The following is a 117,569-nucleotide window of genomic DNA, read 5'->3' as shown; positions in this document are numbered from 1 at the left end:
CAATAATATGCTGGTAGACTGCATACCGTGCCAATGTTTGCATAACGCTTAACAGCCTATCATATTTCATAATCAACGTAATACTATGGCTGATTTGGCACCATGTTACCAGCGTATCATTTATCCATCCCATCCTATTTTCCTGCCACAATCCACTCTCCCCTACCGCATCACTCGTCTCCTGCAGAGCCGCCCTCCCAACGGCCAGACCGTGTCCCCTCCTCACCCACCTCCCTTCTCCTGTCTCCCAGGGGCCCCACTCTGTCGACTCTGTGACGCCATCTAAAGAGGTCTACCAGGTTAAAGTTCACAGTCAGGGAGGAGGGGGGTCACGGTAATTTTGTGATTATTATGATAGGTGCGGGAATGCAGAGTATGTTATAATGGCTTCTATGCTGATCGTCGGTAAATGTTAATGGTTCGTGATGTTTGTTAAGTCACACTTGCGAAACCTGTTCCACGTAAATAAATTACGAATATGTATGGTGTGAAATTATTTTATTACTATATTCACAAAACGTTGTTATTTTCAGTATATTGTCAGGCGGGACACTATATAGCATCAATAACTGCACACTGCGGCATTGATCACAGCGTTCGGTTCGTCCGACCGAACGAAACCTGGTGAAGTTCCGTGTCAGTGTTACCAGATGCGGAGAGCATTACACAACCTCCCTGGTAGACTACCCACCACATTCGTTGTAAACAGCCTTACACCCCTAAGGTAAAGACTATCTATGGAGTCATTTAGTCTTTGAGTCTTAAGCCCAGAGATATCAGAATCTTGCTCTATAACTGTGATGAAAATATTTGTTTTGGCCCCAGATCACTGAGTCCATCGTGGTCAGTGGCGTACTCGATGTTTCATAAATTATACGAGAGGATAAGAAAACAACTCAGTATGATATACTAAGCAGGCCTGCTCTATAAGGACACCTTTCGAGTGATGACTAATCAAGAGCTCGTTATCTTCAAGTCAGAGATTACCAATTTCGTAACGATCTGTTTTCAACATGTTCTGTGAACACTTCCGTTATCATTGCCACCACACAAGAGTAATTATGTAACGACGTAAGCTGATGGTTTACATTCCTTCAAGGCCTTATAATTAATACTGCACACACACACACACACACACACACACACACACACACACACACACACACACACACACACACACACAGATGGAAAAGGAGACATGATTATGCTATAGACAAATCTCAGGGAAAGAGAAAATAGACAGAAATGAATATATAACCTACTGTATGGGGAAGCATCAGGATGAGGACACTACAAAAAAACTACATAAAGAGAGGTGATAAAGACGTAAAGAAATTGTTTCCCAAATAGGGCAATTGATCAGTGGAATGCACTACCGAATGAATGTGTGCCAAAACTATTCATAAATTTAAGATTATATACGGTATGATAAAAATGATTTAATACACAGGACAGTACGAACTTGACTCTTTCCTGTAAAGATACAATTACGTAAGAACACAGTTACAACTGCACAAAAGACAACTAATGAAGTTTTACAAATGGCCCATTAATTTCACAAACTGGTATCCTCGTGTCGGAATATTTTGGTTTAGCTCAGGAATGACTCACAGCTAGTTGGTTTCAATTACCTTCATTAAGTCCTTTACTAATGAGACACTATCGTCTAAACACGGGCTACTGTGACTAACGGTTCAGTTACACAAGGCTCAGGTGGAATGGTTCGGATGTACATTGCTACATTACATCAAGCTAGAACAATAATTACTTTGACTGAGGTCACACGTAGATCAAAGGTCAAACATTACCACCAAGCCACCGCAACTACCAACAAACTACCTACAAAGTCCACATCAGCACATGCTTTCAGTTACCTACTTACCTATATATTTTTTACCAACTACCTAACTACATCGTCAAATCATTTTTCCCTCAATATTTCTTAACTAATGACTTACCTAACGAACATTATAAAATCTCAAAAATTCCAATCAAGCTACCTAGAACATTACAAAAAACCACGGCCAAACGGCGTCCTCTGGCTGTGCTGTAAATATTTTGCTAATCTCGTGTAATTCTACTGTCGGTTGGCCATGCTATGAAGGCGCTATAATCTAGTGTAACGCTTTCTTTACTTACCTTCTATATAGCACCTCCTCGCCACCCCGGCCCCTTCGTATCACACTCACATCCACTCCACACAGCTCTTCGTTTTACTCCCAATATTCCTATTCTCTTCACACTCGCAAAAGCACAGAAAAACTACGGACACCCATCAGCGTCAAACAGACAAGACAAAGAGAGTGAGAGGAGGATTGAGCCTAGCCGGTGTAGCAAATGTACCTTGATGAGTTGCCATTAATTATTTGAACATGATTAAACAAACATTAACGAGTAATCGTACCGTCACCTTTCCTATCACTCGCTCCTCACACAATTTCATTCTCATTACTGTCTATTTTAACATTTTCTAGAGAATCGGAGTAGTCAATAAAAACCGTCTGACATCATTTAACGGTATCTGAGTACACATTTCACAGCTTCTACCACAAGCCCCTAACACGGCTTAGTTGCCAGATCTCATACTTAACCTTAACTAATTACGGTCTTCAAACAGCACCTCCACCAATAATAAGTTGCTATATATAAATACAGAAATTATACAAAAGACAGGCCAGTTGCGAGTAAGAGTTACAATAGATCATCTAATCCTACGAGCATCCAAATATAACTCATCTCCCCCACCTGCCAACCAGACACAACCCTCACTCCCCCTCCCTCTGACCATTCTCTGCCTTCTTTACTTCCCAACTCCGCCCTCAATTACTGCTGAGCAGCAACCCCTCTTATGAACCTGGGAATATGAATGCTAAGTGACTGTGGTTAAAATGATCAAGTAGTCCAATGTGTTTATTTTCTACTATTAAAATCAGATAAGTCTTCGTCTACTTATTTTCATTGCTATACCTCACCATCTTCCGACTGCCTCTCCCTCTCCTCTCTTCTCCATCCTCCACCTCTCCTCTCTCTTTCCACTTAAACATGCAGAATGCTCTCTCTCTCTATGTACACATCACACCTCACGGAGCCACACGACACACTACACCACTCTCCCACATTACACACTGACACCACACGCCACACCTCACATAGCTGCACCACAACCACTCACTTCTACATCCTGCCACCCCACCCCACACTACCATACCACAATGTCACACCTCTCCTCTGGCCATTGAAATCGAATTTCCCCCTACTCTATCCAAAGGGGCAAGGTTCCTATACAGCCATCAACTGAAATGAATTCAGAAAACACGGAGAGGATTCAGCACACATACCCTATGAGGAACTAACACCGCAAAGCAATATGATTTTCCACTAATAAATCTTAAGAGAGGGAAGCATTAGGGAACTGAGAGGCGAATGATGCTTCTGTATTTGTGGCCAAGTGTGATGGATTGCCTCACCTTAATGTGGACAGCCGTTTCGCTCTTCAGTGGAATATTTAATGTCATTACACGAAATCTCTTCGGAACTTCTAATGAATCTCCATGTAGAGGTATTCATGAATCAAGTACATTCGAAAAATTTCGGTGAGATGATAACGTATCAGAGATGACTAAGGTTGGATATAATCATAGGAGAGTAATGAAATCACTGATCCTCCGTCAACTCGTCTCAATCTTTCGTTTATTTACTTTTTCCTCAGGGAACAGAAAAATTGCCTGGTGGTAAAGGGATAAAAATAAAGCTGCACAAGGGAGCATGAATAAGCGAAAATTAATGCTCGAATCAACTTCTGCTGCATTTTTTTTTTTTTTTCATCGCAAACTTCAAATGTCTCCTTTGTTATTATACTGAACCCGTCCGCATCGATATCAGTGGAAAGCCTCCCTTGCCAAGCAGTGGTCTCCCGGACTCAGCATTTTTACTTTCATTTATCGTTCCCTCGCATCATGTGTCGTGTAAATATATGTATAGCCAGACAATTTATATTTAAGATAAATGTTTCAAATACATCAAGTTTCAGCGCTTGTACGCTATAAGCATCTTGAGTGTCTGATTCTAGCTATGACAATTTCGGTGCTTCAGTGAACAAGTCATGGCCTGGCCCTGATAATGTATGACATATAAATTTCCATCCTCAGAGCTTCAACTACTTCATATCGCACATGCAGTACACCTCTAATACTCATGCCTCACCCGTCTCGCACCTCACGACACCTGCCTCACCTCATCCACCTCACACGTCTCACACCAGCTGTCTCATACCTCACCTGCTTTAATCTCACCTGCCTCACTGCTTCCCGCCAGCACTGCACTGTCTCTGCCCCATACGTATTACGTGGCCGTCCGCGCTACCTTCACAGCCCCAGTCACCTCCCACTCAAGTACTGTGCCGTACTGTGAGTGTCGAGATAAGATTTTCATTAATAAATACTTCTCTGAGCATGATTCAGTGTTTTAACCCTTCAATCAGAGGGCATTTGTGTGTGTGTGTGTGTGTGTGTGTGTGTGTAAAATTCTAGATACATTCAAATTATTTCATTCAACTTCGGCTAGCCAATAACAAACTGCTTATCTTGATAATATTTTCATTAGTAAATACTTCCCTACACCTGAATGGTTGTTTCAAACCCCTCCACACAGTCTGTCTATCTATCTATCTATCTATTGCCAGACGCCTGAATCCCATTTGGGGTGGTCACAAACAAACCGCCCCCATATCGCCTTGTCCCCCGCCATTTCATTGCCCTGCTCCCAGCTCACATCCCCCTCCCTCATACACCTCTCCACTCCATCCCTCCATCTCATCCTTGGCCTTCCCCTCCCTCTCCCCCTCCACCTCACTCACATACACTCTCCTCGTCAGTTTCTCACTCTCCATCCTATCCGCATGGCCGAACCACCTCAATGTGCTTCTCCTAACGCTTCCTATCACATCCACATCCACACCACAACTTTCCTTCACTTCCTCATTTGTCAGTCTGTCTCTCCATGTGACTCCACATGCTCCTCTCATATAACTCGTTTCCACTGCTGTCACTCTTGTGTCCCTTCAACAAGGTCCAAGCTTCACTTCCATACGTTAAAGTTGATATCACAATACTGTCATGTAATAACTTTTTCACTTCTATGCTCACTTCCCTGTTTATCACTCCTTTCAAGGAACCAGCAGCCTTTCTTCCTTGTTGTACCCTTTCAAGCATTTCACCCTCTAAACTTCCATCCTTACTCATCACACTACCCAAGTACTTGAATGAACTCACATTTTCCATTTTCTCCTCATCCAACCTCACTGTACATTCAGTGATTTCACTTCTCTCGACGACCATAGCACTACTCTTCCCTGCATTCACCTTTCGATTTCTTTTCTTACACACTCTCCCAAACTAATTCACCAAGCCTTGCAGCTCCCCTTTGTCTGAACAACACAGTATCATCTGCAAACAACAGTACAGGGAGTTTCCAAACACCGCCCTCTCTCACTAGGGCCACTCCAACACTCATTGCCCTACCTTGTATCTCTTTTATAACCCCATCCATGTACAGATTGAACAACTGTGGAGACATTGACACATCCCCGTTTCAATCCAATCTTCAAACAGAAAAGTTCACTCAGTTCGCTATCCACACACACTGCAGCCTTAGCACTCTCATACATACTCTTCACAGCATTCAACAACTTCCCATCTACTCCATATATTCTTAATACTTTCCACAATCCTTGTCTATTCACCCTGTCATATGCTTTCTCCAAATCCATGAAGGCCGATAAAATTTCTTTCCCTTCTCTAGAAACTTTTCCACTAAAGATCTAAGAGTGAATATCTGATCTACACAACCTCTTCCTTTCCAAAAACCTCCCTGTTCTTCTCCAACTAATTCCCCTGTTATTTCCCTAACTCTGTCAATAAGTATCCTACCATACACTTTTCCTATTACACTAAGAAGACAAATGCCCCTATGATTACCACACACTTCTTTTTCCCCTTTTCCTTTGTACTAGGGAATAATTATACCTGACTTCCAATCCTCCAGGACTCTACCTTCCTCCAAGGCCAATCTACACATCTTCCTCATCCATTCTACTATTTATCTCTCCCCTGTGCTTCAGCATTTCACCACACACTCCATCAACTCCTGGGGGTTTCCCCATTTTGACTTTCATCATTGCTTCCACAACTTCCATCCTACTGATTTCTTCCTCTCTTCTCACATTGCTCCTTCTCCCAGCCATTCCCCAGCCACTTATACTTGCATTACTTTATTTCTCTAAATTCAACAATTCCATCTCTCCATCTCCTCATTTTTTCTCCCTTCTCCACTAGCAAATCTACCATTTTTATCTTTCACTCCCCGACTACCCTCATTGCCACCCTGTCTAACTCTCTTTACCTCTTTCCAGAACATTTTCGTACAGTCCCTCCACTTTATACTCAATTTCCTTCCAAATGCCTCATCCACTCTCTTCTTACTCTTACTAATGTTTTCACCTCTCTCCTCCTCTCTACTGTACATATAACTTTCTATTCCGTCTCTCAACTTCTTCCACACCCCTATTTCTCATCCACCCGTTATATGCTTTCTTCTTTTTTGCCACAGCCTGTCTCACCTCTTCATTCCACCATGCTGTCCCTTGCACCCCCTTTCGTCTTCTCTTCACCCCACACACCATCTCACATGTTGCACATATTTCTTCTGTGAATATCTTGCACACACCTTCCACTTCCCTCATCTGCTCTGATCCATTTTTACCCAATCGTTCCTCCACTTCTCTCTTATATTCTGCCTTTTTCTCATCCTCTCGTAACCTTTCTACTCTCCTTGCATATACTCCTTCCTCCCATCCTTCCCTTCTTTTTCTCCATTTTACTTGGACCTTGATTCTCACCACCACCAAGTGGTGGTCAGAAAGTCCACTCCTCCAACCTCTATATGCTCTTGCATCCATTACACACCTTCGCATCCTTTCATCCACACACACATAATCAATCATTGCCTTCCTTTCATTCAACCACCTACCCTTCTCATCACTCGGAAGGTTTTTTATTCTCACAGCAGTACCTCCAGATGCTTTCATTAATATGCATACAAAAATTTTGCTACTGAATTAATGTATTACCTCCCTCCATATATCACTTTTCTTTTCTTCACATACTTCTCTTGCTTCTCCCATTCTTCACATCCACATTTTTTTCTTAACTTTCTATTCATCTATCACCAAGTCCTACAATGCCCCATAATTAGGAGCATAGGGGCTCAGGGCGAGGCTACTCAGTCCAGACATACTGGGCAAAGATGATCAATCGCTAACCTATACGTGGCATTATGTATGCAATAAACCCCAACCACCCTCAGACATTTACCTGTAATTGCCAAATCTTATTCAGTGCCTAACTCACTAGACCACCAGGCATCCATTTGCTGGTTACATCTTCCCTACTTCAGCACTATTAAAAAAAAAAAAAAAGTATAGCCAGATGTCTTAATCCCAAAAAGGGTGGCCACAAACAAATTCACCTCCATGTTACCCTCTCCTCTACCATCAGGCTGCTATCTCTCCAGCTCACACCCCTTTCACTCATATACTTCACCTCATCCATCTCATCCTTAATTTCCCCTCCTCCCCTTCACTCATATACACTCTCCTAATCAATCCCACATTCTCACTATTGCCAGACACCATACTCCCATAAGGGGTGGCCATTCGTCTTTGAATTAGTTGTTTTACAGGGAGGTGCACTAACCCTCCACCAACTCACCTGCTGATGCACAGGGGACACACATGGGTTGATTATATGGTTACCACCCAGCATTGTAAATGGTTTCCCTGCTCAGGGGAAACCATTAGGCTTGTCACTCAATGTAAAGCCACATGAGAGAGAGAGAAGAGTAATGAAAAGTGACAGGAAAGCTGGGAGAAGTAGGAAGAGAGGAGGGTAGACACAGAAGAAGAATGAAAAAGGTGAAGGAAGAAGTAGGCAGCACTACATCAAGTGAATGGATGATGGTCCCCACCACCTACCACCAAACAAAATATGGTACACAAAATACAGCTCATACACAATCCACTATGCCCACACCGTAATGCAGCCCCCATGCTATGACATGAGACTTACCTCATACACCTTCACTCTCACAATACAAGCTAACCTTCACCATAAACAAAAGACCTCTGATACATACAGTTTCAAGCAGATTCAATGGTTTCACATCCAAATTATTGAACAACATGGTTACCATTCAATACAGTACAGTAAATTTATAAATTTCCAGGGGTTACAGGAAACCATATGGCTTATCACATGGTGTAGTCACCTCAAAACCTGACCTATTCCATGCAGATTAAATCCATCCATTGTCCAATCCAATTTCGGCAGAGGCATTGAGTTAGGCTACTCAGTCCAGACACTTAAAGTGTGAGTGACTAATTGCTTTTGCTTCAGTGGCATTATTGAACAAGAAACTCAAACCACCTCTGAATGGCCAAATCTGGATGGTGTGCTTTAATGCACTATATCACAAGGCACCTAAAAATTGTATGAGGGCGATGGGGCTAATGCACAATATTAGCGCACAGCACGAAACCCCATTCTTGATCTTCCTGCATACATCTGAGAACTGTCCCATAAAAGGGGAAAGCACTAAAGTGCAACAGGTGAACATATTAAATCAGTACCAGTATGTTGTTCAGCACATATACTCTCTTCTTATTGTCATCATCCTTTTCCTATGTGCAGTTGGTTTCAAAGGTAGGAAGTACTAAAGCACAACTCTTCATTCTCTTCTGGGATAAGAAGAAAAAGGGTAGTGTCAGTCACAAGTGGCGACCATCATCCACCCATTTTTGTGCTACCTACTTCTTCCTTCACCTTTATCATCCATTTTGTGTCTGCTCTCCCCTCTTCCTATTTCTCACATACTTCCTGTCACCTTTTATTACTCTTCTTTCCACTCCTGGTGGCTGTACAGAGTGCCAAACCTAACAGTTCCCTGTAACCCAGGAAACTATTTACAAAGCTGGCTGGTAACCATACAGCCAAACAGGAGGGTGATGTGGAGCCTACTATGGTGTCCTTGCTAAGTAGGTGGAGAGATATAAATGTGGCATCCACCCAGGAACCAAACCTCTGCATTCTTTTCCCATCTATCACTGTGCCAAGGCACTGTCTACTGCAAGGAAACATCAGTTAACTGCACAGGACAGTCCTGTTGAGGTAGTTGCTTGCCTTTAGTTGATGGGTCTGCTTGTCTGAGACCAGGGTTACTTAACAACAACTACAACCTCTCTTGTATGTTATGAAGTGGCAGGCTTTAGGGTTTACACATTCCTAGACAAATACAAGCCCCTCTGGTTGTCTTATATGACAGGCATGGACTATACCAGCATGTTAGCACAATGTATGTAATGAAGCCCTTTTAACTTCATTGCATATTTCATGCTAACAGGAGAACTGAAAGAACAGTAAGTAACACTATATATTTTAGATTACAATATCTCAGAAAAAAAAAAAAAAAGTTTCTCAGTGCATGGTATTCAACCATATTCAATAAGAACCAACTATTTAATATACAATAGGAAATGTAATTCTGGAAAATATATATATATGTATTTATATATATATATGTACATTAAAGTCTACATACAGTACGGCATACAGGCAAGCCTTGTGTTGGCTTTGTAAGACACTTTGGCATGGCATCCAACTGGTGACAGAGTGAGGGTTATAGCAGGAAGAGATGAAGCTTAGAAATGGATTTGGCACATCAGCACCAGCTCAATACAGTACAACAATGTACTACTCACAATATGGTCACAAAACAATACCAAACAAGGGCTGCAGCTGATCATTAACACTTTATGTCAGCCACCACAGGATGTTCAAGTATAGAATATAATTAAATAAGACAGAGTTGCACTTAAAATGAATAACCTCATGTAGTCATACATAAAACCCTGACACACAGCTCTCATCTTGACTCTTCACACAAAGCACGACATACAGTACAAAGACCATGATGCTCCTTACCAGTTCTCACTCTGCACACCAGCCACCACCACACTATACTAATAGGAATATCAAATGCTAATATATTTGGCTTAGTTTGACTTGACTCATGTGGAAAATCAGCCATCTCTCCCCTTAGACAAAAGTTGCAAAACTGGGTTATTATTATTACTGAACATGCAAATTTGCAGATTTGTAATTACTTTACTTTCAGGCAATAATGTACGATAATTATGACCTATTCATCTGAAACATAAGCATGTGATTTTATTAGCATAAAACAACTTGGCACTTCATCTCAGCATTGTCCTGGAGTTGCCGAATCCAATATAACCAACAAAGCATGACAATACAGTAGCTATTAACTATGAACAATTAATGGTGAAATGGAAAATTTTCAACATATTGTATAAAACTATTGTACAGTTTATACAAAAAAGTATAATGCCAATATAAATCAATAAACTCCTCTTACTCTTATCATGATAACTGATTATCATAAACCTGAAGGGGAATTAGGAACCTTGAACACTCTGCATTATCTAGTCTCTCCCTGCTCATGATGATGACCAAGGCAAACTAAATACAGTATGTATGGTTCCCTTCCATGACTGACTGCCACAAAGAGGACAAAAGAAGCTAGTGACTCCCACATGAGATACACACTCTTCTCTTCTGTTGAAAACATTACACTACTCTCCAATAAAGCTAACTTCTCACACTATTGATCATAATGTTAGCAAGAGCTCTTCGCCTCCTCTTCCACATGCCCACTGAAAGTGCATGGAACTGGATGTAGCGGAACCACGCTTCTGTGCTAATGCTATCTGTTCCCTGCAAATGAAAGCAAAATACACCTGTACATTACATCATGAGTGCGGCAATTACAGTTCATCATCATTATCATCCCCACCCTTATCATAATAAAAAATTAAGTTGGTCAAATTCACAAACACAAAAGACAAGCAAAAAGGTAAAATAAATAAATATATAAATAAATAACAACAGAGTGCCCAGTGAAATGGGCTACATAGTAATTTGATAATCCATAAAGCCTTCATAATTCTGAATCCTACTTACAAGCAAATACCATAAATTTCTTCTTCTTTTAGATGTTCCACCACTAATGCCAGTGGGATATACAGTAGTCATTCCATCAACTACAAAATTTTAAAAGGGGTGCAAAATATTTAATGTGCTTCTCCATACATGCTTTATCCACCCATTTTTAACCTTTATCAGTGCTTTATCAACATTCCTTGCTCTCTCTCACATTTACTGTATCTATCCATCCTAATACTGACCTTCCATGCCTCCTCCCACATTAAAATCCACATAGTCATATCTCACACTAACAATGATATTCATTCAACCACTCACACATCTACATACCTTTACACAAACTTCAATATCATCATAATACTCATAAGCACTACCACCATACATGAATAAAATCTTTCAGAAACGCTCCCTGTTCATCTTGTCACATGCTTTTTCCAGATCCATAAATGCAATATGGATCTTACATTGCTTCTCACATAGTACAAATGTAATTACACCACAATAAGGAAAGTTACCTAGATGCAATATTTTTCATACCTGATATGTATAGTTGTGACACCTGGGGAGTAAAGGAAGAGGATATTCGTTGGCTCAGACACACAGAAATGACAATGATTAGGTGAATGTGAGGCCTGGGGGTGCTAGGTTTATGATGGAAGAGTTAAAAGGAAATATGGGACTGGAGTGTATTGGTGTTGTGAGAACGAGAGGTAGACTGAGATGGTTTGGGCATGTGGAATGGATGGGGGATGATACTTGGGTGCGAAAGTAAAAAGTGTTAATGCTGGGGATAGGGTTGTGAGAAGCAAACCAAAGACCTGGGATGAGGCCACAGAGCACGACCTCAGAGATAAGAGACTGAGTAGGAAGGCTGCCAGAGATCAAACAGCATGGACAACTGCCATTAGGTGACCAATGCTGATGGATGCATGTTGAAGTCTTTATAAACGATATGAAACAAAATGAAATGATATTAAGAAACTAATTGATACATAACATTACAGGGGAGCATGACTAACCTTGAATATGTACGTATCTCTGGAGTTCAGATCTGTAATCTCAAAGCACTCCGTCTCACCTTCGCTTTCCCAAGCCACCACACAGCGACTCAGAAACCATGGTTCACTCTGTAAGGAAGCATAATATACTTCACTGTAACTGAAAGTAATAAATGAAAGGATAATTATGCACATTTTCCATGCTAATATGAGAAGCCGCACAAAGGAAGGAGTACACAGACCACCAGCTGGAAAATGTGATTTTGTTGGATAACACTATTTTCAGCCACCTATCATGTGGTCCTGGATGAGAACATCCACCACTGGAAGTATGACTGAAAGTCCTTCAAAAAAAGTATTGTACGTCATCCTTAGGTTAGCTACTTGCCATATGAACCCATTTTCTGGCGTTTTATGATTTGGCTTGAGAACACCTTACATCACGCGAACCCTCATATATCTAATGTGAATCAAAAGCCATTCACTTTTGTAACGCCTTGCCTTAAAAGATGATATTGTAATACAGTATCACATACCTCAAACTTACAAGGATCATATTATATGCCTCTGAGTAACATTTACTAAAGGTTTCATTAACCTGCATATAAGCATTAGTGCATGAAAGCAAAGGAGCTCCCATTTTACAGCAGAGACGCATTCTTGAGGTTTGCATGAACAAATTCGGGAAAATGTAAAAAATTACACATACTGTAGTTATAATCAGTAATAATAAACAACAACCTGAATTAAATTCTTCAAGTGCTATGAAGGTTGAGTGTTTCTGTGCATTATTAATTCTCCTATTCAGAAATATGGTAGCCTACGCTACAAAGCAGAATATCTAACATCCCTAACAGAATTCAAATTAAAGAATAACCTCTAAGAAGTGGCATTTATATCATGCAAATGATGCCAGGGAGGATAGGTGGTCTCCAACAGATTACATGACAAGGAGTATCTTGGCCTCATGCCACACAATTCCCTGGGCCCAGACCCAGGTCCTCCTGGGCACAAAAGGGTTAATATAGGACTGGTTAAATATTTTTATGATAACTGAACCCAAACCTCCAAATATATACCAGTACTAAAGGTAGAGCAGAATAAATGTTTCACCATTATTTTCCTAAACTAATTTCTAATTAGATTGTTTCAAATATCTAGGGTCACATGTTGCTGTGGATGGAAGAATAGATGCAGAAGTGAAGTTTAGAATAAATGAAGTAGGAAAGGTGCTGGGAGGAATGAAAAAAGTGTTTAAATGTCGTTTGCTTAGAATGGATATAAAAAGAAGGCTGTATGAGGGTGTTGTGGTACCGACTGCGTTATATGGGGCTGAAACATGGAATATGGGTGTAGCAGAGAGGAAAAGTTTGAATGTAATGGAGATGAGGTGTCTGAGGAGTATGTGTGGAGTGACGCGTATGGATCAGGTGCGAAATGATGAAGTGCGAAGGAGAACTGGAGTTGTTCGGGAGATGGCTGGTAGGGTTGAGCAGAGGGTGTTGCGATGGTTTGGGCATATGGAGAGAATGGATAATGAGCGATTGGTGAAAAAGATTACTAGATCTGATGTGAGAGGTGTAAGGCTGAGAGGAAGACCATGAATAGGATGGATGGACAGTGTGAATAGAGCGCTGGATGAGAGAGGGATGTCTGTTGAGCAAGGAAGAGTGGCTGTGCGTGACAGAAATAAATGGAGAGAAATTGTGAATGAATAAGTGATGACGCAGCCCTGAGGGGATATTCTCCCGCATTTGGTCTGATCAGCTAGTCTCTTCAGGTGCGGGTAAGGGGATGGGTCTGTTATGATGTGGCAGGGGTAAACCAGTTCTACTGTCGGGCCCTGCTGCGGATGTCACTGATTGCATTGCGCAGTTGATCCTTGTGCGGTGTGGTGTGGTGAGGATCTGTCCGTTCTCCCCTTTGGGGCTAAGATGTGAATGAGTGTGTTTGAATGGATGAGTAAATGGGGAGTGTGTCGTCCTGTCTCGGCTACCTCCCTTTCCTTGGGAGAAGCAGCCTAGGTATATAGATAGATAGATAGAATTTCTAATGTCCACATTGGGTGGTGAGGTCTAGACTAAGATTTTTTTTTTTTTATCTAACTGGGGGCTTACAATGGAGATGAATGAAAGCTCCAGGTACAATCTTCATAAAAGTGTACTTACTACATAATTTTTAAGCCTTTCATGTGACACTTTTCTCTACTACTCCCTTTCTTTCTCCTCTCATCCTACTTCTCGTTATTTCCAACCTACCTGGCTGTACTGTACAAGTTTCCTCTGTAAGTCATTGCACTTCCTGCCATCAACTCACCCTGATAAGCGCTGCCTTGGAGACCTTGTGATCCTTAAAGGCAAGAATGGCTGCATCCTTGATGCCCAGATTGCGAGGTGTGACCAACCCATCCTCTGGCACCTCATCCTCTAATGAGGCTTGTGGCTGCCATAAAAAAGAAAAGGTGAAAATATTAAGTGACATAAAAAACACATTTCCGCATATTGTACAATGCTCAGTTTTAGTGGAAAAAAATGAATGCTATGAAAAGCAGATGGAAATTTATGTGAAGCATAACAATTTATCATTCTGGATCAATAACCTGGTACTGAGAGAGAGAGAGAGAGTGCATGATGTGTGTGTGTGTGTGTGTGTGTGTGTGTGTGTGTGTGTGTATTTACCTATTTGTAGTATACAGGAAATGAGCAGTGCTCGTGTTGTCCTGTCTCCATATCCACATTTATCTAGTCCACTTGTACACACATGAATGTTTTTCTCCTGCACCACCTTTTTGTCTATGTCGTTCCAAATATTTGTGTATTTACCTAGTACGTTGTACCTAATTGTGATATACACGATATGTGCTATGCTCGTGGGTTCCTGTCGCTGTTTCTCAGTAAGTCAAATTTAACTTTAAACTCGTTTGAGTTTTTAGACTAGACGATCTCTTTGTCCAGGCTATTCCATAAGTCTATACTTCTGTAAGGAAAGCTATATATCTTGATATCCTTCAAGCTGCTTGACTTTTTCAATTTCATTCCGTGTCCTCTTGTTGCTCTCTTTTCCCATAAAAACAAATCTTCTTTATCAATTTTATCTACTCCCACCATAGTCCTGAACACTGCAATCATGTCGCCCCTCTTTCTCCTTTCCTCTAAGGAAGGCAAATCCAGCTTTTCCAGCCTCTCTCTGTATGACAGATCTGCCAGACTGGGGGCCATCTTGGTTGCTGTTCTTCGTATTCTCTCAATCTTGTTTATATCTTTCTTATTGTGTGGGGACCACACTAACGCTGCATATTCTAACCTGGGGTGGATCATGGCCACTATCAATTTTTTCATCATCTCCTGATCCATATAATGAAATGCTACTCTTATGTTAGTCAGGAGTTTATACGTCTCTCTTACTATCTTGTTAATGTGTTTTTCAGGTGACAAACTATCTTGGACCAGCACTCCCAAATCTTTCTCTTCTCTCATTTTTGTGATTAATTCATTACCCAACAAATAATTCAGTGAAGGCCTCCTGGTACTTTTACCCATTTCCAATATTTTACATTTCTTTACATTAAATTTCATTTCCCACGTCCGGCTCCAATCATGTATCCTATCCAGATCCTCCTGCAGTATTTTACAATCCTCCTCAACCTCTACCTTCCTCAAGATCTTTACATCATCACCAAACAGACTTGCATAACTGTTCACTCCATCTACCATATCATTTAAGTAAATCAGGAACATTACTGGCACCAACACTGAGCCTTGAGGGACTCCACTTGTTACTTCCCTCCATCCAGACATCCATCCATCCATCCATTGCCAGACGCCATGTATCCCAAACGGGGTGGTCAAGGGCTTAGAGTTAATTGTTTTACAGGGAGGGGCACTAATCCTCCACCAACCCCACTTGACACGTAGGGATGCCAACAGCATCTGGTGTTCCCAGGCGGTCACCCATCCAAGTACTAACCAGACCCAACGTTGCTTAACTTCGCTTATCGGACGGGAAGCGGTGTACTCAACGTGGCATCCTATCCTTTATTACTGTCCTCATTTGTCTGTCTCTCAAAAAGTCTCTCATTCATTCCAGGAGTTTCCCCTTCAGTCCTCCTATATATTCTAGTTTCCACATTAGTCTCTTATGAGGTACCTTGTCAAAGGCCTTCTCTAAGTCTAAGTACACACAATCCACCCAACCATCTCTCTCCTGTACCATGTCAATCGCTCTTGAGTAAAAGCTCAACAAGTTGGAAACACATGACCTTCCACTTTTGAATCCAAACTGACAATCAGCCAAAATATTCATCTCTTCCAGATATTTTATCCATCTGTCTTTCAGGATTCTCTCACACAATTTTGCAACCATGCTGGTTAGAGACACTGGTCTGTAATTCAGGATTCTTCCCTGTTTCCTCCCTTATAAATTGGTACCACATTTGCCCTCTTCCATTCTTGTGGCACTTTCCCCTCTTCCAGAGAACACACAATTAAACTGTGAATTTTATCCACCAGTTGTTCTCTGCATTCCTTCAGTACCCAAATAGAAATTCCATCAGGTCCTGGGGCTTTCCTTACATCTTGAGTTTCCAGTTATTTATACACTTCCTGTACCTCCACTTCTATATCTTTTATCACCGGTACATTTCTAATCACTCTCTCCCTTTCCAAAAACTCTTTTTCATTAGTGAAAACTGATTGAAAACATTTGTTCATTATTTCAACTTGCATTGCTGCATCTTTATAGACCTCTCCTTTTACTTTCAGTTTGGTGATTCCATCCTTTTTTTCAGGTTGCCATTAACAAATCTATAAAACAGTTTCGGTTCATCCTTACATTTGTCTATTATACCTTTTTCAAAATTCCTTTCTTCTTCTCTAAGTATTCTTGTGTATTCATTTCTAGTTCTTTTATATTCTTCCTTTGTTCTGTTGTTACCTCTCTTTCTCCAGTTGTTCCACGCCTTGTCTCTCTCTTTTTTTGCTATATACACCTTCTATTAAACCACTCTTTTTTCCTGTTTTCTTTCCCTCTTACTCTTGGTGCAAATTTTTCCACTCCCAAATTATAGAGGTCTAGAAAGATATTCCACTTCCTCTGTATTTCTCGTTTCTATGAACTTTCTCCAATCCGCATTTTCAAAAATTTTTCTCAAGCCTGCAAAATTTGCTTTCCCAAAGTTGTATCTTCCCAGTCTATGAAACTCGTCTCTTGGCTCGACGTTCCCTATTATCATCTGGAACTCAATGACCACATGATCACTTTTTCCTATAAGACAGAAATATTTCAATGATTTTTTACATCGGGTTCTTTGGTAAACAGTAAATCTAACCTTGCTGGTGTGTCCTCACCTCGGAACCATGTCTCTTCTTTAACCCATTGTGTCATCACATTATTCATTATTATATTTAATAATATAGTGCCCCACGAATCCTCGCCGCCTCCTAAGTCCCATTCCTCCCAGTTCACCTCTTTACAGTTAAAATCACCCACCAAAATTATATTGTTGCTTTTCTCAATTATTTTTTGTAAATAACTTAGCCATATCTGACAACATCTCCTGGTGTTCGTCATCATTCCATGCTCTCGTCTTAGGGGGAACATACACTACCACCGTGTCTCTCTTGCCATTCTCTCCAGTTTCTAATTTCAAATATATCACTTCAGCCCTGCCTTCTCCCATTTCCACAGCATCTACATTCATGTTGTTCTTCACTGCTATCATCACTCCTCCTTCTGTTTTTTCTTTTCTGTCTCTTCTCCATAGTTTGTATTTACCATCTCCCAAATGAACATCAATATCTTCTCTTAATTTAGTCTCTACAAAGCACACGACATCAGGTTCTTTTTCTCTCAAGAAATCGTTAATTTCAAGCCTTGCCGATATTAAACCATCAGTATTAGTATATACCACATTCGAATTATTTTTGATGTTTTTTATACCCTCTTCTCTCCTTCCCTCTGTCGGTACCACTTCCTCAATTTCTGATCTTTCATAGCCTTCCCCCTTAGTTTCCTTCACTTCTATTTCCTTACATACCACTTCCTTACTTTCATATCCATCACTCTCCAAAAAAAGGTATTACATTTTTCCTCTGTCCTCTTATCATTTTTTTCCTGTACTTGTTCCTTCAATGATTTTAAAACTTCTTTTTCTTCATTCAAGTCTTTTCTTATTATAATATTTTCCATCCCTGCCTCTTTGCTTAGTTTCCAGGTCACTTTAAGTATATCATTCACTACACTTTCTGATGACAACTTGACTCTCACTGGTCTTGTTTCCCCCTTCTTATAAGGCCCTATCCTCCTTACTTCCTCAATTTCTTTTACCCACTTGTCACCTTCGGGATCAATCTTACCTAATACTCCTCTCACCAGATTCGTGTCTCTCTCGAGTCTCACAGATCTAACCTTTTCTTCCTCCTCTCTGTTTCCAAATATGACCACACATCTGTTCCTTTCTACAGTTTCTCTCACTATTTTCTCTTTTTTCTTCAGTATTTTCACTACATTTTCTTCCATTTTTTTCTTGTTCATTTCCCTTTCTTCCTGGATGATTTCTCTTAAGCTGACCACTTCTTTCTGTTCTTCTTCTACGTGTGCCCACCTTGCTTTATGCTCTTCTAATACACTACTCACCTTCTCCGTTTTATTAGTACTCTCTTCTAGTTTTCTCCTCAATTCGATATTTTCACGCTTCAAATTTCTTATCTCCTCATTTGCCGTCTCATTGGACTGGATCAGACTCTGTATAGTAATCTCCGTGTGTGTGTGTGTGTGTGTGTGTGTGTGTGTGTGTGTTCTTACCTAATTGTATCTTTACAGGAATGAGTCAAGCTCGTACTGTCCCGTGTCTTAAACCATATTTATCGTACATATCCTTAAATTTGTGAATTGTTTTGGCACACACTATTTCATTCGGTAGTGCATTCCATTGATCAATTGCTCTGTTTGGGAAGCTGAATTTCCTTACGTCTTTATCACCTCTCTTCTTATGCAGTTTTTTGCAGTGTCCTCTTGCTGATGCTTCTCCATATGTTAAGTAATCATTTATGTCTATTTTCTCCTTTCCTGATATGCACTTATCTAGCATTATCATGTCACCTCTTTTCCTTCGCTCCTGTAGTGTTGGTAGATTCAGTTTATTTAGTCTTTCTTCGTAGCTTCGTGTGTGTGTGTGTGTGTGTGTGTGGTTTTCAAGCCTTCACTCTTGCTGTTTCATCATCTCTTCCAATACTCAAGGAACAAGTAAGTAGTATTACAGGTATCTTCAAACTATGCAGGGATAAGAATGAATATTTAAAACAGGCTTTTCACCACCTAGTAAAAATAAGAACATCTCTCAACACCTCTAACACAAAGAAGTGATAATTCATCCATCGATCCATCATCCAATCATATGTTGCCCCATGAGGAATGTAGGAGCCCCTGGCTAGGCAAGCTGGTCCTGACATTATAGATGAGAGTGACCAGCCTCACTCATCCCTGAGTGGCATTACATAAGCTATGAACCCCAACCATCCCTTGGATATAAACCTACACAGGCTCAATCCAACTGGAGCATCTTAACTACACACTAAACCACCAGGTGCCATAATTTGGTTATATGATTACCACCCAGCGTAGTAAATGGTTTCCTGGTGTACAGGAAACCATTTGGCTTGTCACGCAGTGTAGAGTCACCCATAGGCAAAAGGGAAAGGAAAGAATGAAGGAAAAAAAGACAGTAGTGGGAGTGTGAAGACACCCGTAGGCTGACGGAAGAGGAAAGAATTAAGGACAGAAGTCATTATTAAATAATGAATTTACAACAAACACCCACTCTGGCATAATACCGTGCAAAGGAGGTCAATAAACAGTATCGTGAAATTATGGACAGATTGCTTATTCATCTGAGTAAGCATTCATACAGGATCTTTCACCTTTTTTTGTAATTAACACGTGTCCACAGCACTACTATCATCAGGAATAAGTTTGTTTTGTTGCATTTTCCACAATAAAACCCATTCTAGTTAGGTGTAACGTATTTGGTAGATGTATAAGTGAAAAGATAGAGTATCAACAAGGAATATTATATACAAATTAACCTCAAGATTATATACAAATTAACCAAGATTACTGACCGTGCCATGTGTAATAAGTAGGACCTGGACCGGGACCATCTTGATAGAACGACCACGGCGGGTCCAGTTGTTGGAATCTGGAGCCAAGCACAGTAGCCGACCCTCTCTTACAATACTTGTTGCCTCACTTCCTCCCCAGCCAACTACTTCTAAGGCAAGCTGCAATAGACAGCAGGGAAATTTAGAAGGATAAAAATATTCAGTAATCTGTTACGTACGAAAATGAAGAAACTAAATAAAATGCTTAAGCTTATGCTGTGAGATGACACTGATAATTTATAAATGACTTATGGTATATAGAACTGGTCAAAGAAAATGTTAATCATTATATGGATTGTACTGTACATGGATGATAATTATTTCCTGAAAGAGTAAGAACTTTCCTTGGCTAAAATAGTAATTAAGCTTCTGGTCAAAGTGTCACTGTGAAAACATTCTGATTTCTCTGTTCCACCATTGCTGTCTATGCACACCTACAATGGTACCTACAGGCATACAGTATGTTTCACTGACACTGGTGATAAATGTAATTTTAATTTAGCCTTAAAATCATGAAACTGAATGTATGTACCTGGTAGTCCAGATGTCAATTGGCACCAATCATAGCAATTACCATCTGCTACGTGAGGGTTCAAATCCCTATGAGGCAACTGAAGGTTGTTTCATCATATAATACCACCATAGGAATAAGATAGTCACTTACCATTAAATGTTTATGATTCTAGTAATCTGGCCCACTAAACTTTGAAGGGAATAATACGGGGCGGGCAGTTATTATTTTAGCATATGTGAGAGGTGTGAACTTCGAAGGCAGAGTTGTGAGAGACAGACCAAAGAAGACCTGGGATAAGATTATGTAGTGTGACCTCAGGGATAAGGGACTGACTAGAGAGACTGTCAGAGATCAAGGAGGGCCGCCATTAGACGACCAAGGCTAACACAAACAAGCACATTGGAGAGCAGCATGGAAAGCCACCATCAGATGACCAAGAATGAAGCATGCAAGAATGCTGGAGCCTTTATAAACAAACAATCATTAAATATAGGGCAGTATGACTGACATCTATGAACCTACCTTCCTCAACCTGAGATTGGTGGTGAAGTGGTGGGGGTAAGGTGAGCGCTTCAAAGGTGTGCCACTTCCCACACTCAAAGAGATGCGACGCCACAACTTGGTGGGACTCACATCCTTTGTTTCCTGCCACAGTAAATACAACAGAAGCAAATTAAAATGAAAACTGAAGCATAATTACTTCATCTATTGTAATAATAATAATCCATCCATCCATCATCCAATCTTACGTTGCCCCATCAGGAGCATAGGAGTCCGGGGCTAGGCAAGTTGGTCCTGACATTTAAGATGAAAATTAATAATAATACTGTAATAATAATAATAATAATAATTATAATAATAATAATCCATCCATCCATCATCCAATCCTACATTGCCCTATGAGGAGCGTAGGAGCCCGGGGCTAGGCAGTTGGTCCCGACATTTAAGATGAGAGTGGCCAGCCTCACTCATCCCTGAGTGGCATTACATGAGCAATCAACCCCAACCACCCCTTGGATATAAACCTGCATCGGCTCAATCCAACTGGAGCACAATAATTACCCACTAAACCACCAGGTGCCAAAATTTGGCTATATGGTTACCACCCAGCATAGTAAATGGTTTCCTGGTATACAGGAAACCATTTGGCTTGTCACTCAGTGTAGAGTCACCCACAGGCAGAAGGAAAAGGAAAGAATGAAGGAAAGAAAGACAGAAGAGGGAGTGTAAAGTCACCCGTAGGCAGAAGGACAAGGAAAGAATGAAGGAAAGAAAGACAGAAGAAGATAGAAGGAAAGAAGGATGGAAGAGAGGAAAGGGCAGACACCCGAGAGCAGCACTACATCCAGTGAATAATAATACTAATAACAATAATAATAATAATAATAATAATCTATCTATCTGTTGCCAGACGCCTCAATCCCATTTGTGGTGGCCACAAACAAATCGCCTCCACATCACCTTGTCCCCCGCCATTTCACTGCCCTGCTCCCAACTCAAACCCCCCTCTCTCATATACCTCTCCACCCCAACCCTCTATCTCATCCTCGGCCTCCCCCTCCCTCTTCCCCCCTCCACCTCACTCACATACACTCTCTTCGTCAGTCTCTCACCCTCCATCCTCTCCACATGGCCAAATAATAATAGTAATAATAATAATAATCCATCCATCCATCATCCAATCCTAAAATGCGCCATGAGGAGCGCAGGAGCCTGGGGCTAGGCAGTTGGTCCCAACATTTAAGATGAGAGTGACCAGCCTCACTCATCTCTGAGTGGCATTACATGAGCAATAAACCCCATCCACCCCTTGGATATAAACCTCCACCAGCTCAATCCGACTGGAGCGCAATAATTATTCACTAAACCACCAGGCGCCAAAATCTGGTTATATGGTTACCACCCAGCGTAGTAAATGGTCTCTTGGTGTACAGGAAAACATTTGGTTTGTCACTCAGTGTAGAGTCACCCACAGGCAGAAGGAAGAGGAAAGAATGAAGGAAAGAAAGACAGAAGAGGGAGTGTAAAGTCACCTGTAGGCAGAAGGACAAGGAAAGAATGAAGGAAAGACAGAAGATAATAATAATAATAATAATAATAATAAAAATAATAATAAAAAAATAATAATAATAACCATCCACTTGCTTGATGTAGTGCTGCTTGGGTGTCTGTCCATTCCTCTCTTCCATTCTTCCCATTCTGTCTTTCCTTCCTTCACTCTTTCCTCTTTCTTCTGCCTACGCATGACTTTACACTCCCTCTTCTGTCTTTCCTTCATTCTTTCCTCTTCCTTCTGCCTATGGGTAACTCTACACTGAGTGACAAGCCAAATGTTTTCCTGTACACCAGGAAACCATTTACTATGCTGGGTGGCAACCATATAACCAAATAATGGCACCTGGTTGTTAATGGGTAATTAAGGTGCTCCAATTGGACTGAGCCTGTGTAGGTTTATACCGAAGGGATGGTTGGGGTTTACCGCTCACATAATGCCACTCAGGGATGAGTAAGGCTGGTCACACTTATCTTAAATGTTAGGACCAACTTACCAAGCCCTAGGTTCCTACGCTCCTCATGAGGTGACATAGGATTGGATGATGGATGGATGGATGTATAATAATAATAATATATATATTTTTTTTCATTCATTCATCATCTAATCCAATGTTGCACCATGAGGAATGTAGAAGCCCAGGGTTAGGCAAGTTAATAATGGTTTATCTTTTTTCTTACAAGCACCTGATCATCTTAAGAGCTCACTAGTGGTCAACACCTTACAATAACAAAACAGTAAACACAAGGAGTACTGCATCAGAACAGTGACACCTATTAACCCCTGTAATGCTCCAATTCTGTTCCATCAAAACATCATAATTTTTTTGGAAAAAAAATGTCAGTAAACATACGTTTTATCTTAAGCAGTAATTGCACCTTCCCAATTCAGTTCTTCTTCTTCTTGATAGTCTGTTATACTGTATTTTGCTGATTATTTCTGGGGTGATTAATAAACATTTCTTATTATGTTTCTCCATTGTTTTTAGCTGTTCCACTGTGACAACTCATCTGGTTCGTTGGCATAATAACAGAAGGGACTTTCCTACCCTTAGTGTTTAACTAAACCTAACCTAACCTAACATAATTGTACCAAATAATTTAACGTGACCTAACCTAAACTCCAATTGGGAAACTGGGAAATGAAATCCACCTCTGAGTACACTGAATAAGTTTCTTCCATTATGCCAGAAATAAACAACTGTAGGTACTGCTTAAGGAATGTGATGATAACAACATGGGAAAATTTCAGAAGGAAAAGGTAATTTATCACCCTGAATATAATAAGAAAAATACAGAAAACAAATTGAAGGAATACAAACTGAATTGGTAAGGTCTTTCTGCTGCTTAATGCATACATTTACCAAAATTTCTTCAGTTGTTCATTGAATAACTCCACAGAGATATCTTTACTGATATAGGTAACTTATTAAATAATCTGTGTGTTGTATAAAAGGAACATTAAACAAATGAACAATCTCCTACTGTTCTAGGCTCATCAAGATGTAGGGGGTCAACACTACTGTGAAGCAGCATTGTATATCACAAATGAAAACAATATGTGGAGGATAAAGACCACTTACATACTAGGAAATGGGTAAAATAGTATGGCAAATATTGGACATCCATAAGGTACAATGTGCTAGATATGAATGACTGAGCAATACAAGTTACACAAGAACATCGTAACACATACATTTTGACGTGGTACATGATTGATCAACCCTTGGAAGTACTACCATAAACATTAGGAGTAGCTACAAGCTTGGTAACTAGCCACACAATCATCACTCACTCTTCTGCAAGTACCGTAAATGTCAAACTAAGACCTTATTATATGTCTTGGTATTCTTTTTTCCCCAACAGATTTTAGCACATGTTAAGACTGGCTGGTTAGGCACTTGGTACTGTTTTCTGTCACAGAAAACATCATTTGTACTCTTACGAGAAAGCACGGTGTCACTTGATTTTATCTGATTCTGATTTTTCTCCTGTTTCTGACCTTCAAAAACAATTATGGCAAAAAATGCAGTACAGGTATCATCAATTCAGTACTTTCATGATCCTACACATGAGTAATGTCATAATAACTAATTAAACAAACAAACTGCTGAATACAACAGAGACTCCTCTTGTGCATATCATAGGAACAGTTGATATCCTAATGGTTACCTCTTACCCTCCCTGAAACACATGTAATTAAAAATATATATATATATCACAATGGGCAGCTTCAAACCCTTATTTCCAGTGCATAATTCAATACTTCATTTTTTTCTACTGCTGTAAATCATGAACCATGAGTTTCAGGCTGAATTTTTGTTCCCAAAACTAAGGAATGGCTTACACAAGAGGGTTAACTCTGATAGACTCTGTACCAAAATCAGGATGGCACAAATCTGAAAACTAACCTGGCTAGCTGTATCAGCCAGTGCTTGCACTAGGTTTTGGCTCTCATTTCAAGTCACCAAGGCTGTAGTGGTTGTCTCACCAGTGACTATCATCAGTTACTGCTACAATGTTTTAGCTTCAATACAGATATATGAATATGCTTACACCAATCTGCCATCAAGAAGACATCATATCTAAATAATGAATAAATTATATGCATCAAAACACAGATTTTCCATGTCTCAAAGCTGTGAGAGGAGGTTCCAGTGTCTTACTGCTACACTGTTCATGCACTGACAGGGTAACTTGTTGACAAAGGAACAAATATATAGGAAAAGTGATATGGATAAATATGCACCATTTACCAGTACTAAAGATACAGCGTAGTGGCTTTGTCACTGGAACGCACAACTGAATGAATATTAGAAAAAAAAAGTAAAACCAGGACGCATAACAAGCTGGAAGCTACTGGGTTGGAATTAAAGACTACAACTGTGTCACAGTTGTGATCATCATTATACAAACTTTGTTTTTCTGACTGTGAGGAGAGTAGAATCCACCTATAGGAAGGAAATAATGATATAGAACTATCAGTAATGATGGGGTCAGACACTAAGAGGTACTTTGCTGCTTGCTTCTCTCAGTTCATTTGCCCTTTGAGCCTGTGGTGGATTATTCATACACTCTCCTGGCCACAATACGATCTAGGCTGCAACAGTTGCCTTCACTAGGTGTTACCCTAGGTACCACACTCATTTCACCAACCAACCCACAAAAGATGGATCCACACTTCAGTTGTGTAAGTGGCACCAGATACCTACACCAGGATTCAAATTCTGGTGCTACTGGGCTGGCAGGTTCAAAGCTAGCAATGCTAACCACTTGAACACCACAAGGGTGCACTGGAATGGATTAAAGAAAGAAAGAAAGGAAGAGAGAGAGAGAGAGAGAGAGAGAGAGAGAGACAGAGACAGAGACAGACAGACAGACAGAGACTAACATTGTTCATATGATGAAGATGTAGTTCAATCTTTTCCTTGGCACGGCGACAATCCTCACGTGAAGGGTGTGTTGGAGGTGTGGCTTTGTACAGTCGAGCCAGAAGTAGTGGATACTTGGTTACCCTCTGCACTGGTACCTGCAAACATGCAATGCACTACTGAAGTACAGTGACAGTACATCAAATAACTTTATCATGATCTTCAGCATTATCCTAATTCCCAACAATGAATGGTGTGTGTAACAACTAGAAACAGGAACAGGAAAGCATACAAGCAGTAAAACTCTCAAATGTGCTGCTGAAAAAGGCATTACATACATTCACTCACCATTTTTACTACTGACGATGTTGGTTCCAACTATCCACTGAATGATTCAGACATGAAATCTGTTTCATAATATTTGTGGGATGATTTTTATTCTTTTGACTGCCAAGTTAATATTGAGGTGCAATCTCATTCACAAGAACCTCTATATGCACTTCATCCACCCACTACTATCTTTTGTCAATTCTCTTGCTTCCTCAATTTCAATATGGCACTTTGCTTTCCCACAAATACATTTATTATATCCAACCATCTTTTTCTTGGCCTTCCTTACTTCCTGCTACTCTCAGGCTCACTCACACAAACATTTTTCGTCATACTACTCATATTCACTCACTCTACGTACCCATGCCATGAGTAAGCATACACTCTTCTTATCATCTGATCACTAGACTTTCTTAGCCTACATCCATCCATCATCCGATCCTGAGTTGCCCCAGGAGGAGCGTAGGAGCCCGGGGCTAGGCAGTTGGTCTTGATATTTAAGATGAGAGTGAATCTTTCTTTAAACTGTTCCTTATCCTACCCAACTAATATCATCAACATCATCTCACCCAAAGGTATGATGAAGCGGGGTCCAGGAAAAAAAAAAAATATGTGGAGAGGAACTATTAACGGCATGCCAAATGAAATGGATCGCACACTCACTCACTTGCCATTCAAGCTCCTGAAATCCTGACTGCGCCTTACAGGCATAACCATCCACACATGTGCACTTCATATAACCCATTAGGGATGGTCAATCCAATTACTAATAAATTTAAAACAAAGAGGGGGGGAGGAAGGTATCAACCCTCAACATGCAATCCTCCATACAAAATTCATCCAATCAGCTTGATTCCTTGTCAGTTCCCTAAGCTCCTCAATCTCCCAGTCCTTACTTTCTCACACACTCACTTGCCATATCTACCTTTCTTGGCCTACCACCTTTCACTTTCAAACTCTATCACATACTGTAAACCGTTTTTGCCATCTCTCTGGTGCTGGAGAGAAATGTCTTAACAAAGTGGCACCAATATAACTAGATGGCCTTACTGCCTGGTTATACAAAAACCTCCCATTTCCCTTCCTTTCACCTAAAATGAGGATAGAGGACCGCAGGAGAAGGGCAACTTAAGTTGGTGGACTACCGTGTTCAAGTTCAGATGAATCTGGGGTAACAACAACAATCTCTTTATTTATACCATTCTCTCCATATGACCATACCACCTACACACACACACACTCCCACTCTTCAACTCTATTGTCAATAGACTTCTTTACCCCATATTTTTCATGAATCATATTTCTTATCTTTTAGATCAGACAATGAAGGTAATGGAGAGTTCTAGAAGGTATGATTAGAGAAAGAGTGAATACTGATGAGATGCAGTTTGGGCTTATGCCTCGCAGGGGGATCACTGATGCCATATTCACTGTTCGACAGTTTCAGGAAAAATATATAGGAAAGAAAAGGGAACTGTCCTTTATTTTTGTTGGTCCGGAGATGGCCTTTGACAGTGTCCCCAGAGAGGTGGTGAAGTGAGTGATGAGAAAGCTTTGGATCGAAGAGTGGCTGCTTAGGGTGGTTATGGTCAGGTATGTGGATGCTCGCACCCAGGTAAGAGTGAATGAAGGTGTGAGTGATGAGTTTTCCATGAATGTTGGTGTGCATCATGGGTTAGTCTTGAGCCCCTTGTTGTTTATCTTGGTACCTGATGCCCTCTCACATGACTTCAGAAATCGACTCCCGTGGGAGATGTTGTATGCTGATGATATGGTGTTGATTGCAGAGAATGAAAGGGAGGCGGAGGAAAGATTTAGGAAGTGGAGAGATGGTATGGGGCACAAGGACTTAAGAGTAAATGCAGATAAAACAAAAGTGATGATATCTAGGAGTGGTGGTGGTACTGTCAAAGAAGAGGGGGAGGGGCCATGTGTAATTTGCCACAAGAACGTGAGAAGTAATTCTACTTTGTGCAGTGTTTGTGATAAGTGGGTGCATAAGAGATATAGTGGTATTAGAGGTAGACTGCGAGATAACGCTGATAGTATGTGTGCGGTGTGTTGGGGAGAGTAGATGAAGACTGTCAGATGTGAAAGGATTGAGGTTGCCTGTGAGTCTCTTGAGTGTGTGGAAGAGGTTTGTTATTTGGAAGACATGTTATGTCTTGGAAGTGGGGCTGGAGCTAGCTCTGTGGCTAGGGTGAGGAGTGGTTTGAAGAAGTTCAGGGAGCTGTTGCCTCTCCTGGCATTAAGAGGGCTCTCCCTACGTGCTAAAGGATCTTTGTATGCAGCATGTGTTAGAAGTGTAATGCTGTATGGTAGTGAGACCTGGGCAGTAAAGGAAGATATTTCCAGGTTCAAATGTACAATAATGACAATGATTAGGTGGATGTGCAGTGCGTCCCTGAGTGCATGGCCTGGGGGGACTTGGTTTACGATGGAAGAGTTGAGAGGTAGGATGGGACTGGCGTGTAATGGCATTATGATGAGGAGAGGTAGATTAAGGTGGTTTGGGCATATGGAGAAAATGGGGGATGATAATTGGGTGCAGAAAGAGAGAAGCATTAATATTAGGGGTGGGGTTGCATGGGGTAGACCTAAAAAGACCTGGGACAAGGTCCTTTAGGGTGATCTCAAGGTTAACAGACTGAAAAGGGAGGCTGGCTGAGACTGAGCAGCATGGAGAGCAGCCATTAGGTGACCAAGGCCGACACATGCAAGCATGTTGGAGTCTTCAAAAACGAAACAAAACGTTCACTATCTGCGCTCCACACATAACCCCGATCTCTGCTACTCTAACTCATGACTTTTCATTTTCAAGCCATACCAACACTCATATGTTAAATGACGCCACTACACCTCCTTCACACAATCCTCTTGCGGCTGCTGCACTCAGACCTCTGCTTCATATCAAGGTCTTCATGGCACCACTCACTTTTCTTCCCTGTATCACTCATCTTTCCAGTTGCTTTTCACATTTTGCTGCTTCTTTTTTCCTACCACTCCACCCAGGTAGGCCTACTTAGATTCTTATACTTGTAAAAGTTGATAATTCTACAATTTATGTCTTAATGGGATTAGGAAATGGAAAGAAGAAATCCAGTTCTAACCATGAGGAAGGAGTGGAGGTTCATGCGACGTAATAAAGTGTTTTCCATTTGTGACACCTTCAGGAATATCCTAAGCAGCTCCTTCTCCTTCTCCAATGTCTGAAGCAGTAGTGAAGCTGATCCCTGGAGAAAGAAAACAATCTTTCAGTACACTTACATACAGTACTTATTTGCTTTATTACTGCAGTACCTTGATAATTTTACAAACTTAGGAAAGAAGACGTATGGAAGCAGGTAGTGAAGATATCTTATGATCTCTAGCTAGAGAAGTCTCTCCTTCAATTATATAATAATCTGGAGAGACCAAGAATGAAACATATAAAGATGGCACTGTATTGAAAAGGTTAAAGTTAATGACATGGTATCTATATGTCAGTGATAAAAAAATATATATATATTCTCTTGCAGTCCTCTGGTATTTATTTAATCATTCCTCAATCTCTAAAAGCGAGATATTAGGGGAAGTTATTGTGTAACAGTAAGAGGTGACATATGAGGTAAAAAAGACTTGCACTGATGTGCTGGAAGGAAGAAGTGAGCTAAAGATACTGTATTAGAGTATCCTTCATTTATTTGTTACTAACCAGCTAACTTAAATTCAGACAGTATCATTGATTCATTTGTTACTAACATTAAGCCGGACAATTTACAGCTGACTTAAATTCAGAGAATATCTTTGATTAATTTGTTACTAACCTGAAGCTGGACAGTATACAGCTGACTTAAATTCAGACAGAAGCAAGCTACACTTGACAAGACCATACTGTAGAATTATTATCCTACTCCAACCCCTTCTCTCCTTTTCTCATGCTCTCCCTCAAAGCTCTGGCTTATATACAAGTCGGGATCTTTCCACGGGTAACATCCATGGCATCACATAACTGGCTCAACTTGGTTATACTGCATGTTCATGAAATATCTGAACTCACTGGGCTACACTGTTTGTGATATATGGACAATCCTGAAGCAGAATATGTGTTTGACTTTCCTTGTCTTCAAATTATGGCACAACTTTTCCTTGTACATCATACATGACATTGTGCAAGTGTTACCTATATTTTCATGTCTATAATTATTGCATATTGTCATAACATATTAATGCCTACAATGATACCATACTAAGCCTCATTGGTTGATATATGATTACTATTTTCACGAGTCACTGACATGCAAGCTTACAGTCAGTTTTTTATTCCAAGATGACCTTTGAACTCATCACCTGCAGGTGTGTTAGTAACAGTGATGGAACAATAGCACGGTGCTAAAGTTCAAGCAGGAATAAGAATAGTGAAGTAAAACACCTATACTGTACTAGCTTAGGTGACTTGAAAACCTTTTACTTCTTTTTGGTGGTAAACAACAAGTGATGTGATGTGAAGTCAAATGACTACCAGTTTAGGTGAGTTTGAAACATATTTTTAGACTCTGTTGGGTAAGAGACCCTTGGCCAAAAATGTATCCCCACTAAATCCATGTTATACAACACTTTTACTCGCTATAATAACTCATTATCAGATGAATTTCGTTAAAAAATCCTCATTGTAAAATGAAGGCATGCTGTAACTGTTAAAAATAAACAAAAAATAATACTGTACAAAGAATGAGAGGTTATAGTCAGTATGAGTTCTTCCAGCGCAGGTGTTAGCAAAGAGCTACTTTGCGGTATAATTTTGGTATGGTACATAATTAAATAACTTTTTAATAGTATCCTTTTGAGTAATTTTGAAATAAGATAATTTTTCACAATCATACAATACACAGAGGTATGAGATGTAGAAAACAAACCTGACGGACACAGTAGGTTTCAAATGCATGCAACATTGGGGCAGCCTGAAGGAAGAGTCGTGCCATATTAACAGTCAGCAAGTCTTCATCACCCTGGTCACCTGCAATCTCTAATGCATCACGCAACTGCAGGCAGAAACTGCGGTTGTGCTGCACCAATTCCTCCACATTCAGAAAGATGCCAGTCAACTGCTCTCTGCTCAGCAACCCTGCCACCAGTATGGGTCTGCCAGCAATAAGATAAGCGGTTTGTGAAAACTGTCATAATGACAGGGTTGGGGAATAATAAAGGAATTTCCAGTTACTACAGATTATGTTTGTGACTGAGATCAACTACAGGGACAGGAAAATACAGTGCACTGGTAGTGTAAATACTATTTTATGCTGAGCCCATCATTCATCATAATCATCCTACCCCTATCTCCCACTAAAATCAATTGGGTGGGTAGGCTTCAGAAGCTTTCATAAATCTATTCAACTAACATTTGCTCCTTCAAAATCCAGGGCTCTATTCAACAGGTGGAATCATACAAATTAAAGAGCCTTATTCCACATCTTTCATGAATCTCCATACTGTAACAAATCAACACACCCTGCATAGGCATACATTTCTCAACAGCCATATTTCCATTGCTCTCACTCCCAACATTTCATATCTGGTATCCATGACCTACCAATGAGGGCACTAACAAACAATTATGCAGCCTCTTGCTGCACCATTCAATGGTCTACTCCCTTTTCAAACTTCTCTCATATCTACCATTGCACAAAAGTTCTTTAATGCTTCCACAATTCACAATCATTTTCAGTTCACTAAGATGTCACAGTGTGAGCCACTTTTTTTGTTAGCAATCATCACTTTCCTGTTGTCTATATATATTTAGATATCACTGTTCACAAATATTCAAAACACTCTAAACCATCTGACAAAGGTTGAAGTTTCAGTTGGCAACTGGCACAGCATCATTAGCATACAGCAGATATGAAATATTGATTCCACCATTCTCTTAATCTTCATTCAAGTTTTATCACTCTTGATTTAACTTTTCTCATATTCCCATCCACAAATAAACTAAGGAGTCATGGGTATATCATTATTCCTTGTTCATGGGTATATTATTATTCCTTGTCTCACTCCAACACTGATACTGAACGACTCACTCACACATCTCATTTGCTCAAACCATCTATTTGCTGTACAATACCTTTCATATGGCCTGTTACTATCAAAGGAAACTACAGCATTCAGCATTTTTTGTTAATTTTGATGTGAGTAAGCAAATACAAAGTTCCAAGCTGTGCTTAATGAAAATTTACTCAATACTGTACTGTATACTGACTACTTTACACTACAATGAGCATAACTAAATGTGTTTTACCTATAGAACTGCTCCAGCATAACTCGAAGGTCTTGGCCGTACTTCACCTCAGTTTCCATGATCTCAGTCAGTATTTCTTTTCTTTCCTGGCGGCGTCGGCAGCAACGTCTACACACCAGTGGGGCATACACCACTCCGCTATGGTCAAAGGATTGTCAGTTTAACTGCTTTATCAAATTATTCTACAAAGTAAATACTGTATTATAAAATATTATGTATAGCTAATGGCTGCAAACTGAATACTGTAATGAGCTGAGGCATTTTAATTCTCTGACTTTTTATTTACTAGACAGCAGTTACAATGCATACACTGTAAAAACTGACAGTTTATGAGCTGCTGACAGAGAAGAATGGTTAAAATGATATTGAATATACTTGTGGATGTGTATGAAATAGTCTTGACACAGTTCAGTAAGCTCTGAATGCCTAAGGTTAAACCTCTGTGATCTACAATGTGAGGCATGTCAACAACGTTTCTCTTCAAAAAGACACCAGTTGCAGCAAACATGGCTGAGAACAGAAAAATATATGAAAATTTTTCAACAAAACATTTTTTTTCTTCTTCTCCTAAATGGGGTTCTCAATTTGTGGTAAGAAAATACGAAACATTTCAGCAGCCATAAATAGTTCTGAAAACTCTAAATATATAAAACTTTCCTCAAGCTACCAACAGTGTGACAATATTTTTAACAATCAAAATGATTTACCAATTACAATTACAAATTACAAATATAAAAATATTTAAGCACATAAATCCACTGCAGAAAACTACTCAAAAGCATAGGCCCAGCAAGGAAGGCAGATTGAGGAATGCTTTTTAAGCAGAAATAAGAACTGTTTGGTACGTCCACATCTGGCGCCAAAGGTTCCTTCAAGTTTTTGCTGTTTATATGAAAACTATAAGGCATATCAAAATTCTAATAACACAACAGAAAAGCTAATATAAGTTATCATAGAGTGCAGTAGCACTCGATAAGTAGGAGTGGTGCAGGTTCAGGATGGCATCCTGCACTACAGGGTATAGGAACATTGGAGTGAAAATGGTCACAAAGCCCAGTTCTACGCTTATGACCTAAATGACCATGCTATTCATGTGCAAAACTAATCGCAAAGTCTTGCTAACCTTCATAGGAGTCGCAAAATCGAACTGCAAAAACACTGATTTTGTTCTTCTCTCTCTATTTCTTCTTTATCAGTCATAACTCCAAAACAAAAGGCATATGTGACCGTGCTCTACACCAAAATGCTCCTTGTCAAGTGAACATGTTTCTTTTCATGTTTAGAAAAGCATTCATGACACGGTTTGCAAGTTACGGCCTGAAAACCACATCACGGTCACCCGTAAGTATGCCCAATAATGGTTAGCTACAGCTCACCTACAGTTAAAGAACATACCAGATCGCTTCTTTTCACCCTCTTTTTAATATATCAGTATGCTATGCATGTAACAATCCAAATCTAACACTTGCTTTATGCATAATTATACTTCCACAAAAAGATCATAAACTATCTACCTATCTATCTATTGCCAGACACCATAATCCCCGTAAGGGGTGGCCATTTGACTTTGAGTTATTTGTTTTACGGGGAGGAGGGGGCACTAACCCCCCACAAACCCACTTGTTGACACGTAGGGAGCAAGTACGGTTTGGTTATATGGTTACCACCCGGTGCTGTAAATGGTTTCTTGGCTTACAGGAAACCATTTGGCTTGTCACTCAATGTAAAGTCACCTGTAAAGGAAAGAAAAGCACTAAGAAGTGATAGGAAAGATGGGAGAAATATGAAGAGAGAAGATAAGGCACAGAAAAAGAATGATAAAGGCTAAGGAAGAAGTAGGCAGCACTACAACAAGTTAGTGGATGATGGTCGCCACCACCTAGCACTATCATAAACTAAAAACACATATTTTCTTCTAAAATGATTATTAAGAAGTAGGAATGGCAAAAGTGCACAGAGAGGAGAAGAAAAAAGCACAGAAACAAGACAGCATTCAGGATGGGAGCAGATTTGAAGACTTATACCCATTACTACATTCCACACTTTAGCCACAAATTTATAGCTGGTGAAATGTAGTGCTGTACAGGTATACCCCAGTTTAATAATGCATTTGGTTAAGTAAAAACCCATCATTAGGCGAGGTATCATATCTCGGGGTAGATTTAACGTGTAAAGTATAGGGATGCATTTTTGAGCCTGGGGTTTCCCCCCCAACCAAGTCCTAAACCCACCTAAATGAGTCCAAAAACAAGCTTAAAGCCAATCTGAATGGCCTAACAGCTGTAAAAGAACTAACCTAAGTCTTTCACCTGTAAATAACTCACTAAAATCAACAAATAAAATATGAAAATCATCAAATATGTCTGGAAAAAATCAGATTCAGTAAACTGTACCCCAAAATGACCATGTTCACCCCACCTATGGCTAAAACACATAAATCTAAGTCTAAAAACAGTTTATAAATCAACCTAAACACACAATTTTTGTCTAAAATATCATCAAAATCAGTAAAAAAAAATTAGGGACCATCGTTAAATCAGGGTCTGACCATCATTAGGCGGGATATGGTGACATTTCTACCCCCATCATAAAGCCGGGGTATTGCATCTACAAGTATTGTATATCAAGGTATACCTGTAATGGGTATAGGTATCCAAATCTCCACCCATCCTGATTGCTCGCTTGTTTCTGAGCTTTTTTCATCTCTTATCTGTGCACTTTTGCCATTCCCACTTGTTAAGAATCAATTTATAAGAAAATTTTTGTTTTCTAGTTTTCTTTAAGAACTAAAAAGTTGTATCCTTCCTCGATCAAAAGTTAACGTAACTGTGAGCTTACAGTAGAATTGTAAAATACATTTTGGTTTTCAACATAGGTACCTTTCCTATTGTACTGATTCCTATTTTTCTTTATTAAATTACTTGACAGATTAATCTGGTCTGAACATGGTGGCAGCAGTGCAGTAGTACTGAGGTCAAGCAAAATACAAAACTGCATAATGGTTATGTTATGTAATGGTTATGTAAGCCAACTCTGTACCTTCTTTACCCCTGCACAGTTGCTGACTTTATACACAGGTTTTGTTCACCACTGTTTAGAGTACAACTCTCATGTGTGGGGAGGCTCCCCACATACAGCTCTTCTCAATAGGGTGGAGTCAAAGGCTTTACATCTCATCAACTCTCCTCCTCTTACTGGCTCTCTTCAACCTCTGTCTCTTCGCCACAATGCTGATCTGTATCTCTTTTCTATCGCTACTTCAATGGTTGCTGCTCCTCTGAACTGTCTGCTTGCATCCCTCCACCTCTTCAACGGGTGCGTAGCAGCCGTCTAGCAACAAACTCTCATCCCTTTTCTGTCTAACTATCTAATGCAAGAGTTAACCGTTACTCCCAGTCCTTCATTTATGCAACAGGTCAACTCTGGAACTGTCTCCCTCTGTCTGTATTTCCTGCTTCCTATGATCTCCAGTCTTTCAAACGCAGTGTGTCCAGGCATCTCAAAATGAATGGATCTTGAATTTGGCTCTCTTTTGTATTGTTTTTGTTTTTTCTTGGAAGGAATGGTTTGCGGGCTCCTGGCCTTTGGTTCCTTCTTTCTTGCATAAAAAAAAAGTCATCTCTGAATTTACAAAATTAATGATGAAATGACTGGAGCGCTATAATCTGTCCATAACGTGTAGCTTATGTTCTCTCACACTGTATGCTTGTTTATACATATTTATAAAATCTGGACCATGAACTCACAGACCACAACAACAGGAACAAAGCATAAATAATTACAAATTACTGTACTGACAAAGTGTGCACAATACAAAGGTGACTAAGGTTTTGCTTACCAAGAGCTAAGATGATAACTTCCATTATAATAAAATGCTGTTTACTGCTACTGCTATTGCTACTCTCACTGATTTTGTGTTTTTGCGACAGGCTGAAGTAATAATAAAATCTGTGTCAGGAAAAACACACACAGTGTACTGTATGTTACTCCAGAGGACAATGGCAACAAAGTTGACAACATGACAATGCAAGAAATGACAGGTGATCATTTACTGGTGCAGTATCACCATCCACTGTACTGTATTTGGATTGTGAATATTCATTTACTATAATACTTCTGTGAAGATTTGTTCATAAGTATGAGTTGTTCATCATCATCATCATCAGCATCATCATCATCATTATCATCCGGGCCTCCTTTCCCACCCTAGGACAGGGTGAGGAGTAGCAATATCCAGACAGCCCAAGTCTGCCCAATTCAATGGGCCATGCTTCCATTCACACATCATTCAAGCCCCCGGAAACTTTCACCACATTCTGTAGCATCACATAAACATATCCGATAGTCAATCTGAACGCTGTCACATTAAAAAGGGGTGCCAAATCCCTGATCATGCACTTCTTCTCACAACATTCATGCAGCCAGCTAGATCTCTTATCAGTCCCCTAGCCTCATCAACTTCCATACCTCTCTTCCTCACACACTCATTCACCACATCCCTCCACTTTTTCCTTGTCCTACTTGCTGCCTCCCTCCTTCAAATTCACTCAGATATACCTTTTTCACCACTATATTGTTATTCACTCTCTCCACATGACCATGCCATCTCAGTACACTCTCTTCGATTCTGGTGTCCACAGACTTCCTCACTCCACATCTTTCACGAATCACATTCCGTATCCTATCCACTCCCTGTACTCCACATACAATATATTCCTCAGCAGTCCCTTCTCCATTGCTCTCACTCTTGACTTTTCATTTTCATGCCACACTATAGTCTCACACCCATTTATTAAAGTTGGCACTATCACTCCTTCATGTAAGCCTCATGCAGCTGCAACATTCAAGCCTCTGTGTCTTATCAAGGCCTTCATTGCATCAGCTACTTTCCTTCCTTGTGTCACTCTACTTTCCACCTCTTTTGCACATTTTCCTCGCTTTTCTATAACTGTACCCAGGTATTTGAACTCTCTCACCAGTTCCAGTCTCTCTCCATTCACTGGAACATCACACTGAGAGTCACCTTCTCTCTCGATAACCAGCAGTTTACTCTTTTCTATTTTTACTCTCAAGGCATGAAGCTCACAGAAAACTCTGCACTTGTCTACTGAGTTCTTGTCCAGTAATTGCAAGTAGCACTGCATTATCAGCATACAACAAATTTGAGATATTCCATCCATCATCATTCATTACCAATGCCATCCCTTTCTCCAGTACTCGTGTTTTTATTTCCCTCATCACCCCTTCCATATACTGTATACTGTATATTGAACAACCATGGGGACATTGTCGCATGCCCACAGCGATCGTGAACCATGCACTTAAATGCCCATTTACCTTTACACATGCCTCACTACAATCATAAAAACTCTTGACGGCACCTAGCAACTTAGCATCTACACCGTACATGCGCAAAACCTTCCACAATCCTTCTCCGCCTACTCTGTCGTATGCTTTTTCCAGATCCATGAATGCCATGAACACCTTATACAGTCCTTCTCACAAGCCTTCACCACTACCTGTCTCACTTCAAATATTTGATCCGCACATCCTCTGCCACTGCTAAAACCACTCTGTTCATCCCTCACTAGGACCTCTGATATCTCTCTTCCTTTCTCTATAATAACTCTTCTATATACTTTTCCTATAACACTCAATAAACTTGTGCCACAATTATCTTGTGTTCACTTTGCTCACCTTTATTTTTGTACAGGGGTACAATCACAGCCTTTTTCCGCTCTGCTGGCACAGTTTCACTCATCCATGCCCTCTTACATATCTCCAATAAACACTTCATTCCACTCTCTCCACTAAACTTTATCATCTCTGCATACACCTGATCAACCCCAGCTGCTTTCCCATTTTTCAGCCACTTCACAGTGTTCCTCATGTGTGTGAGTGTCATGTTCCCTGGCACTCCATTCTTCCTACACACCCCCACAACCAATCATGTTTACAGTCGTTCTGCTCTCTCTATTCCCATTCGTCAGGTTTTCAGAATACTCCTTCCATCTGGTCCTCACTTCGTCCTCCTGGGTTAATAATCTATCACTTACATCCTTCACACTTTCACCTTTCTTTCTGCTGTCAATTATACATTTCCACACTTCTTTCCAGAATCTATCACTTACATCTTTCACACTTTCACCTTTCTTTTCACTTACATCCTTCACACTTTCACCTTTCTTTCTGCTGTCAATTCTACATTTCCACACTTCTTTCCAGAATAACTTCCTATTTTCAGAGTAATCTGCATTCACTTTTCTTGCATGATCATCATTTACCTCCTCCTTTTTCCTCTTCATAACTAGAGAAATGTCTGTGACCATTTGACACCACTGTCTGTCTTTCATAACCTGAAATTGGAAACAGAAGACTGATAAAATAATGATTAATCACATCAATGAAAACCTCGCTAATCTCTCAACTACTGACCTGTTCGTTATATGCGTGTCAACTGGGGCATCACAATCATCACAGAGAGGCAAATCTGATGACAGAGGGCTGTGGGTGCCTTCCCTGGCAGCTGCAGCACCACTAAGTCCTCCTGCTGGCCCTCTCCGTACAGCCAATGAAGGCTTACTGGTCTCTGAACCAACACCTGAGTCAGTTCGTTCAACTTCACCACTCATCAGTCGCTCCTGAGGACACCAAAAAACAGATCATCACAGAGATAATATAGTAATAAAAACAATATTAACTGCCTTTCTGCTAGTACAGTACTGTTGACTTAGACATAAAACATGCAACACACAATGTAGGATCACCAAGTATACTGTATGTAGTATGAAGTAGTGGTGAGATATGATGTAATGATGCAGCCTTCTAACATGTGCTAAGGCACTACTTTCCAATTACAGTTTCTCCAAATGTACTTGAGTTCAGTTATAATATTAGCAGAAAGAACTATATACATTTAGTACTACAGTATATTGTATTCCAAACAAGAGGATACTGTACAAGAGTACCTGTGTTTTGATTTTGGCAATGGAAATTTGTTATTACTCTATTACAGTACAAAATTCCCCAAAATCAATAGCATACCTGGATACTTATATGTATACTGTAATGCATATATGCTTCATAAAGTCTGTTAGCTGTGATCATTATGACTTCAACATACTGTCACGATGACATGCACATATGCTTGATACAATACAATTATTCAGCTTAACCAAACTTAGTAAGACATCAAATATTAATTAAAAGAATTATATAATTAGGACAACATAACTAATGAAATTACAGTACAGTAATTACATTCATTCAACAACAATCTAAAAAGCCTTGTTAATCATGAAGTTCTGTTGGTGTTCTCCACACAAAATTTAAGATGGCAACTACAGGCTGGACCTGCATTGTAATTAAAAATTCTTTGAACTGCCAACACAATACTGATACATGACTGTCAGTATTCTCTGTAGATTACAATATATCATGGTTCAGAGGTTTAGTCACATTTTGGTGAAATCATAATTATATTTACTAAGACAGAGTGGTCAGGGTTACTCCTAGATTTGATGATGTCTATGTAAGCATATTACAGAAACTTTAATATAAAACATGCTTGGGGGATATCTATTACTTTCCTGTTGAACTTATCTTGGGCAACTCTAAGAAATTAAATGACATAAAGTTACAGTACAGTACCTTACACAAGACAAGTCAAACAAACTGGTGCCACATTTAACTTAGTTTGATCACAGCAATACGCCATACAAAATCGTGCCACATTTGACTTAGGCTGGTCACAACAATACATCAAGAAAGTAGAAGCTTAGGTGATCAGACAAATACTTTTCACAAAAGAAAACAAAGTTGGTACAATATGGCTCACACAAAGACATGCATAACAAATTATCATGCAGAAAAGTAAAAGAAAAAAAAGGTACCTGTATATCACAAGTAGCCTACAGTTACAGATATGCTTTGTCACTAAGAGTCTGCTGCTACTCAATGTGTATTCTGTTCAAAGATTTGTTTTTTCTTATAACTGAATTATGGGAACAGCCAAACAGTTTCTTGTAACACTAGAAAACATTTGTTTTCTAGTGTTACTACCCTATGTGGTACTGCTCCAACTGCATATAGCCCAGAAGGGATTACAACATCAGATGGATGGGGCAGTTAACTGCTCATATAATGCTGCTCGGGGAAAAGCAACTGGTCATCCTTGCCATTAGTTTATACTAAGCAGCCTAGCCCTGGATCTTTATGCTCATAATGAGACTAGATATACTGTACAATGAGATATAGAAATTATGGATGTGATCTTCTCATTCTGAGTATAGTATGTCATTTGATCAGGATATTATATTACTTATACAAACAGCTCAACTAACCTGATTAATGATCCAACAGTTCATTTTTCATCTAACTATATAGGACCCTCATAACCATTTAACTAAAGGAAGAGATAACAGCATTTTCTTAGATCAGATCCAAAATGAAAACAAAATCAGTCAGCAAAACCTTGACTTTTTCTAATGACGTACTGTCTCCGAAACATGATACTCATGACTTGACTGGTGCTAAGAGTCAATACAGTTAAGCCTCATTACTTCATATTTTGCATCACATCGCAGAAAAAAAAAAAAAAACTGGAGCACTCAGTGTTTAGCTATACAATTGATGGCTCTCTATTTTTAACCCCTGCTGGGCTGATTCTTTATACTGTAATGTAGTTTACCTCCCCTGAGTGATTGTTTTATAACCAATGTAGGCTGAATTGTACTGTACCTCATATCAGGCTTGCAGCTTGACCTGTGCAGACCATTGTGCTTCATATGAGGTCTGAAGCTTAGCAAGGGTTAAACTCCATTACTATGAATACACATTTCTTTATAAATTATTTCCTCCTTTATAATATTGTGTCTACTGATTTAGAGTGCACAATTTACAGTGTTCCAGGTGGTGGGATGGGATGACTTCCTGCAGTGGTACAAATATAGCCAGGCAGCTCTGCTGCCCAGGTATACAATACACGCATCCCTCAACTCCCTCCCTATTCCCCCAAAAGGGGGATGGTGGACCACCACAAAAGGGCAACCTCAGCCTGCAATCCACCATTTTCATGTTTCAGATGACCCTGGGGCTACAACTACTATTATACTACTTCAGTGTCTCAGACTCATATAGATACATCACTTTTTTTTTTTCCTTTATACTGGACTGTAGTGAAAAATACATAAAAGCTTACAATGAATGCTTACCTAAATCAAACTTGTACTCATAACAGACGGATATTTCTCAAGCAGTTACGTTTTACAGTCTGACATACTGTACTTTTTTTTATCAGTTCATTAACTTTCAATCTACCTATCTATTGCCAAAAGCCTTAATCCTGTAAGAGGTGGCCACAGACAAATCGTCTCCATGTCGCCCTGTCCCCCACCATTTAATTGCCCTGCTCCCAGCTCACATATCCTTCTTTCATATACCTCTCCCCTCCATCCCTCCACCTCATCCTTGGCCTCCCTCTCCCTCTCCCCGCCTCCACCTCACTCATATACACATAACAGAAATTACTAACAGGGAAACAATGATGAAGACTTTGGCACATCAGTAGCATCAATAAGGGTTCTCTGGCTCACAGGAACTTTAGCAAATATACCTTAAAACAACTGGCAGCTTCTGACAAGTATAACTGACATGCTTTAACACATGCATCACTAATTAGATCCTACTGGCTAACTCAGGTTGAACTTTACTTCCATGTGTTAAAAGGATATGAATAAACATACCCAATACTGAGCAAGAACTTTGGGTGGATTTTTTTTTTTTTTCCCTCAGATATCAGCCACTTCCAGTGTTAGTTTAGTAGCTGTCAAAGCTGTGAAAGGATAAAATCTAAAAATCCCTTCACTGGTTAAAATATACCATTTGGATTCCTGGAATCCTACAAATGATTAGTTTTCTGTTATCTTCCCAACTAACCTTGTCTGTCCTGAGTAAGCCACTGTTCTCTGATGAGTCTGAGTTGGAGCTCATGTTTGAGGATCGGTGTCCTCTGTTCCTAGAGGTGAGGGCTGAGGTGAAGTGGTCTTCAGTTCGTTCCACTCCCAGTCTATCCTCTTCTTCATCATCATCATCATCCAGCTCCACCTCCCCAAGTGGGTTGTCCTCCAGCTGCTGGGAGCATCACCAACATCACCCACTGCCTAACTCACTCACAAACACTTATTTTTCTTACTTACTTGCCATTCTTAGAGATCCTGTCTAGTTACTAACAGTAAACAAAAACTGAGGTGCTGCAAGCTTACATACAAAATATTAACACCATGCAAAAAAGAAAAAAAAAATGCAAGTCACACAAAACACCTATGAAACAACTTGCAAAAACATGAATATGTGAAAGGGAACTAATAATTAACTGCTTGAATTGGCTAAAATTAAAAACAAAACACAACACAAATGCAGCCACAAGTCATGCTGCACTAAGTAATTTACCTTTGAAGTAATAATGATGCATTATATATGAAGTCTCACCTGAATTGTGTCATCTTCATCCTCCACAGAGTTGGCCACACGAGTCCTGGCATCCTGTAAATATTCTAGGATCTCATATTTGGATGCACCATCAAACATTGACTTGCCAGGAGATGGGGGCATGTGGGAGGCCGAAGAGTGAGGGGGGCTAGATGATGAGTGAGACAGCAGTTCTTCATATATGTGGTCAGTGATCTGCTCATAGGGATGTTCCTCTCCACCAACCAAACTGCTAAGGAAGGAAGCTCTACGCCCTCGCCCACCACTCTGCCCTGCTTCACAGCGAGCTTCTGGACTCATAGAGCGGTTGCGATTGCGTCTTCGTGGAGCTTGGGGTGGACTAGATGAGGCATTTGTGCAATCAGAAGTACTGGCAACAGCAAAGGTATCAAGAAATGAGGGCCTTGAATGGGCTGCCCCACGACCCCTTATGGTTGCTGTTCGGGTCTCTTCATCGATGGAAAACACAGGGATGTGCCCTGGGGGAGGCAGCACCTCCCTCAGCTTTTCCTTGGGGCAAGGCGACTCACTGGGGGTTGAGGGGAAAGGCTGGGTAGGAGCAGTAAGAATGGGAGGATTTAGGGAACTACCTGTGGCTTTGAAGCTGCTGAAGGTTGGGCCTTGTGATGATAGGTTTTCCTGGGAGATCCCACTAAAAATGGTAACCCGATCTGTATCATCAAGTGGGGGAGGAGGTGAGGTTGGGAGAGGAGGGGGTGGGGGAGAAGGAGGAGGTGACTCTGGGGGAGGGCTTAGAGGTAATGCTGGGGGAGAGGGTAGGGGTCGCTGAGGTGGTAACACATGTAATGATGAGTTTCTTGTGGTAGGAGGGGGAGGAGGAGGCACACTAGGTCTTGGGGGGCTTAAAGTTCGGCCACGGGGAGGAGGAGGTGCATGGCGTGATGGAGGATTGCTGGTGAGAGGGAGCTGGGAGGGATTTGAAAAGCTCTCGCCGGAGGTCTGACGTTCACACAGACCACGGTGGAGATTCGGTCCATCATGGTCTGCAACACAGGCAATGTATAGTTATTTCACAGAAGATGCTGCATTATTAGTCAACATTTAAGTTTTACATAAAAATAATATATACAGTAATTTGAAAAAGAAGGTATGCTTCATTACAGTTCATGTTTTGAATAATAAAGATGTAAACTGGAGGTGAACATATTACCACAGTATGCAAAATTCACTAATTAATGAATGGGAGAGATGACAGCTGTATAATGACATGTATAAAAGCCCATGCAACCCAGCCAGATGAATTTTTTTTTTTTTCCCCAGAGGTTGTGCTGCAGACTAAGAATTTGGTGGCATCTGGGTTCAATTCCCATCTTTGACTGTACTGTATATCAAGAAATGAGGGCAATGGAAATGAGTTATCTGAGAGAAGCATGTGGAGTAACATTGTGAGACAGATTGACAAATGAGGAAGTGAAGAAGCATTGTGGTGTGGATGTGGATGTGATGGAAAGCATTAGGAGAAATACACTGAGGTGGTTTGGCCACATGGACAGGATGGATAGCCAGAGACTAACAAGGAGTGTGTATGTCAGTGAGGGGGGAGGGGAGGGGAGGGGAGGGGAGGGGAGGGGAGGGGAGGGGAGGGGAGGCATGGCCAAGGATGAGATGGAGGGATGGAGAGAAGAGGTATATGAGAGAGGGGGGTGTAAGCTGGGGGGACGGCAGTGAAATGACGGAGGAGAGGGCAACATGGAGGTAATTTGTTTGTGGCCACCCCTGATGGGATTAAGGCATCAGGCAATAGACAGATAGACTGCGATTAACTTATCATGTTTTGTTTCAGGCATTACAGTATGTTATAATAAGACTTTGATATAAAACAGAGGACTGAGTGTGAAGCATACACGAGGGTTGATGATGATATGTACGGGTGTAAGACTGAAATGGAGTGAGTGCAGAGTCGAGAGTAAGGGCAATAGAAATGGTAATACAAAGGAATGTGTGTGGGCTGTGATGTGGACAGGATAAGAAACACAAGAGAATTGTTAAAGCTCTGCTTAGATGATACGGTCATACAGAGGAAATGGATATAATGGATGAATGAAGTCTGTATGAAGAAACATGACAAAGATTTAGCACCCTATTTTAAACCATTAGTCGACAGAATGACCATCTCACAGGTTTATGATGTGTGAGAGAGAGAGAGAGAGAGAGAGAGAGAGATTACAGATGGTTTCTGAGCACTGAAAGTAGACTTTCAAAGCTAACAATGATGTTAGAATGATTGTGTAGCCGATTATACTGGGTATATTGATTGACATATCTCCCATTTCTATGTCTTCTCTTTCTTTGCTTCTGGCTCCAATCTCATCCCATCTTTTAAGTGGGAATTAGGACTGGGTAATGATGACACAGCAATCTCATCCCATCTTTTAAGTGGGAATTAGGACTGGGTAATGATGACACAGATATAGATTACTGCTGTTATATAGCAGCTGGTGTTGTGGCCCCTTGGTCAACTAGATATGAACCCAATAACTGACAGTTAGTCAATTACTTCAACTGGGTCTCACAGATTTTGTTGATGTTGAAGGTATGATGGTTTCTCTGTGTTGTGAAGATAGTGGTACATGAGGTGAATTAGCGAATTGTAGTAAAAGAGTCTGCATAACAGTGAGGGTTAAATAGATTATCTGTTAACTGTATTTTGTGTTAGTAGTGGTAGGTGAGGGCACCCACACTCAACTAACCTGATGTAGTGCTACCTAAAGGTAATACTAAACTGAGTGAAAAGCCAAACGATTTTATGTAACCCAAGAAACCTTCACTACGCCAGAATGGTTGACCTCACAGCCTGGGGGATCAGTAAGGACACAAGGCCCTCTAACTGCCATCTCAATAATGCTTGGGAAGTGCAGAGCTTCCGTCAAATGAAAATACCTACACATGCTACCATGGTCAATGGTCTTCAAACATACAGTGTAATACAAGAGAAGTGACTATATTATACAGTAGTTCAGAAATGTGAATTCATGTCTAGAATGTCTGGAAGAGGTTCAAAAAGGTGCAGTTTGGCTGATGATTTTGAATGGTTGTGGTGGCCGTGTGCAGTGCGATGTTGGGTGGTGGAGAAGGGATGTTTTTAATTTATAATGTAAACTCTACCACGACCTATCAGCCTGCTGCACTTGAGGTGTATGCTCAAGTAACATTATAGTAAGTGCTTCATGGATGTCAATCATTTATATCATTCTTAAAAAAAAAAAAAAAAAAAAATCACATCCCTGACAGAGATTTGACAACAGGGTGAAGGGCAGGGAAGAAAGCAAACAGTTGTGAAGGACATGTTTATGCTGACAGATACTATATACGGAGGTATGATATCCCTGTAAGGCATGGGGATAGCTCAGAGATGTCACCAGATTCCTCTATACAGTACTGAACATATGATATATCATTATCAATTCAGTTACAGGTAATCACAATTTCCAGCATAGATTGGAGAATATTGTTACTGCTCTTAAACTGAATACTTAACATGACAAAATGCAATACATTGCAAAAAGGAAACGCTATAATTAACTAATTTCATCAGTCAAAAAGAAGGTTCAAAAGCTTACCTCTCCCACTTATGACTTCTTCCACTTCCTCCCCAGCAGGTTTACAATTTCCTCCCCACACTTCATTTTGATCTAGAATATTGTCTACACCAATGTCTCCATTTACATCAACAGACTGATCTTGTACTTCCTGCTGAAACACATTCCAACCATCACTTTCCACTTCCACTCTAGGGTCCTCATTCTCATCATCATCCACATGTAAAAGTACTTTGTTGCATTCATCCTTATATTCATCTTCCACATTTTGCTCATACACTTTTGTGTCACTGAACCCATTGATATGGGGAGTTCTTTGAATGTTATGTGAAACATTATTCCTAGAATAAACATCCTGCAAGTCTGCAATTAAATTATAACTGTTTTTACGCCTCTCCTTTTCCTTTTCCCGGTCTCTCCTGTGGGATCGGGAAGACGGTACTTTGCGGCCCTTGGATTCCCCTGCATCTTCTATCACAGTTACGTCATGGCTTGCCCTGAACTGCACCTGCTTCTTCTTCCGCTTGAACTCTGCAAATGTTGGGAGGTAGAAGTCCGAGTCTGTTTCTGAGCTGGTGTCAACTGAGGGTGGTTTCTTCAGAATGGACTTGACTTTGAGTAGCTCTGAAAGTGTTGGGGGACAGGGCTGACCTTCATGGCGCAAAGGGGATGATGTAGATGAAGAGCTAGCACTGGGGTCATCCTTGTCATCATTGTCTCCCAGTATTGCTGAATCATCCTCATTTTCATTATTAGTTCTTCTTCTTCCTTTCCTCATTTGTTCCTCTGTTTCCTCATTCTCTTCTTCCTCAAAGATTGTGTCCTTTGCTGGAGCCCAGCGAGAGTCAGGTGGGAGGGGAGGGGGAACTGGTATGGTTGAAGGGATTCCATAGAGGCTGGTTGAGTCAGGAGGATCAAGGGGCAAGTCATCATCCTCAGGCAGGGTGTCACTATCTGATGCATGGGTGGTAGTTGGTGAAGAGGCAGGGTAGTCACTGGTATCCTCCTCTACATTCTTATCATTCTTGTCCTCATTTATGATCTTATCATCATCATCATCATCATCTTCATCCCCACTGCTAGAAAAACCTGAGTGTGTAGTATCTGGCTGAGGAGCACTGGGGGTTAACACCAACATGCGCTGTCCAGCAATACGAACAGTGCTGCCCCCACGCTGCAGTTCGCTTGCCTCATGCAACTTCTTCACCTCCAGCCTGGGACCACTGCTACTTCCTGATGGTTTCTTTGCAGAAATATTTGCTGAACTCTTGTTAATTTCTGCTGCAAAAATGGAATTCTGGTAGCTTTTGGTATTGGAGTGTGTTGTTTTGGCACTTGGTGAATTATTTCTGCTCTTGGATGTATTGATTTTATTATTCAACGAAGTTAATTTTGCAATAGGTAAGTACCTTTGTTGATGATTGTTTTTAAATGGACTTCCACTGCTTACAGATGACATATTGCTACCTGAAGAAACCTCATAATCTGTGAATGTTGAATTATTCACTGAAAGGGTGTAGTTGCTGCTTATTGTAGAGTCATATCCTGACACCACATCTCTGTCAGAGGATTGGTCACCTGAACTGTAAATAGCTTCATCTGATGTGGTATTTATTCTGATTTTGTTGGTAATTTCCCTGTTATTCCCACTACTTCCCTGATGTTGGTTACTTCCTATTGTTATTATATTTACTTTTCCTTCTTGTGAGTCAGCTGCAGCCAGCTCAGTATCCCATGGGTCACTGTTGTCAACAGCATTGTCGCTGAGCTCATCTGTGTCTGAACCGAGATGTGTCCCAGCCTGGCCATTACGGGATATAAGCTGGTATGCTGAAGTGTTTTGCGCCAAGATAGAGTTGCGCTTATCATCTGTGTCATCAGCTATTGTTAGCTGATCCTTGGCACTAGAGGTCGGTGTTACTGGTGCAAGAGGGGCAGGCAGTGCAGGCAAGGTAGTTGGTGGGGGAGGAGCAGGTCGAGTAGGCTCAAGGTTATCACGAGTGATAGTATGAGAGCTATCACTACTCCTACCACTTCTGCTGCTTCTACCACTCCTCACACTACGCACAGTTTCAGGGGTAGGGGGTGGCGACTCTTCCTCCTCACTCAAAGTGTGGACTGTAGCACTAGATGGAACTGTTTGCGGTGCACGGCCCTGCACTTCATAATGTTGGTAAACTCTCTCCTCCAACACCTGCCAGCCCCAAGTGTGCTGGGTGGCATTCACTGGGATCTGGGGAGGAGGTTGGTACAAGTTGGCGGGAATGGCTGGGCGAACTTTGGTTGTGCCATTTGTGGTAGTATGACGAATGGTTGCCACCTTACGACCACATCTCTTACATTTTTTCTTTTTGCGGCTTCTGGTGTTCAGCAGCTGGTCAGGGCAGACACACACATTAGTGTATAACTGAACTGGAACCACTTGTGGAACTGGTTGTGGGGCAGCATACACTGGCTCCATGGTTACATAGTGGTCCCATGCTGCTGTCTTATCTGTTCCATTCATTGCTGGATTGAAGGTGGGAAGTGCAGGTCGCACAGGAGGACGCCGTCCCACCACTGATCCAAACCAGTCAGTGTAGCGCACAGTGGATGCCATAGTAGTCTTGCTGGTGGCAGTAACAGTGCCTGTGGTGGCAGCATAGTTGGTGCGGCTACTGTAAGCTTGGGCTGGATGAATGGGTCCTGGTGGGGGTGATACACCCTGCACCACACGCAGGGCTTGGTAGGATGTTCGACCCACTGTTCCTCCATATCCGCCATACTTCTGCCTGTACTCTGCCATGTAATTGTGGGTGGTCAAGGAAGGTGTGACAGGTACAGGGGGTGGAGTGAAGGCATCAGTCACAGGGGAGAGCTGTCGCTCCTTGGGTCGAGAACGGAATTTGAGTAGATCACCCCAGCTCCGCCTGGCTTTGGCTGGCGTCACACTTCCACCATAGTCCTGAAACAACACCACCACTATCAGCTAAAACATTACATCATTAAACAAGAAGAAGTACTCAAAGAGAACAAAACCTGCATCCTGTAAATGGTCTACAGTAAAGGCTGAATATCTGTGACTGACCTCTGACCATTTGCACTCAAAAGTGAATTACTTTACTCCTGCATAACTGTAAGTTTTTTTCTTCCATACAGAAGAAAAACTGAGTAGACCTTGCTCCATGACCTTGACCTCTGACCTATTGTTCTTCAAATCAAAGCCCTTCTCCATTGGGTGGCTCTTAATCCTTTCACCACATTAGGTCCAAAATAACCAAATACAGTATGTCTGAGTTACTGGGTCAAGCATTTGACCTTGTCCAGTGACTCATCTTTGATGAAAAAAAAAAAAAAAAAAAAAAAAAAAAAAAATCATCTTTGGTTTACCATGACCTCATTCCTTCCATGAAGTTTGTTCTTAACTGGATAAAAACTTCTAAGTCAATCTTATCATGTGAAAAAGGGAAATGTTACCCCGTGCTAGACCTTATTAGATCATATAGCTCTGCTAGGTGACTGGAGGGCACTACCCTTCCCGGCATGGCAGCTACTGGGGTTGGCTCGAACTCACGACCCACCCTGGTCCTGTGTCTGACACTCTACCACTGAGCCACCCTACCCCCTTGTGTCATGTGAGCTATACCCTTTCTCAGGAAACATGAAGGAGAGAATTTTACAAAGCCTTTGCCAAAATCGGAACACGAGTGACCGTGTGAAGGATTAAGAGGTCCCCTCGGGATTCTGGACCTTCCTCCTTCCCTCTTCCGTTTTCTTTCCTCTACACACACACACACACACACACACACACACACACACACACACACACACACACACACACACACACACACTTGAGTTGACTCGTGAACTGGGACTTAACCCGCGCCGTCCCGAGGACGTACTTCTACGTCCTCACGTTTTGTCACAGCTAATCCCGAGGACGTACTTCAATGTCCTGCAATTGCAAGGTTCATAATTTCCACAATTTTCAATTTTCGCGAGTCATTTTTGGTACGTATACACGGGACACCTGCCTCAACAAGATGCCAGGCAGAGACAATGCCTTACCCAGCATGACCTCCTCCCCCCCCCTGCATGCCCTTTTCTCAGCAATTCACCTGTTATCAGTGACGTGGCCAGTATATCCATGTCATGCCACGGTACGAAATTCAGGGCCAGAGTGATTCCCCAATCAATGACAATGTGGAGGACAAACTTTACATAGCATTAGAGGAAGAAACAGTTAGAAATGATGATCACGTAATGTGGCAAAAAAAGGTCAGGTATTAGTGAGTGAAACAATGCTTATAATGCCTATATTACTGCTTGAAAACCAATATACTTTTGTACTACATATAAATTCGTAACAGTAAATAAATAAATACCGTTTATGAGTGGTGTGAAATAGTTATCCTCCCATAGAACTCGTTTTCTTTGGTGCCAGCCTGATAGAAAACCCAGTAAAGTAAGGAGGCTCTCCTACCTGTAATGAGTATTTTAAACCTCAGGTGAGCGATTTCTCTATGAATTTTCGATGTTTCTCACCAAAAGCGAAAGTTTTAGCAAAAAAAAAAAAAAGGTCGAAAATTGCCCGGGATTGGGGGGTACCAGTGGTCGAAAAGTGGCCGGGACGGGGCGGGTTAAATTGGTGCTTGAGTTGTAACTTACGTTGGCCTTTGAGTTGTAACTTATGTTGGCACTTGAACTGGGACTACAGTTGGTGCTTGAGTTTTAACTTACGTTGGCACTTCAGTTGGTGCTTGAGTTGGGACTTCAGTTTGAGCTTAAGTTGGGACTTAAGTTGGTGCTTGGATTGGGACAAGTCGACGCTTGAGTTGGGACTTATGTTGGCGCTTGAGTTGAGACCTTAGTTAGCGCTTGAGTTGGGACTTAAGTTAGCGCTTGAGTTAGGACTTGAGCTCGTACTTGTGTTAGGATTTAAGTTGGTACTTGTGTTTGGACCCAAATGGTACCTGTGTTGGGATTTGAGTTGACACTTGAGTTTGAACTTTTGGTGGTACTTGAGTTGGGATTTAAATCGGCTCTTGTGTTGGATTTTAAGTTGGCACTTGTTTTAGGACTTAAGTTGGCACTTGTTATAGGACTTAACTTGGTATTTAAGTCGGAGCTTTAGTTAACATATGAATTGGCACTTACGTCAACACGTGAGTTTGCACTTAAGTTGGCATTTGCGTTTGCACGTAAGTTGGCATTTGAGTTTTCTCTTAAGTTTGCATTTGAGTTGACACTTAAGTTGGCACTTGAATTGGCACTCACGTTTGCACTTATCATTTACGTTAGCACTTTATTTGGCACTTACGTTGGCAGTTAAGTTTGGACTTAAGTTGGCGCTTGAGTTGGGACTTAAGCTGGTGTTTGAATTGGAACTTAACTTGGTACTTGAGTTGGGACCTAAGGTCGCCCTTTAGTTGGGACTAAAGATGGCTCTTGAGTTGGTACTTAAGTTTGCGCTTGAGCTGAGACATGTTGGCGCTTGAGTTGGGACTTAAACTGTCACTTGAGCTGAGATCTAAGTTGGCGCTTGTGTTTGGACCTGAGTTGGCATTTGAGTTGGCACTTATGTTATCACTTGAGTTGGCACTTGTGTTGTCACTTGAGTTGGGAGTTATGTTTGCGCTTGAGTTGCAACATAAGTTGGAGCTTTAGTTGGCACTTAAGTTAGCTCTTGAGTTGGCAATTCCGTTGGCACGAGTTGGAGCTTACGTTGGCACTTGAGTTGGAGCTTACGTTGGCACTTACGTTGGCACTTGAGTTGGAGCTTACGTTGGCACTTAAGTTGGAGCTTACGTTGGCACTTGAGTTGGAGTTTACGTTCGCACTTGAGTAGGGACCTATGCTGACCCCTGAGTTGTGATTAAGCTGGTGCTTGAGTTGGGACTAAGGTTCGCGCTTGAGTTGAAACATGGGATGGCACTTGAGCAATGCTGGCAATAGCGCCGCTACTATTTTAATAGCGATGGTGGTAACGCCATTACTTTTTTTAAGCCAGCAGCGGAACTGAGAGCGCCCCTACTTTTTGGCTGTACTTACGCGTTACCGCGCTCCTCGCTACTCAAGCGACGAATACAGTCCGGAGTCGTGAGTACATACAGATATGCCGACGGTTTGGTTGTATTTATTAATGACGAAAAATAATACTTTCGTTAATTCTGTCAATTAAGGATGTTTGTTCTACATTACATCAGTAATTTATTAAACTATATATATTATTTATTAGTAATTGTGCAATAATTAGACAGGAAGTTGCTAGTTAATTATCGATCATTTAAATTAAGTAGGCCTAAAGATAAATAAGGATGTCAGCTAGATGTAGGCAATGCTAACACACACACACACACACACCTCTAACTATTCCCGTCTCTAACTTGCGCTCTCTCCCTCACTCTTTCTTTCAGACTAATTCTTACTCACTACGTTATTATTTCGTAAAAGTATGTTACTTTCAGTTTAAGGTAATGGAAAAAACATTGCTATTGTATAGCCTTTAACAGAAAGCCCCAGTTCATTTTTACTCTCGTTTTCGTATATATCTTAAATGAGTATCATTGAAAATATAATAAATCTATATAATATGTATCAATGGTAGGCCACATTTTTTTGCCTGTTACTTACGTATGTTACTTTCAGTAGGTATACTAGGTAACAGTGTAAAAGAACATTTGTTACATTATAAAGTAAATAGCTTTTTTCCTGTACCTTCGGCTCTAAGCTTCATTAAAATGACACCGACATGTATGATTTTATTTATTCAGTATAAGTGTATACTGACATTACTGGTACACAACATAACCACTCAGACTGACTAATATTATCAAAACAGTATATAGTGTATTGCTATATCACAGATTTTTGTTAACCTTTCCTTCGTGTACGTTTTTCTTATCCAAAGCAGCAGGAGCGGGAGCACCGCTACATTTCGTATCAAGTAGCGAAACCAGTTACGCCACTACTTTTTCGGGCTAGTAACGGGAATGGGAGCGCCGCTACTTTTTATTAGTAGCGTTCCCAGCACTGCTGATGAGGATATTTGCTTTGAAGATGTTCTGACTTTCCTTCCTCAAAGAATGGGATATTTCACAGTCAGACTCCCTCCCTCTCTCTCTCTCTCTCTCTCTCTCTCTCTCGCTCTCATCTTTTGTCTGCCTGTCCTGAACCTTTGTGGGAACGACCTTGCTTCACCTTACGTCTCAGAGTAACTCCTTCTTTCCTTTCCTTCCATTCTTCCTTAATTCCTTCCTTCCTTTCCTCGACGTCTCTTTCTTTCCTTGTTTCCCCTTCCTCACTTTTTCCCATCCAGTTCCCTTTTCCTCCTCCTAATTCTTTTCACCATTTCCACTCCTTTTCCTTCCTTTCTTTTCACCTCCTTCCATATTCTCCTTCCCAGTTCTTTTCAGCATTTCCTCCCTTCCTTCCATTTTCTCCTTCGCCCCCTCTTTCTCTCCCCTCCTTGCCCGTCCTCGTACCCTCTCCTCTCCTCCCCCTACGACTCCCCCTTCCTCTCCTCCCTCTACCAAGTTCCAACTAAAGTTCAAACTCAAGTGCCAACTCATGTCCCAACACAGGTACCAAACGCAAGTACCAACTTAAGTCTTAACACAAGTACCAACTCAAGTCATAACTCAAGCGCTTAGTCCCAACTCAAGCGCCAACCTAAGTCTCAACTCAAGTGCCAATGTAAGTTACAACTCAAGTGCCAACTTAAGTCTCAACTCATGAATAAACTTAAGTGCCAACTCAAGTGACAACGTGTCAACTCAAGTACGAACATTAATCCCAACTCAAGTGAAACCTTAAGTGCCAACTCATGTGCCAACTTGGGGCAAAACTCAAGCGCCAACGTAGGTCCCAACTCAAGTGCCAACCCATGTCTCAACTCAAGCGCCAACCTTAGTCTCAACTCAAGCACCAGCTTAATTACAATTCAAAGGTCAGCATAGTTCCCAACTTAAGTGCCAAGGTAAGCTCCAACTCAAGTGCCAGTGTAAGCTCCAACTCGTGCCAACGTAAGTGCCAACTCAAGAGATAACTTACGTGCCAACTCGTGACAACACAATAGCCAATTCAAGTGACATCATAAGCGTAAACTCAAGGGACAAATTAAGTGCCAACTCAAATGCTAACTCAGGTCCAAACTCAAGCGCCAACTTAGATCCCAGCTCAAGTGACAACTAAAGTCCCAACTCAAGCGGCAAGAAGTCTCATCTCAAGCGCAAACTTAAGTACCAACTCTAGCGCCACATTTAGTCCCAATTAAAGGGCGAACATAGGTCCCAACTCAAGTACCAACTTAAGTTCCATTTCAAGCAGCAGCTCAAGTCCCAACTCAAGTGCAAACTTAAGTCCAAACTTAACTGCCAACGTAAATGCCAAATAAAGTGCTAACGTAAATGATAAGTGCAAACTTGTGTGCCAATTCAAGTGCCAACTTAAGTGCCAACTCAAATGCAAACTGAAGAGAAAACTCAAATGTCAACTCAACTGGAAAGGCAAATGCTACCCTAAGTGCAAACGCGAATGCCAACTTAAGTGCAAACGCAAATCCCAACTTAAGTGCAAACTCACGTGGTGACGTAAGTTCCAATTCAAATGTTAACTAAAGCTCCGACTCAAGTGCCAAATTAAGTCCCAAAATAAGTGCCAACTTAAGTCCTATAACAAGTGCCAACTTAAGTCCTAAAACAAGTGCCAACTTAAATCCAACACAAGCGCCAATTTAAATCCCAACTCAAGTACCACCTAATGATCAAACTCAAGTGTCAGTTCGTCCCAACACAGGTACCACTTGGGTCCAGACACAAGTACCAACTTAAGTCCTAACACAAGTACGAGATCAAGTCCTAACTCAAGCGCTAACTTAAGTCCCAACTTAAGCGCCAACTAAGTTCTCAACTCAAGCGCCAACTTAAGTCCCAAGTCAAGCGTAAACTTGTCCCAATCCAATCACCAACTTTAGTCCCAACTCAAGCACCAACTGAAGTCCCAACTCAAGCACCAACTGAAGTCCCAACTCAAGTGCCAACGTAAGTTACAACTCAAGTGCCAACGCAAGTAACGACTCAAGCACCAACATAAATCTCAAATCACGAGTCAACTTAAGTCCCAACTCATGCGCCAACTTATGCTGCATCTCAAGCACCAACATTAATCCCAACTCAAGTGAAACCTTAGTGCCAACTTGGGTAAAAACTCAAGCGCCAACGTAGGTCCAAGCTCAAGCGCGAACTTAAGTCCCAACTCAAGCGTTCCAACATAAGTCTCAACTCAATTGCAAACTTAAGCCCCAACCCAAGCGCGACCTTAAGTCCCAAGTCAAGCGCAAACTTAAGTCCCATCTCAAGCGCCAACTTAAGTCCCAACTCAAGCGCCAACGTAAGTCCCAACTCAAGCGCGAACTTTGAGTCCTAACTCAAGCGCCAACTTAAGTCCCAAATTAAGCGCCAACTTAAGTCCGAACTCGAGCGCTAACCTAAGTCCCAACTCAAGCGAAAACTTAATTCCCAATTCAAGCGCCAACTTAAGTCCTAACTTAAGAGCCAACCTAAGTACCAACTCAAGCACCAACTTAAGTCCCAACTCAAGCGAAAACTTAAGTCCCAATTCAAGCGCCAACCTAAGTCCCAACTCAAGCGCCAAAGTAGATCCCAACTCAAGCACCAACTTAAGCCCCAACTCAAGAGCCAACTTAAGCCCCAACTCAAGCGCCAACTTAAGTCCCAAAAGTAGCTCCGAACTCAAGCACCAGCTTAAGTCCCAACTGAAGCACCAACTTAAGTCCCAACTGAAGCACCAACTTAAGTCCCAACTCAAGCACCAACTTAAATCCTAACTCAAGCGCGAACTTAAGCCCCAACTCAAGCGCCAACTTAAGTCCCAACTCAAGTGACAACCTAAGTCCCAAGTCAAGCACCAAAGTAGATCCCAACTCAAGCCCCAATTCAAGTGCCAACTTAATTCCCAACTCAAGCGCCAACTTAAGCCCCAACTCAAGCACCAACTTAAGTCCCAACTCAAGCACCAACTTAAATTCCAACACAAGCACCAACCTAAGTCCCAACTCAAGCGCCAACTTAAGGCCCAACTCAAGCTCCAACCTATGTCCCAACTCAAGCGTCAACCTAAGTCCAAACTCAAGTGCCAAAGTAGCTCCCAACTCAAGCACCAACTTAAGTCCCAACTCAAGCACCAACACAAGTCCCAACTCAAGCGCCAACTTAAGTCCCAACTCAAGCGCCAACTTAAGTCCCAACTCAAGCGCCAACTTAAGCCCCAACTCAAGCGCCAACTTAAGTCCCAACTCAAGCGCCAACTTAAGTCCCAACTCAAGCGCCAACTTAAGTCTCAACTCAAGCTCCAACTGAAATTCCAACTCAAGCTCGAACTTAAGTTTCAACTCAAGCGCCAACTTAAGTCCCAACTCAAGCGCCAACTAAAGTCCCAACTCAGATGCCAACTTAGTTCCAACTTGTCCCAACTTAAGTGCCTAAAGTGGCACTCAGATGGCACCTTTCCGGAAGAGTTCTACTTTAGTTCCACTAAGTTCAAGTTCCACTTAAGTGGCACTTAAGTGCCACTTAAGTTCCACTTAAGAACCACTTAAGAGGAACTTGAGTGGAACTTGAGTGGAACTTCAGTGGCACTTAAGTGGAACTTGAACTTAAGTGCCACTTAAGTAGAAAACTTCCACATAGGTACAATCTGAGTGCCACTTGAGGCACTTGAAGTTGGCACTTAAATTGGGACAAGTTTGAACTAAGTTCGCACTTGACTTGGGACTTTAGTTGGCGCTTGGGTTGGGACTTAAGTTGGCTCTTGAGTTGGGACTTAAGTTGGCGCTTGAGTTGGGATTTAAGTTGGCGCTTGAGTTGGGACTTAAGTTGGCGCTTGAGTTGGGACTTAAGTTGGCGCTTGAGTTGGGACTTAAGTTGACGCTTGAATTGGGACTTAAGTTGGCGCTTGAATTGGGACTTAAGTTGGCGCTTGAGTAGGGACTTAAGTTGGCGCTTAAGTAGAGACTTAAGTTGGTGCTTGAGTTGGGACTTAAGTTGGCGCTTGAGTTGGGACTTAAGTTGGCGCTTGAGTTGGGACTTAAGTTGGCGCTTGAGTTGGGACTTACGTTGGCGCTTGAGTTGAGACGTATTTTAGAGCTTGAGTTGGGACTTAGGTTGGCGCCTGAGTTGGACATAAGTTGGCGCTTGAGTTGGAACTTAAGTTCGCGCTTGAGCTGGGATCTACACTGGCGCTTGAGTTTTGACCTAAGTTGGCACTTAAGGTTTCAATTGAGTTGGGATTAATGTTGGTGCTTGAGATGCAGCGTAAGTTGGCGCTTTAGTTGGGACTTGAGTTGACTTGTGAACTGGGACTTAAGTTGGTGCTTGAGTTGTAACTTACGTTGGCACTTGAGTTGTGACTTACGTTGGCACTTGAGTTGGGACTTCAGTTGGTGCCTGAGTTGGGACTTCAGTTGGTGCTTGAGTTGGAACTTAAGTTGGTGCTTGGATTGGGACAAGTTGACGCATGAGTTGGGATCTTAGTTGGCACTTGAGTTGGGACTTAAGTTAGCGCTTGAGTTAGGACTTGAGCTCGTACTTGTGTTAGGACTTCAGTTGGTACTTGTGTTTGGGCCCAAGTAGTACCTGTGTTGGGACTTGAGTTGACGCTTGAGTTTGAGCTATAGTTGGTACTTGAGTTGGAATTTAAATTGGCGCTTGTGTTGGATTTAAGTTGGCACTTGTTTTAGGACTTAAATTGGCACTTGTCTTAGGATTTAAGTTGGCACTTATTTTGGGACTTAATTTGGCACTTTGGTCGGAGCTTAACATTTGAATTGGCACTTACGTCACCACGTGAGTTTGCACTTAAGTTGGCATTTAAGTTGGCATTTGAGTTTTCTCTTAAGTTTGCATTTGAGTTGGCACTTAAGTTGGCACTTGAACTGGCACTCACATTTGCACTTATCATTTACGATAATACTTTATTTGGCACTTAAGTTGGCAGTTAAGTTTGGACTTAAGGTAGCGCTTGAGTTGGGACTTAAGCTGGTGCTTGAATTGGAACTTCAGTTGATGCTTGAGTTGGGACGTAAGCTCGCCCTTTCGTTGGGACTAAAGATGGTGCTTGAATTGGGACTTAAGTTGTAACTTAAGCTAAGACCCAAGCTGGCGCATGAGTTTGGACCTGCGTTGACGTTTGAGCTGGCACTTATTTTGTCACTTGAGTTGGCACTTATGTTGTCACTTGAGTTGGCACTTGTGTTGTCACTTGAGTTGGCACTTATGTTGTCACTTGAGTTGGGAGATATGTTTGCGCTTGAGTTGCAACATAAGTTGGCGCTTTAGTTGGCACTTAAGTTAGCTCTTGAGTTGGCATTTACGTTGGCACTAGTTGGAGCTTTCGTTGGCACTTACGTTCGCACTTGAGTTGGAGCTAACGTTGGCACTTGAGTTGGGACCTATGCTGACCCGTGAGTTGTGATTAAGCTGGTGCTTGAGTTGGGACTAAGGTTGGCGCTTGAGTTGAGACATGGGTTGGCACTTGAGTTGGGACCTACGTTGGCGCTTGAGTTTTGACCCAAGTTGGCACTTGAGTTTGCACGTTGTCACTTGAGTTGGCACTTAAGTTGATTCATTAGTTGGGACTTAAGTTGACACTTGAGTTGTAATTTACGTTGGCACTTGAGTTGGGACTTAGGTTGGCGCTTGGGTTGGGACGCTTGAGCTGATACTTAAGTTTCCGCTTGAGTTGGGACTAAGTTAACGCTTGAGTTATGACTTGAGTTGGTACTTGTGTTAAGACTTAAGTTGGTACTTGCGTTTGGTAACTGTGTTGGGACCTGAGATGGCACTTGAGTTTGAACGTCAGTTCGTACCGGAGTTGGGATTTAAATTGGCCCTGGTGCAGAGACGATGGGGAAGGGTAGGGGGAGGAGAGGAAGGGGGGAGTCGTAGGGGGAGGAGAGGAGGGGGGGAGAGGGTACGAGGACTGGCAAGGAGGGGAGAATAGGAGGGGGCGAAGGAGATAATGGCAGGAAGGGAGGAAATGCTGAAAAGAACAGGGAGGGAGAAGAGGGAAGGATGTGAAAAGGAGGAAGGAAAGAAAAGGAGTGGAAATGGTGAAAAGAATTAGGAGGAGGAAAAGGGAACTGGATGGGAAAAAGTGAGGAAGGGGAAATAGGGAAAGAGACGTCGAAGAAAGGAAGGAATTAAGGAAAAAAGGGAAGGAAAGAAGGAGTTAGCCTGAGACGTAAAGAGAAGCAAGGTCGTTCCCACAAGGGTTCGAGACAGGCAGACAAAATATGAGAGAGAGAGAGAGAGAGAGAGAGAGAGAGAGAGAGAGAGAGAGAGAGAGAGTTATCGTGCTATCGGACAGACGTAAACATGAAGCAAACTAAACATTATAATGCTAACAAAAACAACACTAATTCTACTGTAAATTTGTGTTTATCTGACGGAAGTGGGCCACTGACAGCTTGAATATTATGTTGTGGTTCCATGAAATTTAGTCAGCATTATTCCTGCTCTAAAAATGAGTCTCCTTGGTTACTATAGCCGCGGCGCGCGACTCTGAGGTTGTTATTATCGTGCCCTGGCAATCTACGATTCAAAAGTGCGTGATTTCGCGTATAATATCAGACGCATGTAATTCGTGTATAATATGTTCGTGTGGAATATTATTCGTGTATAATATATTCGTGCATACTTATATTCGTCTGTCATATTATTCGTGTATAATATATTCGTGCACAATAATATGATTCGTGTATAATATGTTCGTGTATAATAATATTCGTGTATAATATATTCGTGCACAATAATATGATTCGTGTATAATATGTTCGTGTATAATAATATTCGTGTATAATATATTCGTGCATATAATATGATTCGTGTATAATATGATACGAAATCGGACGCACTCTCGAATGGTAGGTTGCCAGGGTACGATAATGACAACCTCAGAGTCCTGCTCCGCGACTACAGTCTATTCAGTCCTCTAATCTGACTAGAGAGAGAGAGAGAGAGAGAGAGAGAGGGTAGATGGGGGAGGGAGGAGAGAGACAAGAAAGGACGGAAGCAGAGGTTTAGAGAGAGAGAGAGAGAGATGCTAGATGGGGAAGGGAGGAGGGAGAGAAGGAGGGAAGCAGGGGTTTAGAGAGAGAGAGAGAGAGAGAGAGAGGGTAAGTCCGTTGATGAAATGCGAATATGGATATCCAGCTCAGATTGAAGCAAGGGGAAAACTGCAGACAACTCTGTCTTGTCATCTTCCAGGAGTCAGTCAGGAGGTGCTGTGACCTGAGATGCCAACTTACAATGTCTTGATGACAGGCGAATCGAGCTCAAAAAAAAAAAAAAAAAAGTAAAATAAAAGGAATAATATGCTATTAAATCTAAATATACAACGAATAACTGGTCCAATATTTTTCGTTTATTTTTAGCGCTTAAAAAAAAAAGAAAAAAAAAGTTGCATCCAAAAACAGGAACCACAGTTCATATTGACCTGTGAGCATAGCGGGTCACTTATACCCATTCATTGAGTGTGTGTGTGTGTGTGTGTGTGTGTGTGTGTGTGTGTGTGTGTGTGTGTGTGTGTGTGTGTGTGTGTGTGTGTGTGTGTGTGTGTGTGTGTGTGTGTGTGTGTGTGTGTGTGTGTGTGCCTCTTGGCCTCAGGCCTTGTCCCTGGCCAGCCTGTATTCCCACAGGTCGTTAAATCAGATGCCTTCGGCCTTTGACAGTGACTTTGGAGTAAAACAGATGATATTCTACATTCGTTTTTCCTGAGACAGACTATAGACCTATCACCAAAGGTCAACCTCTAAGGTGACCCTCAATCCTTCCACCAAGTATGGTCAAAGTAAGCTCAAAACTGTTGCAGTTATTCTTATTCACAGACACTGTAGGGTTGACCTCCGACCTTGCCCCGTGACCCTGACGGCTGACTTAAGTGTTCTTAAACTAAATCATTTCGTCCTTGCCTCATCCTCAACCCTTAAAGTCTGGTCTAAATCGAATTAAAACTGTTTCAGTTGACCTTTCCCTGTGACCTTGACCTTTGACTGCTCTCAAAATCGAATTTCTTCAACCTTGCCTTACCCTGAGGCCTTCCACCAAGTTCAGTCAAAATCGGATCAGAACTATTTCAACAAATGACCTTGCCATGAAGTCTAGTGTTCTAAAACTCAGTAGGTCAACCCCTTGGTTTACTCTCAACTTTTCCATTATGGTTGGTTGGAATCAGATCAGAGCTTTTAGTTACTTTTCTCAGAAACAAACAAATGAGTTGAACTCTGACCTTGTCCTGTGACATGACCTCTGACTGACTTCACAAAACTGAACCTGTTCATTCTTGTCTTACCTTCAGTCCTTCCACCAAATTTGGTCTAACTCCAAACAAGACTGTTTAAGTTGACCTTGCCATATGATCCTGACCTTTGACCTCTTATTCTAATATGCAAGGCCAATGGCTGACCTTCCGCCCTTCCGCCAAGTTTGGCTAAAATCGGATGAAAACGGTCTGAGATATTTTGGTCTCTCTCTCTCTCTCTCTCTCTCTCTCTCTCTCTCTCTCTCTCACACACACACACACACACACACACACACACACACACACACACACACACCATGTGCATTAAAATTCATGTATCATATGAGATGTTCGATCTGAAGACTAACAAACAACGTTGTGTACTGATGGCAAAGGGAAACTCAGACATGGAATACAAGCTCATTTCCTTGTCTAAGTTTCCCATTTCGATCAGCACACAAATGAATACTGACACGCATCAACAATAAGAGAGGAACAGAGAGGTTCTTGCTCGGATTAACGTGGAAATCTCACTTTAGAGCATGTTGACACTTGCCTAGCTTCAGTTATGTCAAAGAATTATAATCATGAAAACATGGGTATTTATATCATTCATCACGCAGTGTATGAATGTCATATACATATCTTACTAAATACCCTCAGAACGTAGTAGTTCATGTAAAAAGGTACATTTTTCCCTTTCTATGTATGGTTCCTGCACATCGCACTTCAAAGATTTCTTCCTGTAGGATTACTGATTAATTGCTCTGAGTGACAGGAAGGTTGATCACTTTTTTTTTTTTTTTAATGGATCGAGGGTTATATGTGCACTGGAAGGAAAGGATATTTGTTTAGAATGATGAATGAAAAGTGATACAAGCACAAACTGTGTTGATGGACAACAGAAGATGATTTCGAAATGTATATAAAAACACACGACATATGTGACAGAGGATTATGTGAGCTGTGTAGTAATCTGAATGATGACACTGATATCAAAGCGTACAGACTGTACAAACACCTGAATTTGTTATGTATAGTAGATGCAGGTAACGTTCAAAAAGTGTGAGTCAGTCCAGTAAAACAATATGAATGAATGTTTTCTTTCAGTGCCATGAATATTTTAATGGATTAATTATAACTAGATACTGTTCTGGAACAGAGTTTATTATGAGAGTACTACAGTTTTGGTCCAATACGTAGTATCCTCACAATAGTCACAAACCTCCATGTGGGTATAATTATATATATATATATATATATATATATATATATATATATATATATATATATATATATATATATATATATATATATATACACACACACACACACACACACACACGCACAGCGAAGACTGATGGTGAGGGTTAGCGAGTCATTATATTATACATTTGAGAAGGGAACAAAATGTTCTCGCGCCTTGACCTAAAATGTCCACTAGACATGCAGGTGCAAGGAAAACTTAACTGTAGGGTTTGAGGATGCAGGGGATAGCATGAGGAATGATTCTCTATATAAGGTACTTCTAAATCTATCTTGTAACTAACTGAAAGTTGCTGTTACAATTAAATATTCTATTCTGGGCTGCTTCATTTCCCTCGATAAACTAACAAAATTAACAGTGTTCACCGTGAAAATACAATGAACACAAGGTCATGAATGAGCTTTGACTTATTTGACTTAGTCTGGGTACGGGTGGCTATGAGCTACAGGTAGTAACTGACCCTGGCTGGCATGTGGGCGTGAGACGGGGGGTACTCGTAGTAAGCCCTGACAGTCTCCATCATCACGCTGCTGCATCATCACTCATCACTGATCTGCAATATCGACATTATCACATCAATGTAGTGCACGTACAAATGGGCATGAGCAGATGCAACTTTTTCTTGTTTACTTCACTCTCAGACGTCTCTCCTGAGCTGAAAGTTTTATTTATGTATAACACACCAGTACATATCTATCTATCTATCTATATCTATCTATCTATCTCCGGACCTCATTTCCCACCCAAGGGCAGGGTGAGGAGTAGCAATGTCCAGACAGCACAAACTTGCCCAATCCAAATAGGCCACACTTCCATTCACTCATCATTCAAGCCCCCGGAATCTTGGCTCTACCGGATACGCCAAAAACATTCACCAAATTCTGCAGCTTCACACATACGTATCCGATTGAATCAATCCGGACGCTGCCATGCTCACAAAGGGTACCAAAATCCCTGGTCATGCACTTCTCCTCACAACATTCATCCAGCCAGCTCAATCTCTTGTCAGTTCCCCAGCCTCACCGACTTCCAAACCTCTCCTCCTCAAACACTCAACCCTCCACCTGCTCCTTGGCCTACCTCGTCTCCTCCCTCCTTCAAATTCAATCAGGTATACTTTTTTCACCACTCTATTTTTATCCATTCTTTCCACATGACCATATCATCTCAGGACACTCTCTTCAATTCTGGTGTCCACCGAATTCCCCACTCCACACCTTTCACGAATCACATTATTTCGTATCCTATCCACCCTCTGTACTCTACATACATTCCTCAGCAGTCCCATCTCCACTGCTCTTACTCTTGACTTTTCATTTTCATGTCACACCATAGTCTCACACCCATACGTTGAAGTTGGCACTAACACTCCTTCATGTAAGCCTCGTGCAGCTGCAACACTCAAGCCTCTGTTTCTTATCAAGGCCTTCATTGCATCAGTTACTTTTCTTCCTTATGTCACTCTACTTTCAACATCTTTTGCACATTTTCCTCTCTTTTCTATCACTGTACCCAAGTACTGGAACTCTCACCAATTCCAGTCTCTCTCCATTCACTGTGACATCGCACTGGGAGTCACCTTCTCTCTCAATAACCATCACTTTGCTCTTCTCTACATTTACTCTCGAAGTACGACGCTCACAGATATCAGCATAAGTCTGCACTAGCCTACCAAGTTCTTGTCCGGTACTTGCAAGCAGTACTGCATCATCAGCATACAACAAATTTGAGATATTCCATCTATCACCATTCACCAAAGCCATCCCTCTCTCCAATACTTGTGTTTATACTTCTCTCATCATCCCATTCATATATATATTGAACAACCCTGAGGACATCACACAACCTTGTTGCACGCCCACACCGATCATGAACCATTCACTTAGATGCCCATTAACCCTTACACATACTTCGCTACCATCATAAAAACTCTTTGACAGCACCCAGCAAATTACCATCTACACCATACATTCGCAAAACTTTCCACAATCCCTCTCTGTCTACTTTGTCGTATGCATTTTCCAGATCCATGAATGCCATAAACACCTTATGGTCCTTCTCACAAGCCTTCTCCGCTGTCTGTCTCACTGCAAATACTTGATCCACACATCCTCTGCCACTCCTAAAGCCACCCTGTTCGTCACTCACTAGGACTTCTGATATCTCTCTTACTTTTTCTATAATAATTCTTCCATATACCTTCCCTACCACACTTAATAAACTTTTGCCACGATAATTCGTGTACTCACATCGCTCACCTTTATTTTTGTACAGGGGTATAATCACTCTGCAGGCACAGTTTCACTCATATATATATATATATATATATATATATATATATATATATTGAAGGCTCCAACATGCTTGCATGCGGCGGCCTTGGTCACCTAATGGCGGCTCTCCATGCTGCTCGATCGCTTACTGTTCAGTCTCTTAGCACTGAGGTCACATTTAATGACCTGATCTTCCAGAAGACCCGCCGACATGTCGAAAAAAAAAAAAAAAACGCTAATACCAATATACCCGTCCTGTATGAGACAGCCCTAGCATGTATTCAATATGGACGGTGGGTGTTAGCGCCGAAGTGGTGACATGTAGAGAGGTGTATGGTATGTAGGAGGACTACTGGGCCTTGATAGCAGGCTGTGAAGCCTATGCCCAGAGTCGGACACATAAAGAAAAAAAAAAGTCTTTTTAGCTCTACCCCGCGCAATTCCACCCATAATATTAACGTTTCTCACTTTCTGCACCCAATTATCATCCCCCATCCTCTCCATATGTTCAAACCACCTCAATCTACCTCTCCTCATCACAACACCAATACACTCCAGTCCCATCCTACTTCTCAACTTCCAGGCCTTGCACGCCAGGACGCATGGCACATCCACCTAATCACTGTCATTCCTGTACGTCTGAATCTGCAAATATCCTCCTCCTTTAAAGCCCAGGTCTCACTACAACACAACATTACACTCCTAACACATGCTGCATACAAAGATCCCTTAGCACGGAGGAAGAGCCCTCTCAGTGTCAGGAGAGGCAACAGCTCCCTGAACTTTTTCAAATTACATCTCACTCTAGCCACAGAGCTAGCTCCAGCCCCACCTCCAGCACATAACATGTCTCCCAAATAACAAAACTCATCCATACACTCAAAAGACTCGCAAGCAAATTCAATCCTTTCACGCCCGACAACCTCCACCTGCTATCCCCGACACACCACACACATAAAATCAGTATTATCTCGAAGTCTACCTCTAAAACCACTACATCTCTTATGCACCCACTTATCACAAACACTGCACAAGATGGAATTACTTCTCACGCCCTTGTGGCAAACTGCACATGGCCACTCTCCCTCTTCTTAGACAGTACCGCCACCAACCCTAGATATCATCACTTTTGTTTTATCTGCATTTACTCTTAAGCCCTTGTGCCCCATTCCATCTCCTCACTTCCTAAATCCTTCCTCCGCCTCCCTTTCATTCTCTGCAATCAACACTAAATCATCTGCATACAACATCTCCCACGGAAGTTCATTTCTGAAGCAATATACAAATATGTAATAACACACACACACACACACACACACACACACACACATATATATATATATATATATATATATATATATATATATATATATATATATATATATATATATATATATATATATATATATATATAACATGTTAATAGTTACTCTATCTATCTATCTATCTATTGCCAGACGCCACAATCCCGTAAGGGGTGGCCATTTGACTCTGAGTTATTTGTTTTATGGGGTGGGGCACCAAACCTTCACCAACCCACCTGCTGACACGTAGGGAGCACGTATGGTTTGGTTATATGGTTACCACCCAGCGTTCTAAATGGTTTCTTGGCTTACATGAAACCATTTGGCTTGTCACTCAATGTAAAGCCACCTGTAAAGGAAAGAAAACCAATAAGAAGTGACAGGAAAGGTGGGAGAAATAGGGAGACAGGAGGGCACGCACAGAAAAAGAATGATAAAGGCTAAGGAAAAAGTAGGCAGCACTACATCAAGTGAGTGGATGATGGTCGCCACCACCTACCACCATTCCATTTTTGCACTTAAAAAAAAAAAAAATTATTCAGCTATGGTATTCAAGGAGTTTCTAAAGGCTGTACCTAGCACATCCAGTTCAAAGTATCACACCATGGTCGAATAATGCCGTCTACCAATAGAAATAATAAATATAAAAAGATGTCCTTGAAAGGAAGAGGTCAGTGGTGCCTACAGTATTTTTAACCTCTTTACCATGAGAAGGCTCTCCTGAGCTGGCTCCAATTAATTTCTTAGAAATGTATTATGAAACGAATCTATAAAAGTACCAAAAACATGGATCCCCACACAGGACCTGCATTACCTCGATGGACAAACACATGTGGTGCGCATACAGGGTCAGCGATTTGTATCACTACGGACACATTCATCAGTCAATCTATGCTTGCTTAGCTGTCTCTCTATAGGCAAGACGCCTTTATACCTCACTCGTTATACCTCTCCAACTCATCACTTCAACTCACTCTCAGTATTTCTCTCTCCTCTCCCCCTCCACCTCATTCACACACTGTACAGTCTCCCAGTCAGTCTCTCATTTTACATTCTCATCACAAGGTCACAATATTCCAGGGCATCCACATCAACATGTATGCATGCTCAGAAAGACAACGTTGAGTCTTTTAGGAACATATGGAGAGACAGTAAGTAAATAAAATACCGAGAACATAAACAAGGACTAAGTTATGAAGAGGAGAAAGATGGCAATAGACTTAAAGAAATGAGGGGAAGGCTGTGGATAACTGACGGATGACAGTGAAATTACGTAAGATATTCACAGACTTCATTTTTCGTTCGATGACTAAACCCTGCTTGAATTATTTTTCTGACTACTCTCTTCGTTAGATGGGTAAACTCTGCTTCCAAGTTTCCTTTGCGGCATGCACACGTTTCCTCTCTGCATGCTCTCGTTCTTTTTGTGATACATCTCCAAAACACGAGGAAATCGATATTCTCAGTCATCTATACTCATAACTCTGGAATAATGTGCTTTATCTGCCTAAACCCTTGACTATGACGTCCAGTATTGAAACACAATGTGTCCAGTGATCTCAGAATGAACGCATCCTGATTATGGGTGTATTATTGTGGTGTGTATGTCACGGCTGTTGGTGCTCGGACATGCGAAACAGTGGTAGCTGTACGTGCAAATGTAAGTGATAAGGTACGTTATGTGACTAACATACATAATCAAGGCAAGACTATATTCATATGTGTAATGGTAGATATACGTTTTTGTCCCCTGTTGAATCATTTCCTCTGACGTACACTTTTCCTCACGGTCATCCACGAGTTTTTCCCTCCCTTTCTTTCTTGAGCTACAGACTGAAAAATTAGCCTCGGCATGACTGGAACACATCTCGAAAAACCTGTTAAATGTCTCATGGCCCCTTTTTTGTATCCACCTGTCAAACACCACACTAAATATTGAGGAATTTCGAAAGACCTATGCACACTTCATTCTGTCTTTGATATAATAAGCGAAAATGGAAAGCTCAGATTCCTTAACAACTTCATTATAATGATTTCTTAATTACTCTTCCTAACGTAAGATAATTTTATTCAAACAAAGAGAGACATGTCGTACTGAATGACCTTATCAACATTCTTCGGTACAACTATTTATTTTTATTTATATATTTATTTATTGCTACCATTAAGTGGGTGTATTAAACTTGAGAAAAACCTTCGTGGTGACTGGGTTAGTACGAGTAATATGAAGAGTGAAGCCTGAAACCTCACAGTACTTAACAGCCCTCTAAATGCCAGCTTTCCTATTCAAATGGAGAGAAAAAGATAATCCGGTGAAACAGCGGAAGAGAAGTCGAGAAATGGGCAGTGTGTGGCATGAAGCAGCCTATTGTTCCTATCCACCACGGGGCCAAAGAAGCCAAACCCACCAAACAGCAAACACTGAGCCTAAAACAAACACCAGTACACAACCAAAACAACACAGGTTTGGTAACCCTCTAACACATACAAACGCGCTATACTCTTTTTACACTAAATTGGCCTGAAAGTGCCATCCCCAACTTGAATGCTGTGCTGTAATAATATATTAACATTAGAATACGATGCTGCTGTATAGTCTGTTTGATTGACCTGTGCACCTGAGATGTATGGGGCAAGTAGGGTGTGTTTGTTTCGCGGACGCTGATTGGCCGCCGATGGTCACTGAAGTAAAAACATAAATGCACTAAGTGCAACATGCGGACGTAGGTGTACAGTACACCGTGAGTGGATATTACACTGCAACATGCGGACGTGGGTGTACGCCATGGGTGGATAATTTTCTTGAAACATCACTCATCGTTTTATAAAACTTTATAATCCTTTAATTTTCTTCGATAACAATAAACTTTTAAAGCTAATTCTGATCTCTCCAGCTTCGGAAATAATTCCACGTTTAATCTGGCTGCTTGTACTGAAGGTAATTTAAAAATATAAATATATATGTGTTAAAATAAGAGGTGTAGATTTAAATCATCGGCGGCCAATTAGCAGCCGCGATTCAAACACACCCTACTCGCCCCATACATCTCAGCTGCACAGGTCAAGCAAACAGGGTATAGTCACCCAGGAGTGCTATGGAAAGGATGTACAGCCACAGCATTGTCTTTTTCCGCCATTGAGCGCCGTGGGATGAGCAACAAAAAGATAAAAATGTAGACCTAGTTAAGATGGAAAAATTATAGTATGTCAGCAGAGAAAGCGAAGCGAACACATTCACATATATAAGCGAACACCAATAAAAATACTCGTAACAGCCAAGCGTAAAAGTTCACCAGCATCTCGTCATTACCTATTCCGCGCGTGGGCAGTGAAAACAATAGCCCAGCCTTTCACTCCGCTTCCTTTCCTTTCAGTTTCTCCAGCACAAGAGAAAGCAGCATCATTCTTCTTTTAATTACTCTCAAGAATATCAATGAAAGTCAAATACCATGAAATAGAGTAGCCTAAGTCAGGTTGGAATGTCGGGGAAAGGCACGCAGTTTTTAGAGCCCGAAAAAATTATTCAAAAGTGAAACAAGTAAAATTGGGTGAACAAGCCACTTTCGACTCCCACAATGGTCAAAATCTCACTAAAATTTTATATCAGTCACATATTTTACGGGCCGGTGATCCAGTCGTCTCGGATCGTTTGTTTCCGTGTCTTGAAATCACTGCAAGATAATGAACACAAAAGTACAGTAATTAATCCTGAGAGCGTAACAGTAAAGATCATTATCGAGTACTGAAGTAAAGGTTACCCCTCACAACATCCATCAGACACAGTGACTGTCTATATAATACCGTGATTCTATCCATCGCAGATCCAAGCAATACGATTCAGTGTTGTTTCTTTTGCTCCTACTTTACCCTCGGATTTAAAACAGGTAATAAACTGAGGTCGTATTATGTGTGGCTGAATACTTAGTTATAAGGGTAATATTAATCCCTTTAGCACGAGGCGGTAACTGGCATAAAATATGCAATACCCAATAGGCGTGTGTGTGTGTGTGTGTGTGTGTGTGTGTGTGTGTGAGAGAGAGAGAGAGAGAGAGAGAGAGAGAGAGAGAGAGAGAGAACCAGCTGGACCTTCATTCCAAACATGCTTCCAATATATACCCTGCCGCAAAAATAACTTCTTGCAGGAAGGACATGGAAGAGGGGGAGCTAAAATCTTTCGTTGCATCTTGTTATCCTCACAATAAATAAATAAATAAATAAATGAATAGTTATACGTGGAAATTTATCGTCTCAAGAGTATAGAAATCAGTGTCAAGCTAGCTCCATGAGAAGACGCATTTTCAGTAATCATTTTCACCATTAATGTTTACCTTGTGTACTCCAACCTCTCCCACTTTTCCTCCATAAGCCAGCTCCATGAGAAGACGCATTTTCAGTAATCATTTTCACCATTAATGTTTACCTTGTGTACTCCAACCTCTCCCAATTTTCCTCCATAAGCCTCCGTTTTCTAATATTTCTCATCTCTCCGCCATGCTCTCTACTCCATATTTCTCCTTGTTTCCTACTTTTCCCTACCCTCCTGCTTGCTCTCTACTCTCCTCCACCTTCCTCCTTGCGCTCTACTTTTCTCCACCTTTCTCCCTGCTCTCTACTTTCCTCCATTCCTCCTTGTTTCCTACTTTTCACCACCTTCATCCTAAGTCTCTGCTTTTCTCCATTTTCCATCTTATTCCTTACTTTCCTCAACCCTCCACCTTGTTCCTTCCCTTCCCTGCTTCTACTTTCTTGTATTTCCTTCCTTGTTCTCTACTTTCCCTTAACGTGCTAGTTTCTCCCTCCAATCTACCTTTCCTCCATACTGCGCTCCTCTCTCCTCCATTCTCTACCTTCCTACGCCCTCCTCCCTGTTCTCTGCCTTCCTCCATCCTTCACTCACCTTCCGTATCTCCCTTGTGCATATATATATATTTTTAATCTGAATCCATCTATGCGTACTCCTTCTCACCTACTCAGGCTTATAACAAAACTAATGTTACCTGTATTCTGTGGTCGAGCTATTTATTTTTGTATTTATTATTTAATTATTTTTACCTTTTCGATCAGCATCTTCGACTCTGTTTCAATTAGTTTAAGTCGTTCCGTCGTCTTTTTCTTCTCCATCTTCAGCTCTTTTCAGTTAGTCTGCATGTTTTCTCATATTTTCGTTCAATATTTTGGTTCTTTTCAGTTACTTTACGTGTTTTCGTCATCTTTTCCCTCTACATCTTCGCCTCTTTTCAGGTAGTCGACATGCATTCTCATCTTTTCGCCTAACATTTTCAGTTCTTTTCAGTTCGTCTATCTGCTTTTCGTTCAGTATCTCTGCATCTTTTCAGTTAATACAAATGATTTTCTTTATTCCCCCATTTCTTGGCTCATCAGTTTTCCCAGCAGATGATGTTCTTCCTTCCACACCCTCTTAACCCAACACCCGACCCTCTCCCTTTAATCCTTCCTCTTTCATTATATTATTTACTCGCTTCGATGCTTCTTCCTGAGCCTGTATTCTCGTCCGGTAAGGAGGCTCCCTAACACCTTTTCCTTCGCGATTCATTTTTGGATGTGGCTGGTTAATATCCTTTTGTACATTACTTATGCAGAGTATGGCAATGTTGGACGGAGTTATGTAACACAGAACAGGAGAGTAAAGTCTAATAAATAAAGTACCGGTTCCATAAATCACTTAGGAAAAGGTGTTAGAGAGCTTCCTTAATTAAGAAGAATACGGGCCCTGATCTCATATCCGGCTTCCTTAATCAATTCATCATTTTTTTTTTTTAATCACAATACCGCCAGATGATTTTTCCTTGAATTCTATTAATGAAGAATTTAGTTATGGCTTTATCCATCCACCCCTCCCCGTTTGAAAAATCTCTCCTAGGGTGCAGTAAACAGAATGAAATCTTGCTACTGTCAGAGGATTTATTCAGCCAAGGATTATTTGCTTTACTACAACTGGCATTCACAGTTTTGTTCTTCCTTACTCATGGCGGTTTTATTCTGCTTAGGAAAGGCCTCTCGTATGAAAAAGAAAAAAATCGCCAATTACACCATTCAGCACATGGACGTTTGTTTATAGTTTTTTTTCTACCTACCTGTTGATGATGATACTATTCTGGTTAGGAAGACTTCGTGTTGAAGAGGTTACTCTGTCTTTCGTTTTCTGAACTTCTTCAACTCATAATTTAACAAGATTGCATAATCCTCAAAACCCTTTAATCTCTTCAGTCCAAGAACGTTTTTTTTTTTTTTTTTAATTCTTGCTCTTGTCACACGATTTTATTTAACTAAGGGGAGGATTTCGAACTGGAGGGGGATTAAATAGCCTTCTTTAATCCATACATTAACGTGGAACTCTTCAAACTGAATAAAAACGCCTTCTAGAAAAAAAGTATTTTAAAAATGTTATCGTACTAAAGGGGTTAATTCTACAGAGTGGTGTACCCATATACTAACAAGTGCACTTTTTTTCTTTACTTGGCGCCAGTTTTTGTCGACAAGTTCGTCCTTGGTATTTACCCGTACGTGATGTGGTTGGGTTTGCCTCTGAGCCCACGTTCGTTTTTCCCAATTCGATAGCAAGAACAATGTGATACACGGTACTCCTCACTCCTGGAGCAGAGGAGACATGGAGAAAGATTAACACCTCAGAATATAAGAAATAACACGTCAATCAGCGACGCAATGAATCAAGCGTGTGGAAAGTGGCGTGAGGGCGTGGCGTATTTCTGCTTCCGCGTAGGCGTACAATACGGTCTGCTTGGTGTCGAAGGAGTTCTGCTCACACTTTTCACAGCCAGACACTATTTTCAGCGCTGGGACGGAAACATTAGGTGGAGGTGTGTTCTGGAATTACGTATATGTGTAATGTGTATATATGTATGTATGTATAAATGTATGTACCGTCCCTCTTCAAAGTAACAAGCCTTACCGTGAAGAAAGCTGTGCATTTCCGTTCACTGTTAAGGATCAAATGAGAACTAGTCCCTCTTCAAACTTCTTCAAACCAGCGTGTGTAAAGTATTAGGTCAACACTACCTCTAAACCTCCATGACAAGTCTCACTGATCCAGCAGCAATGGAACAACTACACGCGGTTTGTTTTCACCTGAGGGAACTGGGTTGGTCTCACAAATTAAATACTAAATTGTGGTTGCGTGAAGTTCGATACGGCTTAGTTATGCGGTAGGAATGAGTCTCCTTGGTTGGTAGTCAAGTCTTCCTTCAATATGACCACATCTGGCCACCAACTGAACTGAACGACGTTGAGGATCTTTGTCAGAGGAAACTAAATGCATTATAGTCATGGTGGCAGTCCGACCCCCTCCAGAGCAAAAAGAACCAAGAATTTCTGGGTACGATAAGGCGCTTTTGGATAATGGACCCCGGCAAGTACAATGTCTTGACTCTGGGCAGTGAAACAAACCTGGCTATTTTTACTGAATGAATAAGAAATGCTACAGTGTTAAGGCGAAGGTCAAAAGTCTGGTAAGCCATTCGTGCAATTTTATGATGGTAATAAATTACCAACGAAGGCAAGCATTTACGGAAGAAACATGGGATATTTTCAGCAATAAATTAAACAAAGAAGGGCAAGCATTCACAGAAGGAACACGGGACAAGTTTTCAGCTAACAAACACCTTGAGCGTAATACTAAGAGTTTGAAGCTATTAAAGTAATTGGTAAAAAGCCAGAAGAAAAATCGGCGCGGCAATTACTGACAATGATAAAAGCATTTCACTAAATTAAAGCTGAGGAATTACATATATTACGACGGTACTCCTAAAATAAAATTCCAAAAGGGGGTCCAGAAAATATCCAGTGAGAGGTGTTAACAATGGGACAAACTGGTGACATACAAGAAGAATTGCGAAACCACATAACCACAACAACCACGAGGAGAATCCAGTGAACTCGAGAGAAGAATTCGAGTAATGGTGTGACCCCATAAAAACCTGAACAACCCACCACAAAGGGAGAAAGATGAATGAAAACAGTACCTAAAAACGTGTTAGAGACATCACGGCATAAAGTAATCACAGCACTAAAAGGCAGGAAGTGATAAGCAGATAGTGAGTGAATACACTGCACTAAACCCCACGAAAGCTGATAACATATAGTCAGAGAGAGAGAGAGAGAGAGAAAGAGAGAGAGAGAGAGTAGATTAACCTATCACAGTAAGGGAAAGAAGGGACGGGAAGCAAAAATGTTCCTAAAAACGAGTTACATAAAAGCCACAGGAATGACAAGTAAACATATAAACAATGGTGAGACTCTGGTTGGAAACGAGCCGATGCTACGAAAGTGTTGTAATAATAGCAGGGATAAATTAATAGACAGACAGATAGACAGACGAGTACACAGTGACAGACAGACATTTAGACTGACAGATGGATAGGTAAATATGTAAAAACTGATTGTAACAGGGGAAAGTAAGCGAAAATGTGGCTAAAAACGAGTTGCATAAGAGCTATGAAGAAACGAGGTAAACATAGCAACAAAAGGCGATAATCTGGTTGTAAAATGAACCGATCCGACGAAGGTGCGACCCCAGCAAAAAAGCAAAGGTCACGGTAAAAGTGAAGTTAGGTAAGTAGGGGAGGGAGAGGTGGTGACCCGGTGACCTAGCAAGCCACCACGTATGCCCCACCACACCTCGCTGACCAACACGTCTCACCTACCTACCTACCTACCTACCTCACCTTTCACTCCCTTCACTACTTTGAGAGGGACGCCTTCATGTGGTGACACAGATATATCCAGGCAGGTTCCACTGACTGGTTATACAAACTCTTTTCAACACACCTCACTGATCATCACATCTCACCTACCTACCTACCTCACCTTTCACTCCCTCCTTGTTGGTGGAGAGACGCCTTCATGTGATGGCACCGATATAACCAGGTAGCTACACTGACTGTTGTACAAACATCCCTCAACTACCTTCCTGTCCCTTAAAATGAGGATGTTGGGCTAAAATGCTGGGGAAACTTATTCCTTCGATCAATCAGGTTCACATTTCGTTTGAGCCTGGGGGCGTAAAAATCCCTCAACCCCATCCCCCCCCCTCTCTCTCTTTCTCTCCTGACTGAGGGAGGGAAGGGTGACAACATGACCTAGCAAGAGTCCAAGTAAGATCACACCTTACCTCCTCGTCTACCTTACAATTTCTCTTTTTTTTTTTTTTTTTCTCTCTCTCTCTCTCTGACTAAGTAAACAAAACCTAATAATCTAACCTTAACATAACCTATCGCACCAACTTATCTTTCTCTGTCTGTCTGTCTGTCTCTGTCTCTGTCTCTGTCTCTCTCTCTCTCTCTCTCTCTCTCCTGACTGCAGGAGGGAAGGGTGACCACATGACCTAGCAAGAGTACACGTAAAACCACACCTCACTGCTTGTCTACCTTATTATCTTCCCTCCCCCCTCTCTCTCTCTCTCTCTCTCACACACACACACACACACACACACACACACACACACACACACACACACACACACTTAACCAAACCGATTATTTAGCTAAGAACCTAACTATCTTTCCATTCTCTACCTGTCTGTCGTTCTCTCATGGAAGCTAACCTGCCAACCTTACCTAATCAAATCAATCTGCCTGCCTGCCTTCCTTTCACCTTCCTGCTATCTACTTAGCTGCCTGAATTCACATCTACTTACATATATGCTTGCCTACATTCTCTCTCTCTCTCTCTCTCTCTCACCTTCGCCACATAGTGTGATACGAAGGGCCAGCCAGTCTCTCCCATTAATCCATCCATCCATTATCAAGGCCTTTCCTAATCTTAGTAAAACCGTCTGGTGTTATGAAGATGGCGAACCCTTTCAGCCTTGGGACGCCAGTTACATATTTCATTTATAATTTATTTTTTGCCGCTAACACACCATCCTAGTAGTGAAAGGATAAATGACAGCTATATCTCACCCCTCAAGGTCGAAAAGCGCTCCAGAGTTTCATAAGATCGTTTGATGACTGAATATAATGAAAAAAAAAAATGTCATCGCATTGAAGGTGATAGGGAAACGGGCGCAATGGTTGTCAACTCAAAACTAACAGCTTGCGCCAGAGACGAAGAGAAGTATGAAAGCTTTGACGCCAAGGATTACATCACACAAAAACTTTTAAACTTTATTTAACACTTTCCACCCTTGGACTTTTTCTTTATATTCTTGCTGCTATCACTCCAATGTATTAAGTTTTGGAAGAATTCCCCTAGTAGTGAAAGGGTTACTGGCGACTATAGTTAACTTCCATAAAGAAAAATCTCCTGGGATGAGTAAAATCATCTTGGGACAGCTAGAACTAATTGAATAAGACGTCATCGTCGTGAAGGGTTTTACAAGTATTTATTATTTCCCTGATTCACTTTTTCACTGCAGACATCGTAGTCATCTGTGCAGATTTTGATACCAGGTGCATCAAGGTCAGCTCTCTCTCTCTCTCTCTCTCTCTCTCTCTCTTCTGTTTCACTGGCCACTGTGTCTGACAGTTCTACTTTTGTGTTTTCTCTCTCCCTTTGTTTCTAGATCCTACCACACCTCCATTACTGAGGTGGGAACTGGCGTTGCAACTTTCTGAACTGAAAGGGCTTAGTACAGCCTTATTAACCTCCTCAGTACAAGAGGTCTTTCCTATCTGAGGGAAACAACAATGAAAAAGAAAAAAAACGGGTTAATAAATAAATTCAAAAATTCATTTAGGAACATTTAAAACGAGGCAGTTTCAAAATTCGACATCGTATGGTTCAGAATGTAAAGCACAGCAAAGCACAGCACGAAAATCGACACTAGTATCTTGTGTGGACTATAAACGGCCAAAATATATAGAAAACACTAATTACAAAAACGTATCCACAGAACTAGGTAAGTATGATGGTCTTCTTTTTGTCATCCCGGTGTGGAAGGTCCATTTGACTGCGTGGTGCATCTCTAAATAGGCCTACTTCTCTTTAGGTGTAACTCTTACGGTACTGATAACTGAAAACACAACCATTTCTACTGTCTGAAGAATTAAAGGGAAATTTTCACATGCTCGTTTCCTTGTCATAAAACTCACAGTACGGTATTCGATTTTTTTTTTTTTTTTTTTTTTTTTTTTTTTTTTTTTTGGCGTACACTAATCCTGTGAGGGGGTGAATTTATGTGAAGCCGTAGGTCCCAATCAGGCGTAATGGTGAGAAACCCTGGCAGAACACTCAATGTGCCGTTATAATACATATCCATTGTCCTTGTCACTGAATTCAGGCGCCGTGTAGGAAAAAAAAAAAAAAAAAAAAAAAAAAAAAAAGGAAGAGATACTAATACATGATTTAACTTTCAGAATGTAAGAATTCATCAAAGCTGAAATGAGTCGCCTTGTATTAAGCTGAATTATATTAATATTGTTCTTTCATCTTAACATCAGCCAGTTTTTCGTCCTTTAGCAGCTTATTGCACTTAGCTCAATGACAACAAATAAATAAATAAATAAATTCTACGACTCTACATCCTTTCCATAGCTTCTCTTCGTGACTAGAATAATATTCTGGCGTTATTCTCCTGTAACCACTCAGCAGTCAAGATGAAGAGCTGGCAGTTTTAGACCAAGTTAATGAGGAAAGAGTATAGGTGTATCCACAGTAATGAAAGGATTATTTGATGCAGTAACCCGAGAAAATATTTATTTATATTAGTGTGTCTTTGCCCTTTGCCTACAGCATTCTCACTTAGCTAATTAAAAAGCTCAGGTGTTGACCTTAAACAAACACCTACGTGAGTCCAAGCAGTGAAAGAGTTTATCAAGGTAGTTTTTAACCTTCTAACTGGCAAATTCTAACTTGAATAAAGCCATGCAGTTGTAGCTTAAATAATATACCAAAGTTCGACCATAGCAGTGAAAATGTTGTCAGATGATTTTAACCACTTTTATTCCTACAATCCGATGATGTATTTTTTTATTTTAGTTATCTCCAGACTGTATTCGGCTTTGGGAAGACCTTCGAACTGAAGACATTAAATATTTCATTGATTCACTCCTTAAGAGGATTTCACAAAGCTGAATAAAAGACTCTGGGGGTAACATGAACAGTTAAAAAGACAAACTTCACCGGACTGCAAGGATTAAGAGAAACTACTGTGAAGGAGTTAGGAACCATCTCCATTAACTTTCTCGGATTTCAGCCACGAAGCGTCGTTTTCCTTTTATTCTAACGCTAGCTTCGGAGACACATCTCAGAATTTCTTAACTGAAAGGAACTGCCTTGTACTAAAATAATTAACACACCCAGTAGCATACATATTAGCAAAATGAATAATCCAGATGTTTATGAACCCCTTATCTTGTTAAAAGTGTTCTGCGCCAACTTGAATAAAAAACGGCATGATGTGTCCGCACCAGTGAAAGCGATAATCGAGATACCTGTAATTTTTAAACATTTGGACAGCTCGACATCTTCTCACCTTAATAAAACAGGTCACTTGCTAACATGAAAACAGGTGTGTCCAAATGCGTCGAAAGCAATGAATTAGGGGGACTAAGAAATGTGGCTGGGAAATGGTGAGCGGGGAAGAGACACAGGTTAGAGCTTCAATTCTGTTTCCTCAAATGTTTCGGGCTACACAGAACCCATAATTAGAGATGGGTTCTGAAGATGGGTTTTGTATAGTCCGAAACATTAGAGAAAATAAAGAATGCAAGTTCTAACCTCTCTCTCACACACACCGAACAAACCGAGAAATGTCCAACCCTCTTCTCCCGCCCAGTATTTCCTAACTGAGAAATGTTCAACCCTCTGACTGTCAGGATTCCTCTCAGTTGAATAAAATCCGTCTTGTGTCAGCCACCCATAGCAGTAAATGGGAGTCGAGAATTCTGATCTTCAATACGGTGGCGTCTTTTTAAATGATCTTACTACTGCCAGACGACAGTATCCAGTTCAAAGATTTAGTAATGGAGGAGTTAGTGGAGACGCTCTGTAACCTCTCTTCAATGGCCCTAACCAAAACAAAAATCATCTGGTATAAGTAATACAGAGACGGACGATATCGTAAAGGCGGTAACCCTCTAATTAAAAGGTGTCTCTCAGCTTAATAAAATCGTCTTGTGTTAGTCTAAATGCGTCCAGTCGAAGTTGTTTTAATTTCTTCATAACTTTATATACTTTATCTATTCACTATATTCTGGCTACAGAGGGATAATAAAATATAAAAGATGTCATGGCCGTGATGATATTAGGGTCTGTCTTGCGATTCTCTCACATGCAAAACGAGAGAGAGAGAGAGAGAGAGAGAGAGAGAGAGAGAGAGAACCACCCAACTAACAATAAGAGAACTGTACGTAAACTCAAGAAGAAAGGAAAAAAGAAAAAAAAAAAACTCCCCAGCTTTCTTCAACCCCGCTACAAAAACTCTCCGCCAGTTCCTGAGGTGCCGGCAAGTTTTTTTTTTTTTTTCTTCATGACGCAGGAAGTGTGGCTTTCTCCTGGCCGGGTCTTAATTATACAAGAGCACAATAATTGGTAGTTATTGTACGGGTAAACAACTGCAGGCAAAGAAGGCTGGACCTATTATTTCAAAAGTTTGATTTCAACGTCTGTCATCATCGTCATCATTATTGCCATACTACTACTACTACTACTACTTACCACTACTAATACCACCATCGCCGCCAAGACGAAAAATAATAATAAGTTAATCAAATATAAAATCATTTCTAAAGAATTCACCACAGCTCAAAGACTCAAAATAACAACATGACCATATATTCATAAAACAGTACTGCGTTATTTTAGTGGCACCTACTAACTCCATCAGCCCTAGTACGTATATTTCAACTTCATGACTACTAACACCATTATTATTTTTTCTTTCATTATTATTATTATTATTATTATTATTATTATTATTACTTACTGTGGAGAGATGTCCCGGGGTTATAAGGCTTATCTCTTTCTCTTAGGTGACGTCTTTTCTACTTGATTCTTGGCACCTCCAGGCGATTTTATTAAGTTCAGGGGAGATTTATTGACAAAGGTGATATTTTAACCCCTCCCATTCGAAAAGCCCCTTCAACTTATTTAAATCTACTCAAGGCAGCAATATATCAAAAGACGCCATTGCAGTAAAAGAATTATAAACCTTTACCACTTTCAAGCTGGGTTTCAACGCTCTCTCTCTCTCTCTACGTTCTTCAATACTTTCGACTTTGTTTTACACGCGGCACTGATCATATTGAAAGATAATTCTATAAAAAGTTTTTGTCCAGATCCCTTAATAAAAAAATTAAAAAAAATGGCGAGGGAAGCCCACGATTTTCATACTGATCTATCATCAAAACTTTTCGATACCTGAGCGCGCGTGAAACACACACATACACACACACACACACACACACACACACACACACACACACACACACACACACACACAGACTGATCGACATTCTGACAACCCGCACTCGCACTCACAGCAGTACCCTTCGACCTTTGGAGGATTCGGCAAAAAAGCTTACATTCACCCCAAAGCTTTTTCAGAAGAGCCGAAAAAGTCACAAGAACCACCACTTCGCCACGGGGTACGAGCACACAAAACCGAGTCATCTGGAAAAAAAAAAATGCAACGGAAAAGTAAATGACAAATAATACTTTCTGAAATGGCCAACATACACGACTCCAATTTGGCATGTGTAACTTTGCAACAGAAAAAAAAAATTGTTAGGAGACACTGAACTATGAACTATGTCATCCGAAGCGCCTCGATATATAAGTACAAATAAAAGATCTGTAACTCTGTCTTAGATTTGGAAATGTGCGTAAGGTGGGAAAAAAAATGAAAAGAAGCCCCCCTAACCTGATACGTAAGAAAAAACTACAACTATAAGGAAAGGCCAAAAGTGACGAGAACAATGTGGCACGCTAACTCTGTTGTGGGTAAAGAAATGATAGTGAGGTAACGCTGAACTAAGTCAGGTGTAGCGACCCTGATAAGAACCGGAAAATTAAGTCAGAATTGCACAGAACGGTTAGGTACACGAACCCAACGTAGTACCGGTACCGGGTATGTTTAATTAGGCATAGGGTAAAGAAAATAGATTAATGTGACAAAGAAGTAAATCATGGGTAAAAACTAAAAATAAAATAAACAAACAAAAGAAAACGTAGGAAATTACAAAACATGCTAAACACACGAATCTACTATGGCAAAATTTAAGCGGGCATTAGGTAAAGAAATGAAAGTGAGGTGACAAAACTACCTCACCTGGAAAGACCCAAAAATTAAAAGCAAAAAGGAAAGCTCAATCATAAACCAACACAACACGGCAAAATACACGAATCCAATGTAGCATACTAAAGTGGGCATTAAGGTTAAGAAATAACATCGAGGTGACAGAGCTGGAGGATTAATCGCGTCTTTGTGAGGCGCGGAGTGGCGGGTCGTGCGTGAAGCTGTGATGACGTGTGGCGTAAAACAGGTGAGCATCGGCGGCTAATCAGTAATATTCAAAATGGTCGCTTTCGTAAATGACAAATTTGATAAGTAACTGTGAAGTGGTACAGAATTCTAAACAGTTGCTTTCGAAAATGAAGTTACAATTCCGTTAATTAGGCAACGGCTAACGGTAAATACTGAAAAAGTAGGATGAATAGAGAGAGAGAGAGAGAGAGAGAGAGAGAGAAACATCCACTAAACTATGTGTAATTGTGAGAGAGGCACCATTAACTTTCGCCCCATAGCCGCGCCGTGGGAACCGGCAATTTGTTTACGGTCCCGCCAATTACACCAAATAAACTTTTTTTTTTTTTTTAGTTTTTAGTTTTTGTGCATTTTGATGGCCTTACTCTTAAATATATCACTCTTCCTTTTTTTTTTTTTACTCACTTTTACAATCATCACCCTTCCTATTTCGTATTTTTACTTCAACATCTTCATCTCAATCATATAGCCTACATTTTTTTTTTTTCACCAAGCTACCAAGAGACAATCATAACGGAGAATTTCTAGCTATCAAGGAGTTCTAACTATCAATATATAGCCAGACGCCCTAATCCCGTAGAAGGTGGCTCGCCCTGTCCCCTGCAATTTCGCAACCTTACACCCCACTTACACTCCTCTCTCTCATCAAGGGTTTAATGCTACATCAAACTCCGCTTCGATGACTCCTATCAGTTCAAAACAATCACCAGTAAAATGCAAATTAATATATAGTCAAAGTGAAGGGGTAAATGTTTAATTCTGATGGCTTTCCTCTTGCAGTTATCACTCCTCGCCTTTATGTATGTATGTAGTGTTATGAATTACTGTTTTCCTTTGGTGTTCTGATGGTTCAATATTTCCCTCTTTTTCCTCGCTCATTTTTAGTCTTTCCGTGCTGTGACGAATATACTTACAATATTATACTAATTTTTCTTTTCTTTTGGCCGATATTTTCAGAACCTTTTCTCTCTCTCTCTCTCTCTCTCTCTCTCTCTCTCTCTCTCTCTCTCTCTCTCTCTCTCTCTCTCTCTCTCTCGTACAGAGCATTTTTCATCATCAACTTACATTTTTCTTTTACTCTTTTTCAACAAATTTCAGTTTCATGATTTTCAGTAATGGGATGGTATAACTTCACTACGAAAGGTCTATCTGATGAGAAATAGAAGATTCAGAAAAGATGCCATCATACTGAATTTTTCTTTTTTTCACCTGTACTAAAGAAAATATATCAATACCCAATTTTAAACATTAGCACACGCATTATCATCACAATAAATCTTCAGCCGGAGAACGTAATTTTTCCTATATATATTCTTACTACCTCTAGAACATTAGTTTCTTCATTATAGGGATGGCGATCTACAGTGAAGAAGGTAACTGAAGGCTATAATTAACATCTGCATTTCTGTCACTCCTAAGTAAAAGAAAAAAAAAAAACTTATAGAGATAACAAGAATAAAAAAAAAAATACATCGTGGGGCTGAATGGGTTAAGCTTTCGCGGAATGAAAGTTGGACTGCACGACAATATACATAAAAAACGTGTGACTTAGTTTTTTGCTTTTCTTGAGTGAGTGGCCAGTGAACGAGCGTGTTAATTCTATTACAAGTCTCTCTCTCTCTCTCTCTCTCTCTCTCTCTCTCTCACACACACACACACACACACACACACACACACACACACACACCAACGACGTGATAAATTTTACCAAACTACCATCATTACTGTCTATGCTTGCCCTCTACAAAGTCCAGTGATTACAAAAACTGGTTCATTTTTTTGTGCTAAAGTTACCAGGAAGAATTACAACCACATATGAAAATGACGTTTATCGGGAAATATGTGTGTTTCGACCCGACCACGACGCTCTTCACACTCAAGGACGGTGGACGTTGGGCCGAAACTGTAACTCGAATACTTTCCTAAAAAACATTTTCATATGCAAAGATAAAATTATTCTTCCACTTATGCAGTAATTCACGCCACCATAAAATCAATAATAAAAAAAAATAACGGTACATTTTAGACCAAGCAGAAGGACAGCACTAGTTACATGTTTACTTGTAGCAGTAATGGTGAAAGCGGGCAGTGGGGTAGCTACTTGATGAAGATGTAAGCAAGACGGGGAGGGCAACAACCTCACTGACCCGGATACCACCCTCAAATAAATGCCATCGCTTGAAAAATGACATTGGCGAACACGTCAGGATCTTCGGCAATTTATGAGTGAAAAAACAACAACAACAAAACTCCACACCTGCCTGTGCCTTGGCCTTGATAATATGTATAAAGTTCTAACCCATTCAATTTGTGTGCATTATTTTTACTTTATTTGCCGTATTTTCACGTTTTTGTGCAGCCTATGAGAGACTTTTCAAGCGATGAGAGTGAGATAAAGTTTTCAAAAATCCGTTCAGTATGAAGGCCTTTCCCAATTTTGATAAAATAGTGTAAAAGTACGAAGAATAATCAAGAAAATGCGTCACTTTATTCAAGGGATTAAATACTGTGGTCTTTGGTTCCTTTTGCCTTGCATGAAAAAAATATATATATATATATATAATCCTTTTCGTACCTGACTTGCCAGTTTACTTCTATATTTTTATATCATAAACTGATTACACTGTCATAATAAACTGAAGTAAACAGACAGGTAAATGGGAAAATTTTACTGGCATAATACAATCAAAAGTCATTACATTTTTTTCCCCTTTAGCGCATACGAAAATCAACCGCCTGACGCATTAAATATTAATTTATGAGGAGGGAAATGTGAATTATAATACTGTACTTGCAGATAATAAATACTGCATTCTTCACTAAACATGAGAATATCTGAAACTCGCCACATTACTTCCACAATCATAATGCCACTTGGTTTGGGTTGAGAAGTTCTGAGATTTCATTGTATTCTTTTGGTAAATGAGAAGCCGCGTTGATCTGAGCTGACAGCTTGCGAGACCTGAGAAAAAGGTGTATATTGAGGCAAGGACCGTATTTATGTAGGATTTCAGCCAATCTCCGGGATAATTAAGTCTCCATAAGAGCTAAATATTTCGACAAATACTGTTTTTCGTGCCTCTCTCTCTCTCTCTCTCTCTCTCTCTCTCTCTCTCTCTCTCTCTCTCTCTCAGATTTCCTCAAACGCATATATAAATCAACTTACACACACCTTAAATTTAATAGAGTTTATATACACGAACCCAAGAGAATTACCAAAACTAATGCCGCTGTAACAATAGCCTCTGATCCTTGACAATACAAACGCAATGAACCAGGGAAGGCACGACAAAAATTGGGAAACTTCTTCAAATTAGTCCCATTCTTCCAACGCTGTGAATTTCCCTGAGGTACAAAAAAAAAAAAAAAAAAAAAAAAAAAAAAAAAAAAAGGGCTTGTCGATAGGAAAAAAATCATGGAGACTAACCCCTTTAGACCGATGACGTTATTTTCATTTCACCCTTGCTATTAATAGACAATTTTTTTTTTTTTTTTTAGCATACATGAAAATCCATGAAGTGAAGAATTTATAAAGATTATACCTTAACCCCTCCAGTTCAAAAAAATCTCTCCTGAGCTGAACATACTCGTCTTGAGATATCAATAGATATATAAATATATAACAAACAGATGAAACAATGAAATAAAATAAAAATAAACTGAAAGGTCATCGTCTTCAAGAGGTACACTCCTTTACTATGACAGGCGTCCCTTAACCCCTTCAGCCCCACGATGCCTTTCTCACTTTGGCAAGAACTAAGGTCAGACGATTCATTAAGCTTAGGAAGTGTTCGAGCTGGAGGCGTTAAATTCGGCCTTCATCAGCTCTTCCCAGACAGAGGATGTTTTTAACTTTAATAAAATCCCCAGGTGGTTGCATACATAAAACTGAAGGTGTGTGTGTGTGTGTGTGTGTGTGTGTGTGTGTGTGTGTGTGTGTGTGTGTGTGTGTGTGTGTGTGTGTGTGTGTGTGTGTGTGTGTGTGTGTGTGTGTGTGTGTGTGTGCGTGCGTGCGTGCGTGCGTGCGTGCGTGCGTGCGTGTGTGTGTGTGTGTGTGTGTGTGTGTGTGTGTGTGTGTGTGTGTGTGTGTGTGTGTGTGCGCGTGCGTGCGTGCGTGCGTGCGCAAAATTATGGATGACTAAAATATTTTCCTGTGTGTCTTCGTATATGTGTGCGAATGTGTGTCTTAGTTATGTGTGAGTATGTGTGGCGTGTGGCTGCGAGTTCGTGTGAGTGAGTGTGTGATGAGGCAGGCATGGGGGAGAAGCTCACGGAACCCACAAAGCCCCTCAATAATAACAGTATTCCCACCACACTTCCCCCTCACAATAACTACAATCACTGGACTCATGTTTAAAACACACTACCCTCGGGCGCATTCTCACTTTCACGAGTATAAAAAAGGCGACGATCCCTTCACTAGGATGACGAGTGCGGTCTCTAAGTTGCTCTCTCCTATCTTGTGTCACTTGTGTGTTGCGGGGGCGCCTATTTGTTCTGGTGAGGAGGGAAGACAAGCGCTCTCATATCTCCTGTGTTGTGGGGGCGACTCAGTTTGTTTTGGTAAGGAAGGAAGACACTTTGGCTGCTGATGAACCAAGAAATCAAAGGACAAAAAATAAAGCAGACACTGAAAGGCGTTACGGGAAGTGGAAAATGATACATAACACACACTGGTAACGTTGGCAGGCGTCCATACAACACAGGAAAATTGAGAAGCGCGATACATGGACCACCTTATATTTTACTTCCGTTAGAAACTATTTCATTCAGTTCAGGAAGGCTTATCGTAATGAAGCGGTTTTAAGATAGTAAATTAAAGCCTTGCGGACCAACACGTCTTTCCTACCTGTGCCATACGAGTCAGGTACATGAGACCATCGCGTGCTGATTTTAATGTTATTGTTTATTTTGCTTTATTTGGAGGATTCTGAAAAACATGCTGCTGAATTATTATTACTATTATTATTATTATTATTATTAATTATTACAAATAAACATACATAAAACTCTGCTTCCCCTCAAAACTTTCAATTCCCTCCAAGCCCTCCTCTCTCTCTCTCTCTCTCTCTCTTATTCGAACTCCTCTCACTTTCAAGGGGGAGGTGATGGTGGAGCTCAAAAACGCGTGACAGGAGAGGGTGACACCAATGTTCTTCACGTGTACCATAATCCCGCCCATGACAATTCTCTCTCTCTCTCTCTCTCTCATTCCGTATAAATGCGAGAAATCATTGCAGTCAACGGCTTCTCTTAGGTTCGAGTAACCTTTTTTTTTTTTTTTTTAACCAACGGCACGCCTACAACTTTTATTTATGCTCACTCCAGACGATTTTTTTCAACAAAGAGAAATCCTTGTAGTAAGAGTATTAAAGAAAGCAATTTATAATGGGTCGCAGTTATAACGTATCTTAACCCATACACTAGTTTCCATAACATTTGTAACTATTAATATACTGATAAACAGATTTGGCCTAAGTATTTTTTTCATTTTAATATTCACTCTTTTGATTGCGATGTGTTTGATAGCAGTATGAGTGAAGATAAATGAACATACAGCCAATTTCATACATGACTTAAGCTTAGGGGAGGCTATAAATTCGAGTCCGTAATGATGAGGAAAGAGTATGATGAAGCAGAAGAGGAAGAGTAGGATAAAGCAGAAGATGGAGGAGTATATTAAAGCTGAAGTGCGAATAGTATGATAAAGTAGAAGAGGGGAGAGTATGATAAAGTAGAAGTGTTATGAGAATGAGAAAGCAGCAGAAGGGAAAGTACGATAAAGCAGAAAAAAGAAGAGAATGGTAAAGCAGGAGGAGGAAGAGACTGCTAACGGGAGGCAATGGGTTGGTAAGGGTAAAGGTGCGCTAACCACACAGTATGCCTATTATCAGCGTGTGTGACAAATGACAGCTGCCTTGAATGATGAGTGCACCACCCTTTCACCTTCACCATCACCTTCACACTCTTCATCCTTCTCGCCTCACCTTCAATATTTCTTCTCTCTCAACCATAACATCATTTCACCTTCCTCTCACTCTCATTACCACTTTCCTTCACCTTCAGACTCTGTGTTCACCTCGCAACAACTTCAACGCGCCTTCTCCCTCATTTTCATAATTTCTTTCCTCCCAACCCATTCTACCTCCCTTTCTCTTACCACTCTTCATCTTCACCCTCGCCATTCACTCCAACTCCCTCGCACCATCCTTTCCCTCTCTCCCCTATCATCGTTTCCCTATTACTATCATCATATCTTTAAATCCATAATATCATCTGATATTCATGGCTTGTGTGACTTGACAATTCACGGTATCTGAACTGGGTGTTGGGCTGTGACTCGTTTTAACCCACTGATTATGTATGTGTCATGTACAATTTTACTCTTACTATCACAAAACGACTTTATTCAACGTAGGGGAGATCTTCCGGACTGAAGGAGTTTATAATTCGTTATAACGGAGGAGAGATTTGACAAGCGTGGCTGATCAACTGATAAAAATGTCTGACCTTTTCTGAAACCTTCTCACACGAAAAAAAATAAAATTAACTAGGTCATAAGTGAAGTGTTATACAGCACATATATTACAGAAGAAAAGATACAAAAACAAGAGTACAATAAAACACAAGAACAGACTGGGGGTACTGACCAAAACGAGGAAAGTGTCCTTCTCAGGTGGTGGTGGTGGTGGCTGACCTCACTGCTCCTTCATCTGTGGAGAGACAGAACTGGTTAGGTTGGGTTCAGTTAGGGACAAGTGGTTAGGTATGGTTAAGGGCAGGCAAGGATAGGTTGGGAAGACTGGGGAAGGTTAGTTAGATAAGGGAGCAGCAGTTACGATATATTATGTTTGGAACCAATATACTTAAGTCAGACTACAGACAGCCTGGGATAAGTGAGGCAAGGAAGCGATAGGGTATGCTTAAAAAGGGTATGGCAAAGTTGGGCTGGGTTCGTTTATGAATATTCTGGGTAAGTTAGGCTAGGTATGGGACAGACGAGATTTGCATTTTTCACAGCCCATTTTGACACCCACCTGCGTCAAATGTGATCCAATAAAACATAACAGGCGAAAACATAAGCTAAATGTCTTTGTTAGTAGAAATAATAAAAATATGAGACTTCCAAGCACTATATGGGTTACTCGATATAATTTTTAACTCTTCCAGTACAAAAGGTCTCTCCAAGCTGAACAAATATGCAGACAATAACAAGAATGCAATGCTGAAATCGTAATCGTAATGAAGGGATTACCAAGAGAAAGGACACGTGAGGAAATATTACCCACCACTCACCTCTCTCTCTCTCTCTCTTTTTCCCAAGGCTTTTTCAACCGCTGCGGAGTGAGAGTGAATTATATCATGTTACATATGGCGTTCATAAGTAACAGTGAGTCAGCGCTGAGAGAGAGAGAGAGAGAGAGAGAGAGAGAGAGAATACAGTAAATGGAAGGGGGGTGGCTTGGGAAAGGATGAGGCGAGTTGTGTGGCAGTGACAGAGTAGACTGTTGTCAAAGAGTTTAAGACAAGAGCAACAGAAACATGGCAACTGCGTAAACAGGCAACAGAACACAATAAGCTAAAGGTGAGGGAGGATGGATGGACAATGCAGACAAGGTGACAGAGAAAGAATAGAGGTAAAAGAGAGGAGAGAAGAAAGAGAGAAAATGAAATGATAAAAAGAGCTAATAAGAGAAAGAGGTGCGTATGGGAAGGCGGGAAGCAAGAGAAGGTGAGAGGGATGCAAGTGTGTGAGGCAGACGATTAATATAAGGAAAACAGAGAGAAAGGAAAGGTTGGAGTGTGAGGGTTTGGGAATGTGGAAGGAACGAGATGGGCTGGGTATGTGGCTGGAAGGGAGGGGGGGGGTAGGGAGAGAGGGAAGGTGGGATGGAGGGATTACATTGGATTACATAGGAAAGCAAACAGCAACAGACCTTATGGTCCTTTCGAGGCTGCTTGTTATAGAGAAAATTATGACTACAAGATCTAACTCTACATGCTGAAGGATAAGGATAGTAAAGCAAGAAGGCTCCCCCCACCCCCAAACCCTCCAGGAAAAAGTGAGAAAAACCACCATGCAGCATGGAAAAACTGACATGGAAATTTCATAGGAAATACTGGAAAGGAAAAGTCACATTCTATAATACTTTGTCTATAAGCTACCCGATTGAGTAACCTGAAAGAGAAAGTAATCAAATAAACTAATAGTTACGGCATGACATTATAAACCGGTACATTGAGTTAATGGGAAGTATGTGGACATAACGTGGATACTACACACTGCACAGTGTGGATGTTTAGGGCTGGTGAGGCAGCCTTGCCTGGCGCTTTTAAGGTAGGCAGCAGTCAATCAGGCCCTAGCTCTGTTCACTCCACTAAGACAAGGAACTCTCCCATGTGGGACAAGTACACAAGTTTCCTCCTGAAGCAGTGACCCCTCGTACATTTAAAAAATCCCGATGGTGGTCACTTGACTAACAGGGACCCTCAGTGATCCACAGCCCATCACAGGTCGAAAGTGAGAGTAGTGACCATTAACTCAGGGTTATCTGTGCAGATCCTAATCTGTGCTTATATTACTTTCTTTGCAATGGGGAGATTGAAAAATATATAAGACGGGTGTCTTAGGGGAAGGAAAGGGAAGGTAAGGTGGAGGAAGAGGGAAAGGGAAGGGAAGGGAAGGTGCAGGGAGAGGGAAAGGGAAGGGAAGGGAAGGTGGTGGGAGAGGGAAAGGGAAGGGAAGGGAAGGTGGAGGGAGAGGGAAAGGGAAGGGAAGGTGGAGGGAGAGGGAAAGAGAAAGGAAGGTAAGGTGGAGGGAGAGGGAAAGGGAAGGGAAGGTAAGGTGGAGGGAGAGGGAATGGGAAGGGAAGGTAAGGTGGAGGGAGAGGGAAAGGGAAAGGAAGGTAAGGTGGAGGGAGAGGGAAAGGGAAGGGAAGGTAAGGTGGAGGGAGAGGGAATGGGAAGGGAAGGGAAGGAGGAGGGAGAGGGGAAGGAAATAAGGAAGCAACCGTGGAGAGAGAGGGAAAGTAAAGGTGAAGGTTGAAGGGATGAGAAGATAAGAAGTGGAACATGGAATCTGGAGGAGACGGGGGGGGGGAGGGATGTGGATGGGTAGAGAAGAAGGAGGGAGACATAGTGAGATGTTGGAGAGAAGGTGAAGGGCGAGGGGTGTGGAAAGTGAGAGGAAAGGAGTAACACAGGGCAGATGGAGACAGGGAAAATGGACGAATGGAGAAGGATGAGAAGTAGGGAAGATGGAGGGGAAGGGGTTGCATGAGTAAAGGAAGGTGAGGAGAGGAGACGAGAAGATGGTGGAGAAGGGAGTGGGAAGTTAAAGGTAAGGAGAAGAGAGAGGTGCGAAAAACGAAGGTGAGGAGAAAGCAGTGCAAGTAACGGAGATGATATTAAAGGAAGGAAGAAGTGGGTGAGAGGCAGGGAGAGGGAAGAGAGAGAGGTCAGTTACTCCTCCAGCTTCCGCTACCACTGAAGACTTCTGATGAGGTGAAATGCTGGGGGAGGTGAAGGTAATAAGAGGGGAAGAGAAAGAACAAATGAAAGGATGGAAGAAAGAGTAGAGAAATGTGGTGTGGGAGGTGAAGGGAATGAGAGAGGAAGGGGAGGAAACAAATGAAAGAATAAAAGAAGTTTGACATAAATATAGAGACCGAGGTACATACGGTTTAAAAGTAAACACACACACACACACACACACACACACACACACATCTGATGGTCCTTTCATGGCTATTATATGAATTAAAGACAAGGACACTTAAACAGGAAGGCGAAGGGATGACAGGGAACGAGGAGGAAGAAGTGAAAGGATAGAAGACGCAGGAGAGAAATGTGGTGAGGGAGGTGAGGGAAACGAAAGGGAAAGAAGAAAAAGTGAAAGGAGGGGAGAAGTGAGAGAGAAGAGTGGTGCGGGAGGTGGAGGGAAAGAGGGGGGAAAGGGAGGAAACAAGTGAAAGGATGGAAGAAGCAGTAGGGACGTGTGTAGAATCGACCAGTAGGAGAATCTTGGTGTCAATGCAAACATGATAACGCAAACAATAAGAAGTCAAGCTGATATTATACACCGAATCTGGGCATGATGGCTTAAGACCTTTTTTGGAGATTCTACAAAGTGTCTAGTGTTATGGTGTTTTTAATTCATGCTGAAATTATGATTATTGTAGGTACAGAAAAGCTTCGTCCGCATTTGAACCCGATTCAGATACACACCCGGGTGGAATCTTTATTAATTTGCATGATACGAGAGCCTACACAAAAAAAAGTATTACCTAAAATGGTTTTGTGTTTAGGATGTTTTAATCTTAATATCTACTCGTTTGATTGTGAAGTGTTAAGTAGCTGTATATGTAAATGTAAACAAGCATTCATAAACACAACTTATGCTCAGGAACGCTTATAAATACGGCCCCCAGTAGTTGAAAGTAATCTCTTCCTACACACCAGCAGAAGGTTATACACACTTTACCACATCATGCATTGCTCACTCACTCCCATGTCCACACTCCTATTGTAAGCCGTGCCATATAGACGACTCGTGTAGCTTTATTAATCAGGGTGGTTTTAAAGCCTGTCCCTGTGACTGAATAGCTGTGTCCATGAGTGAATTTATGTATCAGTGTATCAGATATGCAAATTACTCCACCATAGTTACAACTGAATCCCAGGCCATTTGTTTATTTGCCTTGTACCTGATGCATTAAGGAGATAGAAAAAGGGGAAGAGAGAAACAGACAGAGGAGAAGAAGGTGGAGGAGATGGTGAAAGAAGATGTGGTGCAAAAGGAGAATGAGGAGGTGGGGGAAAAAAACAAGGAGGGGGAGGGAGGGGTAGATGCAAATACTGAGGGAGACGCAGCAGAAAGGGTGAGAGGGAGGAAAGAGGTGAAGAGAGGAGGAGAGGGAGGGAGAGGGCGAGGAAGAAGAGGCAGACGAAGAGGGGGGATAAGGGGAAGGGGATAAGACAGAGAGGAAGAGATATGGGAAACGAGGGAGGAGTAGAGGCGAATGTAGAGGTAGAGGAAGAGTCATAGGGAGGGGAGAGGGGTTGAGGTTGAGGGTGGTAAAGGAAAATGGAAAAAGTCAAAGGCAAAGAGAGAGACAGAGGCGGAGGGGGAAGGAGTTGTGGCACAGGCAAAGCAAAGGTCGTCAACTCTCCGCGGGGGGGCAGTGGGAGGGGAAGAATGAGAGGCGAGGCAGGAAGTACGAGGCAGCGAGGGAGGGTGAGGCAGGGAGGGATGGTGAGGCAGGGAGGGTAAGGCAGAGAGGGAGGATGAGGCAGGGAGGCAGGCAGGGTGAGGTAGAACAATGGTAAAGGTCGTCACCTCCTACATCGTCCCCTTGCAAGATGTCGAGAGTGAGAGTGTGAGTGTGGCTTACAGGAAGGAAGGAGGAAGACACGAGGGTGGGAACGAATAGAGAAGGAAAGAAGAGAAGAGAGAGAATATGTGTGTGTGTGTGTGTGTGTGTGTGTGTGTGTGTGTGTGTGTGTGTGTGTGTGTGTGTGTGTGTGTGTGTGTGTGTGTGTGTGTGTGTGTGTGTGTGTGTGTGTGCGCGCGTGCGTGCGTGCGTGCGTATTTAGCTTTACCGAGACATATCACACAGTCCTTACAGTTCTTACAAAAAGGTCCGGTTTTAATGTCATTAGACAGACTTCCTCTCATTACAATTAAGACCCCTCCCCTCCCCTGTAATCAACTAAACGTGATAACAAGACCAAACAATACCCTGCAGGAAAGAAATACCTAAACGATATACTGCAGAAACGGTTGTGTTGTACGAAATATAACGGTGCTAATCCATAAACCTTATCAACACCATCAACACATACACACAAGTCTACCGGGTGTACACTAATGCAGCCTCAAACTGTTCCATTTATGTCAAGAATGTCGGTGGCTCAAGCGGTAGAGAGGTGGCCTGTAGTCCTACTGGACCCAGGTTCAAATCCCCGCTGGGGCAGGGAACAGTTTAAGGATTTGAATTTCACAAAATCAGAATTTACTGATCTACCAGAAGACCCGCCGACATGTCGCAAAAATACCCCCGCTATTACCAATACACCAGTCCTGTATGAGACAGCCCTAGCATGTATTCGATATGGACTGTGGGTGTTAGCGCCGAAGTGGTGACATGTAGAGGTGTATGGTATGTAGGAGGACTACTGGGCCTTGAGAGCAGGCAGTGAGGCCTATGCCCAGAGTCGGACACATAAAAAAAAAAAAATAATAATAATAATCTAGCCTACAATTTCTTCATTTCACAGCGCCATGAACTGTTCAAATGAAGGCGTTATGCACACATAAAGAAATTGTGCTCATTCAAAAGACACTCCACAAGCACTGTCCAAGATGTCATTTTAAATAAACACAATTTCCTAAAATAAGCGTATCTTAAATATACTTATCATTGTGCTTTTGTCAATGTTTTCTAAAAACATGTTGCATTAAAAAAAAAAAAAACACATGTGAATCAACATTTGATACATGCAAGTTAACTCTCAGAGAGAGAGAGAGAGGGGGGGGGGGAGCGTGACAGAGAGCATTAGAGAGTCCCGTAAAGTTCAGTGGCCCCAGCTTGTGGTCCCATGGGATGCCACCTGGATGCCCGCTATGCCACCGCCTTCTCTCTCTCTCTCTCTCTCTCTTACACACACACACACACACACACACACACACACACACACACGCACGAAATACTCTATTACGTGTGCACTGTAGTGATTTTACGTTAACAATCTCTCTCTCTCTCTCTCTCTCTCTCTCTCTCTCTCTCTCTCTCTCTCTCTCTCTCTTTCTCTCTCTCTCTCTTTACGAACGGAAAGAGAAGTTTAAATAATTCAGACGAGGAAAGGAAAAAATAAAGAAGTAAGGAAAGAAAAAGGGAAAGCCCTTAAGGATGGAGGAACGACCGAGAACAAAGGAGGAAGGATAAAAAGAAAAAAAAAGTGTCCAAGTAAAAACGGGGTGAGAGGGAAGGGAGGAAGGAATGACGTGAGGAAGGAAAGAGAATGAAAGAAGGAAGGAAGGCAGGAAGAATAAAGGAAGGAAAAACAAAGAGAAGATGGAAGGATATACAAAGAAAGGGATGAAGGACGAACAAAGGAAGGGAGGAAGGAAGATCATACGAAGGAGGGGAGGATAAAATTAACAGGAGGGAAGGGAAGTAGGCAAAGAGGATGAAGAAGGAATGGAGGGGGAAGAGAGTGGAAAAGGTAAGAACGGAGGAGGAAATAATGGGGAAGGACAGAGGGTACGTAGGAAGGAAGGAGGGAGAGAGGGAGGGAGGGGGGAAAAAGGAAAGCGAAAATGGAAGACAACAAGAGCACAAAGACAAGGATGGGAAGTAAAATGGAGAGGAAAAAGGAAGAAAGGTAGACAGACAGGAAAGAAATGAAAGCAAATGGGAATTAAAATATCCACAAAAACAGGAAGAAGGCTAAGAAAATGAGAAGGTTGAAAAGAGGGAAAGGGAAGCAGGATAGATGGAAGGGTAGGTGAAGGAAGGAAAGAGGAAGGAGGGAAAAACGGAAGGATGGAAGGATGACGGAAAGAGGAAAGGTTTGAAGGGAAGGAAGGGAGAGAGGGAATGAGGGAGGAAGGTGGTGTCGACGCGCTCCAGGGTTGTCGGGATGGTAGAATTACACTCAAAAAATGTAATCCGCTTTCTGCATCATCATCATCGTCACTACCACCATCATCTCCCTCACCAGCATATTTACTGCCATCATACCACTGTTATATCACCATCATTATCATCATCAGGAAACCAATCGTCACCATCCATACCACAAACATTATCATCACCACAAATTAACATGAACAACATCAATGACGAGATGGGGGACAACGAAGGAATGGGAAAAAGGAAGGAAGCAGGAAAAATGAAAGGAGAGGAAAAAAAGATGAAAAAAAAAGGAAGGAAGAGGAAAGGAAGAAAGATGAGCGATAAATAAGGAAGGAGGAAGAAGAGGGTGTAGATGCGCTTCAGGGCAGACGAGGTGGTGGAGTGACAGGAATTACAACCTCAGAAACTGTTACCCACCCTGCTCTCTATCTGCACTATTATCATCATAATCACTATCATTATCACTATCACCACCACCACTACCACAACTACTATTATTACTGCTGCTGCTACAACTACTACTACAATTATGACGGCAAGAACAACTACTACTGTTACTACTACTACTACTAAGATTATAACAACAACAACGACTACTGCAACACCTACTACTACAACTACTACAACCATCATCTTTCTCACTATCACAACCATTACCTCTCACTATCAATACTGTCACCAAAACCACTATTACCACCATCATCAATCTCACCATAATCATAAATTCACAATCATCACTATATTACCATCGCCATCGCTATCATCATCATCATCATCATCATTAGCATCACTATCATTACGCTTATCATTACCAATATCTATTGTATCGCAGTTACTACCTTAACTCTCACCAATACAATCACCAACATCATTAATCCTACCATCAGTATCATCACATCACCATTTATCACTATCACCATCATTACATCCATCATCATCATCATCACTTCTACTATCACCACTATTTTCTTCGGGAATCAGGAAAGAAGTAAGAAAGGAAAAGGGAAAGAAGACAAAAAGTAGAACAGAATAAAGGAGGATATAATAAAGAAGAGAATAGAGAAGTGATGGAATGAGGAAGAAGATGGTGCTGCTGCGCTTCAAGGTTCACGGGGCGGAAGAATTGCGAACGTTATTGCCAAAACTGTGACCTGCCATCATCATCATCACCATCATCATCATCATCATCATCATCATCATCATCATCATCATCATCACCACCATTTTTATGTCCGCGCGCATGATACTGAGAGTGAGATATTGTTACTTATCATGTGTTTGTGTGTGAATAAAATAACTCAGTTTCGAATAACCAAACTTGGTGGAAGGGTTGAGAATATTCCCAAGGGTTTATTTATTATTTACGGAGTACAATAGGACAGGGGTCAGCGTCATACCGTAATCTTAATTTAAACAGTTTTTTTCTGATTTAAAACAAACTTGATGGATGAGTTTAAGGTCTCGCAAGGATGAAGAGATTTGATTTTGTGCACACAAGGTCAAAGGTCAATGCCACAGTGAAAAGGTCAACTCAACAGTTTTTATCCAGCCTGAACTAAATTTGGTAGAAGGGTTGATGGTCAGGCAAGCAGGAAGTATTTATTTATTTACTTATTTATTTTGTAAGAAGAATCGGTCGAACGCCAAGGTAGCTGAGCAATGTCAAATATCTGCACTTAAACCAATTGCATGGCGCAGATATTACATTCTTGTGCTCCAATATTCTCTCCCCATTCCTTGTTACTCCCTTCTTCCATCCGTCACTCCCCATGACCCCTCCATCAAACCCTATTCCCTCTCTCTATTGCTTTCAACTCCCTCCTTTCAATATCTTCTTCCCATCCTTCTTCCTCCATCACTCCCTCTCCCTCCTCTATCATTCCCTCTCTTCCATCATTTCCTCCTCCATCACTCTCCCTTCTTTATCATTCACCCTCCCTCCTCTATCGCTCCCTCTCCCTCGTCTAACACTTCCTTACCCTCCTCCATCGCTCTCCTTCCTCCATCACTCCCTCTCCTTCCTCCATCAGTCTCTCCCACTTCCACCCCTCTCTCTCCCTCAATCAATTCTTTCCCACTCCTTCCTTTCAATCATCTCTTCTCTCTCCCTTTCGTCATCCCCCTCATTCCCTCCTTCCTCCACCAATTACCGCTTCCATCTCCATCACGCCCTTCCCTCTACATTCCCTCCTCAATCACTTTCAGTCTATTACCTCCTAAACCACCCTCCCATTAGCCTATTCCCACCATTGAAAACATTCCTCCTCGTTTCAACCACATCCCTTTCACTATCACCAACATATGTCCTTTGATTTCAGCTCGGAATTTACGAAGCCCGTATTCATAAACTCTGAGCTAAAGTTGTACTGGATATGGGGCTGCTTGTTTTTACTTTTCTTACAGAGCTACCAATCACAACTAGAGTGAACATGAAAGCGAAAATATCCGACAATAATATATGTTATAGAGACTTGTTTATAGTAAATTAATCAGAACTTCTTGGTAAATATAACCCCGATTATTAACACTTTCAGCGAGATTGCTTTTTTTTCTTACTTCCCCAGACAGTTTTCCTTTCATATTCAAGACGAGAGAAATTGGAAATTTCATTCTTGCATCCGCAAAATTATTTTACTCAGGAGTGGCCTCTTTTCTAAGCATTAAGTACGGAAGAATCATGGTGAAGAGGTTATAAATTTTCTTGTACACTGCACTTCTCCAGCATACATCCTCACCATACGCAGATATTTCCAACAGCAACTCCTATATTATTTAGGGGAATTCTATATTCACACTACAAAACTACGTCAGTATCATCATCCTTACCTCTGCAAACCTACAGAGTTACATCTCCCCACTCAAACCGTCAACATTTTAAGTCACTGCTATCAATACCAGTAACTCTTATATTATTACCTCTGTCAACGAATATGTATGTAACACTGCCTATTTGTTTGTTTGTGAATATCTTTTAAAAAAATCGGATTTCAGTGAAATCTGGTCAAGGAAAGGCTGCTTAGATTTTCGGTTGGTCTTAGTCCGGATGCAAGAATACTGCAAATAATAAATTTTACTGGTGCTGGCGGAGGAACGCGCTCTCCGTGACTGTGTAACTGGACAGAATAAGATCGCAGAATTAACTATGTGAGACCGTAAAAGTATTCATCTGGAAGTAAGAAGAAAAGAGAAATTATGGCAGTAAATCATATATTTTATTCGCGATGGCAGAGGTAGGCGTTCTCTGAGTGCTTACTAATTGCATTTTGCTAGTATTACTGTAGAATTTTAGAGTTTGTTCATAAATCGACTGTATTTTGACAGTTTCTTACTTCCTTTCTTCTTTCACACCAAAACACTCCCCCTCTCAACATACTTTCAGCACTAACTCTTACAGTATTTGGGAGCAATGCCGTAGGATTTTAGAGTCGCTTTATGGAACTACTTCAGGCACTTACTTTCCTCCTCAACTATACCTTCAGTAGTCCTCTTCTCACAGTTTCATCATTCGTAACCATTTTAACAACAACTCCATTATTCAAAAGTAATGCTCTAGCGTTCTGGACTCCTTTTATAACTACTATTGCATTTTTTAGCATTCCTGCCTCTACCACGCCTCTAACATTTCACTACTCAAAAAGAAGAAAACACAAGAGAGAGGGAGAAATTTAACAACAGCATGCCCAGTGAAACGGGCTAGACATACATCATCCACGTCTCCGGAATCCCGGCTCCTTCTCATTATTTTGTCTTTCATTTGTCCTCTTTTTTTTTTTCCCCTCCCTCTCTTTACCAGCCTCTTCCTGCCCTCCCGACGTCACGTATGTAACATTTCTTTACACAGAACTTTTTTTTTTTTCTCGTCTTTCTTGCGCAGTTTGCTAAGAGTGTTGGTTCTCCAGACCACTGTACACGCGGTATTGTGGTGCCACCACCAACTTTTTTGCTCTTTTTTCTGTAGGTGTGTTGTCAAGGCTATACTGTAAAAACCCTGCACCGAGATCGAAGGTCTGCTTTAAACATTAGAGGATGGCACGCCAATCTTTAGGTGAACAAAATCGTATGACGTCACGTGAAAGAAACATCTAAGAAGGAGACTTCTAAGCCCTTAAAAAAATAAAATAAAACCATACAACATCTATCATCCCTAACTATGAATGATCAATGTCAGCAACTCTCCCAGCAAAGTGACATGTGGAATCGGTATCGTCATCACTCCTTTGGCGATATAAACAATAATTCGTCATCTAAGTATAAGCTATTAGACCGCATTTTCGTCTAGCCTGTGATGTGAAGTTAAGTATTTCAAAGGCTTGCATGATGAGCGAAAGGATATGCGGCCTGATTTTAAAGGACAATCTGTTGTTTTATCTGGATCCCTCTCACCTCTTATACTCGTATGTGAGGAACTGGGATAGGATAGGATAAGATAATGATGATGATGATGATGATGACGACGATTCCCAGGAACTGATAAGGCTTCTGAGCTCCTATTCCTTAGTGTTTTATTTTGCAAAGTATTCATAAATACAGTCTTATAAATTATTCCTATCTTATTAAAATATCGACATTGAATGGATCAATAACACAAGAGAGGATATTAATGTAAATTTTGCAAAATACACCGTTGAGGAAGAGGGGTTATGATGTGTCCAAAAACCAATCAATACTTTTTTCTCATTCTATTCCCTTCGTTTTTTTCTTACTAGTCCATCAAACTACTTGCAAAATCGCTTCAACATCAACTACAACGCCACTTTCAGCCTTCTCATTCTTCCTCCCCATCTACATCAACTCGGTCCCCTCCTCGAACCCCGTATTCTCCCCATCATTCCTATCAACCACCATTCATCATTATCCCTTTCCCAAATCATAATCTAGGAACTCCTCTTTCAACCCCCATTTCTAGCATCCTTATTACAGCACATCTCTTTCCTCCTGTCCCTCTCTGCATCCCCATCAACTAACAACTCTACCCCCTTCCCCATTTCCCTTTCATAATCTAAAAACCTTGGATCCCCCCATTCCTCTCCTCATCCCTAGCAAGTGGAAACCCCATGTCGATTTCCCGTCCCTCATCCGTCCCACCCTGCCGACTAGAAATCCTCTTCCTTCGTCCTTCCATGTTTTATCCCCCTCTCGTTCAACGTTCTGGCTGACTGAAGTAAGTTTCTAAAAGTTCCGTAAAATCTGCCATCGTAACGTGGAAAAGAATACGATTTTTACTTTTTTCGGTCTAAACATTGCTATGGTGTGTGTGTGTGGGTGTGTGTGTGTGTGTGTGTGTGTGTGTGTGTGTACGCTCTAGTTGCTCTTGTGCAAAGTAAATTAATCTGACTTAAGCCAGAAATTTAACGCAAACTCTTCCCCCCCACCCTTCAAGCGGAAACTGCCACCCAAATACACCTCCTGCCGCTCCTACCCTCTCCCCCAGTGCCCCACCTCTCCCCAGCCTCATTCCTGCCCACCCCAGCCTCAAGCCCCCCACCCAAGCCTGGCATTAGCAACGACTGAGGACCTTTTGTCTAGCGTCACTCGGAGGAGGTGGAGGTAAGGTGACGCTACAGACCGAGACGTGTGTGTGGGGTGAGGCGGGTGGAGGGTGGGGCTGGTAGGGGGTGGGATGGGGGTGGTGAGGTGGTGGGGTGACAGAGAAGGAGTCAACAGGAGGCACCGCGCTTAGCTCAGTTCCAGGTCACAGCGTCAGTGGGGCCGCCTCTCTCTCTCCTAACCTCCTTCTCTCCCTCCTCCTCCTCCTCCTCCTCCTCTCTTCCCCCCTCCCCCCCCTCTCTCTCTCATCTAACCTTCTCCTTCCTTCTTTCTGTATCTTTTATTTCTAACACTTTCTCTCCTGCTTCTCTCACTCCTTATCTTCCTTTCCTCTCCTCGGTTTTCCTCATCCTAATCACCGTTGCCCTCCTACTTTTTTCCCTCTTAATATCCATTCCTCCTTCCCTGTCTCACTCACTCCTACCCTCCTTCTCTTCTCCTCCCTTATCTTTCTCACTCCTAACTTCCTTCTCTCCCTCCTCCTTTCCTGCCTCACGCACTCCTAATCTCCCCTTCTCTCCCTCAGAGTCCCTGCTATCATTATTACCTACTCCACCGTTAGCTCAGTCCTTTGTTTAGTCTGTTTTTGTCACCGCCACTTTATACATCACCTACTAATCAGTGCTAAGGTTTTGTGCTGGTTTTTTACCGTACTTAATTATCTAACTCTTCATTAAACCTCGTCACTCCTCAGCCTCCCCCCTCCTCTCTCTTCGTCTTGATAAGGCTGCATCCCACTCCCACTCTCCTACTCGCTCTGCAGCCAATTCAATTCGATGACACTGTATATTTTATTTATCACCAAATTATTATTAAGGTTTGGTGAGTTTGAAAATAGAGGTGTTAGATACAGTCTTCTATAACCCCTTCAATATTATAGGTCCGCCGTAAACTGAATAAAACCGTAGCAAGAATATAAAGGAAAAAGATGTCCTCTGAAATTATTACCCTCCTTCCCTCTACTCGTTAAAATTTCTGAAACGGCAATACGAGTGACACTGCAAATATCGTAAATGTACAATTAAAGAAGTAACTAGCTTCCCAGTTCCGTCTGAAGAAAATTTACAGCTGGCCCAACACAAAAGACAATGTACCCCTCAGGTGGTTCGAATTCTTCCTTAAGTATTTATCAAACCTTGGGAAGATACTGAATTCTCTGGCCGTACTCTGGTGAAGGAGTTGTACAGCTTCCACGTAACCGGATTGCAGCATGATAGTAAGAGAACAACGTCACTCATTCTCTAAAGTGAGGGGGAGAATATCTGAGGTAATATCTTTTTGCAATTACGCAATTACGTGACTGTTCATTATTTTGCTGCTCAATCACAAGATGAGATATTGATCGTTTAATAATACTTGTTCTGGGAGATCATATTTGGCTTCATGTAAGTGCTTCCCTTGCTCTAACCCCCCATCCTACCTACGCCTTCATGAGTCCCTCCTCCCCATCCCCACACACATCATGACTTTTCCCCTCTATTTTATGCTATAACTGTTCTTTAACTACCTGCACCGCCTTCACCACTAAAATAAGACTATTACCCTTCATTCTATTCTTCCTGCTTTTCAGCCGTCTTTACAATTTATGACCGTCCTAGAAGTAAGGAGGCTAATCAGGCTATATTCAACCTATTTCTGCCCAGTTCAAAATGTCTCCCTTAAGCTGAATAACATCTAAACATATATTAAATTAAAAGTTCTCATTTAGCCCCTGCCAAATATTAGTGTCCCCTCCACCCCCCCCCCTGTCTCTCCCCACACACCTTCACCTCCACATTCCCCCAAGAAAGCACCTCATTTCTTTCCAGTTCCCTCCTGTTATAAATTCCTCCCGCTCCGTACATCTGCATTCTCTCTTCTCCCTACCCTTCTTTCTCTCCATGCATCATCACATCTCCCCTCCACTCAACGCCTTCCTTCCTCAAGTTCGCCTTCAGACCTAATCCACTGATTTACTCACTTCGTCCCCTACTCTACTCCCTTGCACTTCTCTCATTTCCCACTCCATCTTACCGACCAATCTCCAACTCACCTCTTTGCTCCCCCTCTCACTCCCTCCACTTCTAGCTTTGTCTTCCTCCTCCATTCCACTCACCTACGCCTGCCCATATCCCACTCACTCCTCTCCCCCTCCCTCCCGCGTCGCTGACATCGCTCCCTCTCCCTCTACTTTTAGCACTATTCCCTCCCTGGTACTGTTTCCCCTTTCCCCTATATACCTTCCCTCATCCCTTTCCCCATGTTCCCTCCCCACTGTCCTCTCCCCTTCCCCTCCCCCTGTTACCTCCCTTTTTTCCTCACCTACCCCCTTTTTCCGTCCCCTTTCCCCTCTCCCCCATTCAACCTGTGCCCCGGAAGTACTGGCAGGCACCCCCCCCAACAAGATAATGACCGACAATTGATGGCGGTGTAATGGTGAGAGGTAGTCACCCCACCAATCTACCCACCCAAACCTCCACCTGCCTCTATGCTTACACCTTTATCTCCATCCCTCTCATGGCCTTTTACCTTAAACTCTCTTCCCTTCTTCCTCCGTCTCCTTTCTTTTCTTTACTCCCTCCCTCCTCACCTACTCTCTTCCCTTCCCCTTGCGCTCCTCCCCCTCCACTATCACCCCTTCCTCCTGCGCCTCCCCTCACCGACTCTCTCTCTCCCCTTCCTCCTGTGTCTCTCCCCCTCTCCGTCCCCCTCCCCATCCATATCCTCCTCCCTCTCTCCACACAATCTATCAGAACAATTACACGCGTCGCTGTTCACCTCTCCAATTTACCCGATGAAGCGCTTTTCGGCTCACCCAGACTCACTGTATTTAGTCTGACGGAAACTGTGGCTTCCAAGCAGTTGCATCCCGTTAGGGGTAAAGAGACTGGTGGCAACGTGATGAGTATTTGTGATGCAAGTATGTTTATCCGCACAGGAGGCTTTTAACCTTCATACTCCGGTGACGTCAAACCCAACCTAAAGAAAACCGCATGACATTTAGCATAATTAGTAGTAGTAGTAGCAGAACTAATACATTTAGTAGAATTAATACACAGTGAAGTCTCCAGTATTCTTTAGTTTGGGTGATCTCTCTTAATCCTAAAACCTCTGACGGAAATAAGAAAAAAAAATAAATAAAGAGGACATCGTAATTAAAACTTACTGGAGAATGTTTCTGCTTCTTCCACTAAGGGAGTTCTCTTCCCTTCCTTTCCCCCTTTTCTTCTGTGCGTAGCTTTCATTCTCCACACTCTCTGTTTTTTTCAAACTTCTTTCCACACTCTTTTCTTCTCTCCTTTCTTCTCTAAAAATCATGATAATACTTGAACATACTATTCTCTAACTCATAAAACCTGCGAGTTTCTACTTTCAAAATTACCTGTAAGAACGAGAGCTACTTTGTTCGGAATTTGACATTTAAGTTAACGAAGATTCAGGTTTTACTTCCTCCACTTACACTTCCCCAACTTCTCTTAGCTTCTGTGCATATATTAACTTACGTAATATTTCTTACTATTCCTCCTTTCCTCAATCGTCACACTCGTTCCTGTCATCACCTTCCCATTTCTACCCTCCCTTCCAGCTCCTCGTCTAGTCTCTCTCTCTCTCTCTCTCTCTCTCTCTCTCTCTCTCCAGCACCATCATTATTTTTCATTCACTCCACCTCAACTTCTCTCAACCATTACTCTTGTAGTTCTAAACACCCAATGCTATCATCTATATTCTCTTAACGCTGTACTCTATCAGCATCACGTTCTCCCATCTACACTACCTCCTCTCTCTATTCCGCTACCCTGCGACCACTGCTATACTCTTTTCACCTTTAGTTGGCCCATATTTCCGTCCTTTGGCAGCCTATTTCCCGTAGCTCAGGGGCAGAAAAATACAATGTTACGACTCTACATCCTCTCCACGGCACTTCTTCGTGACTCCCATTACATTCTAGTGTTAATTTATTGCCACCAGCGTTCAAGACGGAGAGATGGTAATTTTACGCCTAGTTAAAGTGAATAGAGTATTGTAGTATTGTGACTGTGTGTTTATCCGACCATCGTCCGTCAGCCCCGCCACTCAGACACGTGCAGTTCCGATCTGATTGTTGCCACTTCGCGCACGTGACACAGGATGCTGCCCGCTCACCACGCTCTGTATCACCCACACCTTTATTGCCCATTACCTTGTATGTCCGTCTTCATTACCACGACGACTACAACGACAAAGACGACGAAGATAGCAACGACCTTTGCAACTACAACGAAGACGATAAAGGCAAAACTGACGTTAACAACAAGTAACACGACGACAACGACAGTGACGATAACGACAACGACTGATAACTATAACGAGAACGATGACACCAACGACAAAAATGACGAAAACGACGACAAATCCCCTTAGCATCCAATATTTCCGTCCCCCTTTCTCACACATACGAATTTTAATTAGTGTACTAGCCTATACACATATGGTATATTATGTGTTTACACATACACGATATACAAACAGTGGACATAAGTAAACTGTCATGGTAACACTCGAAATCTTATCTATGGCCATTTTTACAATAAGATTGAAGGTTCGTGTGAAAAAAAAAGTTCCCTAGTATTTTTCATAACGTTCCATTGAGTGCATAAATCTCTTTATTTATTTAACGATATTTTACATATAATTACTAATAAAAATATTAGGAAGGCTATGCACTCAGTAATTTAATAACGTATTCCTTTAATCATTACAAACGCATAGTCAAATGAGCCTTTGTTGTTTTATCGGGACGTAGTATACAGGAACCTGAGATACCTGACGATTCCACTGCATCTACCTCACAAGCTAACTGTTCTACTGCGTCTGCCTCACACTTAGGGTATGTCCGCCACGTCCATCCCTGACTCAAAACAGTAACGAGAGACACATCTGTGGACAATGAAACATACCAAGCCTCTCTCAGCTTTGCAGTGAGCGCTGGCAGGTGGTGAGATGCAGAAATGGTTAAATATCAGACTAATGTGTGTCCCACACTGTATCTCAGAAAAATCCATATTAAGGACTGTTTGCTTTAACTACACGTAAAAGTGTCATCTCTCTATCTTGAATGTTGACCTTCAACAGCTCTAGAATACGATACTTGTCACAAGGAAGTATTTTGAAAAAAGGATGCAAAGTCACGAAACTGTCTTGTTCTGCCAATGAGCTACAGGAAAGAGACCGTAAAAAGACAAAAAATCACTGCCGTTAAAGCCACTGAACTATACTATATCTTGCACTCTTCACGTCCACTAACACTCTAATCACCTTGTTACATCTCACCTCACATCCCCGGGCGCCCTGCTCATCACTCTATCCTGCCAAAATCATCCAACCTGACACACACACAGCCCTTACACATACACATCCTTGTTTTACTTCTCTGTCTAGCCCTTGCAGACCAGACACCCGACACCTCCCCCTCCCCTCTCCTAGCTAGTCCTATTAATCAGTTCCTCCTGTCCTATAAGACATCCACCTGTTTCCTGTCCGGTTTTATCTTACTGTCATGTCTTGTCCTGCCCACAAGTGACAACCCACACTCGGAACTGAATTTAATCTCCCTCCATCCCATATCGGCTCACCCCAGACGTCCACACCTCACTAAGCATTATTCTGTTCCTTGCCAGCCACAGATATTCAACATCATCATCCTTTTCCACTTCATGTTATTATTTAGTCTCATTCTACTCCCATTTCACTAACTGCTCTTATCTCCCCCCCCCCTCTCTCTCTCTCTCTCTCTCTCTCCCTCTCCGTACTGCTCCACCCCTGTCAGTCTACTCTGCCCCTTTAAACTCCACCCACGCCTGCCTGACTTATCCCTCACTCCACCCAACATTATCCTGCCTTACCCTACCCTGCCCCGCCCTTCACACACACACACACACACACACACACACACACACACACACACACACACACACACACAACCATTGTATCTTACTACAGCTTGCCCCGCCCTACAAAAATCCTCGACATACATAGGCAAACATATATATATATGCGCGCGCACACACACACACACACACACACACACACACACACACACACACAAGCATACATATAAAACTAAACACATACATTACCTGCTCCTCTCTCTCTCTCTCTCTCTCTCTCTCTCTCTCTCTCTCTCTCTCTCTCTCTCTCTCTCTCTCTCTCTCTCACCTGTACACGTCCCACCAATCATACCCAGACCCTCATTATACTAGCCTACCCTGTCTAGCCTTCCCCATCTCCACTCCATCTAGTTCCGCTTCTTTCCTCCCCAACCCTCGTCGTTCTTTTCTCTCCCTTCCTCACCCTACTCCTTCCTTACCTTGCTCCTTCCCTCCATACTTTTTTCTTTCCCCAAATCATCCCATTTTTTCCCCCTTACATTGCTTCTCCCCCTTACCTATTTTTTTTGTCTCCTCTCCTCAATCCATTGCTCTTGGTTCTGACTTTGATCTTCTCCCACCTTGTCCTGTTTCTTCCTCCTTGACACATTTTTCTCTCTCTCCTCTTTATAACCAGTACTAATTCATATTTTTCCTTTTCAGGTTACATCATGATAGTCTCTTTTTCTCCTTTCACACTTTCCTATAAAATGTCCATGCCAATTTTTCTATACTGTGTAGTGTTCCTTCTGACTTTTTCCTGCCGGCTTCTGCTGGAGGGTTTGGAGGGCGAGGAGAACCTTCTTCTTTGCTATCCTTATCACATTCTAGTAGTTCAGTTACTCTTCTAGGAGCTGTCTAGCATGGGCCAACCGGCCTAGTGCAGTCATCCTCTCTTCTTATGTTCTCCTCACTCGCTCGCCTTTCTTACTCAGTCTTCGTCTACCCTCCTCACCCTACCCTTCCTAGCTCCCTCTCTCCCTCCCTTCCTTCCTTCCTCCCACCTTCTTTCCTCACCTCATACCTTTCCTCATGCCACTTCTCCCCTGTTAGCTCTCCCCTTCCTCCTCCTCACCCTCACCCCACCTTTCCCCTCCTTGCTCCCCCTACTCCCCATCGCCACCTCCAAACCTCAGGGTGGTCTGGCTTGGCTCATTTCTTGCTTCTGTCTCATTCGGTCCTTGTGCCATTATTTCGTCTTCTTTCTTTCATCTTCCTTTAACACTCAGACTCCTAGACGCACTCTCAACTGAATAAAATCGTGTGGCATCAGGTTGATTTAAATACCAGAGTTATCCCGAGCTTGAGAGGGCTAATGGTGTCAATATTAAAATCGAAAGAGTTTACAATAACACACAAAAAGCATACTACCCCAAGGACCCTGATTAACCCTTTCAATCACTAAGGCGTCCCTGTTTTATTTCTGCTACCACAGGACGATTTCATTTAGCTCTGTGGTGACCCTTCATGGTGACAGGCTTGCCCAAAATTATGAACAAATAATAACGTATACAAATCTATAAATAAATCGTCCGAAAATGTCAAGACAAATTATAGAAAAAGCTTCCTAGTCGTGACATTTTTTCTTTTTCTTTTTCGTACGGCTATTATTGTATCACGTCTGAGCTACAGTAATTTTCTGAGTCTACAAATACCAGTGATAAGGAATGTCTTGGCTAATTATGCATCAGGATTTTCAGCATCAGTTCTGAATTAAATTTTCAACTATTCGCGAAACTATGAATGTCACCATTACCACCAAAAACAAATTCGTTACACACATACACACACACACACACACACACACACACACACACACACACACACACACACACACACACACACACACACACGCCTCCAGGATGACACGTGCAACAAGAGAAATGTCTACACACAATAAATCAGGTAATTAAGCACTCATAAATACACCCACACATACACTTAGCATAAAAAGCAGCATCCTTGAAGACGTGCAAAGATATTTACTTCCTTGGCAACTGAGGAGGAGGAGGAGGAGGAGGAGGAGAAGGAGAAACTGAAAAAAAAGGAAAAAGAAGGGGAGGGGAAAAAGAGGAAGAAGAAAGAGGAAGCAGAAAGAGGAAAAGGAGAAGGAAAATCAGGCTAAGAAAATGTCCATCAACAAATGCAAATATGACAGGAATACAATAAATAAATACATAAATAAATAAATAAAAAAAATAAAGCTGGTAGAAACGATAAGTAAAATTTAACGAGAAAATGGTCGAGGGAAAAAAAAAAAGGAAATAAAAACAAATGAATATTAAAGACAGACAAACAATACAGACAGGAAACGCTGAAGAAAGAAGTTAAATAGCAAAGGAATAAGGAGAAAAGAAAACAGAAGAGGATAGTAGGGAGTAAAAAAGCGAAGAAATGAATGCTGAAAATATGAAGGCAAACGAAATGAGAAAAACCATGAATTTGGAAACTAGTCACGAACTGCCTCTTCAACCTTCAAGTTTTTTCTCTCCCTCATCCCTCTCCTCATCTCTCCATCTCTCTCAGCTTTTCTATTTACATCCCTCTTTTATATCTTCACAAATGTCTCTAATCTCTCACATTTATCTCCTTTTTTTTCCCTCTCAATCTTTTTTCTCTCCCTCACCCCTCTCCTCACCTCTCCATCTCTCTCCGATTTTCCTTATTTCCCTCATTTATATTACATCTTCACAAATGTCTCTGATCTTTCATATATTCTCATTTTTCCCTCTCGCAATTCCTGAATCTCTGTCTCGAATCTTAACTATGATTTTTCCCGCTTTTCTGTTTCTTCCCCTCAATTTCCTCTAATTTTTCTCTGCAAAATCTGCCTCTCATGCTCCATCTTTTTCTCTCCCTGCTCTCTCCTCATCTCTCCATCTCTCTGCACTAGCCAGGTCTCCCCCCCCCCTCTCTCTCTCCTTTAAATCTCCTTCTACAGTTTTTTCCACCTCTAAAAAACTTCCCTAGTCGTCTATAATTTCCTGATCTCTCCATTTCCATCTTTTCTCTCCGCCTCTCTTAATTTCCATCTTCCAAACTCTTCCTTTCTCTCCATTCCTCTCAGTTTCTCCCTCCTGTTTCCTCCCTCTCTCTCCATTCTTGTCTTTTCCTTCCATACCTTCCTTTCCATGTCCTTCATTTTATCTCCTCTCCTCACTCCTTCAATTTCCTCATACCTCAAAATCCCTCCTATTTCCTCTTCTCATTCCACAGGTTTCCTCCTCCCATACCTCCACTTCCTTCTCTCCATACCTCCACTTTTTGTCTCTATATTTCCACTTTCCTCTCTTCATAACTCAACTTCTTCTCTCCATACATCCACTTTCCTCTCTTCATACCCTCATTTTCCTCTCATTTCTCCACTTAACTTTCCTTACCTCCACTTTTCTCTCTCAGTTCCTCCACTTTCCTCCTCCTGTACCTCCACTTTTCTCCCTCCATACCTACAATTTCCTCTCCTCATTCCTTCGCTTTCCTTTTTCCATAACTCCACTCTCCTCCCTCCATACTTTCCTCTCTCCATACCTCCACAGTCCTTCCTCCATACCATCACTTTCCTCCCTCCATACCTCCAGTTTCCTACCTGCATACCTCCATTTTCTCCCTCCGTACCTCTACTTTCCTCTCTCCATACCACTACATTCCTCTCTCCATACCTCCATTTTCCTCGCTCTTTACCTCCACTTTCCTCCTCTCATTCCAGCAACAAGAACTGCATTTATCCCTATTTCCATTCCTCATCCCAAACAACAACAACAACAACAAAATTCCCTCCTTTCAATCCCGTATCTTTCACTCCAACACGAACAGCAACATTCCTTCCATTACATCCCGAATTTCCTTCACTCCAATAATAACAATCCCTCCCTCCTTCATCCAACCCTTTTCCCAGGCAACAATATTCCTTTCTTACCTTCTCTATCCCTAACAACAACAACAACAACAACAGCAAAATTAACAACAACACTAACACCAAGACCACCATCAAAACATTCCTTCCCTTCCTTCGTTCCCTCTTTCCTTGCCTTCCTGCCCTCCTGTCCTTCATCCCTTCCACCCTTTGGCCCCTCCTCCTGGCCATTAAACATTCCTTCCTTCCTAACTTCTCTTCTTTTTCTATCCAATTTCTCTTCACATTAATTCTCTGTTCTTCCTTCAGTTTTGCGTATTCAGTATTTACTCATAATATTTTAATAGCCTGTCTCTTCATTTAATGTTACTCTCTCTCTCTCTGCTTTTTCTATACCCACCTTCTCTTCACATTTATTCTCTGTTCCTCCTTCAGTTTTGCATATTCAGTGTTACTCATAATATTTTGATTGTCTCTTCATTTAATTTTACTCTCTCTCTCTCTCTCCCCCTTGACCCCTTTAACCCGATGATCTATTTATTCCTGCTCTCGACGATTTTATTTAACTTACGAAATAGACAACACAGTGAAGGGGTTAATGAAGGCTAAATAATTATCTGGAAAAAGCAAGAAATTACAAGACGTCCTCGAGTTGAAGAGATTAATTTCCCATTCACCCCAATCATTCCCCTCTTTCTCTTCCCATCTCTAGCTTTTCCCCTCATTCACCCAATTACTCTTACCCCCAACACCCATTCCTTTCCCTCATTCCCCTCCTATCTTTACCTCTTACCCCATTCCTTCTCTTTCTCCTACCCCCATCCCTATCCTTTCCCCTCATCCCCCTCCTGCCCCTGTCCTCATCCATATCCCTTCCCCTCATTCCCTTCCTACCTCTACTCTTCCTCTCAATCCCCTCCATACCCCTACCCCCGTCTATGTCCCTTTCCTTTATCCCCCTTCTACCCCTATCTCTTCCTCATTTCCCCTCTTACCCCTATCCTCCGTCCCTACCCCTACCCTTTCCCTCATTCCCCTCTTCGTCTTTTAACTCTATCCGCTCCCTCCCCTCCTCTCCACTCCCCTCCCCTACCCTACCCCTCCGCCCCTTCCCCCGGCCGTCCCCTACCCTTGCCCCCGCTGACCACATTACGGTACCTGAGGGTCGGCCGGAACTGGGAGTGGGAAGGAAAAACCTGAAGTGGTGGGCCAGGACCGCCGCAACAACAGGCCCCCTCCACTGCCTCCTTCCCTTACCAATTTACGGGCTTTATCGACAGTCAGGGATTCCATTATACACGCCTCATCGGTAAGCTCACCCACAGAGAATTATACGGATTATACGATATTCTTAAGCAATACTGTCCGGTCACCCCCCCCTCCAAAAAATAATAATAATAATAATAATAATAATAATAAAAGAAGACAAAAGCTCCATTTTCTGTTCTCGTCAATGGAGAAATGGAAACTATTTTTTTATTCACATAACCTACATGTATTATTGTTACTTCTTATTTACTTATAATGTAGCTGAGTGCTGTGTTGCTATTCACTTTAATATAACAGTTTCCTTATCATTACTTACAAAGACAACCAGGAAATGTCAACGTTCTATACTACGGGTGCGTTAATAAGGATAAGGTATACTTACTAGACCACAACAAATCATCTGGTGAAAATATAAATGAAACTGATCGCCTGACAGAGTAATGCAGATATTCAGTTTATCTTAATGTACACCCAAGTTAAATGTGTCCCTTTATTGACAATATCTAAATGTTTCCTAAATTTTATGGAGATGAAAAAACCAAATACGCGGCATGGATGATTCTCAACCTTGATTTCAAGGAATGTGGCCTCACGAAAAAAAATGAGGATGAGGTGTTGAAGGTTAATAATAGGAGAAGGATGATGAGTAGAATTGTGCAATGGATTATGGGAGCTTAAACTGTGAAAGTCAGCGTCGTGACAGCTTTGTTTGTGTGGAATCAGGTTATAAGGGGATGAACACTGTTAATATGGTTATATATGTGTGTGTGTGTGTGTGTGTGTGTGTGTGTGTGTGTGTGTGTGTGTGTGTGTGTGTGTGTGTGTGTGTGTGTGTGTGTGTGTGTGTGTGTGTGTGTGTGTGTGTGTGTGTGTGTGTGTGTGTGTGTGTGTGTGTGTGTGTGTTGGCTCATTTTTATAGTCATATGAGTGTGTGCGTCTGATACTTATGAGCACTGCGTACGGTACCGATGTACCGGTTATATAAGGACAGGAGTAGAGTACCAATCAGATGTGCTGAAGGGTGTGGACAGGAGTAGTGATATGGGTGTGAAGTGTGGATGATGTGTTCGTGGTACGGATGTGGTGAGCATGTGAGGGGCGTAGATGCAAATGTCAGTCATGTGGTGAAGGGTGTGGTGAAGAGTGGAAGCGGGTGTACTAGTGGTGTGGGTGAGGAGTATGGATGATGATCGTGGTGTTGTTGAAGTTTAGATGTGAGAGGTGTATGGATGGACATATTAACCGTGTGGTGAAGGATGTGGGTTAGTGCGTTAGTGGTGTGGTGTGATACGGCAGATGTGAAGTGTGTGGGTGGGTGTGTTAGTGTGGTGAAACGAAGAGCGGGTGTGTTAAGGGTGTGGGTGGGACAGTTGGTGTTGCGTTTGTGGTATGGGTATGATACAGAGACATGATGGGTATTGATGCTTATGTCAGTGGTGTGGTGGGGAGTGTGGATGAATGTATCTGGTCTGCTTTACGGAGCGTGTATGCATAAATCGTGTGGGTGAGAGTGTGAATGGTATTTGTGGTATGGATCTTATACAGTAAATACGACACGTTAGAATATGTCTACCAGTCGTATGGTGTGTATGCTGTGGAGTGATGTGAGGGGGGGTGCAGGGTAGTTGTAACAAAGGTGTGGTCAGGGGTACTGCAGGTGGGTGTGGCGCTGTTTGGCGAGGAGCCGTGTGTTAACGGTGATGTGACGGCTGTGTGTGCTTATGATACGAACATCTAGGTACCAATATACCCATAGCGCTACTACCACACAGGAATAAGAATGAGACTTGAAGCTGACCCTAGCACACACAACACACCAACCCTCACGTGCTACCAAGGTGAGGCCACACCCTTTGAGTTCGGTAGGAAGTACCAACCACACAAGGAGAACAAAAGTAAGTGCGCGTGGTAGGAAGATGTGGTTATGGGTGGAATGGTAATGAAGGCAGGATGGTAGTTATGGCTAGATGGTTATGGTGACTGGGACGGTGGAAGAATGGTCAGTGATAATGGGTGTCAAAATGAAAGCAGTGATAACGGTGACAGAAATGGCAGGAGAAAGAATGGTGGCAGGAACAGTAACGATGGCAGAAAGGTAGTAATGGCAGGATGGTAGTGGTGACCGGGATGGTGGCAGGATGGTGTTAATGGTGGGAGGATGGAAATGGTGATAAGGGTGGGAGGATGACAGTGGTGATAGTAGTGATAGATATGGAGTGGTGATAACTGCGGTAGGCATGGTGATGGCGGATGGAAAGGTGAGAGAAAAGGCAGAAGTATTGGTAATGTTTAAAATAATTGAGAATATGGTTATTATAATTTAGGAATGGTATTTGTGAATATTATAATGATGAAAATAGTACAAAAAGGAATTACTGTTCTGGATATTTTGACAGCGAGATAGATACAGATACGGTGTGTGTGTGTGTGTGTGTGTGTGTGTGTGTGTGTGTGTGTGTGTGTGTGTGTGTGTGTGTGTGTGTGTGTGTGTGTGTGTGTGTGTGTGTGTGTGTGTGTGTGAGAGAGAGAGAGAGAGAGAGAGAGAGAGTAGACAATTTTGTAAGAAAGATAAAGAACACAAAATGATAAAAGAGACAGCGTAAGATAACAAAATGACAGGCTGGAAAGGTGACAAACAGAATGAGTGTGAAATACTGACAAATTGTACATACGAGCGAAGAGTGATACGGACGGAATATTAAAATTAAAAACTGCGCAAAAGGAGGAAATGTTCAAGATATGAGGAACAATGTAAGAAACGTGAATGATACGTGATAATAAGGCTGAAAGCAGGAGGGTGTGGGAGACGAAAGAAACAGTGAATGGCGAAATTGACATATCAGTGAAAAAGAGGGTATAATTTGGGAAATAAACAGTGTATGAAACGTGAATAATACATGATAATACAGGTGAAGGAAGGTGGGTGTGGTAGGCGAAAGAAACTGTGAGAGACTGACAGAGAGGGCACAAGACAGAGAGTGAATAGTGTAGGAGAATATGTGGCGAAAATAAGAGGAGAAGAAAGATTTGGGAAATATAAAAACTGCGTAGAAAGGAAAATACAAAGAAATATACGAAAGAAATTAGGAAACAGGGTATAGCTAATACTGTAGTAGGGCTTGTAGTGTGGAAACAGTTGAAGAAAAGAGATGTTGCGAAGAGGACTGTGTGGGAATGATAATGAACGAAAGAAGGTGTGGAGGTGAGAAAAACAATGTAGAAATGTAAGGCGGAATGTGATAAAGGAGTAAGTGAGAAAGGGCATAGAATAAAGAGGATAAAGGACAAAATACTATGAATAAATAACAAAAAAGGAGTTGAGAATGTGTATAAAAGAGAGGCATGGAGGGTAAGAATAAGTGTAAGAAAATGATCATACAAAGTGATTAATATGTGATAATGGGGATGGAAGAAAGTGTGAGTGGTGAAAGTGAAAGAACACAGGCGGACACTGATAAAAGAAGAGGTGAGACAGAGAATATACGAAAGAGGGCAAGAGCGAAAGTATTGTGTGAGATGAATTATGTAAGACAAGAAGAGCGTGTGGGAGGTGGGAAAAAAAATCACTGTACGAAGAAAAATATAGAGTATAATAAGAGAATAAGTGAGAAAAGGTTTAAAAGGGGTGTGTGGGACGTAACAATGATAGTGTAAGAAAAGTGACGGTAAAATATAAGGGAATAAAGTGTGAGAATGAGGATGGAAGGTGAGAAAAACTGTGTATGAAGTAAGACGGATTTTGATGGGGAAATTTAGGAAGCAGGAGGATTAGGGAGACAATAGTGTATAACAACAGAGAAGGTGTGGGACGTGAGAAAAAAAAAAAAGTTTAAGAAATAGATGGTAATGGAATCAAAGGGAAAGGCTTCAAAGGGTAAAGGTGAGAGGTATGAATAATAGTGAAGAAGAATGACAATGCAAAAATTAAAGATTAATATGTGAGAATGAGGATGAAAGAAAAGAGGGGTCTGATGTGAGAAAACGCAGGGGTAAAAATATGATACGACAGAAATCACTCAGATAACGTATTTTGTTAGTATGTTCTTATTCTAGTCAACTTTCTTCAGCTTGCCAAAACACCCTAGTGATAAAGACGTTAAAGGAGACAATATCTAAACTCTCTAGTACCGAAATTCCTTCCAAAGTTGAGCAAAATCGTCTGGAAGTACGAAAATATAAACTGCGTCCTCGGGTTGCAGTGTTTAGACAAAGGTGTGGGAGGTAACAATAATGTGAGAAGAGATGGTGCAACGGAAGAGGGTAATATGTGAGAATGAGGATGAAGGAACTCACACAAACGTAAGGGATGAGAAAAAATGAAAGGTATGGAACTAAACAGTTACAAGAATACACAGTCAACACAGACATTATGGGCCTTACTATACTCGTCACTTAAACCTGTGGTAAAATTGCCATCTCTCCATCTTGAATGCTAAGTTGTAAAATGGGATGAACACGAGAATATGGTGTCAGTTGTGAATAAGTGCAATGAAAAGAATGCCGAGTAATTGTACTGTCTTATTCCGCCACTGAGCTACTGAATACAAGCTGTAAAAGGACGAAAATCTTTGCCAAATTAGAGTGCATGATCTGTAGGTGGCCTGGCCGAAGTTTTAATCGAAATAATTGTTCTAAAAAAAAAAAAAAAAAAAAAAATACTATGACGCCCTTTTTCTGTCATTTCTAGTAGTGGACTCTCTCTCTCTCTCTCTCTCTCTCTTTCCTTTAGCTTAGGGGAGGCCTCTCGTAGCGACGGTAGTTAAAAATCAGACAGCATAGCGGGGGAGTGTGAATGGTGAAAACGAGGGTGTGAAAAGAGAGAGGGTGTGAACACCAAACAACGGGGTGTCTTGAGGTGAGACAGATGTAAGATAAGGACGCAGGGTGGCAGGAGGCAAAGGAGAGGAGAGGAGAGGAGAGAGAGAGAGAGAGAGAGAGGGGGGGGGATGCGTA

The 117,569-nt window shown here is 41.5% G+C and overlaps 1 protein-coding gene and 1 pseudogene across 1 annotated transcript; both read right to left on the bottom strand.

The window, feature by feature from the left end:
• Nucleotides 1-10,489: 10,489 nt before the first annotated feature.
• Nucleotides 10,490-89,097, bottom strand: RhoGEF64C (Rho guanine nucleotide exchange factor at 64C). Its single transcript, XM_080281950.1, has 15 exons — nt 89,073-89,097; nt 63,843-63,935; nt 46,840-49,762; nt 43,259-44,262; nt 42,707-42,901; nt 39,206-39,411; nt 32,771-32,908; nt 31,392-31,617; nt 29,607-29,729; nt 26,187-26,324; nt 21,266-21,388; nt 20,191-20,349; nt 14,390-14,515; nt 12,095-12,202; nt 10,490-10,847 (listed from the first exon to the last, which is right to left on the bottom strand). The coding sequence occupies exons 2-15, from the start codon at nt 63,903-63,905 to the stop codon at nt 10,722-10,724; spliced, it is 5,658 nt and encodes a 1,885-aa protein (XP_080138076.1). The 5' UTR covers nt 63,906-63,935; nt 89,073-89,097; the 3' UTR covers nt 10,490-10,721.
• LOC145412036 (5S ribosomal RNA) lies at nt 15,994-16,105 on the bottom strand (annotated as a pseudogene).
• Nucleotides 89,098-117,569: the final 28,472 nt, after the last annotated feature.

Source organism: Coenobita brevimanus, chromosome 91 (assembly GCF_032717465.1).
Source record: "Coenobita brevimanus isolate Jiangsu-jjx chromosome 91, ASM3271746v2, whole genome shotgun sequence".
NCBI lineage: Eukaryota > Metazoa > Arthropoda > Malacostraca > Decapoda > Coenobitidae > Coenobita > Coenobita brevimanus.
Note: the sequence above shows the minus strand (reverse complement) of the source record. Positions and strands in the feature narration are given on the sequence as shown.

Coding starts and splice junctions, on each gene's coding strand:
- RhoGEF64C (XM_080281950.1), bottom strand. CDS start 63,905: ATGATGGAGACTGTCAGGGCTTACTACGAGTACCCCCCGTCTCACGCC. Junction 39,412..42,706: donor GCTTACTCAGGACAGACAAG/GTTAGTTGGGAA, acceptor TGGTGTCCTCAG/GAGCGACTGATGAGTGGTGA. Junction 31,618..32,770: donor ATGCTGGAGCAGTTCTATAG/GTAAAACACATT, acceptor TATTGCTGGCAG/ACCCATACTGGTGGCAGGGT.